The 144,179-nt window shown below is 47.6% G+C and overlaps 1 protein-coding gene across 1 annotated transcript; it reads right to left on the reverse strand.

Annotated features, from left to right (window-relative positions):
• Nucleotides 1–26,155: 26,155 nt before the first annotated feature.
• Nucleotides 26,156–104,346, reverse strand: LOC139265209 (proton-coupled zinc antiporter SLC30A8-like). Its single transcript, XM_070882164.1, has 8 exons — nucleotides 104,225–104,346; nucleotides 90,779–91,260; nucleotides 75,602–75,748; nucleotides 73,093–73,246; nucleotides 57,052–57,238; nucleotides 37,491–37,596; nucleotides 28,384–28,518; nucleotides 26,156–26,301 (listed from the first exon to the last, which is right to left on the reverse strand). The coding sequence occupies exons 1-8, from the start codon at nucleotides 104,344–104,346 to the stop codon at nucleotides 26,156–26,158; spliced, it is 1,479 nt and encodes a 492-aa protein (XP_070738265.1).
• Nucleotides 104,347–144,179: the final 39,833 nt, after the last annotated feature.

Consider the following 144,179-nt stretch of genomic DNA (forward strand, 5'->3'; position numbering starts at 1 on the left):
CAGTGTATTGTTCCCTGTACCTTGGGGAAGTTAGCAATTCGGTAGAATCCTAGAGCCGTGTCAGTTTGAACCTCCGTGGTCATAGGGAAGCTGATAAAGTCCATCCTACATGCGTACAGGGTTTCAGTGACCTGTCTAATGCAGCAATGTGTGGCATGCTGAGATTTAGCGCAAATGTCGACCGTGGAGGCCTGAAAGGAACCGAACACGTAGAACGACAGTACCGCGGTAACCTTGACCTCGATGGACAGTGAGGTCCTGAAGGTGCTGGCAGGCTGCAGATCTGCCCTGCTGAGCTGGCATATCTCACTGATAACCACTTTGTGGAAGCGCAGTCTCCGAAGGCAGGTGTTCTCAGATACGTCGAGGTAAGACTGCTTCTCCATGTAAGTGTGGGGGATGTATGGTCTAGTCCTCCTCATCAGTTTGGCACGTCGTAGATTGGACATATAGTGCTGTGGATTAGACGTTGTGCCATTTGCACTCTGCAGCATCTGCGTTGTAATCGATGCAGGCTGAGAAATGGCTGGCCCCATTCCAATAACTATAAGTACAATGCCGATTGTTCGCAAGCAATAAATTTCCACATTAAGACACCTAAAGTAAAATCCAATCATCCACAGTATGATAAGATGTCTCTTCAGATGGTCACTTCAACTGAAAAGAAATCCAGAGTACATCCAAACTCCCCCGAAGTTGAAGCAGCCTTTTCAATGAAGCGACCTGCGATTTACAAAACGGCGTCCACACCGCTGTGATTAGTTCAGAACAGTTCAACTTCTTCACAGCGTTTTTTTCGGCATGCGAGATTGTGGGCGATATGTGTGCGAGTTGCTGAAAGTGATGCTGGGCGATATACTGGGCGCTGGGCGTTAGTTTCGGCAAATGTGACCTTTACAACAAAAAAAAGTGGGCGGTTGGTATTATTGAATCTCGGCATTAAGGATGTGCCGAAAGTAATGCTGGCCGATATTATGGGCGTTGGGTTCGCCCAAAAAAGTGGGCAGGCGGTATTATTTTTTATCGGCATTACGTACATGCCGAAAGTAACGCTCGGTGATAAGTGACCGAATAATGGGCATCAGTTTCCATTTTGTGCCTAAATGAGCGATATATGGGTGTTACACCATTTCAGCGTTAAAATGGACATTAAGTGGACGGTATGCATGCAAAACTAATGGAAAATCTAGCCCATAGAGTATATTTGGGATGGTTGCTGAGAACAATACGTTGTGGAACCAACCAGGGAGCAGACAACTTTAGATCTGGTAATGTGTAATAAGGATGGATTAATTAAAGATCTCATAGTAAAGGATCTTCTTGGAAAGAGTGATCATAGTACGGTAGAATTTCCAAATTTAGTTTGAAGGTGAGAAAGCTTGGTGTCAACCTAGTGTCCTGAAATTAAATAAAGGCAATTACAAAGGTATGAAGGCAGAGTTGGCTAAAGTGGACTGGGAAAATAGATTAAAGTGTAAGATGGTAGATGAGCAGTGACAAACATTTAAGGAGATATTTCATAACTTTCAACAAAAATATCTTCCAGTGAGAAAGAAAGACTCCAAGAGAAGGTTGAACCATCTGTGGCTAACTAAGGAAGTAAAGGCTGTTATCAAATTGAAAACAAAGGCATGCAATGTTGCGAAGAATAATGGAAGACCAGAGGATTGGGAAATTTTTAGAAACCAGCAAAGCATGACTAAAAAAATAATAAAGAGAGAGAAGATAGTTCATGAGAGTAAACTAGCAAGAAATATAAAAACAGACAGCAAGAGCTTCTACAGGTATATAAAAAGGAAGAGAGTAGCTAAAGTAAATGTTGGTCCCTTAGAGGATGAGACTGGGGAATTAATAATGGGAAACAGTGAATTGGCAGAGACTTTGAACAAGTATTTTGTATTGGTCTTAACGGTTGAAGATGCTAAAAGCATCCCAATAATTGATAATCAAGGGGTTATAGGGAGGGGGGGAACTTAAAACAATCATTATCACTAGAGAAAAAGTACTAGGCAAACTAATGGGACTAAAGGTGGCCTGCATCCTAGGGTCTTAAAAGAAGTGGCTGCAGAGATAGTGGATGCATTGATTTTGTAATCTACCAAAATTCCCTGGATTCGGGAGAGGTCCTAGCAAATTGGAAAACCACAAATGTAACACCCCTATTTAAGAAAGGAGGGAGACAGAAAACAGGAAACTATAGACCAGTTAGCCTAACATCTGTCATTGGGAAAATGTCCATTATTAAGGAAGTAGTAGCAGGACATTTAGAAAATTATAATACAGTCAAGTAGAGTCAACATGGTTTTATGAAAGAGAAATCATTTTTGACAAATTTGCTGGAGTTCTTTGAGGATGTAACGAGCAGGGTGGATAAAGGGGAATCAGTAGATGTCGTGTATTTGTATTTCCAGAATGCATTCAATAAGGTGCCACATAAAAGGTTACTGCACAAGATAAGAGCTCACGGGGTTGGGGGTAATATATTAGCATGGATAAAGAATTGGCAAACGAACAGAAAACAAGAGTTGGGATAAATGGGTCATTTTCAGGTTGGCAGACAGTAACTAATGGGATGCTGCAGAGATCAGTGTGGGGGGCCTCAACTAGTTGCAATCTATATTAATGACTTGAATGAAGGAACCGAAAATGTAGCCAAATTTGTAGATGATACAAAGATAGGTGGGAAAGAAAGTTGTGAGGAGGACGCAAAGAATCTGCAAAGGGATATAGATAGGCTGAGTGAGTGGACAAAAATATGGCAGATAGAGTATAATGTGGGAAAATGCGAGGTTATCCAGTTTGGTAGGAAAAATAGAAAAGCAAATTATTATTTAAATATGGATTATAAAATGCTGAGGTACAGAGGGATCTGGGGGTCCTTTTACATGAAACACAAAAAGTTAGCATGCAGGTACGGCAAGTAATTAGGAAGGCAAATGGAATGTTGGCCTTTATTGGAAGGGGGATGGAATATAAATATAGGTAAGTCCTGCTACAACTGTTGGTGAGACCACACCTGGAGTACAGCATACAGTTTTCGACTCTGTATTTAAGGAAGGATATATTTGCATTGGAGGCAGCTCAGAGAAGGTTCATGAGGTTGATTCCTGAGATGAAGGCATTAAACATAAGAACATAAGAAATAGGAACAAGAGTAGGCAATATGGCCCCTACTCCGCCATTTAATAAGATCATGGCTGATCTGATCATGGACTCAACTCCACTTCCCCGCCCACTCCCCATAATCCCTTATCGCTTAAGAAACTGTCTATTTTTGTCTTAAATTTATTCAATGTCCCAGCTTCCACAGCTCTCTGAGGCAGCAAATTCCACAGATTAACAACCTTCTGAGAGAAGAAATTTCTCCTCATCTCTGTTTTAAATGGACGGCCCCTTATTCTAATCATGCCCTCTAGTTCGAGTCTCCCCCATCAATGGAAACATCCTCTCCTCATCCACCTTGTCAAGCCCCCTCATAATCTTATACATTTCGATACTCACATTCTTCAGAATTCCAATGAGTAAAGGCCCAACTTATTTAACCTTTCCTCATACGTCAACCCCCGCATTACCAGAATCAACCTAGTGAACCTTCTCTGAACTGCCTTCAAATCAAGTATATCCTTTCGTAAATATGGAAACCATAACTGCGCGCAGTATTCCAGGTGTGGCCTCACCAATACCTTATATAGCTGTAGCAAGATTTCCCTGCTTTTATACTCCATCCCCTTTGCAATAAAGGCCAAGAAACCATTGGCCTTCCTGATCACTTGCTGTACCTGCATACTATCCTTTTGTATTTCATGCACAAGTACCCCCAGGTCCCGCTGTACTGCAGCACTTTGCAATCTTTCTCCATTTAAATAATAACTAGCTCTTTGATTTTTTTCTGCCAAAGTGCATAACCTCACACTTTCCAACATTATACTCCATCTGCCAAATATTTGCCCACTCACTTAGCCTGTCTATGTCCTTTTGCAGATTTTTTGTGTCCTCCTCACACATTGCTTTTCCTCCTTGTATCGTCAACAAACTTGGCTACGTTACACTCAGTCCCTTCTTCCAAGTTGTTAATATAGATTGTAAATATTGGGATCCCAGCACTGATTCCTGTGACACCCCACCAGTTACTGTTTGTCAATCGGAACATGACCCATTTATCCCAACTCTCTGTTTTCTGTTAGTTAGCCAATCCTCTATCCATGCTAATATTTTACCCCCAACCCCATAAACTTTTATCTTGTGCAGTAACCTTTTATGTGGCATCTTGTCAAATGCCTTCTGGAAGTCCAAATACACCACATCCACTGGTTCCCCTTTATCCACCCTGTTCGTTACATCCTCAAAGAACTCCAGCAAATTTGTCAAACATGACTTTCCCTTCATAAATCCATGCTGACTCTGCCTGACCGAATTTTGCTTTTCCAAATATCCTGCTAATGCTTCTTTAATAATGGACTCCAACTGTTATGTCTTCAATAAAGAGTCAGACCAGATACAGCAAGCTCAAAGTAAGGTGTGATTGTAGTCCTTTATTACAGATCTCAGAGTGCCTCTCCAGCCTGTGAGGCCTCCTTATATACAGGTGCTCCCACGGGAATGTGGGATCCTTTGGGACTCCAGGGGATAAGCCCTCTGGTGGTTAGACATGGTATTTACAGGTTTACATACATAACAACACTCCCCCCCTACCCCCCCAAGTCAATAGTGTAAGTATTTACAATGTGAGTCGATCTCGGGCCTTCCTTTCCCTGGTTGATCGTGTCAGTGCAAATGCTGGTTTTGATGAGTTGTTTGTTGGGCCCTCTCTGGGCTGCTGCCCAGCTGGCCTTGCTGGGCTACTGGGAGTGGTGAGTCCTGCTGGACTGCTGCGGGTGATGGGTTCTGCTTCGTGGTCAACCGCTGGGTCGGTTGCCACTTGTGTGTGTGTTGGACGGTCGAAAAAGGTGGAGTCTATTGTGGGTTGTTCTGGATAGTCCGTAAATCTGAGTTTGGTTTGGTCCAAGTGTTTTCTGCAGGTGAGTCCATTTGAGAGTTTGACCACAAACACCCTACTCCCCTCTTTGGCCAAAACAGTGCCACTTGGGACTTTGTCCATCGTTCAACACAAATACAGGATCATTTATCTCAATTTTGCGTGACACATTTGCGCGATCATGATATGTATTCTGTTGAAGCCGCCTGCTCTCTACCTGTTCGTGTAGTTCAGGGTGTACGAACGAGAGCCTTGTCTCAAGTGCCCTTTTCATGAGCAGTTCAGCGGGGGGAACCCCAGTGAGCGAGTGGGGTCTTGTGCGGTAACTAAGCAGGACTCGGGATAAGCGAGTCTGCAGTGAGCCTTCAGTTACCCTTTTCAAGCTCTGCTTGATTGTTTGAACTGCTCGTTCTGCCTGATCGTTGGACACTGGTTTAAACGGGGCAGAGGTGACATGTTTGATCCCATTGCGGGTCATGAACTCCTTGAACTGGGCACTGGTAAAGCACGGCCCATTGTCACTTACAAGGACATCAGGCAGGCCGTGCGTGGCAAACATGGCCTGTAGGCTTTCAATGGTGGCAGCGGACGTGCTTGCCGACATTATCACACATTCAATCCATTTGGAGTACACATCTACAACCACTTGGAACATTTTACCCAAGAATGGGCCTGCATAGTCGACATGGACCCTGGACCATGGTTTGGAGGGCCAGGACCATAAACTTAGTGGCGCCTCCCTGGGTGCATTGCTTAACTGTGAACATGTATTACATTTGTGCATGCAGGACTCTAAGTCTGCATCGATACTGGGCCACCAAATGTGGGATCTGGCTATCGCTTTCATCATTACAATGCCTGGGTGGGTACTGTGGAGGTCACTGATGAAAGTGTCCCTGCCCTTTTTTGGCACCACTACCCGATTACCCCATAGGAGGCAGTCTGCCTGTATAGACATTTCATGTTTGCACCACTGGTACGGCTTTATTTCCTCCTGCATCTTAACGGGACACTGGACCAACTCCTGTGGAGCACACAGTTTTTTTACTAAGGACAGTAAGGGGTCCTGGCTCGTCCAGGTTCCAATCTGTCAGGCGGTAACACGTGATTGCTCACTCCAGAATGTTTCCATTACCATGAATAAATCTGCGGGCTGTGTCATCTCCATCCCTGTGGTGGCAATGGCAGCCTATTGAGAGCATCGGCATAGTTTTCTGTGCCTGGCCTGTGGCGGATGGCGTAGTTGTATGCGGACAACATGAGCGCCCATCTCTGGATGCGGGCCGATGCATTCATATTTATCCCCTTACTTTCAGAAAAGAGGGATATAAGCGGCTTATGGTGGGTTTCTAATTCAAATTTGAGCCCGAACAGATATTGATGCATTTTCTTTACCCCGTAAACACACGCTAACGCTTCTTTTTCGATCATATTGTAGGCCCTCTCGGCCTTAGACAGGCTTCTGGATGCATAAGCAAGTGGTTGCAATTTCCCAAATTCATTAGCTTGTTGCAATACACACCCGGCCCCATACGATGACGCATCACATGCTAGTACCAAACGTTTACATGGCTCGTACAACACAAGCAATTTGTTTGAATTGCAATAAAGGTGCAGCATTTATCATGGGTGACTTTAAAATGCATATAGATTGGGCTAACCAGCTTGAGTATTTTGTCCAATTCTGGGCATCACACTTTAGGAAGGATGTCAAGACCTTGGAGAAGGTGCAGAGGTTATTTACTAGCATGGTACCAGTGATGAAGAACTTCAGACACGTTAAGAGACTAGGGGACGGATTTTCGTCAGGTTTGCGACCGGGTTTTCGCTGCGATTTGACCTTCCATGGCAACAACCCAGTCGCAAAGCCCGGGTGGGATCCTCGGGTATCTATTTGCGGCAGCGCTTCCAAGTAACGCCGGGGAGAGGTGCGCCGACGTACAACAACGCGGATTGCGTTTGCGTCGGACTTTCGGCTCTCTCCCGACCCGTACTCTGCACCTAGCATAGCGACAGGTCAAACCTGTCGGTACAGCCCTGACAGCAGCGGTAAGTATGTAAACCTGCAAAAAAGGGAAGTTAAAGTTTTATTTTTTTTCAGCAATTCAATAGATAAGGATCCTGCAAATGTTTTTAGAATGTTTTTTGGTATTTATTTTTGTTTGTTTTTCCCCCTTGCCAAGGCCTCTCTCGCAGCATTCCCGGCCTCTGAAACTCGCAGTTTGTGTCGCGAATGCTTGTGCAACGCCTCCCTTACCAATGCGCCCCTGACGCAGACGTAAAGACCAAAAGTTTGGGCTAAAAACGGTAGGGCAGCGAAAATGTAAGTTCCACGTATCGTTACCGTTTCGCCAAAAAACCCCAAAAGCCGAAAATCCATCCCGAAAGAAGCTGGAATTGTTCTCCTTAGAGCAAAAAAGATTACTGGGATTTAACAGAGATTTTCAAAATTAAGAAGGGGTTTGATAGAGTAAATAAGGAGAAACTGTTCCCATTGGCAGGAGAGTTGATAACCAGACACAGATTTACAATAATTGGCAAAAGGACCAGAGGGGAGATTAGGAGAATTAAAAAAAAATTACATGATGATCTGGAATGCATTGCCTGAAAGAGTGGTGCAAGTAGAATCAATAGTAGCTTTCAAAAGGTTTATTGGATATATACTTGAAAAGGAAACATTTGCAGGGCTATGGGGAAATTACAGGGGAGTGGGACTAATGGAATAGCAGACACAATGGACCGAATGGACTCCTTCTATGCTGTATGTCTCTGAAGTCCCAAAACTTAAATCATTTAAAAACAGCATCCTTCAAATTACACTGTCAGATAATAGGTATAAATGTTTAACATGCTCATTTAAAGTTCCTCACTTCGCTAGTTTAGCAGAGACATTCATCAATTTAAAAGCAATGGATTAAAAATTTCTCTAAACTAGCATTTCAAGGTGACCATTTCTTATTTAGGAACAGAACATCTTCCAGTGTGCTGTTTATGCACAGGTTATAACTGAAGCATACTTGCTGTGACGTGCACCAGCTAATAAAAAGGAACTGTATTCATGAAAAAGTGCTTCATAGAAACATAGAAACATAGAAAATAGGTGCAGGAGCAGGCCATTCAGCCCTTCCAGCCTGCACCGCCATTCAATGAGTTCATGGCTGAACATGAAACTTCAGTACCCCATTCCTGATTTCTCGCCATACCCCTTGATCCCCCGAGTAGTAAGGACTTCATCTAACTCCCTTTTGAATATATTTAGTGAATTGGCCTCAACTACTTTCTGTGGTAGAGAATTCCACAGGTTCACCACTCTCTGGGTGAAGAAGTTTCTCCTCATCTCGGTCCTAAATGGCTTACCCATTATCCTCAGACTGTGACCCCTGGTTCTGGACTTCCCCAACATTGGGAACATTCTTCCTGCATCCAACCTGTCTAAACCCGTCAGAATTTTAAACGTTTCTATGAGGTCCCCTCTCATTCTTCTGAACTCCAGTAAATACACGCCCAGTTGATCCAGTCTTTCTTGATAGGTCAGTCCCACCATCCCGGGAATCAGTCTGGTGAATCTTCGCTGCACTCCCTCAATAGCAAGAATGTCCTTCCTCAAGTTAGGAGACCAAAACTGTACACAATACTCCAGATGTGGCCTCACCAAGGCCCTGTACAACTGTAGCAACACCTCCCTGCCCCTGTACTCAAATCCCCTCGCTATGAAGGCCAACATGCCATTTGCTTTCTTAACCGCCTGCTGTACCTGCATGCCAACCTTCAATGACTGATGTACCATGACACCCAAGTCTCGTTGCACCTTCCCTTTTCCTAATCTGTCACCATTCAGACAATAGTCTGTCTCTCTGTTTTTACCACCAAAGTGGATAACCTCACATTTATCCACATTATACTTCATCTGCCATGCATTTGCCCACTCACTTAACCTATCCAAGTCACTCTGCAGCCTCATAGCATCCTCCTCGCAGCTCACACTGCCACCCAACTTAGTGTCATCCGCAAATTTGGAGATACTACATTTAATCCCCTCGTCTAAATCATTAATGTACAGTGTAAACAGCTGAGGCCCCAGCACAGAACCTTGCGGTACCCAACTAGTCACTGCCTGCCATTCTGAAAAGTATCCATTTACTCCTACTCTTTGCTTCCTGTCTGACAACCAGTTCTCAATCCACGTCAGCACACTACCCCCAATCCTATGTGCTTTAACTTTGCACATTAATCTCTTGTGTGGGACCTTGTCGAAAGCCTTCTGAAAGTCCAAATATACCACATCAACTGGTTCTCCTTTGTCCACTTTACTGGAAACATCCTCAAAAAATTCTAGAAGATTTGTCAAGCATGATTTCCCTTTCACAAATCCATGCTGACTTGGACCTATCATGTCACCATTTTTCAAATGCGCTGCTATGACATCCTTAATAATTGATTCCATCATTTTACCCACTACTGAGGTCAGGCTGACCGTTTTCTCTCTCCCTCCTTTTTTAAAAAGTGGGGTTACATTGGCTACCCTCCACTCGATAGGAACTGATCCAGAGTCAATGGAATGTTGGAAAATGACTGTCAATGCATCCGCTATTTCCAAGGCCACCTCCTTAAGTACTCTGGGATGCAGTCCATCAGGCCCTGGGGATTTATCGGCCTTCAATCCCATCAATTTCCCCAACACAATTTCCCGACTAATAAAGATTTCCCTCAGTTCCTCCTCCTTACTAGACCCTCTGACCCCTTTTATATCCGGAAGGTTGTTTGTGTCCTCCTTAGTGAATACCGAACCAAAGTACTTGTTCAATTGGTCTGCCATTTCTTTGTTCCCCATTATGACTTCCCCTGATTCTGACTGCAGGGGATCTACGTTTGTCTTTACTAACTTTTTTCTCTTTACATACCTATAGAAACTTTTGCAATCCACCTTAATGTTCCCTGCAAGCTTCTTCTCGTACTCCATTTTCCCTGCTCTAATCAAACCCTTTGTCCTCCTCTGCTGAGTTCTAAATTTCTCCCAGTCCCCGGGTTCGCTGCTATTTCTGGCCAATTTGTATGCCACTTCCTTGGCTTTAATACTATCCCTGATTTCCCTCGATAGCCACAGTTGAACCATCTTCCCATTTTTATTTTTACGCCAGACAGGAATGTACAATTGTTGTAATTCATCCATGCGGTCTCTAAATGTCTGCCATTGCCCATCCACAGTCAACCCCTTAAGTATCATTCGCCAATCTATCCTAGCCAATTCACGCCTCATACCTTCAAAGTTACCCTTCTTTAAGTTCTGAACCATGGTCTCTGAATTAACTGTTTCATTCTCCATCCTAATGCAGAATTCCACCATATTATGGTCACTCTTCCCCAAGGGGCCCCGCAAAATGAGATTGCTAATTAATCCTCTCTCATTACACAACACCCAGTCTAAGATGGCCTCCCCCCTAGTTGGTTCCTCGACATATTGGTCTAGAAAACCATTCCTTATGCACTCCAGGAAATCCTCCTCCACCGTATTGCTTCCAGTTTGGCTAGCCCAATCTATGTGCATATTAAAGTCACCCATTATAACTGCTACACCTTTATTGCATGCACCCCTAATTTCCTGTTTGATGCCCTCCCCAACATCACTACTACTGTTTGGAGGTCTGTACACAACTCCCACTAACGTTTTTTGCCCTTTGGTGTTCTGCAGCTCTACCCATATAGATTCCACATCATCCAAGCTAATGTCTTTCCTAACTATTGCATTAATCTCCTCTTTAACCAGCAATGCTACCCCACCTCCTTTTCCTTTTATTCTATCCTTCCTGAATGTTGAATACTCCTGGATGTTGAGTTCCCAGCCCTGATCATCCTGGAACCACGTCTCCGTAATCCCAATCACATCATATTTGTTAACGTCTATTTGCACAGTTAATTCATCCACCTTATTGCGGATACTCCTTGCATTAAGATACAAAGCCTTATGGCTGGTTTTTTTAACACCCTTTGTCCTTTTAGAATTTTGCTGTACAGTGGCCCTTTTTGTTCTTTGCCTTGGGTTTCTCCGCCCTCCACTTTTCCTCATCTCCTTTCTGTCTTTTGCTTTTGCCTCCTTTTTGTCTCCCTCTGTCTCCCTGCATTGGTTCCCATCCCCCTGCCATATTAGTTTAACTCCTCCCCAACAGCACTAGCAAACACTCCACCTAGGACATTGGTTCCGGTCCTGCCCAGGTGCAGACCGTCCGGTTTGTACTGGTCCCACCTCCCCCAGAACCGGTTCCAATGCCCCAGGAATTTGAATCCCTCCCTGCTGCACCACTGCTCAAGCCACGTATTCATCTGAGCTATCCTGCGATTCCTACTCTGACTATCACGTGGCACTGGTAGCAATCCCGAGATTACTACTTTTGAGGTCCTACTTTTTAATTTAGCTCCTAGCTCCTTAAATTCATTTCGTAGGACCTCATCCCTTTTTTTACCTATGTCGTTGGTAGCAATGTGCACCACGACAACTGGCTGTTCTCCCTCCCATTTCAGAATGTCCTGCACCCGCTCCGAGACATCCTTGACCCTTGCACCAGGGAGGCAACATACCATCCTGGAGTCTCGGTTGCGGCTGCAGAAACGCCTATCTATTCCCCTCACCATTGAATCCCCTATCACTATCGCATTCCCACCCTTTTTCCTGCCCTCCTGTGCAGCAGAGCCAGCCACGGTGCCATGAACCTGGCTGCTGCTGCCCTCCCCTGATGAGTCATCCCCCCCAACAGTACTCAAAGCGGTGTATCTGTTTTGCAGGGGGATGACCACAGGGGACCCCTGCACTACCTTCCTTGCACTACTCTTCCTGCTGGTCTTCCATTCCCTATCTGGCTGTGGACCCTTCTCCTGCGGTAAGACCAACTCACTACACGTGATACTCACGTCATTCTCAGCATCGTTGATGCTCCAGAGTGAATCCACCCTCAGCTCCAATTCCGCAATGCGGACCGTCAGGAGCTCGAGGCGCATACACTTCCCGCACACGTAGTCGCCAGGGACACCGGAAGTGTCCCTGAGTTCCCACATGGTACAGGAGGAGCATAACACCCGACCGAGCTCTCCTGCCATGCCTTAACCCTTAGATACACTTAAATTGGCAACAACAATGTTAAAAGTTACTGACTAATATAAAAAGAAAAAGAAAAACTACTCACCAATCACCAGCCAATCACTTACACCCTAGGCTGTGACGTCACCTTTCTGTTTCTTTCTACTTCTTTTTTGCCTTCTCCTTGTAGCTGCACAAGCACGCCTCACCAATGAACTCCCGCTGCCTCTCGCGGCCTTTTATAGGCCTCCGACCCTGGACTCACGCCTCACCAATGAACTCCCGACGCCTCTCGCGGCCTTTTATAGGCCTCCGACCCCGGACTCACGTCTCACCAACGAACTCCCGACGCCTCTCGCGGCCTTTTATAGGCCTCCGACCCCGGACTCATGCCTCACCAACGAACTCCCGCTGCCTCTCGTGGCCTTTTATAGGCCTCCGACCCCGGACTCACACCTCACCAACGAACTCCCGACGCCTCTCGCGGCCTTTTATAGGCCTCCGACCCCGGACTCACGCCTCACCAACGAACTCCCATTTTTGTTTGTAAACCAAACATAATGGAACAATGGGAATTGTGCTAAACAGCATCAATTCCATGAAGTCATTGTCATGTATTCAACTATCATTGTAACCCATGTATAAGCTGACCTAAGTTGTACACCTTGAGAACATTAACCACAAGGGGGCGAACTTGTGGGAGACACTCCTAACCTGGACTTTCTGGCATAAAAAGGGAGGCTCCACCCACCTTCAGTCTCTTGAGGTCTTGGTAATAAAGGAAACTGGTCACAGAGTGACCTTCTCTCAAGTATGGGCATTTATACTGTATAGTAAGGACATATCATTGGCAACGAGAAACTGGGATTTAAACCATGCGAGCATGGTCACTAGCAGCACAGAAGAGAGGTACTGTGTTGGTGATGATTGAGACAATTTTATTGAGAGATTGCAGCAAAGTTTTGTCACTAAGGAATGGTTGGGACAGGATTCGGCCGACAAACGCAGGGCTCATCTCCTGACGGTTTGTGGATCTAGAATGTACTCCCTGATGAACGACCTTCTAGCTCCAGAGAAGCCGGTTGTCAAGACGTTTGAAGAGCTCAGTAAGTTGATCGGGGAACACCTTAAACCGGCGAGCAGCATGCACATGGCGAGACACCGGTTTTACTCGCACTCGCGGCGAGAAGGGCAAAGCGTTCCAGACTTCGTAGCAGATCTCCGGCGACTGGTGAGCCTATGTAACTTCCGAGATGTACGCAGAGCAGAGATGCTGCGAGACTTTTTTATTGAGGGCATCGGGTATGCTGTGGTTTTCAGGAAACTGATTGAGACCAATGACTTGACCTTGAAAGTGGCGGCTCTGATAGCCCAGACAATTATCTCAGGGGAGGAAGAGCCCAGAATGATTTATGGCAAAAATCTTGGCTCAAATGCAGCAAACGACCAGGGAGTCAACATTGTTAATGTGGTACACAGTTCTCTAGGCAGACAAGGGCAATCGGACAAGCCCCAGCATGCAGTCGAACCCAAAGGGGGAATTCAACAGAGACAATGGCTAGCTGAACGGCGATTCATGCCATCGCAATGGACAATGCGGCCGGTAATGGGGCCATCAACACCTGTTAATGGTGCACTTTAGGACAGTTACAGAGACAGTCAGAGACGACCGACTGGTAATGGACCTTTTGTTTCCAACAATGGGGCCTCTAGCTCATGCTGGAGGTGTGGAGGCAAAAACCCAGCCAGAGCTTGCAGATATCAACAATATACCTGCAGAAACTACAACGTCAGCGGTCACTTGGCGCGTATGTGCAGGAAGCCTGCAGCCAGGTTGATATACGAGGAGGACAGGCCCGATGTAAGCCCTACGAGGCCAAATGAATACTGGGGGAAATCGCTGGAAGCTGAAGTTCAGCGAGTTCATGTAGAGCACATATACAGTTCATATACGAGGACGCCACCGATAATGATGAAAGTGCTCCTCAATGGCATCCCATTATTAATGGAGCTAGACATGGGGGCCAGCCAGTCCCTGATGAGTATCAAACAGTTCGAAAGGTTGTGGGTGTCCAAGGCCAGGAGGCCATAATTATTACCAATTGACGCACTGCTGCGGACATATACAAAGGAGATCATTCCGGTGCTCGGCAGCACCACGGTAGTCGTGACCCACAAAGATTCGGAGAACAGGTTGCCACTCTGGATTGTCCCAGGGGACGGTCCCGCACTACTGGGGAGGAGTTGGCTTGCTGTCATGAACTGGAAATTGGACGATGTCAATGCAATTTCTTCTGTGGCGTGAGTATCATGCTCACAGGTCCTGGACAAATTTGACTCATTATTTCAACCCGGCATCGGCACTTTCATGGGGGCCAAGATTGTGATTCACTTAAACCCGGACGCCAGGCCAGTACACCATAAGGCCAGAGCGGTGCCGTACGTGATGTGGGAAAAGATAGAATGCGAATTGGACCACCTGCTGAGGGAAGGCATCATCTCGCCAGTCGAATTCAGCGACTGGGCGAGCCCAATCAAGGCGGATGGGTTGGTCAGGAAATGTGGTGATTACAAGGCCACAATCAATCAGGTGTCACTCCAAGACCAGTACCCGCTACCGAGAGCGGAGGACCTCTTTGAGACGCTATTCGGTGGCAAACCTTTTTCAAAATTGGACCTGACCTCAGCTTACATGACCCAGGAGCTGGCGAGTGAGTCGAAGAAGCTGACCACCATCACGACACACAAGGGGTTGTTTGAGTATAACAGATGTCCGTTCGGGATACGTTCGGCCGCCGCAATCTTTCAGCGAAATATGGAAAGCCTCCTCAAGTCGATTCCAAGGACGGTGGTTTTTCAAGATGACATCCTCATCACGGGTCACGATACTGAAGAACACCTCCACAACCTGGAGGAGGTGCTACGCAGACTGGACCGGGTAGGGCTGCGACTGAAAAAGGTGAAGTGCGTCTTCTTAGCTCCAGAGGTAGAATTCCTGAGGAGGAAGGTAGCAGCAGACGGGATCAGACCTACTGCGTCCAAAACGGAAGCGATCCAGAGAGCACCCAGACCCCGTAACACGACAGAGCTGCATTCATTCCTGGGGCTCCTGAACTATTTTGGCAACTTTCTTCCCAAATTGAGCATGCTGTTAGAGCCGCTACATGTGCTCCTATGCAAAGGTCGCAATTGGGTCTGGAGGAACAGCCAGGAAAGGGCTTTTGATAGAGCATGCAATTTGTTATGCTCCAACAAACTGTTAACGTTATCTGACCCGTGTAAGAAACTAGTTTTAACGTGCGATGCGTCGTCCTATGGGGTCGGGTGTGTGTTGCAGCATGTGAATGCCAATGGTCAGTTACAGCCGGTAGCTTATGCCTCCAGAAGTCTGTCCCAGGCAGAAAGGGGCTATGGGATGGTAGAATAGGAAGCGCTAGCATGTGTATATACTGTAAAAAAAAATGCACCAGGACCTGTTTGGCAGGAAATTTAAGCTGGAGACAGATCACAAACCCCTAACATCCCTTTTGGCCAACAACAAGGTCATAAATGCGAATGTATTGGCCCGCCCTACAGAGGTGGTCACTTACGTTAGCCGCCTATGACTACACAATTCGGCACAGACTGGGCACTGAAAACTGCGCCGGTGCACTCAGCAGGCTCCCACTAGCCACCACTGAGGGGGCAATTGAGCATGATGCTGAGATGGTCATGGCTGTTGAAGCTTTCGAAAGCGAAGGCTCACCTGTGACAGCCCGTCAGATTAAAGTCGCGACAAATAAAGACCCGCTACTGTTTTTAGTTAAGAAATGTGTCCTGAATGGGGACTGAGCTGCCACGTATGGGGCATGCCCTGAGGAGTTTAAACTGTTTCATAGGCGCAAGGATGAACTCTCGATTCAGGCTGATTTTCTATTGTGGGGAAACCGAGTAGTCATGCCCCAGAGGGGCAGAGAGGTAATAAGGTGGATGAATTAACTGTGCAAATAGATGTTAACAGATATGATGTGATTGGGATTACAGAGACGTGGCTCCAGGATGATCAGGGCTGGGAACTCAACATCCAGGGGTATTCAACATTCAGGAAGGATAGAATAAAAGGAAAAGGAGGTGGGGTAGCATTGCTGGTTAAAGAGGAGATTAATGCAATAGTTAGGAAGAACATTAGCTTGGATGATGTGGAATCTATATGGATAGAGCTGCAGAACACCAAAGGTCTTCAAATCGGTGGGCCTGATGCCATCTGCAGCGATTCTTCTCCCCAGGAACTCCACTTCAGGCACCAGGAAAATGCACTTTGAGCATTTTAGCCTGAGCTGCACACGATTAAGCCGACTAAGAACCTCCTTCAGGTTCTGCAAATGCTCGGCGGTGTCCCGACCTGTAACCAAGATGTCATCCTGGAAGACTACGGTTCGTGGGACCAACTTCGGTAAGCTTTCCATGTTCCTCTGGAATATCGCCGAGGCAGATCGAATCCCAAACGGACATCTGTTGTAAATGAAGAGACCTTTGTGCGTGTTGATGCAGGTGAGGCCTTTCGATGATTCCTCCAGCTCCTGCTTCATGCAGGCTGAGGTCAAGTCAAGCTTCGTGAACGTTTTCCCTCCTGCCAGCGTCGCAAATAGGTCATCTGCTTTTGGTAGCGGGTATTGATCCTGCAGTGAGAAATGGTTGATAGTTACTTTATAATCACCACAGATTCTGACGGTGCCATCTCCCTTGAGGACTGGAACAATCAGACTGGCCCACTCATTGAATTCGATCAGCGAAATTATGCCTTCTCATTGCAGCCTGTCCAGTTCAATCTCCACCCTCTCTCTCATCATGTAAGGTACCGCTCTCGCCTTGTGATGGATGGGTCGCGCCCCCGGAATCAAATGGATCTGCACTTTTGCTCCTTGGAACTTTCCGATACCTGGTTCGAACAGCGAGGTGAACTTGTTTAGGAACTGGGCACATGAGGTGTCGTCGAAATACGAAAGCGCTTAGACGTTGTCCCAGTTCCAGCGTATCTTTCCCAGCCAGCTCCTGCCGAACAGCATGGTGCCATCACCTGGTACCACCCAGAGTGGTAACTTGTGCACCGCTCCATCATAGGAGACCTTTACGGTAACATTGCCGATTACGGGAATCAGTTCCTTTGTGTACGATCTCAGTTTAGTATAAATGGGAGTCAGGACTGGCCTTGAGGCCTTGCTGCACTTCAATTTATTGAAAGTCTTTTTGCTCATTATCGACTGGCTTGCGCCCGTGTCCAGCTCCATGGACACCGAGAGTCCATTTAATTCAACCTTCAGCATTATCGGGGGACAATTTGTGGTAAATGTGTGTACCCCATGTACCTCTGCCTCCTCGATCTGAGGCTCTGGTTCGTCGTGATCTACCGTGGATCTGTTCTCCTCTGGAACATGGTGGTTTGCAGGATTAGCAGGGTTTGAAGCTCGCATGCACATACGTTGGAGGTGTCCCATTATTCCACAGCCCTTGCAAACGTATCCTTTGAAGCAGCATGAATGGAAACGATGATCACTCCCGCAGCACCAACAAGGTGTTAATGGCCTTGTATTCACCACCCATGATGGTGGACTCTAAGTCATCTGCGGACGTACAGCTGCAGGCATGTAAGTCCTGCCCTGTACATTTTGATTTGAAAACAGCGTTACTTTGTTCACAGCACTTGCAGCACTACTCGTGTGCTGAGAAATTTGTCTGGTATTGTCACTGGTGGCAATAAATGCCCGGGCTATCACTATGGCTTTACTCAAGGTTGCTCACCACTTCCTGGCCTTCAGATCTCTTTTACGTGTAGAACCGATATCTCGCCATCAGAACGCTTTCCTTCAGGTTTAGATGCTCCCCGACCAGTGTGCACAACTCATCGTAAGAATTGTCTGTGGGTTTTGCTGGAGCGAGCAGATTTTTCATGAGGCCATACGTTGGTGCCCCATAAACGGCGAGGAGGATCGCCCTACATTTGGCAGCGTTCGCTTCTCCTTCCAGCTCGTTGGCCACGAAGTATTGGTCGAGTCGCTCCACGAAGGTTTCCCTGAAAATTTCTCCAGGATGCCCATGGTTCTCTGCATTGTTGAAATGGGGTCCGTCATTTGTATCGCGTCACCAGTTGTTATGTCTTGAATAAAGAGTCAGGCGAGATACAGCAAGCTCAAAGTAAGGTGAGGCCGTAGTCCTTTATTACAGATCTCAGAGCGCCTCTCCAGCCTGTGAGGCTTCCTTATATACAGGTGCTCCCAAGGGATTGTGGGATCCCTTGGGACTCCACGGGATAAGCCCTCTGGTGGTTAGACATAGTATTTACAGGTTTACATACATAACACCAACATTTTTCTAATCACAGATGTTAGGCTAACTGGTCTATCATTTCCTGCTTTTGTCTGCCTCCTTTTTTAAATAGGGGCATTACATTTGCAGTTTTCCAATCTGCTGGGACCTCCCCAGAATCCAGGGAATTTTGGTAAATTACAACCAATGCATCCACAATCCCTGCCGCTACTTCTCTTAAGATCTTAGGATGCGAGTCATCAGGTCCAGGGGACTTATCTGCCTTTAGTCCCATTATCTTACTGCGTTCCACCTCCTTAGTGATTGTGATTGTGTTAAGTTCCTCCTCCCCCTCCCATAGCCGCTTGACTATCCACTGTCGGAATATTGTTAGTCTCCTCTACCGTAAAGACTGATATAAAATATTTGTTCTGAGTTTCTGCCATCTCCATGTTCCCCATTACTAATTCCCTGGTCTCGTCCTCTCAGGGACCAACATTTACTTTAGCCACCCTTTTCCTTTTTATATACCTATAGAAACTCTTGCTATCTGTTTTTATATTTTGTGCTAGTTTACTTTCATAGTCTATTTTTTCTTTCTTAATCATGGGACTAAAGTGTTGTCTTATGAAAAAAGGTTGAGCAGATTGGGCCTATACTCATTGGTGTTTAGAAGAATGAGAGTTGATCTTACTGAAACGTACAAGATTCTGAGGGGGCTTGACAGGGTAGATGCAGAGAGGATGTTTCCCCTCATGGGGGAATCTAGAATTAGGGCGCATAGTTTCAGAATAAGGGGTCGCCCATCTAAAACGGAAATGTGGAGGAATTTCTTCTCTCGGAGGGTCATGAATCTTTTAGGAATTCTCTACCCCAGAGAGCGGTGGAGGCTGGGTCATTGAATATATTTAAGATGGAGGTACAGATTTTTGAATGATAAGGGAGTCAAGGGTTATGGGGAACGGGCAAGGAAGTGGAGTTGAGGCCAAGATCAGATCAGCCATGATCTTATTAAATGGCGGAGCAGGCTCGAGGGGCCAAATGGCCTACTCCTGCTCCTATTTCTTATGTTCTTGTTCTCCTCCAGTCCTATAACTGTTGCCCTCGCTGCTCCACCCCCGCACTCTTCATACCTTTGTCCCTGGCTTCTTGACTATTCCTCTTTCATCAAATCTTTGGTCATCCCAGCCCCCTCCCCTAATCTTTCCTTTGTTGGTTCAGTGCCTGTGTTTCGTCTCACCTCAGTGCAATGTCTTGGCTGTTTTATTACATTAAAGGGACTTCATAAATGCAAATTGTTGGTAATAATTAACCTGGTCGGAGAATGGCCCTCCTTATAGCACTGCTTTGCTGATTTCCTGGAGAAGCTGACAGGTGTCATCAATTAAAGCTATACAAAGTAGGCTAGATCCTCCAGGATCAACCCAGAAACAAGTCTTTTTGCCTGAACAAAGTGGCAGCACTGTGGCACTGTGAACTGCCTTCATATAAAGGCATTTTGGCAACTACTAGTAAAATGAGCATTGATTTGCACGGTATGGTGTTGTTATTCAAAGGGACCTGAACATTTGGGGGAAGTGTACACTTCCCTGTTGATGTAAGCAACCAGATTGATAAAGGGAGCATGTATGAACATGTGGGTGCAATCTATGGCCTCTTGTACTCTGGAGAATTCTGCTGTTCAGTAAAACTGTGTGCTGATGATGGGATCTCATGCTGATGCTGGGATCTAAATTTGGTGCCGATATCGCATGCTGATGATGGGCTCTAAATCTGCTGACAGGATCTCAGGTTGATGCTGGGATCCCATGCTGATGATGGACTCTAAATCTGATGATTGGCTCTCATGCTGCGCTCTAAATCTGATGGTGGGATCTCATGCTGATGAAGTGGTTTAGCATCAACAAACCTTCAGCTGCATTGAAGCCTGAAAATGGTATGGGCCATGACACTATATTCAGATGGGCAGCACAGCTACTCCATCAAAAATCCACCCAACCTCAATACCTTTACTGTCCATCTGTTTAGGATATGGTTTATTAAAGCATGAGCCAAGAGATATATAAAACTTAAGATCAGACTAATTTCATCTTTTCTTCTTTACCAAATATGTCTAGCACAGTATTTAGTGTTACAGAAAGATTCTTCTTAAATTAAACATGTTTCAATTCAGGACTTTTATTCAGTACCTCCCCTAAACTTAAGAAATGACACAGTCCTTCTACAATTTTTGCTGCTTACATATTAATCATTTTTTAATGTTTGTTTAGAGTTCTGGCACAAACATAAAAAATAAGGATATATCTGATGTAATCTATTGGCACACATTACAAATTACAAAAATTAAGCAATGTTAAATGTTAAAGTCAAAAGTTTCATTTATCACACATGTAGCATACTGTAAACACTCTCTTGAATTGTTTTCAGAAAATTATCTCAGAGTTAAAAATTAATTCTTCACTCTATTCTGACATTTTATATGAGAAAAAAAACAAATTTTGGTTATTTGCATTGTTCCTAAAAATTATTTTTCTTTTCTCAGTCCTGTCAATGCTTCTCCATCACTGGACCGAAGACCGGGGGAAAGTGGCAAGTCTTCAAAACAGTAAGTCTTAGCACACTGTCAAAGATATTGTGGGAGTGGTAGACAAAGAGGCCTGCTGGGAAATAAATAGTACTATTTTCTTGGGTTGCTTCAGCTCATAGAATGATGTTTCAGGAAACCCAACTCATGAACTCAAAACTGGACTTCTGATGGAAAATATTGTTAAACATTTTATACGGCCTAATAATTTTCTTCCGAATTTTGATTGTTTTTTTGTGTGTTACAAGCCTTATTTTGACTACTATATTTCTCAGCTAATGAAAGTTTAAGATGGCAACTGAAAGGAATTTTTAAAAAATATCTGAAACAATTTCATTGGTTCATCACCTGCTTGTTGCTATTGGTTTTCTGAGTGCTGATTTTGATTGGAAGTTTGTCAAAATTACCGATCCTCACTTACTACGTGTTGCAGTTTTGTGCATATTCATTCAGAATATTATACTAAATTAAATTATGGGACTAGAACTATTCACACGGGAAGTATGACGGGCAAAAAGTGCTGTAGACACAATTGGGTCGAAATTCTATGCCCATTCTAGTGTACGTCCACTGTAACTTCAGTGGGAGTGCGGCTGAACATTTGGAAACTGGACCAGGACCCAGATACAAGATCATCATCATGAGGCAGGGCCAGACACTATGATTCCCTACATCAGGAGATGCTATGACCTTGACCCTCAAAGGAACCGAGTGTGTCTTTGGTCATGGTATGTCTTATGAAAGCAGCTATAATGGCTGAAGAGTAACCTGCCAGGTAGCAGGGTGCTAGATTAAACCCTCCATCTCCCCCAGAACATCTTTCAGCTGCCCTGGCTGTAGTATCCAGTCTTTTGGTTGAGGGTGATGCCCCAGATGTAGCCTGAAGCCAAACAGAACATAGGACCTCTACTTGACCCTGTGAACTGTGGATTTTTATTTTACGAGCAATCTACTTTTGCATTGCTAACAGTGAGCCAGAGGAAATATTGCTTTATGCCATGTAATGCACAATATATTCGCAGAGCCACTGATTAATGGTGAATGGATAACAGAAATTGAATTTGCATTGCAAAGTATCGTGGGATTATCAGTTGTATTCTCAGGTTCAAATAATGCAAAGATGTCCATGCTATTGTAGATATTGTAAATGAGTGACTTTGATTATTATTATAGTTGTTATTTATTAAGGGTATAGAAAAAAATTACTCAGAATATTAAATTCTGAAAATAGAACTGTTAATGTTTTTCATATCTTTTTATCTTTCCATGTGAATTTTAGCCTAATCTTCCCCACCTTCTGTGCATATGCATTCATGTTCTTTAAAAAAACTGCCAATATTTCAAACATTAAAAGGTATCAGGAAATTCTTCTTTGCATAGTGAAGAATAAACTTCCAGATAGAGTAGTGACAGTAAGAACACTGGGACTATTTAATGAACATTTGGGGAGGGAACATTAAGATTTCTCTAAATCAAGATAGGCTGACTAGCCTTCCTTGTCCATAATTATCTTGTGTTCTTGTAAATGCTGCTCCTTACTTTCCGCAGGATCACCTGGTCCTGTCAAAGGAATGCCTGTTTTATGCAGGCATTCAATGCATTAATGTATTTGTGGTGGGAATGATCTGACAGGGTCCATCATTCCTTCATTACGTGCTCCTGGCATGTCGCTTTAGCCACATGGCCCCACATCTGACATAAACTCAAGTTATCAAACCCAGACCTGCTATAATATGATCCTACTCCAAAACCCATCCCTGCCTGTCTTAAAAATCCACTGAGAAAGATGCAGATTTTTAAAGGTCACTATCTCTTACTGTTTGTGTGTTTCTTTCTCAGTCTTCTTATCAGTCACTGGCAGTTTTTTTTTAAAAGAGCATGATTTCACATGCACAGAAGGTGAAGATTAGGCTGAATTTCACTCAGGAAAAATAAAACAGTAATCATTTATATGAAAAAACTCAAACACTAGCAGATCAAAAAATCAGAGATATGTGGAAAAATGGGAAGCACTGTAAAAGATCACATATGCATGGCGGTTTTACAGTAAAGTCCAATTGGATTTCAAAGCACAGAAACAAAGTACAGGCAAGAAGAAAAAATGGATTCCTTGGCCCTCAAGAGGTAAGTAGGTCTCTGGAAATAAACTGTACTGTAGGAATGTGAATACAAAACCAAAATTATTTGGGTAAGTTTAATGGCCTGCAATCTCTGTGGATGGCCATTTATACTGTTTCCATCGGTCTCCTGCTGGAGTTATGGCAGCTGACCGTTGAATCCCATAGAATTTTAGAATCAATGATTTGGAAGAAATTAATTATGCAGTGGGGAGCATTTTGAAAACATAAACATGCAATGATGTAAATGGAGGAAATTGTAGCTGTGGTGTATGTAGGCACCTTTAGTAATGACTCCACAAGGCAGGGTATGGTGCTTAAACTGTGCAGGCTTCCAGTCCTTTATTAGCAGCTCCTGAGTGCTGACAACAAGCTGTGTGTTCCCTTTTATACTGGGTTACCTGCCGTGTGCAGGCAAACCCTGGGTCTCCAGCAACAGCACCCTCTAGTGTACTGGTAAGGTGTGTACAGTACAAGGGTACATTCAGTGTTGCATACAGTGTTACAGACATCACACAGTGAACAGGCATGCATACACAACAATACTTCCCCCTGAACATTTTTCATATCCTAGTTGTCATGCCCAGGGGAGGTGATCAGTGGTGGGTTATGGGAGGTTGTGGTGAGGATTGTGTGGTTGCCAGGTGTGACCCCTGTGCTTGAGGCTGGCCTCGTACGTTTCCCCTCCCTCACACACAAACCAAGTGGGTGTCACTGTTGTGGGATCCCTCGGAGAGGTAGCCACGCAGCAGTGGGTGGTGTGTATACACTGTGATGTGGGTAGTTGTGGGGTGGTGGGCGGGGCCACAAGACTGGGTGGGCTCCTTGTCCACCAATGGGGATGAGGGTCAGGTCATCCCAGGGTTTGCCAGGGAAGCTGGAAGGTATTGGCCTCATGCTTCTGGTGTTGGCCCTGGTGGCAAGGGGGTGTAGGGCTGGTTTGGTGCCAATTGCCATTGGTGGTGGCTGGGCTGCCCATTGACCACTGTCCCTGTAGTGAGTCTGCTCCCACTGCCTGTGTGTGTGTCCTGCAAGGGGCATCACATTCGTTCCAAAGGTCCAGGCTACATGGTCATGTAGCCTGCTGGACCTGGGGGGCTCCCACAGGGGGATTCCATTGGCATTAGCATGGTCCCTGTAGGACCCAATGTCCTTTGGCAGTGTCATTGGCTCTGATCACACATAGTCGAGCCTGCATTATACATTCTAGCACTTGCATCACTTTTGGGTGTCCTGGTTTCAACAGACATGGTTACCTAGGCATTTCACAATATCTGTCATTATTGTTAAGCATAATAAACTTGTTCTTAACCTTACTGACACCTGCATTCATCTCATTAGTCACATGAGTTAAACCAGTATCACAATTCATGGTTATATTGCATACATTTTCATACTTGCACCCTTTAATTGCATCTTTAGCTTTAAAGTCCCGTGTACTCAAATAGTTGAAACTTCCCTTTAAATTTTTTTGGTTACCGGTCTCCTTTAAGGGAGCTTTCAAATCCAATTGACCGCTCGATGTCACATGATGCTCCTCCAAGTTGACTCACATTTTGAATGCAGGTCACCAAGCAGCAGCCATTTTGTGGTCTTGTTGCAGGCAGGCTGTGGTGGTCTTTTCTTCCACAGCACCACTTCGCCTGATGTGGACCCGGTTCATCCAATTCCTGCCCAGCAGCGTGGGACCGTTGCCGGCTACAATCCACAGGGGGAGTTTGTGCAACAGTAGCCTATCAAGTTTTGGTTGGCTTGTGTGGCATCTTAGCTGATACAACCTCCGAAATCCGGAGTTCCAGAAACCGGAATGTTTCGAAAACTGGACATAGTGCAGATCGGAGGAGGAGTTGTCTGAAATTCGGATATATGTTCCGAAAACCAGACTTTAAAAAAAAATGTGACTTCATGCTCAAATTACTGTAAAAATGGGAGAAAATCAGTGGGGAAAATACTGGACCCTAAAATTAATTTCATTTAAAAAAATTATTAATTGGAACATTAGAAAAAAACTCAAGAAAACAATCAAAGGACCGGAAAAGAAATGCGTAGTCAAGCTAAATGATAATCCACAATTATATTCAGTTCACAGTCACCACTTTTATGGGACAGTAACACATTTGCTGAAGCACTCCAAGAGTTAATGAACTACAATGGGCACTTTAAATCTCAGCATGAACATGGGTATGAACAAAAAGATACTAAATAAATTCCAAATGAGTGCAGTAAAAGCTGCCTCCTCCACTGACCTGCGTGGTCTCGGCTGATGTCGTGTCTCTGGAAGCGGCGTCAGGTTCTGCCGGTCCGTGCTGTGGCTACGTAGAGGCTTGTTGGGGGGAGGATTGATGGAGGGATTCATGGGGCTAGCTGTATGGGACCTCTCTCACACATAACTTTTGTGATGGAATTCAACTACTAGATTTTTTTTAATATAAACGAAAGTCGGCACCAATACCAACGTCCTCCATAACACCTTTGAGGATTCCTTGCTGGCCAGTCCTCTTATTCTGGACCTAGTGATCTTGACTGTGCTCTGCCAATGGATAATGTTCCGAACCAAATCAGATCCAGAATTCCAAACATTCCACAGTGTCCTCTCGGTCCTCAGCTACCTCTGTAAGGCCCCGTTGGTGCCAGATGGAAGTCCTGTCATGAACTCATTTTTCAGGCAAAGGACCGCATTGAAAATATTATGAGAGCAAGCCTGGCCCTTCCTCCTCAGAACCACATGCACCTGGTACAAGGGTTTCCGGATTCAGATGTCGGATTGTCTCCGAAATCCGGAAAAACCCAAAACTCGGCCCAGGGGTTTCCCGAAAACCGGAATGGCCTCGGTCCCAAGGTTTCTGGAGGTTATATCTGTAAAAGTTTCAGCACATACAGTATGCATAAGTTGTTTATGGAAAACCATGACACTTAATTTTTCTGCAAACAGACAGATTTAATGTGCAACATGTTATTTGCAAGACTAATAATTATATAGATAGATGATCAAACCATACATTTTCTTTGAATTTGCTGAGGTTTGTAAAACGACAGTGGGTGCATTGGAGGACAACATAACTGGCTTTACTGGTTTTGCCAAACACAGTACAGGCTAACAAAAAAGGGTAGTGTCTCTTAATGCAGCTTTAATCTTTGGGTTCCTGGCAAAACACACACTCTGATTCTTGATCCGAATGCTGTTCCACTTGAATTGTGATAGAGTGCACACTGAAGGTGCCAAAAATCATCTGTGTAATTTCCTTAAGCACTTGGTGAGGATCAACTGTATCACCTGTGGATAACATGAACATTTTTATTTTTAAACAGGTACTATCAAATCATTAAGCATATGCAAATATGTGGTTCAAAGCATGCTGGCTGACAGATAAACAGGATGCAGCACAGTGGCTTGATCCGACCCTTTTTAAATTGACAGCTCCAATATCCCATTTCCAATAATTCTCTGTGAATTTCAGACTTATTTCATGTACTGTTGAGGAAAAATAAATACCTCGTAAGCTGTACATGCGATTCTCATGCACAAGGCCGCAGGAAAGACCAGGAGCTGTGAGGAGACCCAGAAGTCTCGCGCAGAGTGGAAAAAAGAAAACCCAAGATACTTGATCCAAAGTGAAGATTCAGGACTTACTTAAGCAGAATAGGATTAGGAAAAGAGATGTAGGACTAAGGGAAAGCAGAAGGGATACACTAGTAGAGAGGCCAGGAGAATCCAGCAGCATGGCTGAGTACAGCAGTGCACCAGGTAGTACCCTCCCCAACATGTGTACAGGCCGCACTGGTCCTGAGGGCCTCGCCGACGAGCTGTGCATCCAAAATCTGTGTTTCTCCAAGGACACCATTGGGCATCTCTGCCAACTTCATCACGATGATTTGTAGACAGTTGTGCTCCACTGCCACAACTGACCTGTCCATATGACATCAGCCCTCAAGTGTTGTGGCTATGGATTATGTACGTGACAGATGCCCTCTTTCATAACACAGTTGAATTCAGCCACTTCAGCATCACCCCCAGGCAACAAAGGCACAGAGCCAGGGACTTCTATAGGATAGCTGGATTGTGCAGGGTACTGGCTGCCAGAATAGCATGCACATGGTCCTGAAGTCAGAAACCAAGCAGCCACTAACGTATGTGAATAGTAAAGGGTTCTTTCTGCCAGGATGTTCAGCTTGTTAGTAATGCAAAGCAGGGGGTGACTTCACTCGCTGCTGCAGGGGGCAGCACCTTAGCTATCCCTTCTTCTATGCACCCTACCAGATGACACCAAAACAGATCTCTTTGGCCATCAGGTCTTGCCAGGAATCCTCACCTGTATGAAAATATCTGAACTTGCTTAATTTACTGACTTACTGTAATGTTCATAAATAACATCATGGGACTAGTGCCCAGTTTATTTCAAAGCAAACCATTTTATTGGAAGCTGAGGCAATGGAAGGTTGTATTTGTGAGGATAAGGCTGTCAGTTAAGGCTTGTGTGACAACTGTGATGGGAGAAGTGAAGTCAAAAATATGGGATGTGAGGATGTTAAAGTGGAGGAAAGAGTGCTGGGGCTATGCAAGTCATTTGGTGTTTGTTATGGGAGTAATATGTGCTTTTATCCAGAGTACAGTGTGATAGGTTAGTATTGTGAGTGTTGTTTTAAGAGGGTGAAGAATGTGGTGGTGCTCAGGGTGGCCAGGGCAGAATGGGGGACTGTGCTGACATGCTACCCTTGCCTGCCCTTGAAGTGTTTTCTCTTCTTTCTGCACTGTTGATCAGTCCTAGGTTTGAGGGAGTTGGGAGTCAGTGCCAGTGCCAACTCATGAAGGCACGAGTGTGTGGCTCCTGTCTTGTACATTTTGGAAGAGAGCTAGAAGGTCTTCATCAGAGAAGAGTGTTATGCTTTTTCTGCCCTGGCGTGATGCCCAGTGGGCACAGCTATCACCTAAGTGGGGATGATGGTGCCAATCGGGACTGATGCTGTGGGTGAGAAAGGACAGCTTGTCAGCTGTTTACCTTGCTGTTGGACAGTGTTGAGATGCTGCCGGGCATCTGTAGAGTGTCTTTAAAGAGATACACCCTTGTACAACAGAAGTTTCCTGGGAGAAAGGGGGGCGTTGTCAACAACTTTGTTTCTACACTCAGGTTACATCAGAGCTGCAGCAAAAATATTTAGTCTAACTTACCCCAGGAAACTTGTGTAACTCCCTATGTTGGTGAACGGTGCAACACTGTTGTGCAAAAAAGCCATATTGAGGAAATTCAAAGCCCATTATTTGCTACTAACTTGGATGTGTGAGTATAATTAATATAACAGCAGGTTCTGCTGACTAAATGAAGCCAAGAAATTGCATTTAAGATGTTTTTTTACTGACCTGTGGCAACATGAGCTGAAAGAATGACCTGGTTCATGGTAAGAGCCCAGAGATGAAGGCTGTGCATTGTTTTCACGCCATTAACTGCCAGTATCTTTTCCTTCACATCATTGTAATTCAGACCAACTGGTGCACCTTGAGAACAGAAACAGAAATTAAATAAAACAAAATATTTGTTATATGTCATTTATTGATGATATATTTTACATTGTATTTACATATACATATACATACATATATGCACATTTTCTAGGTATTTTCATGCGGTTTTGAATGAGGTGGAGCATCCACCTCTCAGACAACACAAATACTTATCATGCATATTATCACGGCTATTTGCTGCCTCTTGTTGCTAGTATAATGTTCCATCACAAGAAAGAATCCTTGATGTGTTCACATAGCTATAGATAGTTTGGGTTGTGTGATTTGATTATGATTCGATTATGAGAAAAAATACTGACCCTCCATTATTATCCACTCTCTCAGCTGTGTGTCCATCCTATCACAGACATTTCCTTTTGTTCTTTCCTCACCTCTGTACTTGCTTAAATCCTGTTACATCTCTAACATTTATCATGGGGAACAAAGAAATGGCAGACCAGTTGAACAAATACTTTGGTTCTGTCTTCACGAAGGAAGACACAAATAACCTTCCGGAAATACTAGGGGACAGAGGGTCTAGCGAGAAAGAGCAACTGAAGGAAATCCGTTTTAGTCAGGAAATTGTGTTAGGGAAATTGATGGGATTGAAGGCCGATAAAACCCCAGGGCCTGATAGTCTGTATCCCAGAGTACGTAAGGAAGTGGCCCTAGAAATGATGGATACATTGGTGATCATTTTCGAGCAGTCTATCGAGTCTGGATAAGTTCCTATGGACTGGAGGGTAGCTAATGTAACCCCATTTTTTAAGAAAGGAGGGGGAGAGAAAACGGGGAATTATAGACCGATTAGCCTGACATCATTGGTGGGGAAAATGTTGGAATCAATTATTAAAGATGAAATAGCAGCGCATTTGGAAAGCAGTGACAGGATTGGTCCAAGTTAGCATGGATTTATGATTGGGAAATCATGCTTGACAAATCTTCTATCATTTTTTGAGGATGTAACTAGTAGAGTGGACAGGGGAGAACCAGTGGATGTGGTGTATTTGGACTATCAAAAGGCTTTTGGCAAGGTCCCACACAAGAGATTGGTGTGCAAAATTAAAGCACATGATATTGGGGGTAATGTACTGACGTGGATAGAGAACTGGTTGGCAGACAGAAAGCAGAGAGTCGGGATAAACGGGTCCTTTTCAGAATGGCAGCCAGTGACTAGTGGGGTGCCGCAGGGCTCAGTGCTAGAACCCCAGCTATTTACAATATACATCAATGATTTAGATGAAGGAATGGAGTGTAATATCTCCAAGTTTGCAGGTGACACTAAGCTGGGTGGCGGTGTGAGCTGCGAGGAGGATGCCAAGAGGCTGCTGGGTGACTTGGATAGGTTAGGTGAGTGGGCAAATGCATGGCAGATGCAGTATAATGTGGATAAATGTGAGGTTATCTACTTTGGTGGCAAAAACACGAAGGCAGAATATTATCTGAATGGCGGCAGATTAGGAAAAGGGGAGGTGCAACGAGACCTGGGTGTCATGGTACATCAGTCATTGAAAGTTGGCATGCAGGCGCAGCAGGCAGTGAAAAAGGCAAATGGTATGTTGGCCTTCATAGCTAGGGGATTTGAGTATAGGAGCAGGGAGATCTTACTGCAGTTGTACAGGGCCTTGGTGAGGCCTCACCTGGAATATTGTGTTCAGTTTGGTCTCCTAATCTGAGGAAGGACGTTCTTGCTATTGAGGGAGTGCAGCGAAGGTTCACCAGACTGATTCCCAGGATGGCAGGACTGACATATGAGGAGAGACTGGATTGACTGGGCCTGTATTCACTGGAGTTTAGAAGAATGAGAGGGGATCTCATAGAAACATATAAAGTACTGACCGGAGTGGACAGGTTAGATGCAGGAAGAATGTTCCCGATGTTGGGAAAGTCCAGAACCGGGGACACAGTCTAAGGATAAGGGGTAAGCCATTTAGGACTGAGATGAGGAGAAACTTCTTCACTCAGAGAGTTGTTAACCTGTGGAATTCTCTACCGCAGAGAGTTGTTGATGCCAGTTCGTTAGATATATTCAAGAGGGAGTAGGATGTGGCTCTTACAGCTAAAGGGATCAAGGGGTTTGGAGAGAAAGCAGGAATGGGGTACTGAGGGAATGATCAGCCATAATTTTATTGAATAGTGGTACAGGCTTGAAGGGCCGAATGGCCTACTCTTGCACCTATTTTCTATGTTTTTATGTTTCTATTTTCCAGTTCTGACGAAAGGTCACTGGCCTGAAACATTAACTGTTTCTCTCTCCACAGGTGCCTGCTTGACCCACTGAGCTTTTCCAGCATTTTCTATTTTTATTTCTGTGCTAACTACAGATGGGCGCCAAGTCCAAAAGCAAATTCTCTGAGCTAGCTAGATAAAACGTAATTGAACAAGTACTTTGGTTCGGTATTCACTAAGGAGGACACAAACAACCTTCCGGATATAAAAGGGGTCAGAGGGTCTAGTAAGGAGGAGGAACTGAGGGAAATCCTTATTAGTCGGGAAATTGTGTTGGGGAAATTGATGGGATTGAAGGCCGATAAATCCCCAGGGCCTGATGGACTGCATCCCAGAGTACTTAAGGAGGTGGCCTTGGAAAAAGCGGATGCATTGACAGTCATTTTCCAACATTCCATTGACTCTGGATCAGTTCCTATCGAGTGGAGGGTAGCCAATGTAACCCCACTTTTTAAAAAAGGAGGGAGAGAGAAAACAGGGAATTATAGACCGGTCAGCCTGACCTCAGTAGTGGGTAAAATGATGGAATCAATTATTAAGGATGTCATAGCAGCGCATTTGGAAAGAGGTGACATGATAGGTCCAAGTCAGCATGGATTTGTGAAAGGGAAATCATGCTTGACAAATCTTCTGGAATTTTTTGAGGATGTTTCCAGTAGAGTGGACAAGGGAGAACCAGTTGATGTGGTATATTTGGACTTTCAGAAGGCTTTCGACAAGGTCCCACACAAGAGATTAATGTGCAAAGTTAAAGCACATGGGATTGGGGGTAGTGTGCTGACATGGATTGAGAACTGGTTGTCAGACAGGAAGGAAAGAGTAGGAGTAAATGGATACTTTTCAGAATGGCAGGCAGTGACCAGTGGGGTACTGCAAGGTTCTGTGCTGGGGCCTCAGCTGTTTACACTGTACATTAATGATTTAGACGAGGGGATTAAATGTAGTATCTCCAAATTTGCGGATGATACTAAATTGAGTGGCAGTGTGAGCTGCGAGGAGGATGCTATGAGGCTGCAGAGTGACTTGGATAGGTTAGGTGAGTGGGCAAATGCATGGCAGATGAAGTATAATGTGGATAAATGTGAGGTTATCCACTTTGGTGGTAAAAACAGAGAGACAGACTATTATCTGAATGGTGACAGATTAGGAAAAGGAGAGGTGCAACGAGACCTGGGTGTCATGGTACATCAGGCATGCAGGTGCAGCAGGCGGTTAAGAAAGCAAATGGCATGTTGGCCTTCATAGCGAGGGGATTTGAGTACAAGGGCAGGGAGGTGTTGCTACAGTTGTACATGACCTTGGTGAGGCCACACCTGGAGTATTGTGTACAGTTTTGGTCTCCTAACTTGAGGAAGGACATTCTTGCTATTGAGGGAGTGCAGCGAAGGTTTACCAGACTGATTCCCGGGATGGCGGGACTGACCTATCAAGAAAGACTGGATCAACTGGGCTTGTATTCACTGGAGTTCAGAAGAATGAGAGGGGACCTCATAGAAACGTTTAAAATTCTGACGGGTTTAGACAGGTTAGATGCAGGAAGAATGTTCCCAATGTTGGGGAAGTCCAGAACCAGGGGTCACAGTCTAAGGATAAGGGGTAAGCCATTTAGGACCGAGATGAGGAGAAACTTCTTCACCCAGAGAGTGGTGAACCTGTGGAATTCTCTACCACAGAAAGTTGTTGAGGCCAATTCACTAAATATATTCAAAAGGGAGTTAGATGAAGTCCTTACTACTAGGGGGATCAAGGGGTATGGCGAGAAAGGAGGAAGGGGGTACTGAAGTTGCATGTTCAGCCATGAACTCATTGAATGGCGGTGCAGGCTAGAAGGGCCGAATGGCCTCCTCCTGCACCTATTTTTCTATGTTTCTATGTTTCTATGTAACCATTTCAGACGAACGCCAACTTCACAAAGAAATTGCCTCATATACCACCTCGTTCAACTGAGAAAGATTGGGCGAATGCAGCTGGGAGGACGGGTTGAGATATTGCTGACATGGCCGTATCTGGGATCAGAGTTGCATCCAAGCCCAGCCATCAGGGCAGGAGAGTGGGGTGCTAAGCTTTAAATTTCACAAAAATTTCTGGAGTCATTCATGAGACAGTTAAATGTGATGGAAGAGGCTGTAGTTTTCTTTGGCAGAATGAGCTAGATGGGCTGAATGGCCACTCTCATCTGTACTTGTCTTTGTGACACTTGTGTAGTATTCTGGGTACAGATCCATATTACCATATGCTGGTGCTTAAATGCACTGTATTTGCAAGTAACTAATTTGTCTATTTATATGCTTCCTTTTAAAAAAAATTTCTTAATTCAGAATTAGTAAAATGAATCTTAAACCAAGCAGTGTGCGAGTTGAAGTGAAGTGGTAAAGGATTGGCTGCCTATTATAAGCCCCGTCCAATAGTCAGTAAAGGATTGTCTGCCTATTATAAGCCCGTCCAATAGTCAGTAAAGGATTGTCTGCCTATTATAAGCCCGTCCAATAGTCAGTAAAGGATCAGCTGCCTATTATAAGCCCGTCCAATAGTCAGTAAAGGATAAGCTGCCTATTATAAGCCCCGTCCAATAGTCAGTAAAGGATCAGCTGCCTATTATAAGCCCGTCCAATAGTCAGTAAAGGATCAGCTGCCTATTATAAGCCCGTCCAATAGTCAGTAAAGGATAAGCTGCCTATTATAAGCCCGTCCAATAGTCAGTAAAGGATAAGCTGCCTATTATAAGCCCCGTCCAATTGTCAGTAAATGATAAGCTGCCTATTATAAGCCCTGTCCAATAGTCAGTAAAGGATTGTCTGCCTATTATAAGCCCTGTCCAATAGTCAGTAAAGGATCAGCTACCTATTATAAGCCCCGTCCAATAGTCAGTAAAGGATTGTCTGCCTATTATAAGCCCATCCAATAGTCAGTAAAGGATTGTCTGCCTATTATAAGCCCGTCCAATAGTCAGTAAAGGATCAGCTGCCGGTTATGCATCCCATCCAGTTTTCTTTTGTATTGAAGTCAGGAGAAAGGAAAATCAGGCAGGGTGTGTAACGGGCTCCCAATCCCATGCCATCAGTTTTCTGTCCCTGCTGAAGTTCAAAGTTATCCCCATGTTACACATGGCATTTGATTATTTCTATTTGTACTTGTCCTTCTCTGAATTCCAATTACTGATTGGGTATTTGTCCTGCCCCTTTATAAAGGTGTTAATTGACAACATTAAATGCTTTATCTGGAAGTCTATGCCATATATGCACAGTTTCTACAGGGAAAATCCTTCCAATATCAAAAATGTTCCAACTATTTATAAAGCATAAACACAAAAAACACAAATTAGCAGCAGGAAAAGTCCATTAAGCCTTTTGATTGATCCCAGCTGTCTTTCTTTACACCACATTCTCCAATAAAGTAATCCCCTCCGTGCCTTTCAGTTCCGCGCGGAGGGGTTTCCTGTACGGGCTGCTCCTGCACACCCTCAACTTTGCCATCCTCGCCGGCCGTCCGGACACGCCATGGCGTACCATCTTGCCGTCCGGAGGAGGCGGGGGTCCCCGATGGAGGGCACTCTACGCAGGGGTCCTCCCACTATTCATCGGGGACTTGGCCTGGAGGGTGGTGCACGGAGCAGTGCCGTGCAATAAATTTTTAAGCCGGTTCACGGACTCCCAGGCCGCCTGCAATTTCTGCGGTCTGGAGGAGTCCGTGTTCCATGTTTTTATTGAATGCACGAGGTTGCAGCCCCTGTTCCACTATTTGAAGGGGCTGCTCCTGAAATTCTGGCTGCACTTCAGTCCCACTCTCCTGATCTTTGGGCACCCTGTGCGGAGGGGAGCGGGTAGGTCCGAAGGCCTCCTCGTAGGACTGCTCCTGGGCACGGCCAAGGGTGCCATCAGCCGGTCCAGGCAGCGGGCGGTCGAGGGGGTCGTTCAACCTGACTGCCTGCCTCTCTTCCGCTCTTACATCCGGTCCAGGGTGTCCTTGGAGATGGAGCACGCGGTGTCCACCGGTACGCTCGCGGCCTTCCGCGAGAGGTGGGCACCGGAGGGACTGGAGTGCATCATCACGCCCGGCAACCAAATTTTAATTTGATTTTACGTTTTAAAGTTTAATTTGTTTTAATTGCCGGTGCTTTTAGTGTCCCCCTTCCCTTTTATAGGGGGCACTGGGGAAAATTGTGATTTTAGTGCCCAAAAAAAACCCAAAAAAAAAACAAGAAAAACACAAAAAAAAAAACCAAAAAAAAAAAGGGGGGGAAAAAAAGGGCCTTGAAAATGTCTGGAGTGTCACCCAGGTCGGGTGGCACCGTTTATTGTTTTTATGTTTTCACAGGTGAACTCAAAAGAGTTTCTCCAATAAAGTACGAGGTTGACGGGACTGGCTCTGCAAGGGCCGGGCATGGAGGTCGTCCTCTCGGCTTACGCCGATGACGTGCTCCTCGCGATAGAGGATCCCGCTGACCTGCGGAGGATGCGTGAGTGCCAGGAGATTTACTCGGCCGCGTCCTCCGCCAGGATCAACTGGGAGAAATGTTCCGGACTCCTGGTGGGTCAGTGGCGGGTGGACTCCCTGCCGGAGGAGCTCAGGCCTTTTGCCTGGAGCACGACCCATCTCCTCTATCTGGGAGTCTACCTTAGCCCCGACGAGGGAGCCTGGCCGGCGAACTGGCAGGAGCTGGAGGCCAAGGTCGCCGCTCGCCTAGGGCGCTGGACAGGACTGCTCCGAGTGCTGTCCTACAGGGGTCGAGCGCTAGTCATAAACCAGCTGGTGGCCGCAATGCTGTGGTACCGGCTGGTCACTTTGACCCCTCCCCCTGCGTTTGTTGCCAAGATACAGAAGAAGCTGGTGGACTTCTTCTGGAACAACAGGAAGCACTGGGTCTCTGCTGCGGTCTTGAGTCTCCCGCTTGAGGAGGGCGGTCAGTCGTTGGTGTGCGTCAGCGCCCAGCTCGCGACTTTCCGTCTTCAGACCCTGCAGAGATACCTTTACGTCGAGCCCCCTCCTAGGTGGTGCGCTCTGGCGAGGTATTTCTTCCGCCAGCAGCTCGACCTCAATTATGACACGCAGCTCCTGTTTGTGAACTTGGGGGGTGCCAGGACCGCCCTCCGGGAGCTGCCTGTCTTTTACAGGGAACTCATCAGGGTCTGGAACAAAGTCTCCACCAAGCGCAGCTCTCCGCCGGCTGGAGTGGCGGCCGTCCTGCAGGAGCCGCTGCTCGGGAATCCGTACCTCCACGGCCGAGGCTTTATGTGGCGGTCGGAAGAGAGGGCTGTGGCTGGTGAGGTGACCAGGGTCAGGGACCTGCTCGATGGCGGAGGAGCGGGCTGGATGGCGCCAGACACGCTGGCGCGGCGCCTAAACTCTGCCAACGTCCGCCACGCGGCCGATGCCATCGAGTCGCTAAAAACAGCTCTGGGCCCTGACTCCGTTAGGTGCATCGAGGAGGCTCAAGCACGTGGGGAGATCCCGTCCGAACTGACCCCCGTCCGGACGGAATTCCTCATCGGCGCCAAACCCCGGAACCTCCCTCGGGGGCCGGCGCCTCACAACTTGAGCCGCCTCGGGGAAATCCCCTCCGTGCCTTTCAGTTCCGCGCGGAGGGGTTTCCTGTACGGGCTGCTCCTGCACACCCTCAACTTTGCCATCCTCGCCGGCCGTCCGGACACGCCATGGCGTACCATCTTGCCATCCGGAGGAGGCGGGGGTCCCCGATGGAGGGCACTCTACGCAGGGGTCCTCCCACTATTCATCGGGGACTTGGCCTGGAGGGTGGTGCACGGAGCAGTGCCGTGCAACAAATTTTTAAGCCGGTTCACGGACTCCCAGGCCGCCTGCAATTTCTGCGGTCTGGAGGAGTCCGTGTTCCATGTTTTTATTGAGTGCACGAGGTTGCAGCCCCTGTTCCATTATTTGAAGGGGCTGCTCCTGAAATTCTGGCTGCACTTCAGTCCCACCCTCCTGATCTTTGGGCACCCTGTGCGGAGGGGAGCGGGTAGGTCCGAAGGCCTCCTCGTAGGACTGCTCCTGGGCACGGCCAAGGGTGCCATCAGCCGGTCCAGGCAGCGGGCGGTCGAGGGGGTCGTTCAACCTGACTGCCTGCCTCTCTTCCGCTCTTACATCCGGTCCAGGGTGTCCTTGGAGATGGAGCACGCGGTGTCCACCGGTACGCTCGCGGCCTTCCGCGAGAGGTGGGCACCGGAGGGACTGGAGTGCATCATCACGCCCGGCAACCAAATTTTAATTTGATTTTACGTTTTAAAGTTTAATTTGTTTTAATTGCCGGTGCTTTTAGTGTCCCCTTCCCTTTTATAGGGGGCACCGGAGAAATTGTGATTTTAGTGCCCAAAAAAAAAAACCAAAAAAAAAAAAAAAACACAAAAAAAAAACCAAAAAAAGGAAAAAAGGGCCTTGTAAATGTCTGGTGTGTCACCCAGGTCGGGTGGCACAGTTTAATGTTTATGTTTTGCAGGTAGACTCTAAAAGAGTTTCTCCAATAAAGTTTCTCCAATCCCTTCCTTCTGCAATATACATCTACTTGCCTCTTGAGCCCATTGATATCATTTGCTTGAATTACCTCCTCTGGTAACTTACTCCACAAGTCCATTATTCTTCATGTAAAAATAGTTACTCCTTATGAAAAGTGCTATGAGGGCATCATGAATTCCTCAAACTGGCTCTGATCAGAACTTGTTCTTGTGTCACTAGAACTAAAATGTCAATAGAACTAAAATGAGAATCGTAAAGATAAGAATTACCTTCCATCAGCACCAACAAAATATCCCGCAGAATGATGATAGTTGTTCCCAACACAAACACAGAGAAAATAAATATGCAGATAGGATCAGCTACTTTGTATTCAGGCTGGAAGAGACAAGAATAAAAATGCCAATTCAAAATGTTTATCCGATGTCACTGTGAAGCACATTATTAGTCATTGCTTACATAATTTTAAATTTTATGCTTGTATTTCCTTTCTCTCTCCATGACCCATGCAGAGTTGAGACCCCTGCCAGTGTTGCTCACTAAAGTGCTCAAGGGCCCAGAGTGTTTTTTTTTCTTGCTTTCTGTCATTTCTTGTGGAGAAGCGCTCAATCTATGTTTACAACCTATCTCCAACTGCATGGCTCATATTGCAATCCTGCTTGGTAATAAATCACAAGTATGAATATGCTTTGTATCACCATGACGCAATGCGCTGGGTGCTAGATCACCTCATTACTAATGACCATGTGATTATTAGCTTCCTGTAATGGACACTTCAACAGATTGTATTTAGATAAAGTGATTAATTTGTCCCCCAAACAAAATTTGAGATTATCCAAGCCTAAATCTGCACACATAGGGTAGACAAGGCAGAGTTTCCCTAAAACCAACGAGGAAAACATTACCAGGGAATTTGGAGATGCTGGTTCATCAGGGAATTTGGATAAACAAATATCTATTGGAGAGTTCAAACATATAGCTGCATAACCATTATGCTACCAGAAACTCAGGCAGGCACACAGGATTATAGAGGGTGAATTTCTGAATACATGCTGGTGGTGGAGAACCTTGTCTGCCAGTGTATATTAGAAAACTGTGAGCAACCAACATTACCGCACAGTCAGGAAAATTATCCCTATAGGACACTCTTTGAATATTGCACAGAACTGGAACTGAGGAATTAAATTATTATTGAGACTTTTAACAGACATTTGGCATTTTTATCAATGAAAGCCAATTGTTTTCTATAGGTTATACTTCCATGATCCCACTTCCATGGTCCCAGAAGCACAGAAATCACCATGCTCCATGGTACGTTTGATCAACTCAATCTTTATGCATCATGACAAATTTCCTAACCAGATTATTTACTTTGAACATTTTTGAAAAAATTACCACATAGCATTAACTGTTTTTGCTATTCCACATATCTGTTACATGCGAGAAAAAAACTTGAGGTATTAACTAGTTTAAGATTCACTTGTGTCATGTATCCTACATGGCCACTGTTGGTACTATCGACAACTGCAAGGTAACGTTTATTTGTTATCCGCTGGGGCTGCTCCAGGCCCGCTGTGTGTTGTCCCGCTGGGGCTGCTCCGGGCCCGCTGTGTGTTGTCCCACTGGGGCTGCTCCGGGCCCGCTGTGTGTTGTCCCACTGGGGCTGCTCCGGGCCCGCTGTGTGTTGTCCCACTGGGGCTGCTCCGGGCCCGCTGTGTGTTGTCCCGCTGGGGCTGCTCCAGGCCCGCTGTGTGTTGTCCCACTGGGGCTGCTCCGGGCCCGCTGTGTGTTGTCCCACTGGGGCTGCTCCGGGCCCGCTATGTGTTGTCCCGCTGGGGCTGCTCCGGGCCCGCTGTGTGTTGTCCCGCTGGGGCTGCTCCGGGCCCGCTGTGTGTTGTCCCACTGGGGCTGCTCCGGGCCCGCTGTGTGTTGTCCCGCTGGGGCTGCTCCAGGCCCGCTGTGTGTTGTCCCGCTGGGGCTGCTCCAGGCCCGCTGTGTGTTGTCCCACTGGGGCTGCTCCGGGCCCGCTGTGTGTTGTCCCACTGGGGCTGCTCCGGGCCCGCTGTGTGTTGTCCCGCTGGGGCTGCTCCGGGCCCGCTGTGTGTTGTCCCGCTGGGGCTGCTCTAGGCCCGCTGTGTGTTGCCCCGCTGGGGCTGCTCCAGGCCCGCTGTGTGTTGTCCCGCTGGGGCTGCTCCGGGCCCGCTGTGTGTTGTCCCACTGGGGCTGCTCCGGGCCCGCTGTGTGTTGTCCCACTGGGGCTGCTCCGGGCCCGCTGTATGTTGTCCCACTGGGGCTGCTCCGGGCCCGCTGTGTGTTGTCCCACTGGGGTTGCTCCGGGCCCGCTGTGTGTTGTCCCGCTGGGGCTGCTCCGAGCCCGCTGTGTGTTGTCCCACTGGGGCTGCTCCGAGCCCGCTGTGTGTTGTCCCGCTAGGGCTGCTCCGGGCCCGCTGTGTGTTGTCCCGCTGGGGCTGCTCCGGGCCCGCTATGTGTTGTCCCGCTGGGGCTGCTCCGGGCCCGCTATGTGTTGTCCCGCTGGGGCTGCTCCGGGCCCGCTGTGTGTTGTCCCGCTGGGGCTGCTCCGGGCCCGCTGTGTGTTGTCCCGCTGGGGCTGCTCTGGGCCCGCTGTATGTTGTCCCGCTGGGGCTGCTCCGGGCCCGCTATATGTTGTCCCGCTGGGGCTGCTCCGGGCCCGCTATGTGTTGTCCCGCTGGGGCTGCTCCGGGCCCGCTGTGTGTAGCAAATAAACGTTATCTTGCAGTTGTTGAAGGGACCCCGCGCCGGCCACTTCTGTCCCGGGCCGAAGGACCCCGCGCCAGCCGAAAGGACTCCACACCAGTCCCGGGCCATCCCGAGCCGAAAGGACTCTACAGCTGCCCACGCCTGTCCTTGTGGTCGGACACCAGGTGTTCATTGTGCTGACAGATTCGGGGAGATGTGGAACCGGCCGAAGGAACTCCAGGCGGCGTTCAACCGGCCGATGGAACCGCGGCGGCAGCGTTCAACCCAACGTCTTTAACTCCTAACCAACTTTTAATACATTTTTAAACTTTTAAACTTTTTAAACAATTTGGGAGAACATTTAAAACTTACATTTTAGACGTTTAATCGAAATACATTTAAACATCTATTATTGACCTACATCTTTCACTTTTTAACAACCTTTAGAAACTTTTTAAACTGGGGATACTTTATAACCTATTATTGATTTTCATCTTAGACTTTTTAACAACTCTTTGAAACTTTTTAAATAAATTGGGAATGTTTATCGAACTTTAACTTTTAAAATAACTTTGGAAGTGACCTTCCTAATGCCTGCCCCCCAACCAAGCCTCGGGCCATCCACCATCAATGGCGCTACTCGGCGCCGAGCTTGCGGCCAACACTTCGCCGTAGGCAATTAGGCTTATCCAGCTGTGCCTGGTCTCCAGTTGTCTTGGACCCCCTTGCCACTGGACCAAGACCTTGTTCAGCTAAGCCCGTGTGGTTGCCGGTGTGCAGCGGCCACCCCACGCTAAAGGAACTCACGCACAGGCATCTTCCACTTCGTCAGTATGAAGTTCGGGACCTGGAACGTCATGACCCTCATGGACAATCCCAACAGCAACAGGCCGGGACGCCGCATCGCCATAGTTGCCCGGGAGCTCAGACGCTTTGACCTTGACATCACCGCCCTAAGCGAGACCAGGCGGGCAGGGGAAGGCCAGTTGAAGGAACATGGTGGAGGTTACACCACCTTTTGGAAAGGGAAACCAGAAGCAGAACGCCGCCTTCATGGAGTTGGCTTTGCTGTCAAGAGTGAGCTGGTCGACCACCTCAAAGACTTCCCCTGTAAGGTTAACGAACGCCTCATGACTCTTTGTATTACCCTATCCCGGAACCAATGCGCCACAGTCATCAGTGCGTATGCCCCTACATTCGATGCAACGGATGAGGCTAAAGGTTTTTTTAAATTCCAACCTCAAGATATCCTTGTCCCGCGTTCCCATTGGCGACAAATTGATCCTCCTGGGTGATTTTAATACCCGGGTCGGCAAAGACACAGCCCTCTGGGGAGGCATGATTGGCAGAGAGGGAGTAGGGAAAGCCAACTCCACCGGTACCCTACTCCTGACAAAATGTCTGGAACATGAACTCCTCATCACCAACACCCTTTTCTGCCAGAGGGACAAATACAAGGCATCGTGGCAACACCCTCGCTCCAAACACTGGCACCTGCTTGACTTTGTCATCGTCCGAGCCAGGGATCGCAAGGATGTGCATATCACCCGCGCTATGACAGGAACTGACGACTGCTGGACGGACCACCGCCTAATCTGATCCATCATCAACATTAACATTGCCCCAAAGCAGAGGGGACAACAAAAGCAGTTCTGCAAAAAAGTTAATGCCTGGGCATTTAGAGACCCAGCTAAGAGAGCCCTATACAGCCAGCGCCTCACAGCCAATCTGGCGTGCCTTGATGACCCTGAGATGCTGAATGCCCACAGCGCTTGGTCTGCCCTCCAGGCCTCTATAACCAGTGCCTGTGAAGAGACACTTGGTCACTCAACCAGAAAACATCAGGACTGGTTTGATGAAAATGATCAGGAGATCGAAGAACTAATAGATCGCAAGCGCAAAGCATTTCTGAGCCACAAGCAGCAGCCCAACTCGGGAGCTGCAAAATAACATTACAGACAGCTCAAGGCTCAGGTCCAACAAAAAACTCAGGACCTAAAGAACAGGTGGTGGATGGAGAAAGCACAGGAGATACAACAACTGGCCGACAGCCACAATATGCAAGGATTCTTCGCTGCAGTCAAGGCCACCTACGGTCCAAACTTCCAAGGCCCCACCCCACTCCTGGCCAAAAACGGGAAAACACTCATCAAGGACACCGAGGCTGTCAGGGCCTGATGGAAGAAGCACTTTGAAGATCTCCTCAATCGAGACTCTGCCTTTGACTCGAGTGTTCTTGACTCCATCCCTCAGCATGCGACCCGCCACCACCTCAGTGAAACTACAACGTCGCATGAGGTAGGCAAAGCCATAAAACAGCTCAAGAATAACAAGGCTAAGGTGCTGAGGCGCTAAAGTATGGCGGAGAGGCGCTGTTGACGTGGATACATTACCTCATCTCTCTCATCTGGAGGGAGGATAGCATGCCGGGAGATCTCAGAGATGCAATGATTGTGACCATTTTTTAAAAAGAGGACAAGTCCGACTGCGGCTACAGGGGAATCTCCCTGCTATCATCCACTGGGAAAGTTGTCGCTAGAGTTCTCCTCAATCGTCTTCTCCCTGTGGCCGAGGAGCTCCTCCCGGAATTACAATGCAGATTTCATCCCCGAAGGGGTACAACAGACATGATCTTTGCAGCGCGACAGTTGCAGGAAAAATGCAGGGAGCAGCTCCAGCCCTTATACATGGCCTTTTTCGATCTTACAAAGGCCTTTGACACTGTCAACCGTGAGGGTCTATGGAGCGTCCTCCTCCGTTTCGGATGCCCCCAAAAGTTTGTCAACGTCCTTCGCCTGCTTCACGATGACGTGCAGGCCGTGATCCTTACTAATGGATCCATTACAGACTCAATCCACGTCCGGATCGGGGTCAAACAGGGCTGTGCCATCGCTCCAACCCTCTTCTCAATCTTCCTCGCCGCCATGCTCCACCTCACAATCAACAAGCTCCCTGCTGGAGTGGAACTAAACTACAGAACCAGTGGGAAGCTGTTTAACCTACGCCGCCTCCAGGCCAGGTCCAAGATCATCCCAACCTCTTTCGTTGAGCTGCAGTACGCGGACGACGCCTGCTTCTGCACACATTCAGAGGCTGAACTCCAGGATATAGTCAATGTATTCACTGAGGCATATGAAAGCATGGGCCTTACGCTTAACATCCGTAAGACAAAGGTCTCCACCAGCCTGTCACCGCCACACAGCACTGCCCTCCAATCATCAAGATCCACGGCGCGGCCCTGGACAACGTGGACCATATCCCATATCTCGGGAGCCTCTTATCAACAAAGGCAGACATTGATGCGGAGATTCAACATCGTCTCCAGTGCGCCAGTGCAGCCTTCTGCCGCCTGAGGAAAAGAGTGTTTGAAGACGAGGCCCTCAAATCTACCACCAAACTCATGGTCTATCGGGCTGTAGTAATACCCGCCTTCCTGTATGGATCTGAGGCATGGACGATGTATAGAAGGCACCTCAAATCGCTGGAGATATATCACCAACGATGTCTCCGCAAGATCCTGCAAATCCCCTGGGAGGACAGGCGCACCAACATCAGTGTCCTCGACCAGGCTAACATCCCCAGTATTGAAGCACTGACCACACTCGATCAGCTTCACTGGGCCGGCCACATAGTTCGCATGCCAGATACGAGACTCCCTAAGCAAATGCTTTATGCGGAGCTCCTTCATGGTAAATGATCCAAAGGAGTACAGCGGAAACGTTATAAGGACACCCTCAAAGCCTCCCTGGTAAAGTGCGACATCACCACTGACACCTGGGAGACCCTGGCCAAAGACCACCCGAGGTGGAGAAAGTCCATCCAGGAGGGCGTCGAGCTCTTCGAGTCCCAACGCAAAGAGCATGAAGAGGCCAAGTGCAGGCAGCGGAAGGAGTGCGTGGAAAACCAGCCCCACCGACCCCTTCCCTCGACGAATTTCTGTCCTACCTGTAACAAGGTCTGTGTTTCTCGTAGCGGACTGTTCAGCCATCAAAGAACTCACTTTGGGATTGGAAGCAAGTCTTCCTCGATTCCGAGGGACTGCCTATGATAGATGGATGATGATGAAGGTGTGCCACCAGAGGGCACAGCAGTGGGAGACTTGTAAGTTACCTGTACAGGTGTGTCTGGCCTAGTATAAAAGGCAGGCCACCAGGTGTGATCCTCACTCCGGAGTTAACAAATAATGGACAAAGGTCACTACAGTTCAAGTACAACACATTGCCTCATGGAGTCATTATCAGAGCATCTGCGGACACAACAATTGGCGACGAGATTACGGACTTTCACGCGAAAATGGCTACCCTTGGTGCGTTGCAGCAGTTCGCCGATGGTGATGATTGGGACGCCTTTTTGGAGAGGCTCGAACATTTCTTCACAGCAAACGACCTAGCAGGAGATGACCCAGCCACACTGGCTGATAAGCGCAGAGCTATCTTGCTAACCAGTTGTGGGCCCACCGTCTATGGCCTCATCAGGGACTTGCTGGCACCAGCGAAGACAACGACCAAGATGTACAAGCAGCTCGTAACCCTGATCCATAAGCAACTCAAGCCCAAGGAGAGCATCCTCACAGCCAGACACCGGTTCTATACCCATCGACGGCCCGAAGGTCATGAAATCATGAAGTACGCCGCAGACCTCAGGAGGCTGGCGGCACCGTGCGAGTTCGGCAACCACCTCAGCGAAGCGCTGTGGGACATTTTTGTCCTTGGAATTGGCCATGAGGGCCTTCTTCATAAGCTACTGTCGGCGGATACCACAGTCACACTGCAGAAGGCCATCTCTGTGAGCCAGTCATTCATGACCTCGACCTGCGGCTCTAGGCAGATGACTCACCCTCAGGACTCAAATCCGGCAGGTACTGTGCACAGAGTGGCACCGTTTAGAGGCTGCACTGTAGAGCGTGAACCCTGGGAAGACAGAACAGGCCCATGAGTCCCTGAACTCAGAGTCTGCCGAGGGGGGCTAATCGAGTAGCACAATGCTAGCATTGCGGAGGGAATCACAGGGCTCAGCAGTGCTGTTTTAAAGACTATGGGCCCAAGTTTCGGGCCACGCCTAGAAAGGCACAGCCCTGAACTCGATGCCCATTTTTCGTGCCACAAAGTGCACCTAAAAAAAACTTACCTATTCTCCAGCTCCCTGCAGGTCCTCTGGAGCTGGCCGTGGCGCAGCACGAGCTGTGGGGGGCGGAGCCAGGTCCCTGCGCTGAAAACAGTGCCGGGACATCTGCACATGCGCGCTACAGTGGGCACGCATGTGCAGTAGCTCCAGGCGCCCAAAACTGTGTGGGAGGGGCCCGAAGTATGCAGCCCCTAGCCCAGGCCGAATGGCCTCACTGGGGCTGCGTGAATAAGGCTCACCTCCCACGCCCAGCTCCTGCTTCCTCCCGACCGGACCCGACCCGACTTGACTCCCACTCCCCCTCCCCCGCCCCCGGACCGGACCCGACCCCCCACCGACCCGACCTCCCCCCACCCCGCCCAACCTCCGCTTCTCCCACCCCCACCCCCCCTGGATCTGACCTCCGCTTCCCCCCCCCGACCTCCCCACCCGACCCCACCCCCCTGATCTCCGCTCCTGACCTCCACTCCCGACCTCCGCTCCCGACCTCCGCTCCCGACCCCTCCCGACCTCCGCTCCCGACCCCCCCGACCTCCGCTCCCGACCCCCCCCCCACCTCCGCTCCCGACCCCCCCCGACCCCCACTCCCGACCCCCCCCGACCCTGGACCCGGGACCCGACGCCACCTATCTGTAAATCCGGTGCTGGGGGCAGGCCCAGCCCGAAGTCTTGGGCCCGGCCCGTTCAGCCTCCCTCTCCTTTCTTTCTTTCTCTCTCTCCCCTCCCTCTCTCTCTTTCTCACCCCCCCCACTCCTCCATCCCCCCTTCTCCACCCCCTCCCCTCCCTCCCTCCCTCCTCTCTCCCCCTCCCTTCTCTCCCCCCCGCTCTTCTCTCCCCCCCTCCCCCTTTCTTCTCTTCCCCCTCCCTCCCTCCCTCCCTTCTCTCCCCCCTTCTCTACCCCCTCCCTCCCTCACTCCCTTCTCTCCTGCCCCCTGCTCCCTCCTCTCTCCCTCTGCACCTCCTCGTCTCCCCTACTCCCTCCTCCCCCTCCTCCTCCCCCCTCCTCTCCACCCCCCTCCTCCCCCTCCCCTCACTGTCAAAAACACAGACACTGACAGACAGAGAGTGAGAGACACACACACAGACAGACAGAGAGATAGAGACTCTGACAGAGGCACACGGGGTGGGGGTGGGGGCTCCCAGCACACTGTTGGAGGACTCCTGCAGTCGGTAAGTATAAAATGTTTTATTTATTGATTTTTTTTTAAATTTTTTTTTTATTAATTTTTTTTGATTAATTTATTGGTTGATTTATTGATGTATTTATCATTTATTATTGATGATGGCTCTTTATTTGTAAAACTGAAGTGTTTAATGTTTGTAAACATCCCTTTAAACCCCCCCACCCCCGCCATTCCCTGCGCCTGATTTGTAACCTGCGCCTGATTTTCTAAGTGTAGACAAGGTTTTTCTGAGCGTACAAAAATTTACACTTATTCCATTCTAAGTTAGTTTGGAGTATGTTTTCACTGCCTAAACTTTCAAAACTGGCGAAAGGGGCCGGACATGCCCCCTTTTGAAAAAAAAAATCTGGTCCAAACTGAAACTATTCTAACTGACTAGAACTGGAGCAAACTAAATGCCGAGAATAGCAATTTCTAAGATACTCCATTCTAAACCAGTTGCTCCAAAGAAACAGGAGCAACTCAGGCCAAAACTTGGCCCCTATGTATGCAAAGGCTGCAGCACAAAGGGCCACCTCCAGCGAATGTGTAAGAGAAATATGACTCACTGTGTCGATGAAGAGTCTGCAGATGGCCAGGAATCCAGCGCAGATTATGAATCGATAGGCAGAGAGGCAGCCAAGCCCCACGGTGAGGTACATAGCATGTTTACCTGCACCACCGAGTGTTCCCCGCTGAAGATGGAAGTTGAGATAGAAAGCGTTCCAGTCTTCATGGAAGTGGACACTGGGGTGAGCCAGTCAGTGATGAACCAAGAAGTCTTTGAGAGGCTGTGCGACAATCAAGCTGAACGACCCAAGTTGGTCCCATTTCAGGCAAAGCTGCGCACCTACACCGATGAAATCATCCCAGTCGTTGGCAGCGCGAATGTAAAGGTACTCCATGATGGCGCGGTGCACAAGTTACCTCTATGGATTGTTGCAGGTGATGGATCAACGCTGCTCGGCAGAAGGTGGATGGAGAAGATCCATTGGAAGTGGGAAGACTTCACCCCTCCAGCGATCCACGTCCTCTGTGCTCAGAGGCAAATAAATCCCTCACCTGAGGGTAGACCCGGCACCAGAGAGCAGATCAGCACGGCACCCGAGGCACAGACCACTCAGCACGACTACGTGGAGATGATCCAGCTGAGACGACCCGAACACACCTTCCAGGCTCCAGTGGCAGGACTCCGGAGGAAGAAAATTGGATCTAGAGGCTACTTAGCAGCTTTGGAGGCAGAACCCGGGGAGAAGAGGATCACCGCAGTCGACATCATGGATAGAGGAAAGATGGCGCCCAAACCACAAGGTGAGGCACTGAAGAAAAAGATGGCCGCAGCCAGACCACGAGGTGCAGCGCTGATGGAGCAACACTTGGCACCAAACGGAGAAGAGGTTTGGGGTAAAGATAGCAAGGCTCTCTTAAAGGAGGCCCGCAACCCATTACAATTAAAGGGACAGTTCCACACACTCAAGCAATGTAACAGTAACTGTAAGTCAGAGACAAAATGTGTAACTGATCATGTAAAATGTGTATGTGATGATCAGAGTTGTGTACATGCAATGAGCGTGGAAAAGTTACGTGATTATGTAAAATGTGTGATTGGTGATCTGAATTGTGCACATGCAACCAGCGAGGAAAAGTCATGCGATCGCGATCGGACCCACAGAGTATCCATCATAAGTAATGAAAGGTTGTGCGATGCAGGATTTCAACTGCATGCAGCCAATGCAGTGGGCAGACATCTATCAGGAGCACACAGGTCCAGCGAGCTACCCAATGCTGTAGCCTACGTCCCGGGGACCAGAGTCATGCGCCATGGAGTGTGGCCACAAGCAGCCAATGTACTCGAGCTGCAGAGCAAGCAACCTCAGCAGGGCAACGACACCGGTATCAATGCCATGCCCCTGATCGGTTCCACCTCTTAGGCACCCGATGGCACCAACCGCCATGAGCCTGAAGAAGCAGACTGTGCTAAGGCGCAGTCCCCAGACCCCATCGCCACCAAGGCCATACCTGTAAACGAAAGGTCACCTGCCACAGTTCCCCCAAAGGGGACCGGGACCAGCCAGGATCCCAAACCAAACAATGCCCAGGCCAGCGAGTCAGCAGTTCCCTGTGCACTGCCAGGCGACAGCTCCTCAGGGAGTAGCAGTGACCCAGGGTACATAGAAAGGCCAGGGAGGTCCATGCTAGGGACCATGCCAACAGCCCCAAGAGCAGGCAACTCAAACCAACCGGGTTCCCACTGCCAGCACTGGGCACTGAGTCGCCACCAGACTGCAGGGACATAATCCAGCAGCTCTGGAATTAGTTTGTCCTCACGCATTGGTCACTGCATCGATAAGGCATCTCACCAGTCTAATGTACTTGTCTCACAACGGAACCACAAATGTAATGCAAACCTGTTTTCCTGAACTTAAATGTACATGAATGCTATGAGCCTCTGGCATAATCTATATGTGGGCGGTGGGCGGGGGCATGAGTGGGGGGAGAGAATGGAATGGTCAGGGACACACACAAACAGCAACCACCAGCACTCTACTACAATAACCACTCACCCAAGATTGAAACGGCCTGCCAAGGGTCAACCATATAGAGCTCATATAGAGCTAAGCCCAGAGCACAGTCAATGCAGAGGCGATTTGCACTAAAGGCTCAGGGGAGAGTAATGTTATGTATTCTACATGGCTACTGTTGGTACTATCACAAGGTGTGCCACCAGAGGGCACAGCAGTGGAGACTTGTCGGTTACCTGTACAGGTGTGCCTGGCCTAGTATAAAAGGTAGACCACCAGGTGTGATCCTCATTCTGGAGTTAACAAATAAAGGACTCTCACTGCAGTTCAAGTACAACACATTGCTCGTGGAGTCATTACTAGAGCATCTAAGGACACTACAGCTTGTTACGAGGGGCTCTAGTTCAAAAAACTCTGGAGTTGCCACATGCTCCATGATGAGCTGTAGTTCTGTTAAACAGTCATTCACAACTGCACAGATGTGGATAACAGGACACCTGCATATTTACCAAATCTTGCAGAATACTGCAATAACTAGAGCTCAGATAGCATCTTTCATGAGATCCAGATCCAAGGACTCTTGAGGCTGAGGAAGGTGGTGAGCTGGTCTTCTGACCATCTGCTCCTGTTCACATGCTCCATACATCACTATCTAAATGCTCTGATTGGAAGTACTGGTGGAGTGCATGACACAAAGTGCTGGGTATCACTGGTACCTATGCCTTGTTCTCTGGGAATGCCTATAAAAACTGCTGGGGAACATATCTTAGAAAGGTGGATGAGATGCATCTGCACAAGCAGAACTCACACAGCAAATAGTGAGAGTCATTTTAGTGCTGCCTGTTGATTTAAATGAGTGGAGGGCAAAAGCTCCCGTGCAGCGTGCTCTTTCTGGCAGTAGCATCAGCAGAAGGCCGAAGGTTGCATCTAAAGGATCGGTACAGCATTCTCGGGCAGTCACCTTATTAAAAGTAGTAATCTCGGGATTGCTACCAGTGCCACGTGCTAGTCAGAGTAGGAATCGCAGGATAGTTCAGATGAATACGTGGCTTGAGCAGTGGTGCAGCAGGGAAAGATTCAAATTCCTGGGGCATTGGAACCGGTTCTGGGGGAGGTGGGACCAGTACAAACCGGACGGTCTGCACCGAGGCAGGACCGGAACCAATGTCCTAGGGGGAGTGTTTACTCGTGCTGTTGGGGAGGAGTTAAACTAATATGGCAGGGGGATGGGAACCAATGCAGGGAGACAGAGGGAAACAAAATGGAGACAGAAGCAAAAGACAGAAAGGAGATGAGTAAAAGTGGAGGGCAGAGAAACCCAAGTCAAAAAACAAAAATGGCCACTGTACAGCAAAATTCTAAAGGGTCAAAGCGTAATAAAAAGGCAAGCCTGAAAGCTCGGTGCCTCAATGCGACGTGTATTCGGAACCCAGGAGAGGGCTCTGAGCTAGTTAAAGTGGGTGAGAGCGCAGATGAACAGGACCCCAAGAAAGAATGCAAAAGGCAGGAGGCAACAGAGCAGAGTAGCACTGGGGTAAGTGCAAACCACAAGTTGATAGGAAGGGACAATATGTATGAATATAAAGGGGCTGCAGGAGGGGTCAAAACTAAAAATCATGGTTTAAAACTAGTATTGAAACACTCTACCTAAATGCACGCAGCATTCGAAATAAAGTAAATGAGTTAACGGCACAAATCATTATAAATGGATATGATTTGGTGGCCATTACAGAAACGTGGTTGCAGGGTGGCCAAGATTAGGAATTAAACAAACAGGGGTATTTGACAATTCGGAAGGATAGACAAGAAGGGAAAGGAGGTGGGGTAGCTCTGTTAATAAAGGATGATATCAGGGCAGTTGTGAGAGATGATATTAGCTCTAATGAACAAAATGTTGAATCATTGTGGGTGGAGATTAGAGATAGTAAGGGGAAAAAGTCACTGGTGGGCGTAGTTTATAGGCCCCCAAATAATAACTTCACGGTGGGGCGGACAATAATCAAGGGAATAAAGGAGGCATGTGAAAAAGGAATGGCAGTAATCATGGGGGATTTTAACCTACATATCGATTGGTCAAATCAAATCGCACGGGGTAGCCTGGAGGAGGAATTCATAGAATGCATACGGGATTGTTTCTTAGAACAGTATGTTACAGAACCTACAAGGGAGCAAGCTATCTTAGATCTGATCCTGTGTAATGAGACAGGAATAATAAACGATCTCCTAGTAAAAGATCCTCTCGGAATGAGTGATCACAGTATGGTTGAATTTGTAATACAGATTGAGGGTGAGGAAGTAGTGTCTCAAATGAGCGTACTATACTTAAACAAAGGGGACTACAGTGGGCTGAGGGCAGAGTTAGCTAAAGTAGACTGGGAACACAGTCTAAACGGTGGCACAATTGAGGAACAGTGGAGGACTTTTAAGGAGCTCTTTCATAGTGCTCAACGAAAATATATTCCAATGAAAAAGAAGGGCGGTAAGAAAAGAGATAACCAGCCGTGGATAACCAAGGAAATAAAGGAGAGTATCAAATTAAAAAACAATGCGGATAAGGTGGCCAAGGTTAGTGGGAAACTAGAAGATTGGGAAAATTTTAAACGACAGCAAAGAATGACTAAGAAAGCAATAAAGGAAAGATAGATTCCGAAAGTAAACTTGCGCAAAACATAAAAACAGATAGTAAAAGCTTTTACCAATATATAAAACGGAAAAGAGTGACTAATGTAAATGTTGGTCCCTTAGAAGATGAGAAGGGGGATTTAATGATGGGAAATGTGGAAATGGCTGAGACCTTAAACAATTATTTCCCTTCGGTCTTCACAGTAGAAGACACAAAAACCATGCCAAAAATTGCTTGTCACGGGAATGTGGGAAGGGAGGACCTTGAGACAATCACTATCACTAGGGAGATAGTGCTGGACAGGCTAATGGGACTGAAGGTAGACAAGTCCCCTGGTCCTGATGAAATGCATCCAAAGGTATTAAAAGAGATGACGGAAGTTATAGCAGATGCATTCGTTATAATCTACCAAAATTCTCTGGACTCTGGGGAGGTACCAGCGGATTGGAAAGCAGCTAATGTAACGCCTCTGTTTAAAAAAGGGGGCAGACAAAAGGCAGGTAACTATAGGCCGGTTAGTTTAACATCTGTAGTGGGGAAAATGCTTGAAGCTATCATTAAGGAAGAAATAGCGGGACATCTAGATAGGAATAGTGCAATCAAGCAGACGCCAACATGGATTCATGAAGGGGAAATCATGTTTAACTAATTTACTGGAATTCTTTGAGGATATAACGAGCATGGTGGATAGAGGTATACCGATGGATGTGGTGTATTTAGATTTCCAAAAGGCATTCGATAAGGTGCCACACAAAAGGTTACTGCAGAAGATAAAGGTACGCGGAGTCAGAGGAAATGTATTAGCATGGATCGAGAATTGGCTGGCTAACAGAAAGCAGAGAGTCGGGATAAATGGGTCCTTTTCGGGTTGGAAATCGGTGGTTAGTGGTGTGCCACAAGGATCGGTGCTAGGACCACAACTGTTTACAATATACATAGATGACCTGGAAGAGAGGACAGAGTGTAGTCTAACAATTGCAGATGACACAAAGATTAGTGGGAAAGCAGGTTGTGTAGAGGACACAGAGAGGCTGCAAAGAGATTTAGATAGGTTAAGCGAATGGGCTAAGGTTTGGCAGATGGAATGCAATGTCGGAAAATGTGAGGTCATCCACCTTGGAAAAAAAACTGTAAAAGGGAATATTATTTGAATGGGGAGAAATTACAACATGCTGCGGTGCAGAGGGACCTGGGGGTCCTTGTGCATGAATCCCAAAAAGTTAGTTTGCAGGTGCAGCAGGTAATCAGGAAGGCAAATGAAATGCTGGCCTTCATTGCGAGAGGGATGGAGTACAAAAGCAGGGAGGTCCTGCTGCAACTGTACAGGGCATTGGTGAGGCTGCACCTGGAGTACTACGTGCAGTTTTGGTCACCTTACTTAAGGAAGGATATACTAGCTTTGGAGGGGGTACAGAGACGATTCACTAGGCTGATACCGGAGATGAGGGGGTTACCTTATGATGATAGATTGAGTAGACTGGGTTTTTACTCGTTGGAGTTCAGAAGGATGAGGGGTGATCTCATAAAAACATTTAAAATAAGGGTAAACAAGATAGAGGCAGAGAGGTTGTTTCCACTGGTCGGGAAGACTAGAACTAGGGGGCACAGCCTCAAAATACGGGGGAGCCAATTTAAAACCGAGATGAGAAGAAATTTCTTCTCCTAGAGGGTTGTGAATCTGTGGAATTCTCTGCCCAAGGAAGCAGTTGAGGCTAGCTCATTGAATGTATTCAAATCACAGATAGATTTTTAACCAATAAGGGAATTAAGGGTTATGGGGAGCGGGCGGGTAAGTGGAGCTGAGTCCACGGCCTGATCAGCCATGATCTTTTTGAATGGCGGAGCAGGATCGAGGGGCTCGATGGCCTATTCCTGTTCCTAATGCTTATGTTCTTATGTTTCTTATGAAAGACTATGGCATAGATGTCCGTAAACCGTTGCATGAGAAATCCTGAGATTTTGCACAAAAAATAAGCTGAGCACAGAAAATTTAATGGACTGAGTGCAATATAGAAACATAGAAAATAGGTGCAGGAGTAGCCCTTTCGGCCTTTCGAGCCTGCACCACCATTCAATAAGATCATGGCTGATCATTCACCTCCGTACCCCTTTCCTGCTTTCTCTCCATACCCCTTGATCCCTTTAGCCGTAAGGGCCATATGTAACTCCCTTTTGAATATATCTAAGAAACTGGCCTCAACAACTTTCTGTGGTAGAGAATTCCACAGGTTAACAATTCTCTGAGTGAAGAAGTTTCTCCTCATCTCGGTCCTAAATGGCTTACCCCTTATCCTTAGACTGTGACCCCTGATTCTGGACTTCCCCAACATCGGGAACATTCTTCCTGCATCTAACCTGTCCAGTCCCGTCAGAATTTTATATGTTTCTATGAGATCCCCTCTCATTCTTCTAAACTCCAGTGAATAATGGCCCAGTCGATCCAGTGTCTCCTCATATATCAGTCCTGCCATCCCGGGAATCAGTCTGGTGAACCTTCGCTGCACTCCCTCGATAGCAAGAACATCCTTCCTCAGATTAGGAACACAATATTCCAGGTAAGGCCTCACCAAGGATTTGTACAACTGCAGTAAGATCTCCCTGCTCCGATACTCAAATCCACTAGCTATGAAGGCCAACATGCCATTTGCCTTCTTCACTGCCTGCTGTCCCTGCATGCTAACTTTCGATGACTGATGTACCATGGCACTCAGGTCTCGTTGCAAATCCCCTTTTCCTAATCTGTTACCATTCAGATGATGTTCTGCCTTTGTGTTTTTGCCACCAAAGTGGATAACCTCACATTTATCCACATTATACTGCATCTGCCATGCATTTGCCCACTCACCTAATCTGTCCAAGTCACCCTGCAGGCTCTTAGCATCCTCCTCACAGCTCACACCACCACCAGCTTAGTGTCATCTGCAAACTTGGAGATATTACACTCAATTCCTTCATCCAAATCATTAATGTATATTGTAAATAGCTGAGGTCCCAGCACTGAGCCCTGCGGCACCCCACTAGTTACTGCCTGCCATTCTGAAAAGGACCAGTTTATCCCGACTCTCTGCTTCCTGTCTGCCAACCAGTTCTCTATCCACGTCAATACATTACACCCAATACCATGTGCTTTAATTTTGCACACCAATCTCTTGTGTGGGACCTTGGTCAAAAGCCTTTTGAAAGTCCAAATACACCACATCCACTGGTTCTCCCTTGTCTACTCTACTAGTTACATCCTCAAAAAATTCTAGAAGATTTATCAAGCATGATTTCCCTTTCATAAATGCACGCTGATTTGGACCGATCCTGTCACTGCTTTCCAAATGCGTTGCTATTTCATCTTTAATAATTGATTCCAACATTTTCCCCACTACCGATGTCAGGCTAACCGGTCTATAATTCCCCATTTTCTCTCTCGCTCCTTTTTTGAAAAGTGGTGTTAAATTAGCTACCCTCCAGTCCATATGAACTGATCCAGGGTCGATAGACTGTGGGAAAATGATCAGCAATGCATCGACTATTTTTAGGGCCACTTCCTTAAGTACTCTGGGATGCAGACTATCAGACCCTGGGGATTTATCAGCCTTCAATCCCATCAATTTCCCGAATACAATTTCCTGACTAATAAGGATTTCCTTCGGTTCTTCCTTCTCACTAGACCCTCTGTCCCTAGTATTTCCAGAAGGTTATTTGTGTCTTCCTTCGTGAAGACAGAACCAAAGTATTTGTTCAATTGGTCTGCCATTTCTTTGGTCCCCATTGTAAACTCACCTGATTCTGACTGCAAGGGACCTACATGTGTCTTCACTAATCTTTTTCTCTTCACATATCTATAGAAGCTTTTGCAGTCAGTTTTTATGTTCCCAGCAATACTCTATTTTCCCTCTCCTAATTAAACCCTTTGTCCTCCTCTGCTGAATTCTAAATTTCTCCCAGTCCTCATGTTTGCTGCTTTTTCTGACCACTTTATATGCCTCTTCCTTGGATTTAACACTATCCCTAATTTCCCTTGTTAGCCACGGTTGAGCCACCTTCCTCTTTTTATTTTTACTCCAGACAGGGATGTACAATTGTTGAAGTTCATCCATGTGATCTTTAAATGTCTATCATTGCCTATCCACCGTCAACCCTTTAAGTGTCATTCGCTAGTCTATATAAAGTAGCGCCATTATATGGAAGAGAGATGTTGCTAAAGGGGCAAGGATGCAAGAGATACCAGTGAGTACCACTTGCTAAATTTGTAAAAATAGGGCAACGATCACAAGATATGTACTGTGGAAATTCGATACTGTTCTTCCAAGCTTATTTTAGGATTATGGTTGTATAGGAACTGTATAGGCACATATGTACATATTTTCAATAAAAACAAAAAAAACCCTCTATAAATCTTAATATTTCTTTGTTTAGTGGGTTCATCAGCATTTACTTGATGTAAACTGGATCTTGATGAAAATATCAAAAAAAATTAAATTTAGCAACGACAAAAAAAAAGCCAGCTTGATCTGGATCATGTTGAAGAATTTTTGCAATAAACTGAAAGATAATTTAAGTCAGTTATTTGGGTGTACCTTATTTAAAAGTAACACGGTAATGTGAATTGAAATACAATTAAAAAGTGAGAAACATGAGCCTCTTGGTCGTGAGTTTAATGGTCATGCAGAAGAGAGTTCAGTTACATTTTTAACAACAGACCTTTGAAGAACTCTGGGTGAGATTAAATTTTCCTTAATCCTTGGCCTTTTAAAAACAGACTTTGAAACTTTGCATATTATTTTTATCAGTTCCTAAACTAGAAAATCCAACTGATAATTTAAGGAAATGCAGCTTTGATTTTTTTCTGAGATTCTTACAACTGTAGTACAGTATAGTTTATGTTCAAAGTATTTACTGTCTGTGATGTTTGACTGACCAGGGGGGAGATTTAATGCCTCTCATTGGAAGCAGTTTTCATTCCAATTACATAGTCTGAGCTCTCCATAGTTACCAGTTATTTCAGCAGGTATTTAGTGTATGGTTTATAGCTCATCGTCACCTTCTCCCAGCACTATGTATTGTCAACAAGTGTGCTTTGGGGAGGGCGGTAAGAGGAGCGGCGACATCCAAAATCAGAGCGTGTGTCAATTCGGCATTGTACACCGATTGACCTCATGCTCTTGGTAATTAAAATACTTGCGGTGAGTGCAGGTAATGGCAGCGCTGACGACCTGCACAATATGGCAGTTGTCATGTTCCAGTCCTGAAGCGAGGCGACCGTCATTTGTTCTTTAAAACCAGTCGGCGCTAAAGTTTCAAATTTCTCGGCCATAGTGTGGAGATGCTGGGATTTAGAAAAGTGCACAGAATGGCAGCCAAGTGTCCACTCTATAATGGATATTGTGTGTGAGTCAATGAAAATAGATCTGGTTGTTAAGTTGTATCGTAAACTTGCATTGCAAACTCACCTTTTCAAATAATCATGCAACAATAGTTCCAGTTTTAAGCGGCAGAAATAAAATGTTCCCACCTCCAGTATGGCTTAGAAATAGCTGTTTTCTGAGAGTTTAGCATGCAGCCTCAGTCAAGGTGTACTAGGACAGCATACATGATTTGTCCATCTACTTGGTATAGTAAAATAACAAAATGAAATGGAACTCAAGAAGCTTTGTTGACCCAGAACTATCGACAAATGATATGATAACTGACCTTGAAGAAAATTATAAGGGCGCTGATTAGCACACTAAGGCTCTGTAAGAAATCTCCCACAACATGGATGAAAGCGGCTCGAATGCTGGCATTTGGCTGATGGCTGTGGACAAATTCTGCTGAATGTTCGATGTATGTTGCACTATGGTTGTGACCATGACCACCCTGATGAAGTGCCAATCCCATTCTGGAAAAGATAAAATTAGATGAGTTTTGCTTTTAGGTTTCAATAGGAAGCTGTAATGAATAGATATTAAGTGGAATATTGATATACACTGAATATTATGATTTGAGTTTGCATTTCTGTCTCATCATAGGAATTGTAATAAATGGTCAGTTTTCTGCTTCTGCACAGTTATTTGATTAAAATTCATTTTTTTATATTAAGAGCTAAAAGATTTTATTCTCTCCATGTTTCTAAGAAAGGTGCTAGCCTTAGCTCAGTGGTAGCACTCTTGCCTCTGAATTAGAAGGTTGTGAGTTCAACCCATTCCCTGCTGCTGAGACTCATTGCTGTTTGTCTGCAAATTTCCTGTATTACAATGGTAACTATACTGCAGGAGTACTTCATTGGCTTTGGGACAGCCTGAGGTTATGAAAGGTGCTATATAAATGCAAGTTCTTATTTTTTTTAAATATATGTTTTATTAAAGAAAAAAGAAAAAGAATTGCATTTATATCGTGTCTTTCACGACGTTAGGACATCACAAAGCACTTTACAGCCAATGAAGTACTTTTTTTGAAGCGCAGTCACTGCTGTAATGTAGGAAAGCTCCCACAAACAGCAATGTGATAATGTCCAGATAATCTGTTTTAGATGTTGATTGATGGATAAATAATGGCTAGGTCACCGGGGATAACTCCTTTGCTCTTCAAAATAGTGCCATAGGATCTTTTATGTCAACCTGAGAGTCGCATCTGAAACACAGCACTTCCGACAGTGCAACATTCCCTCAGTACTGCACTGAAGTGTCAGCCTAGATTTTTGTGCTCAAGTCTCTGGAGTGGGACTTGAACCCACAACTTTCTGACTCAGAGGTGGGAGCGCTGCCCACTAAGCCACAGCTGACACCCTTGCCAATTAGTGACCAAAAAGGAAATCATCTTGTGAAGGCAGATAGCATGGCTCAGCTACTAAATGAGTACTTAGCATCTGTCTTTACAAAAAAAAAGGATTCTGTTAATGTCACAATAAAGGAGAAGAGGTTAGAGAAATTAGATAGGATAAAAATAAAGAGGTGATACTTAAAAGGTTGGCAGTGCTCAAAGTGGAAAAGTCATCCGGTCCAGATGGGATGCATCCTTGTTAGCTGGAGGAAGCAAAGGTGGAAATAGCAGAGACTTTGGCCATAATCTTTCAAGCCTCCTTGGATATGAGAGTGGTGTCAGAGGACTGGAAACTTACAAATATTACACCCCTGTTCAAAAAAGGGAAGAGGGATAAATCCAGTAACTAATGTCAGTGGTGGGGAAACTTTCAGAGACCATAATCCGGGACAAAATTAATTGTCATTTGGAAGAACATCAGTTAATAAATGACAGCCAACACGGATTTATTAAAGATAAATCATGTCTGACCAACTTGATTGAGTTCTTCAATGAAATAACAGAAAGGGTTGATGAATGTAATACAGTTGATGTTGTGTATATGGACTTTCAAAAGGCATTTGATAAAGTGCTACATAATAGACTTCTTATCAAAATTGAAGCCCATGGGATTAAAAGGGCAGTGGCAGTGTGGATAGAAAATGAGCTAAGAGACAGAAGGCAGAGAGCATTGGCGAACGGTGGTAGGTCAAGTTGATGAAGCTATTAAAAAAGCATCCGGTATCCTGGGCTTTATAAACAGACGCATAGAGGACAAAAGGAAGTTACGCTAAACCTTTATAAATCACTGGTTAGGCTTCAGCTTGAGTATTGTGTCCAATTCTGGGCATCACACTTTAGGAAGGATGTCAAGACCTTGGAGAAGGTGCAGAGGTTATTTACTAGCATGGTACCAGTGACGAAGAACTTCAGACACGTTAAGAGACTAGGGGACGGATTTTCGTCAGGTTTGCGACCGGGTTTTCGCTGCGATTTGACCTTCCATGGCAACAACCCAGTCGCAAAGCCCGGGTGGGATCCTCGGGTATCTATTTGCGGCGGCGCTTCCAAGTAACGCCGGGGAGAGGGGCGCCGATGTGCAACAACGCGGATTACGTTTGCGTCGGACTTTCGGCTCTCTCCCGATCCGTACTCTGCACCTAGCATAGCGACAGGTCAAACCTGTCGGTACAGCCCTGACAGCAGCGGTAAGTATATAAACCTGCAAAAAAGGGAAGTTAAAGTTTTAATTTTTTCAGCAATTCAATAGATAAGGGTCCTGCAAATGTTTTTAGAATGTTTTTTGGAATTTATTTTTGTTTGTTTTTCCCCCTTGCCAAGGCCTCTCTCGCAGCACTCCCGGCCTTGGACTAAAGTATCTGAAACTCGCAGTTTGCGTCGCGAATGCTTGTGCAACGCCTCCCTTACCAATGCGCCCCTGACGCAGACGTAAAGGCCAAAAGTTTGGGCTAAAAACGGTAGGGCAGCGAAAATGTAAGTTCCACGTATCGTTACCATTTCGCAAAAAAACCCCAAAAGCCGAAAATCCATCCCGAAAGAAGCTGGAATTGTTCTCCTTAGAGCAAAAAAGATTACTGGGATTTAACAGAGATTTTCAAAATTAAGAAGGGGTTTGATAGAGTAAATAAGGAGAAACTGTTCCCATTGGCAGGAGAGTTGATAACCAGACACAGATTTACAATAATTGGCAAAAGGACCAGAAGGGAGATTAGGAGATTTTAAAAAAAATTACATGATGATCTGGAATGCATTGCCTGAAAGAGTGGTGCAAGTAGAATCAATAGTAACTTTCAAAAGGTTTATTGGATATATACTTGAAAAGGAAACATTTGCAGGGCTATGGGGAAATTACAGGGGAGTGGGACTAATGGAATAGCAGATACAATGGACTGAATGGCCTCCTTCTATGCTGTATGTCTCTGAAGTCCCAAAACTTAAATCATTTAAAAACAGCATCCTTCAAATTACACTGTCAGATAATAGGAATAAATGTTTAACATGCTCATTTAAAGTTCCTCACTTCGCTAGTTTAGCAGAGACATTCATCAATTTAAAAGTAATGCATTAAAAATTTCTCTAAACTAGCATTTCAAAGTGACCATTTCTTATTTAGGGACAGAACATCTTCCAGTGTGCTGTTTATGCACAGGTTATAACTGAAGCATACTTGCTGTGACATGCACCATCTAATAAAAAGGAACTGTAATCATGAAAAAGTGCTTCAACGATTTTTGATTGTAAACTAAACACAATGGAACAATGGGAATTGTGCTAAACGGCATCAATTCCATGAAGTCATTGTCATGTATTCAACGATCATTGTAACCCATGTATAAGCTGACCTAAGTTGTACACCTTGAGAACATTGACCACGAGGGGGCGAACTTGTGGGAGACACTCCTAACCTGGACTTTCCAGTATAAAAAGGAAAGCTCCATCCACCTTCAGTCTCTTGAGGTCTTGGTAATAAAGGAAACTGGTCACAGAGTGACCTTCTCTCAAGTATGGGTCTCGTGTGCATTTATATTGTATAGTAAGGACATATCATTGGCAACGAGAAACTGGAATTTAAACCACGCGAGCATGGCCACTAGCAGCACAGAAGAGAGGTACTGTGTTGGTGATGATTGAGACGACTTTATTGAGAGACTACAGCAAAGTTTTGTCACTAAGAAATGGTTGGGACAGGATTCGGCCGACAAAAGCAGGGCTCAGCTCCTGATGGTTTGTGGATCTAGAACGTACTCCCTGATGGAGGACCTTCTAGCGCCAGAGAAGCTGGCGGACAAGACGTTTGAAGAGCTCAGTAAATTTATCAGGGAACACCTTAAACCGGCGAGCAGCATGCACATGGCGAGACACCAGTTTTACACGCATTGGCGGTGAGAAGGGCAAAGCATTCCAGACTTCGTAGCAGATCTCCGGCGACTGGTGAGCCTATATAAGTTCCCAGATGCATGCAGAGCAGAGATGCTGCAGGATTTTTTCATTGAGCGCATTGGGCACGTTGTCATTTTCAGGAAACTGATTGAGACCAAAGACTTGACCTTGGAAGCGACGGCTCTGATAGCCCAGACAATTATCTCAGGGGAGGAAGAGACCAGAATGATTTAAGGCAAAAAATCTAGGCTCAAATGCGGCAAACGACCAGGGAGTCAACATTGTTAACGCGGCACACAGTTCTTTAGGCAGACAAGGGCAATTGGACATGCCCCAGCATGCAGTCAAACCCAAAGGGGGAATTCAACAGAGACAATGGCTAGCTGAACGGCGATTCATGCCATCGCAATGGACAATGCGGCCGGTAATGGGGCCATCAACACCTGTTAATGGTGCACTTTAGGATAGTTACAGAGACAGTCAGAGATGACCGACTGGTAATGGACCTTTTGTTTCCAACAATGGGGCCTCTAGCTCATGCTGGAGGTGTGGAGGCAAACACCCAGCCAGAGCTTGCAGATATCAACAATATACCTGCACGAACTGCAACGTCAGCGGTCACTTGGCGCATATTTGCAGGAAGCCTGCAGCCAGGTTGATATACGAGGAGGACAGGCCCGATGTAAGCCCTATGAGGCCAAATGAATACTGGGGGAAATCGCTGGAAGCTGAAGTTCAGCGAGTTCATGTGGAGCACATATACAGTTCATATACCAGGACGCCACCAATAATGATGAAAGTGCTCCTCAATGGCATCCCAGTATTAATGAAGCTAGACATGGGGGCCAGCCAGTCCCTGATGAGTATCAAACAGTTCGACAAGTTGTGGGCGTCCAAGGCCAGGAGGCCAAAATTATTGCCGATTGATGCACTGCTGCGGACATATACAAAGGAGATCATTCCGGTGCTAGGCAGCACTGCGGTAGTCATGACCCACAAAGCTCGAAGAACAGGTTGCCACTCTGGATTGTCCCAGGGGACAGTCCCGTACTACTGGGGAGGAGTTGGCTTGCTGTCATGAACTGGAAATGGGGCGATGTCAATGCAATTTCTTCTGTGGAGCGAGTATCATGCTCACAGGTCCTGGACAAATTTGACTCATTATTTCAACCCGGCATCGGCACTTTCATGGGGGCCAAGGTAGTGATTCACTTAAACCCGGACGCCAGGCCAGTACACCACAAGGCCAGAGCGGTGCCGTACGTGATGCGGGAAAAGATAGAATGCAAATTGGACCGCCTGCTGAGGGAAGGCATCATCTCGCCAGTCAAATTCAGCGACTGGGCGAGCCCGATCGTGCCGGTGCTCAAGGCGGATGGGTCGGTCAGGATATGTGGTGATTACAAGGCCGCAATCAATCAGATGTCACTCCATGACCAGTACCCGCTACCGAGAGTGGAGGACCTCTTTGCGACGCTATTCGGTGGCAAACATTTTTCAAAATTGGACCTGACCTCAGCTTACATGACCCAGGAGCTGGTGAGTGAGTCGAAGAAGCTGACCACCATCACGACACACAAGAGGTTGTTTGAGTATAACAGATGTCCGTTCGGGATTCGTTCGGCCGCCGCAATCTTTCAGCGAAATATGGAAACCCTCCTCAAGTCGATTCCAAGGACGGTGGTTTTTCAAGATGACATCCTCATCACGGGTCACGATACTAAAGAACACCTCCACAACCTGGAGGAGGTGCTACGCAGACTGGACCGGGTAAGGCTGCGACTGAAAAAGGCGAAGTGCGTCTTCTTAGCTCCAGAGGTAGAATTCCTGGGGAGGAGGGTAGCAGCAGACGGGATCAGACCTACTGCGTCCAAAACGGAAGTGATCCAGAGAGCACCCAGACCCCGTAATACGACGGAGCTGCATTCGTTCCTGGGGCTCCTGAACTATTTTGGTATCTTTCTTCCCAAATTGAGCATGCTGTTAGAGCCACTACATGTGCTCCGACGCAAAGGTCGCGATTGGGTCTGGGGGAACAGCCAGGAAAGGGCTTTTGATAGAGCACGCAATTTGTTATGCTCCAACAAACTGTTAACGTTATCTGACCCATGTAAGAAACTAGTTTTAACGTGCAATGCATCGTCCTATGGGGTCGGGTGTGTGTTGCAGCATGTGAATGCCAATGGTCAGTTACAGCCGGTAGCTTATGCCTCCAGAAGTCTGTCCCAGGCAGAAAGGGGCTATGGGATGGTAGAAAAGGAAGCGCTAGCATGTGCATATGCAGTAAAAAAAAAATGCACCAGTACCTGTTTGGCAGGAAATTTGAATTGGAGACAGATCACAAACCCCTAACGTCCCTTTTGGCTGACAACATGGCCATAAATGCAAAAATATCGGCCTGCATACACAGGTAGTCACTTACTTTAGCTGCCTATGACTACACAATTCGGCACAGACCGGGCACTGAAAACTGCACCGATGCACTCAGCAGGCTCCCACTAGCCACCACTGAGGGGGCAACTGAGCATGATGCTGAGATGGTCATGGCTGTTGAAGCTTTCGAAAGCGAAGGCTCACCTGTGACAGCCTGTCAGATTAAAGTCTGGACAAATAAAGACCCGCTACTGTCTTTAGTTAAGAAATGTGTCCAGAATGGGGACTGGGCAGCCACGTATGGGGCATGCCCTGAGGAGTTTAAACCGTTTCATAGGCGCAAGGAGGAACTCTCGATTCAGGCTGATTGTCTATTGTGGGGAAACCGAGTAGTCATGCCCCAGAAGGGCAGAGAGGTGTTTATCAGAGAACTTCACAATGAGCACCCGGGCATTGTCATGATGAAAGCAATTGCCAGGTCACACGTTTGGTGGCCAGGATGCAGACCTGGAACTTTGTGTTCGCAGGTGCAACACGTGTGCTCAGCTGGGCAACACACCCAGGGAAGCCCCCGTTAGCCCCTGGTCCTGGCCCGCCAAGCCATGGTCACGCATCCATGTGGACTACGCAGGTCCTTTCATGGGAAAAATGATTTTGGTTGTAGTAGACGCCTACTCCAAATGGATTGAGTGTGCCATTTTAAATTCAAGCACATCTTCTGCCACGGTAGAAAGTCTAAGGCCAATGTTCGGCGCCCATGGTCTACCAGATGTCTTGGTCAGCGACAATGGCCCGTGCTTCACAAGCACTGAATTCCAGGATGTCATGGCAGGCAATGGAATCAGCCATGTCAGAACGGCACCGTTCAAGCCGGCCTCAAACGGCCAGGGGGAACGAGCAGTGCAGATAATCAAATGGGATGCTCAGAATCCAAGGGGGTTCCCTACAAAGCCGCTTATCACGCCTCCTGTTGGCCAATAGATCCAGACCACACTCACTCACAGGGGTTCCACCCACAGAGCTGCTAATGAAAAGGACGCTCAAAACCAGGTTATCCCTTATACACCCTATGAAAGAAATTGTTGAGAGCAGGTGTCAGTCACAATGTGACTGCCATGACAGGAATACGAGGGCGCGATGTATTGATGTCAATGACCCTGTTTTTGTCCTTAATTACGCTGCAGGGCCCAAATGGCTTGCAGGCACTGTAATTGCCAAAGAGGGGAATAGGGTTTTGGTAGTTAAACTTACCAATGGACAAATCTGCCGCAAACACATGGATCAAACTACAAGGAGGTTGAGCAACCCCATAGAAGAAGCAGAGGAAGAACACGATGATGAGTTCACTCCACCACAGGTGACTGAACACCAGAACCAAGTGGAGGAGAGCCCGGTCACTGTGGGCAGTCCGGACAGGCCTGAGGCACCGCCATCAGCAGACACTCAGGCCAGTGCCCAACAACCGGAGCCCCAATTCAGGCGCTCTACAAAGGAGCGTAAACTACTAGAGACTTAACCTGTGATCCCAATAAGACTTTGGGGACGGAGGTGATGTCATGTATTCAACTATCATTGTAACCCATGTATAAGCTGACCTGAGTTGTGCACCTTGAGAACATTGACCACAGGGGGCGAACTTGTGGGAGACACTCCTAACCTGGACTTTCCGGTATAAGAGATTGATGTGCAAAGTTAGAGCACATGGGATTGGGGGTAGTGTACTGACATGGATTGAGAACTGGTTGTCAGACAGGAAGCAAAGAGTAGGAGTAAATGGGTACTTTTCAGAATGGCAGGCAGTGACTAGTGGGGTACCGCAAGGTTCTGTGCTGGGGCCCCAGCTGTTTACACTGTACATTAATGATTTAGATGAGGGGATTAAATGTAGTATCTCCAAATTTGCGGATGACACTAAGTTGGGTGGCAGTGTGAGCTGCGAGGAGGATGCTGTGAGGCTGCAGAGCGACTTGGATAGGTTAGGTGAGTGGGCAAATGCATGGCAGATGAAGTATAATGTGGATAAATGTGAGGTTATCCACTTTGGTGGTAAAAACAGAGAGACAGACTATTATCTGAATGGTGACAGATTAGGAAAAGGGGAGGTGCAAAGAGACCTGGGTGTCATGGTACATCAGTCATTGAAGGTTGGCATGCAGGTGCAGCAGGCGGTTAAGAAAGCAAATGGCATGTTGGCCTTCATAGCAAGGGGATTTGAGTACAGGGGCAGGGAGGTGTTGCTACAGTTGTACAGGGCATTGGTGAGGCCACACCTGGAGTATTGTGTACAGTTTTGGTCTCCTAACCTGAGGAAGGACATTCTTGCTATTGAGGGAGTGCAGCGAAGGTTCACCAGACTGATTCCCGGGATGGCGGGACTGACCTATCAAGAAAGACTGGATCAACTGGGCTTGTATTCACTGGAGTTCAGAAGAATGAGAGGGGACCTCATAGAAACATTTAAAATTCTGACGGGGTTAGACAGGTTAGATGCAGGAAGAATGTTCCCAATGTTGGGGAAGTCCAGAACCAGAGGTCACAGTCTAAGGATAAGGGGTAAGCCATTTAGGACCGAGATGCGGAGGAACTTCTTCACCCAGAGAGTGGTGAACCTGTGGAATTCTCTACCACTGAAAGTTGTTGAGGCCAATTCACTAAATATATTCAAAAAGGAGTTAGATGAGGTCCTTACTACTAGGGGGATCAAGGGGTATGGCGAGAAAGCAGGAATGGGGTACTGAAGTTAAATGTTCAGCCATGAACTCATTGAATGGCGGTGCAGGCTAGAAGGGCCGAATGGCCTACTCCTGCACCTATTTTCTATGTTTCTATGTAAAAGGGGAAGCTCCACCCACCTGCAGTCTCTTGAGGTCTTGGTAATAAAGGTAACTGGTCACAGAGTGACCTTCTCTCAAGTATGGGCCTCGTGTACATTTATACTGTATAGTAAGGACATATCAGTCACAATGACAAAAACCTTCTTCAAACAGATAAAAAATTGCAAAACACTTTTTTAAGAATATGATGTCCATTTACAGCAGTGTTCAAACAGAAAAGACACCACTGCTAGTGTGAAGTAAGTGGATCCCTCCATGAAACATGCTATACCATGCAGACAAAACTACAGTTGAAGCCTGGGTGGAAATCGGGCATAACGCCTGATGGGTGAGCAGAAAATGGAGTGGATCTTATTAGGCAAGACCTGCAAAATTCAGAATAACTTCATGAGACTGTGTTGTAAGCTCAAACCATTGTGAGCTTGGTCTCTTTAATATAACTCCAAAGTGAGGCAGTAACATTGTGGACTGCCTTTTATACCTGCTTGTTCCAGGGTACACAGGTGATCCATAGGTCTCCCACAGGTGTGCCCCCTAGTGGCAAGTCTTACACATAGGTAAGGTTCACATACATAACATCACTTCCCCCCCAAAGTCTTAAGTACAAGTTATTTACAGGCTGAGGCGATCTGGCGCTCTGCGTTCCTGGGTTGAAGTCCTGGCATGGGTGAGTTGGTTGGATCATTGCTGCACAGCAGCGCGGCTGGTCTGATCGGACTGTCGGGCATGGTGGGTTCATTCTCATGGTTGACAGCGAGGTCAGTTGCTGGTTAGGTGTGTGTTGGTGGATCATAGATGGTGAGGTCTTCTTCAAACTGTTCCTGGTTTTCCGTGAATCGCAGTTTGGTCTGATCCAAGTGTTTTTTGCATGTTTGTCCATTCAACAATTTCACAACAAACACTATTCCCCTCCTTGGCTAAGACAGTGCCAGCAATCCACTTGGGACCGTGACCGTAATTTAAAACAAACACCGGATCATTAACCTCAATGTCACGCGATACCGCCACGCGATCGTGGTACACGTTATGCCGGTGCTGCCGAGTTTCTACATGATCATTGAGATCCGGATGGACTAAGGAGAGGCTGGTTTTGAGTGCTCTCTTCATTAGCAATTCTGCAGGGTGGGGGCACGTCCGGTAGCTGAGCAGGACCCTGGATAACCGAGTCTGCAGGGAGCCGTCCGTTACGCATTTCAAGCTCTGCTTGATGGCTTGGACTGCCTGTTCCGCTTAGCCGTTGGATGCGGGCTTAAATGAGGCAGACCTGACATGCTTAATGCGATTGCGGGTCATGAACGCGTTGAATTCCGAGCTGGTGAAGCATGATCCATCGTCACTAACAAGGACATCAGGCAAACCATGGTGGAGAACATGGCCCTGAGGCTTTCAATGGTGGCAGTGGACATACATGATGACATTATTATACATTCAATCCATTTAGAGTAAGCGTCCACTGCTACTAGAAACATCTTCCCTAGAAAGGGGCCAGCAAAATCTATGTGGACCCTGGACCGTGGTTTGGAGGGCCATGACCACAGGCTCAGAGGGGCCTTCCTGGGTTCGTTGCTCAACTGTGAGCAAGTGTTGCATTGGTGTACGCATGACTCCAATTCAGAGTCAACACCAGATGTGCAACCTGGCGATAGCCTTCATCATGACTATGCCTGGGTGGGTACTGTGTAGGTTGCGTATAAACATTTCTCTGTCTTTTTTGGGCAAAATCACGCGATTCCCCCCTAGGAGACAATCCAATTGGATGGAAAATTCGTCCTTGCGTCGATGAAACCGCTTAATTTCATCTTGCATTTCCCCGGGAACCGCCGACCAGCTCCCATTGAGGATGCAGCTTTTTACTCGTGATAGCACCGGGTCCTGGCTAGTCCAGGTCCTGATCTGGCGAGCCGTGACAGGTGACCCCTCGCTCTCAAAAGCATCCGTTACCAGAAGCAAGTCTGCGGGTTGCACCATTTCCACCCCGATGGTGGGCAATGGCAGCCGACTGAGGACGTCAGCGCAGTTCTCAGTGCCTGGTCTGTGGTGGATTACATAGTCATACGCAGACAATGTTAGTGCCAATCTTTGGAAGCGGGACGAAGCATTGGTATTGATACCTTTGCTTTCTGAGAGCAGTGAAGTAAGCGGTTTGTGGTTGATTTTGAGCTCGAACCGGAGATCAAATAGATATTGGTGCATTTTCTTAACCCTGTATACACATGCCAACGCTTCTTTCGCAACCATACTGTAGTCTCTTTCAGCCTTGGACAAACTTCTGGACGCATATGCAACCGGTTGCAGTTTGACTGACACATTTGTTTGCTGTAACACATAACCGACCCCGTACGACGACACATCACAAGCTAGTACTAAACGTTTACATGGGTCATAAAATACAAGTAGCTTGTTAGAGCATAGCAGGTTTCTGGCCTTGTTAAAGGCTGTCTCTTGAGATTTACCCCAAACCCAGTCGTCGCCCTTGTGTAGCAATAAATGCAAGGGCTCCAGCAAAGTGCTCAACCCCAGTAGAAAGTTACCAAAATAGTTGAGGAGTCCCAGGAACGAACGCAGCTCCGGCACATTCTGTGGTCTAGCTGCATTCTTGATTGCTTCCGTCTTGGAGTCCATGGGCCTGATGCCGTCTGCCGCAATCTTTTTCCCCAGAAATTCGACCTCTGGCGCCAGGAAAACACAATTGGAGCATTTCAGCCTGAGTCCCACTCTGTCCAGTCGCTTTAGAACCTCTTCCAGGTTGTGCAAGTGTTCGGTGGTGTTGCGACCAGTGATCAAGATGTCGTCTTGGAACACCATGGTACATGGAACCGATTTCAGCCGACTCTCCATGTTCCTCTGGAAGATGGCTGTAGCCGAGTGAATCCCAAAGGGGCATCTGTGGTACACGAACAGTCCTTTGTGCGTGTTGATGCATGTCAACTTCTTTGATGGATCAGCCAGCTCCTGTATCATGTAAGCAGAGGTTAGGTCTAGCTTGGTGAACGACTTTCCCCCTGCTAGCGTTGCGAATAAGTCCTCCACTTTGGGTAGTGGGTATTGGTCCTGTAACGAGACTCAGATGATCATCACCTTATCACCTTGTAGTCCCCGCAGATTCTGACCATCCCATCGCTCTTTAGCACCGGCACGATTGGACTGGCCCACTCGTTGAACTCGACTGGCGATATGATTCCCTCTCGTTGAAGTCTGTCCAGCTCGATTTCGACTTTCTCTCGCATCATATATGGGACTGCTCGGGCCTTGTGATGAATGGGCTGTGATGGACCTGCACTTTGGCGCCTGTGAAGTTGCCGATGCCTGGCTTAAATATCACCGGGAGTTTGTTTAGCACTTGGGCGCACGAGGCATCATCCATCGAAGACAGTGCTTTGATGTCGTCCCAGTTCCACCGGATCTTGCCTAGCCAGCTCCTGCCGAACAGTGTTAGGCCATCGCCTGGTACAATCCATAGTGGTAAATCATGCACCATTCCATCGTACAATACTTGCACTGCCGCACTACCGATAACAGGTATGAGTTCTTTGGTGTAAGTGCGCAGTGTAGTGTGAATCGGGCTCAGTTTTGGCCTCTGTGTCTTGTTACCCCACAGTTTCTCAAAAGCCTTCTGGCTCGTAATCGATTGACTCGCCCCTGTGTCTAATTCCATGGAGACTGGAATGCCGTTAAGTTTAACTTTTAACATTATCGGAGGGCTTTTGGTGGTGAAGGTGTGTACCCCATACACTTTCTCCTCATCCCCCAGTTGAGTTGCCTCTCCTGCTCGTTCAGTGTGATCCGCGCTGGATCGGTCGTCCTCTGCTGACTCTGCCATGTGGTGAGTCAGAGGTCATTTGCACATTCGCTGGAGGTGCCCCATTGTTCCACAGCCCTTGCACATAGTGCTTGAATCGACATTGATGGGCTCTATGACTGCTCCTGCAGCGCCAACATGGTGTTAATGGATTCGCATTAGCACTCCACAGTGGCCTCTGAGTCACCCTAGGCCTGACCTCTGCAGTCGTTTGGAGCCTACCATGTACAGTTCTGCCTGCTGAAGGCATTATTTTATGCACAGTACTTGCTGGTGAGCTTCGATTCTGTGAAGGTATCTGTTTCGTGTTGTCACTCGTGGATATGAAGGCCTGGGCTATCGTGATGGCCTTATTCAGATCTAAGGATTCGGCAGACAGCAGTTTGCGGAGGATGACCTCATGGCCAATTCTGAGCACGAAAAAGTCCCGCAACATTTCCCCCAAAGGTCCTACAAAATCGCACTGCCCCGCAAGGCGTCTTAGGTCGGCGACAAAACTCGCCACATTCTGGCCCTCGGAGCGCTGGTGCGTGTAAAAGTGATACCTGGCCACTAAGATGTTCTCCTTTGGCTGGAGGTGTTCCCAGGCCAGCGCACACAGCTCTGTATAAGTCTTGTCCGTTGGTTTGTCCGGTGCCAGCAAATTTTTGAGGAGGCCATATACCGACGACCCACATACGGTGAGGAGAATCGCCCTGCACTTGGTCTCCGTCTCAGCCGTGTCCAACTCGTTTGCCATGAAGTACTGGTCGAGGCGCTCAACGATGGCTTCCCAATCATCACCCTCAACAAATCTCTCAAGAATACCAATGGTAGCCATTTCCGCGTGAAAGTTCATGATCTGTAACTCGTCGCCAGTTGTTAAGTTCAGAATAACTCCACGAGACTGTGTTATAAGCTCAAATCATTGTGACCTTGGTCTCTTTAATATAACTCAAAAGTGAGGCAGTGGCATGGTGGACTGCCTTTTATACCTGCTTACTCCAGGGTACACAGGTGACCCATAGGTCTCCCACAGGTGAGTCTTACACATAGGTTAGGTTCACATACATAACAGGGAGAGAACGAATTTGACCCTGCAGTCCCCCGCCCCGCCATGTCACGAGAACACAGCTAAAGAAGTTTCCAGGTTACCCCAGAAATTCGGCCCAACATGTCTTTGGCAGGCCTCAGCAAAACTCTTGCCAACTGAGAGCTAGTCCTGCTGAGACCCCAGGAACAGCCCCAAAACTCCAACAGCCAAAGAGGGAGAGGGGATCAACTAACAACTTTAGTGGCCCAGCAACTTTCATAAGAGCAATATTGTCATTTTTGGCCTTCTAGATTTCAGTCCTTCCCCAACCTGGTGCTACGCTGATTCATCAGGCTCCTGCCAGAGTGGGTGGTGCTGAGGCATCTCACAGGCACGGACCACCCACCCTATCCATGCAAATTACCCTGTACTTGCAATTTGCAGCGGGTCTTCGAGCTTGCTCCGCCACACTTCCTCCAACAGAGTGACCTAATTAGAATTTTGTGCCCTACATGTTGAACTTTGCCTTTATCTCGAGCAGGTATACATCAATTTTACCAGAACATCTGGTTGGGATTTCCTGACACTACCAGTCAAAGATCTTTTCCAGATTTGAATAATGCACGTGACTGAACCTTCCTAGATACGCTGGGACCTTTCTCATCATGGACAAGTGTCCTTCCTTGTAAAAAAAAAATATATTTTACTGGACATTTCTCTTTGCAATGGTGAAGTAGACCTCCTCATTACTGTTTCTGCAGTTTGATATTAAATTTCTCTCACCGGATGAGAAGCAAAAGATCAAGCTGCTAGGCAATAAACAGTGGAAAGTGAGCCAGGGAAAGGAGGGCCATTATAGGCCGTCCGCCCTTCCCGCTCATGGCTCATTCCCCACAGTGTTTTATAAAAACCCAAAGTGCCCTGGGAGTTGGGAGATCAGTATTTTTGTGGCCACAGTTATCTCAGATGCCATTCCATCTTGGCTGTTATGTGATATTAGTGTTAGCTAAGACTTAATGTTAATATTATTTCATCCTAGATGATTACTTTGCTCCCACTTACTGTTTATGGTAGTAGTCTGGTCAAGAACTAATGAAATCCACCCAATGGAAACAAGCAAGAGAAAGTGGCAGGCAGGCATAGAATTTGAGCTGGTGATTATCTGCTGGGTAGGCAAAGGTTCATGCTCATGATTGCTTTGGAAAACATGAGGCAATTTTCTGACTTCGCGCTTCCAGAGGGGAGCCTTGCCCGGGACTTCATATTTGGAATGTGGGCCGAATAGCACATGATCTTCTGTCCATCTAAATTAATGGTTGGAAATTCATGCGCCCAAATTTCTGACAATCACTCCCAGTGAACAACACTCCATGCTGTAAGCACAGAGTTAGAAAATTATCCCTACTGTATCTTCATAACATTATCCTCTTTCCATTACTTGAGCAGATTTTTGCAGTTTTCTCCTCTTATTCCCTTCTCTCCTGAAGATGATGCCACGTGTTGGGTACAGTGTCATAACAGCATTCAAGTGACTATTCTTCAGGTGTCTCTGGTCAGTGAATTCTGGTGGACTTTATACAATCATGGAAGTCACCACAGCCAGACTGATCTTGTCCTCACTTAAGATTACAAAATTCTCTGGTTACTATATGATATTCTAAATGTGTTTACCATTTCACTAGAAATTCTGAACAGAGGAATCTTCACAAACACATTGATGATGTCGCTATAAATAGTGGCCAAAGAAATAATTCACACATGTGCACACTTCCAACAGGGGACACTGAACAAACTTCAAGAGCTGGAATCGTAGCTAATGTTCTCTTTTCTAATTCAAGGACACTAAAGCTAACTGTGCTGTCCCCACTGCTGCTTTAATTGAGATTGGCTACCACATTGGGGGTGAGGGGATGGAAAGGTAAAATGACATCTTTAATGAACATACTTTTAAAATAAAAATGAACGTAAAGACTGTTTTATTAAAAGCGGTGGTATATGTAAGGGAGCGCCAAAAGAGTTATAGAACGTTAACTTACATTACATTTGCTACCACTGCACAGGTAGATGTTATAAGCATGACCATTCCGTCAATTTCGTAATCAGCATGAATGAACCTTACACAGGCGAGGTAGACCAGCACTCCTGTTACAAGCCAAATTGTGATCACCGAGAAGAGTGCACCAAGGATTTCTTGTAAAAAATAAAATTGGGCAAGAATTTATTTAGCAATTAGTGAGGTTTCTTAATATATAAACAACAGAAAATGTATTTGTGTAAAAAGCAGAGCCAAAGTGCTTGTTCACAGGGGAGAGGAGTCCATCTACACTGTTCTTTCATTCAACAAATGATGAACAGCACAAACCTAAAAAAAAAGGAATAACTAAAATTTAAAGAATGAAAATTGAGTGAGTGCAGATCTTTATATCAAATGACAAACAAAAGACAATGGCCAGAGATCAGTAATGCAGTTATTTGCATAAACCAGGACGCATATAAATCATCTTGTTTCATGAAGCAAAAGTAAAAGAAAATCAGGCAGGCTGTATAACGGGCAGCTAACCCAATACCATCCGGTACACCCATAGGGGCCAAAATTGGTGGACCGCCCAATCATCGGCGGCCTCGTGGTGGTCAGTCAATCTTCACCACCTGGTACTGCTGGGGTACAGTGCTGGCAACATTGGTCCAGGCGGTCCTGAGCGGTGCGTCAGTGGACTGCGATGGATGGTCTGCTCCAGCAGTGCAGGGTAAGTTGTCTGGGACTCGGGACTCTTTGGGTCCCGAGTTCTGCGCCCGCGCGCTCTTCCATCGACCTCCGTCCCCCCTGCCCCCACCCCCTCCCCCGCCATCGAGATGAGCAGTCTGGAGGCCAGAGACTTCCAACGTCGGATCGCAGGTAAGTGTCTCCAGTGAAGTTTAGATTTTTAATTGTGTAGTGCAGTGTTTTTGATTTATTTATAAGACTTATATTGTTATTTATTTATTTATTTTCATGTTTTTCGGGGGGTGTGGTGCGGAATAGGGGGGAGGGAGATGACTAGATCTCTGGGGGGGGATTAGATCTCGCGGGGGAGAGATTGGATATCTCGGATGGGGGACGAGTTGGATCTCTCTGCGGGGAGTTAGATCTCTCTGGGCGGAGGATTAGATCTCTGGGCGGAGGATTAGATCTCTGGACGGAGGATTAGATCTCTGGGCGGAGGATTAGATCTCGGGCGGAGGATTAGATCTCGGGCGGTGGGGGTGGGGGGTGGGGGGAGAGAAATAGATCGCTGGGGGGGGCGGAAGGAGAGGGCGGGAAAAGAAAAATAGATCGCTGGGGGTAGGAAAATATCGCTGGAGGGAGGAAGATTGTAGTTTACATACCACTGACATACCATCGGCATAAAACCACCTTTTTTTACAACGGTGTGCAGCTCTGGTGGTATGTCGGTGGGATGCTATCAATGTTGGCACTTTTGGGTGGTCTGTAGGATGCTCCATGTGGGCATATGGTATGCACACCGCCCAGAGGTATGTCACTGATGAATTTCCCGCCGGGCGGTATGTAGGTATTTTTTGATTAATTTTGAGATTTTGGGCAGTATGTCATAAGAACATAAGAAATAGGAGCAGGAGTAGGCCATATGGCCCCTGGAGCCTGCTCCATCATTCAATAAGATCATGGCTGATCTGATTATGGACTCAGCTCCACTTCCCTGCCCGCTCCCCATAATCCCTTATCCCCGTATCGTTTATGAAACTGTCTATTTCTGTCTTAAATTTATTCAATGTCCCAGCTTCCACAGCTCTCTGAGACAGCGAATTCCATAGATTTACAATCCTCAGAGAAGAAATTTCTCCTCATCTCAGTTTTAAATGGGCGGCTCCTAATTCTAAAACCATGTCCTCTAGTTCTAGTCTCCCCCATCAGTGGAAACATCCTCTCTGCATCCACCTTGTCAAGCCCCCCTCATAATCATACGTTTCGATAAGCTCACCTCTCATTCTACTGAATTCCAATGAGTAGAGGCCCAACCTACTCAACCTTTTCTCATAAGTCAACCCCCTCATCTCCGGAATCAACCTAGGGAACGTTCTCTGAACTGCCTCCAAAGCAAGTATATCCTTTCGTAAATATGCACGCAGTATTTCAGGTGTGGCCTCACCAATACCCTATATAATTGTAGCAAGACTTCCCTGCTTTTATACCCCATCCCCTTTGCAATAAAGGCTAAGATTTCATTGGCCTTCCTGATCACTTGATGTACCTGTATACTATCCTTTTGTGTTTCATGCACAAGTATCCCCAGGTCCCTGGGCGGTATGTCCTCAGGCAGTATGTCCCCGGGCGGTATGGCCACCAATTTCAGCCCCATAGAGTTTTACAGCCCAGAAGGAGGCCATATGGACCATATTTTTACACTGGGTTTTCAAGACACGAAATGCTCCAAGCCAAAACATCACTGAATTTTTAGTTTACACTTTTTCAGAAAAGATTTTTCCATATTCCTAATGCTTCTTTAAGCAAACAGAAAATTTCAAATATTTTTCTGAAACTCCTACCTGCTCTGTACCATCCAAAATTTAATTTCTTTGTGGCCAGTCTTGAAGATAACCATAATGAGCACAAGCTAATCAGAAAACCTGTGACATCTGCTAGAAGATGTGCTGCATCGGTCATAACAGCCAAGCTCCCTGCTAGATAGCCACCTGAGAGAAAGAATAGAAAGGTAAGGCATGGCAAACGATGGAATGATTCTATAAGAGCCTGATAAAGATCATCATAATCTACTAATTACCCAACTGAATTCAATTAATTTGTAATTGCAATTGTTCTTTGCTAATACATTGTCATACATTACATTCATAGTACAGGTAGAAAAAGCCATAAGGCAGTTTAAGAACAACAAGGCTTCGGGAGCGGATGGAATCCATGCTGATGCACTGAAGTATGGCAGAGAGGCACTACTGGTGCGGATACATGACCTCATCTCTCTCATCTGAAAGGAGGAGAGCATGCCGGGAGATCTCAGAGATGCAGTGATCGTGACCATCTTTAAAAAAGGGGACAAGTCCGACTGCAGCAACTACAGAGGAATCTCCCTGTTATCAACCATCACTAGAGTCCTCCTCAACCGTCTTCTCCCTGTGGCTGAGGAGCTCCTCCCGGAGTCACAGTGTGGATTTTGTCCCCTACAGGGTACAATGGACATGATCTTTGCAGCGCAGGAAAATTACAGGGAACAGCACCAGCCCTTATACATGGCCTTCTTTGACCTTACAAAGGCCTTTGACATTGTCAACCACGAGGGTCTTTGGAGAGTCCTCCTCCGTTTCGGCTGCCCCCAAAAATTAGTCACCATCCTCCGCCTGCTCCACAACGACATGCAGGCCATGATCCTTACCAACGGATCCATTACAGACCCAATCCACATCCGGACCGGAGTCAAACAGGGCTGCGTTATTGCCCCATCTCAATCTTCTCAATCTTCCTCGCTGCCATGCTCACAGTCAACAACCTCCCCGCTGGAGTGGAACTAAACTGCAGAACCAGTGGGAACCTGTTCAACCTTCGCCGTCTCCAAGCCAGGTCCAAGACAACCCCAACCTCAGTCAATACACGGACGATGCCTGCGTCTGCGCACATTCAGAGGCTGAACTCCAGAACATAGTGGACGTATTTACTGAGGTGTACGAAAGCATGGGCCTTACGCTAAACATCAGCAAGACGTAGGTCCTCCACCAGCCTGTCCTTACTGCACAGCACTGTCCCCCAGTCATCAAGATTCATGGCGCAGCCCTGGACAACGTGGATCACTTCCCATATCTCGGGAGCCTCCTAACAAGAGCAGGCATTGATGACAAGATCCAACACCGCCTCCAGTGCGTCAGTGCAGCCTTTGACCGCCTGAGGAAAAGAGTTTAAAAGCCAGGCCCTCAAAACTGCCACCAAGCTCATGGTCTACAGGGCTGTAGTAATAACCGCCCTCCTGTATGGCTCAGAAACATGGACCATGTACAGTAGACACCTCAAGTCGCTGGAGAAATACCACCATCGATGTCTCCGCAAGATCCTACAAATCCCCTGGGAGGACAGACGCACCAACATCAGCGTCCTCGACCAGGCCAACATCCACAGCATTGAAGCACTGACCACACTTGATCAGCTCCACTGGACAGGCCACATCATTTGCATGCCAGATACGAGACTCCCAAAGCAAGCGCTCTACTTGGAACTCCTTCACGGCAAACGAGCCAAAGGTGGGCAGCGGAAACATTACAAGGACACCCTCAAAAGCCTCCCTGATAAAGTACAACATCCCCACTGACACCTGGGAGACCCTGACCAAAGACCTCCCTAAATGGAGGAAGTGCATCCGGGAGGGCGCTGAGCATCTCGAGTCTCGTCGCTGAGAGCATGCAGAAATAATGCGCAGGCAGCGGAAAGAGCGTGCGGCAAACCAGTCCCACCCACCCTTCCCTTAATGTAGTAAAACATCCCAAGGCACTTCACAGCAGCGTTATCAAACAAAATATGACACCGAGCCACATAAGGATATTAGAATAATAACCAAAGGTTTGATCAAAGTGCTAGGTTTTAAGGAGCGTCTTCAATGAGGATAGAGAGTTAGAGAGGCGATGAGGTGAACGCTTGGCTGCCAATGGTGGAGAGTTTAAAATTGGGGATACGCAAGTGTTCAGAGTTGGAAGAGCACTGAGATCATGGAGGGTTGTAGGGCTAGATTAGGTTACAGAGATGTGGAGGGGTAAGGCCATGCTGTCCCTCGGCAACATCATCTGAAAACACGAGGTCAGGTTCCACATGTATGCTGACGACACCCAGCTCTACCTCTCTTGATCCCTCCACTGTCTAGATTCGTCATACTGCTTGTCTGACATCCAGTATTCCAACGAAATAATGGGAAGACTGAAGCCATTGTCTTCGGTCCTCGGCACAAATAGCATTCCCTAGCTACCATCTCTATCCCTCTCCCTGGCCACTGCCTGAGGCTGAACCAGAGCATTCACAACCTTGGCATGCTATTTAACCAATATGAGCTTCCGACCACATATCTGATCCATCACCAAAACTGCCTACCTCCACCTCTGTAGCATCACCTGTCTCCAACCCTGCCTCAGCTCATCTGCTGCTGAAACCCTCATCCATGCCTTTGTTACCTCTAAACTTGACGAGTCTAACGCTCTCCTTGCCAGCCTCCCATCTTCTACCCTCCATAAACTTGAGCTAATCCAAAACTCTGCTGCCTATATCCTAACTGGCACTAAGTCCCATTCACCCATCACCCCTGTGCTTGCTGTCCCACAACGGCTCCCAGTTGAGCAACGCCTCATCCTTGTTTCCAAATCCCTCCAAGTACGTTCACCCATCACCCCTGTGCTCATTGGCTTACATTGGCTCCTGGTCCGGCATTCATCAATTTTTAAATTCTCATCCTTATCTTCAAATCCCTCCATGACCTTGCACCTCCCTATCTCTGTAACCTCCCCCAGCCCTACAACCCTCCACGATCTCTACGCTCCTACAATTCTGGCTTTTTGCGTATCTCCGATTTTAAATGCCTCACCATTGATAGCCATGCTTTCAGCTGCCTAGGCTTTTAGCTCAGGAATTCCCTCCCTAAACCTCTCTGCCTCGCCTTCTTTAAGATGGTCCTTAAAACCTGCCTCTTTGACCAAGTTTTTGGTCAGCTGTCCTAATGGGGGGAAAATTGCGGTCGGAGGCTTCCTTCATGCAAATGCCTCCGACCCAAACAAAATCTACGAAAGTACCTGGTGATCTCAGAGGAACATAGGATTCCGGTCGGAGGCCTAGATTTGATATGCAGCACATGGGAAGATGTCTTTCAGACGTACATGCTGGAGTCACATGGGCCTGGACCACCAATCACTATGCAGTATTCTCATTGATGAAAATGGGAACTCCATTTGTACAAGTTCCCATTACTTTCAATGAGAATAATCCCCTAAAACACCGAAACACAGCATCGTAAATAAATAAAACACCTCACATATTTAAAATTGATTGAAATTAAATGTAATTAAATGTTTTAGAAAAAAAAATAGAATTTGAGTAATTTTTTTTAATGTGTTTTAATAGGGTTAAAAATAAACTTACCTTAATGGACATGGTTTTTATATAAAAATGAGTGTTTAATTTTAGTTTTTATATGTATTAAAATTCTTACGCTGGTAAAAGTAAGCTACGCGCCTGCTTTTACCAGGCGAAAAAGTTTGAAGGACATTCGCTAGGCGTGAATTGGGCAAATAGCCCAATCTCTCCCGCACGGATGTCCTGCTCCTGGGGATGTGGAGGATCTGTCTACAAAAATCTTGACAGATCGGAAAAGTTGATTTTCGGCACATGCGCATCGCACCCCGAAAACCGGCTTTTGCGAGGCCTCGCCGGGTCCATGCGCACTTCATACGGACTCGGCAAGGCCAGAAATTTCGGCCCAATATGTCCTTATATGTCGGTGTCAAATTTTGTTCGATAACGCTCCGGTGAAACGCCTTTGGCCGTTTTACTATGTTAAAAGCACCATATAAATGCAAGTTGTCATTGTTGTTGTTGTTGAACTCCTGCCTTGAAGAATGTACTGATTGTGACAGGTGAGAGAGCTGAAATATTATCAATAGTTATCATTATTGATTCAGTGCTTCACTTTTAGCTGCATATATGCTAATTCTGTTCTCTCACACTGCTGAATTCAGTAACTCCTCCAAACTATTCTTTCCTGATTATGTCAACACTACTCAATGTTTAAAGATATTATGTCCTGGTTTTATCCCTTCAGACCACCCCTCTGCTGGAATACAATGGTGTAGATTGAGGCAGCACTTTGGTAGCTTACCTAGGCTACGGAGGGAGATTGGGAGAATCCCTTCAGAATTTCTGGCCCATTGAGACTAATTATAGTGCTTCTAAATTCACCAGCCAAAACATCATCCAACACAACACTGACTAAAGTTCGGAGGAGAAAATTTCCACAAAAGGTCTTCCACTCACCCGCCATAATTTTGATGGAAGGGTTGCGGAAGCAATGAAAAATTTGTAAATGTGAAAATTCACCTCCTGAATCTGAGATATTTCCAGCCTTTATGGCTCAGTACCAGACTGGATAGCACCTTTTCTCATTGAGCACTTGGGATTGTTTGAACATTTTTTAAAGAAATGTGAAACATATTCCTGCTTCTGTTTAGTTGGCTGATTCTTAAGCAGGATATTGATGGTCAATGTTCCTTCTAAACTGTCAGTTTAACACAGCATCAAACTGTAGAAGACCATGGTGTTTGTTTGCCCATTCATTTTAAATATTACAATTTCAAAGTATGTTCAAGTTTTGTTTCCCATCAAGATTTTTCAGTCACTAGTAATTGAGGCCAATTTTGTGTTTCCTTTTTATTGACTTCACTTACAGTGTTATATGTGTTGGGTAATTTGCCTAATTCTAAAAGAGAGGGGGAAATTGCCTCAGTAAAGGGTGAGAGAATGTTTCTGTGAAGGAGAGAGTGAATATTCAGGCATTTTGGAAAATGATGGACTGGTAGATCAACTGAATATGAAAAACCCAAATGTCACTGATTTTTCCAATTTTTATACTAACACATGGGTCCTGCTAAAAATGAATGCACCAGTGGAGTAGAAGGCTCCGCAGTTGTAAGGTATGTATATACACAAGTCTAAATTTGCTTCCTATACCCCTTTAGCAACATTTTGGAAAACATAGAAACATAGACAATAAGTGCAGGAGTAGGCCATTCGGCCCTTCGAGCCTGCACCACCATTCAATAAGATCATGGCTGATCATTCCCTCAGTACCCCTTTCCTGCTTTCTCTCCATACCCCTTGATCCCTTTAGGGCCATATCTAACTTCCTCTTGAAAATATCCAATGAACTGGCATCAACAACTCTCTGCGGTAGGGAATTCCATAGGTTAACAACTCTCTGAGTGAAGAAGTTTCTCCTCATCTCAGTCCTAAATGGCCTACCCCTTATCCTAAGACTGTGTCCCCTGGTTCTGGATTTCCCCATCATCGGGAACATTTTTCCCGCATCTAACCTGTCCAATCCCGTCAGAATCTTATACGTTTCTATGAGATCCCCTCCCATCCTTCGAAACTCCAGTGAATAGAGGCCCAGTTGACCCCGTCTCTCCTCATATGTCAGTCCCGCCATCCCGGGACTCAGTCTGGTGAACCTTCGCTGCACTCCCTCAATAGCAAGAACGTCCTTCCTCAGATTAGAAGACCAAAACTGAACACAATATTCCAGGTGAGGCCTCACCAAGGCCCTGTACAACTGCAGTAAGACCTCTCTGCTCCTATACTCAAATCCCCTAGCTATGAAGGCCAACATGCCATTTGCCTTCTTCACCGCCTGCTGTACCTGCATGCCAACTTTCAATGACTGATGAACCATGACACCCAGGTCTCGTTGCACCTCCCTCTTTCCTAATCTGCCACCATTCAGAAAATATTCTGCCTTTGTGTTTTTGCCACCAAATTGGATAACCTCACATTTATCCACATTATACTGTATCTGCCATGCATTTGCCCACTCATCTAACCTGTCCAAGTCACCCTGCAGCCATTTAGCGTCCTCCTCACAGCTCACACCGCCGCCCAGTTTAGTGTCATCTGCAAACTTGGAGATATTACACTTAATTCCTTCATCTAAATCATTAATGTATATTGTAAAGAGCTGGGGTCCCAGCACTGAGCCCTGCGGTACTCCATTAGTCATTGCCTGCCATTCTGAAAAGGACCCGTTTATCCCGACTCTCTGCTTCCTGTCTGCTAAACAATTCTCTATCCACGTCAATACATTACCCCCAATACCATGTGCTTTAATTTTGCACACCAATCTCTTGTGTGGGACCTTGTCAAAAGCCTTTTGAAAGTCCAAATACACCACATCCACTGGTTCTCCCTTGTCCACTCTACTAGTTGGATCCTCAAAACATTCCAGAAGATTTGTCAAGCATGATTTCCCTTTCATAAATGCATGCTGACTTGGACCGATCCTGTCACTGCTTTCCAAATGCGCTGCTATTTCATCTTTAATAATTGATTCCAACATTTTCCCCACTACTGATGTCAGGCTAACCGGTCTATAATTACCCGTTTTCTCTCTTCCTCCTTTTTTAAACAGTGATGTTACATTAGCTACCCTCCAGTCCATAGGAACTGATCCAGACTCAATAGACTGTTGGAAAATGATCACCAATGCATCCACTATTTCTATGGCCACTTCCTTAAGTACTCTGGGATACAGACTATCAGGCCCCGGGGATTTAGCGGCCTTCAATCCCATCAATTTCCCTAATACAATCCTTCAGTTCCTCCTTCTCACTAGACCCTCGGTCCCCTACTATTTCCGGAAGGTTATTTGTGTCTTCCTTTGTGAAAACAGAACCAAAGTATTTGTTCAATTGGTCCGCCATTTCCTTGTTCCCTATTATAAAGGATTCAACAGTCTGAAGTAAGGAGAAATAAAACTTTGCTTTTTGCATTAAAATGTTTTTTTCTGTAAAGCAATGTAACAGAATACTTTTCCATTGACATGTAAAATAAAAAAACGCCCTGAATTAAATGAAGCAAAGTACAAAGAATACAACATTTGGCCATTCTATGATGGTCCTGCTGAAGTGGGTCCACCAGAACGGCCCCAACTTCAGTTGTCAATGCCAGCACCCACCCTTAAGTGAGAGTTTCTGGAATGGCCTTATGGAGGTGGAACCTCCACTTGCTCCTACAATGCCACTGACATAAGGGGAGGGGAAAGAGCCAGATTCCAGGAAACTCCCTAAATTGGGAGTTCTCATACCATGGCCCTCAGTCAGGATCAAGTGTATGATCGGCACAGGCACATGTAGTCTCACCAGGTGCATTTGCTTGATTCTTGCAGAATTAGGACCCAACAGGGGTGTAAAGCTGAGCATGGAGCCTGATGAGGAGACTAAAAAGTGTTGGGTCTTAAGGGATGGACACCTGATACCCACCCCTACTGCTGGCATTCCTGGGTCTTCAGCCGGGGGAGGGAGGACAGGGCGGGGTGGCGCGGGGCGGGGGCGTCGTGCGGGAGCGATGAAGGCCTGCCCCTGCAGCCCCACCGAACTTATGAAATTCAACATAGTCAGTGGCGGCGTTGTGTCCCCGCTGATTTCCCAGACCAAATAATCTGGAACCAGATTGGTTTAAACGTAACATTATAGAAACATGAAAACCTCACACGGTTAGATTATTTCATAGTAGGACTGAATTTCCATGACCATTGCGCTCGAGTCCCGCTATAATTCTTGCAGGAGTCCGGCAGAATGTCTTGTAAAACAACCATGACCTGGATATGCCAAGTCCTGCTCCCATTTGAGATTTCCCATGGTTGCCTTGTAATAGGAGTCTCTACTTACACTATGTATTCCCACTTCTCTGGCCCATATGGAAGCTGGCATAGGACTGGAGACTGGTACCTTCAGAATGGAGCAAGCAAGAAAGTGACCTGGACTTCTGAAAACTGGGCAATTTCTTCTCCCAAACATTTTTTACCCCCGTATACTAAAAGGAGGGCAGTAAATGGGGTCTTCGAGTTTAGGCACCCCGTTCCCTGCTGCTGGAGTTCGGACTCAAAGTGTGGGCAAACGCAAACGTCGACTGCATACTGTAATTCCGTGCGAGGTTGGGACAACCTTGGCACTCGACTGGAGGCAATGGAGTTTGAACAATTTCTCGTTCGTCCTGTAGATTAACTTCACTCCAGCGGGGAGCTTGTTGGAGGATAGGTGAAGCATTGCTGCGGGGAAGACTGAGAAGAGCGTTGGTGCGATGACACAGCCTTGCTTGACCCTGGTCTGCATTTGTATTGGGTCTGTGGTAGATCCGTTGGTAAGGATCACGGCTTGCATGTCATTGTGAAGCAAGCGGCTGATGGTGACAAATTTTTGAGAACAGCCGAATTTGAGGAGGACACTCAATAATCCCTCTCAGTTGACAGAGTCGAAGGCCTTTGTGAGGTAAAGGAAAGCCATACAGAGAGGTTGGTGCTGCTCCTTACATTTTTTGGGGATTTGTCGTGCGATGTGCCTCTAAGTGGGCGAAATCCGTACTGCGACTCTGGGAGGAGCTCTTCAGCCACTGGAAGGAGACGATTGAGGAGGATTCTTGCGATAATTTTCCCTGTGGCAGACAGCAGGGTGACTTCTCTGTAATTACCACAATCGGTCTGGTCACCTATCTTCAAACATATGTATTCATATGTTCGTATGTAAGGTGGATGTTCGAGATGCACCTGTACCCTCCCAATGGTCAGCACAGGGATGCACTGGCAAGTGCAATCCCGCAATAACTGCCAGGATTGTGGCTCATTAATTTTTGACCCTCACTACATTAGGAGGACATACATTAAATGTTCACATTTATATTAATGATTCCTTATTACTAAACTTCAGAGATAGCAGTATGTAAACTGTTAAACTACTGTTCCAGCTAAATCTGTTAAAATTCTCACACTACGGTTATTTGAAGGTTATCATAGTGATAAGCCAGCTGTTATTTTTGAATATTAAATAATGTAAAATGAAAGTGCCCACAGTGAAGCCTCTAACATGTTCGAAGAAGAGTGAATCCTCCTTTACACAACTGAAGGCCGAATGTCCCTGCATAATTGTTGTGATCAACCTGCGGGGAACCTCAGCTATTATTCCTGCTGGACTTTTCAGCACCTGGGAGAGTTTCCCCCCATTAAATTCATTTGGCTGATGCCTCCTCTGCAAGGGAGGAATTTTGTAAAGAATTTTAGGGATCGCAGCACAAGAAGACCAAGGAAAAACACCGGTCAGAAAACCTTCCGAGGGGATCAGATTACGGCCCAGGCCTGGAACCCCAGATGGGCCCCACTTGCACTCCTGCAGTGGGTGGTATACCTCCTTTCACTGGAGGCTCTGCCCAAACAAGGCCCCGTGGGAACTGCTGGATATGCCCAATTCTTGGGGCTTCCACTGTTGGATTCACAGTGGGAGTGCACCTGAAGGCCTGTCAAAATTCAGACCCCTGGTACCTCCAGCACACCATGCAGACAACCTGTGGCCTTTAAGGAACAGGTCATGTGTGCCACAAACTTACTGACATTCTTTGAGCAGGTAACTAAGTTGGTTGGTAAGAAAAGTCTTCTTGAATTTTTCAGAAGATTACATAGGATATACGACAAAGAAACAGGTCATTCGGCCCAACCAGTCCATGCTGGCGTTTATGCTCCACTCGAGCCTCTCCTGCCTTTCCTCATCTAAATCTATCAGCATGTTCAATAGGCTTCTACATACGAGACTTATGGGGAAGGTTAATGCTTAGGGAATTCATGACCAGTTAGCTAATTGGGTTGCATAGTAGCTGAATGATATAAAACAGGCATGATTGCAATGAATAAAAATGTATCAGGGCTGCAGTTGGGACAGGCGCAGCCAGCGTATGTCGGTAGGCGTAGACCCACTTTGGGTCAAGGCATAGCGGGTAGCGGGGGAGCAGCGGGGGAGGTGTTAATTATTGATGCCTACAATTTTTTTCAAAGAGACTGAGGGCTAGAATTTTCATTTTTACCGCCACCGCCCATATCTAAGCGGTATTCCGGCAGTAATCGCTGTTCAACTTTTTAGAACCACCGGAATACCGCCGAGATCCAAAGCCGCTAGTTTCGGCTTTTTTTCCCCGGTGGTGGCAGTAGCAGTAGAGAGTGGGCAGTAGCGGTCTTTTTCCTCGTGTAAGGATGGCATCCCTGATAACGGCCCTTTTGCGCATGTGCGATTTAATTTTTTTTCTTAACTTACCCTTTTCCCGCGATTCAGGGGTGAGGGCTCACTTGCACAGAAGAGGGAGAGAGAGAGAGGGAGGGAGGAGACAGCCTATGCATTTGAATTTCGAAGGAATATCCCATTAATCGCTGTAATTGTTTATTTTTTGAGTTTCAAGCCTTGAATTTGACCCTTGATTGTACTGATTGTACTTAAAAATGGAGCGTGAAGTTGATTGAATGGAAAAGGTAGCTGAGGTAGGAGGGAGGAAGAGGGCCAAACACTTCTCTAATGAATTGCAAGCTGCCTTGGTCCACGAGTTGGAGACGTGCTGGACCCAATTGACCCGGGGTGGGCATGGGAAATCACCCCCCGCAGTCTAACAGCGCATATGGGCGGAGATTGTGGAGGTGGTGTCATCGGCCGCCCATGATTTTCAGAAGCCAATCCAGTGTCACAAGTGCTGGAACGACCTCGTTGCGTCTGCAAGAGTAAGTAATAACTTTAAGCATGCATTGACTCATTACTTAAAATGTAAATCTGCCACATTGTAATGCTCTTAAGCTTGGTAAGCATGGTAAGCTTGGTGTCACACATTATTTCCTATCAACGATTATTACATTGTTTTTCTGTACTTAGATGTGTTCATCATGCATCACTTGCATCCTAACGGTATTAACATACAACATCAATGGGACATTGATGAAAAGCATTGGAAATAGCTAATTGTGGATGTCTGTGTGTTCCGTACTAGTACCTGGGCAATTAGCTTATACCATGCTTTTGTCATCTTTGCAGAAGATGATATCTTCCAATCGCAATATACTCAGCAACCTGCTCAGGGTGATATTGCACCAATACCTATTTGGGCTCCGGTTCGAGCTCGAAACCGATCACAAGTCGCTCATTTTGTTGTTATCAGAAAGCAAAGGTATTAACACCAATGCTTCATCCCGCATCCAAAGATGGGCACTAACATTATCTGCGTATGATTATGTAATCCGCCACAGACCAGGCGCTGAGAACTGTGCGGATGTCCTCAGTCGGCTACCATTGCCCACCACCGGGTTGGAAATGCGCAGCCTGCAGACTTGTTCCTTGTAATGGATGCTTTTGAGAGCGAGGGGTCACCTGTCACGGCTCGCCAGATCAGGGCCTGGACTAGCCAGGACCCAATGCTATCAATAGTAAAAAGCTGTGTCCTCAGTGGAAGCTGGTCGGCAGTCTCAGGGGAAATGCAAGACAAAATTAAGCCGTTCCACCGACGCAAGGACGAAATGTCCATCCATTTGGACTGCCTCCTGTGGGGGAATCGTATAATTTTGCCAAAAAAAGGCAGGGAAACGTTTATACGCAACCTTCACAGTATCCACCTAGGCATAGTCATGATGAAGGCTATCTCCAGGTCGCACGTTTGGTGACCCGGCATTTACTCGGAATTGGAGTCATGCAAACACAAATGCAACACTTGCTCACAGTTGAGCAAGCACCGAGGGAGGCCCCACTGAGTCTGTGGTCATGGCCCTCCAAACCGTGATCAAGGGTCCACGTAGATTTTGCTGGCACCTTTCTGGGAAAAATGTTCCTTGTAGTAGTGGACGCTTACTCTAAATGGATTGAATGTACAATAATGTCGTCATGTACGTCCACTGTCACCATTGAAAATCTCCAGGCCATGTTCGCCACCCATGGTTTGCCCGACGTCCTTGTTAATGACAATGGGCCATACTTCACCAGCTCGGAATTCAACGAGTTCATGACCCGCAATGGCATCAAGCATGTCAGGTCTGCGCCGTTTAAGCCTGCATCCAATGGTCAAGCGGAACGGGCAGTCCAAACCATCAAGCAGAGCTTGAAACATGTGACGAATGGTTCCCTGCAGACCCGGCTATCTCAAATTCTGCTCAGCTACCGCACGCGACCCCACTCGCTTACTGGGGTTCCCCTACAGTATTGCTAATGAAGAGAGCTCTCAAAACCAGGCTCTCCTTAGTCCACCCGGATCTCAATGATCATGTAGAAACCCGGCGTCACCGGCATAATATGTACCACGATCGCGCGGCTGTATCACGCAATATTGAAGTTAATGACCCTGTGTTTGTTCTTAATTATAGTCATGGTCCCAAATGGGTTGCCGGCACTGTGTTAGCCAAGGAGAGGAATAGAGTGTTTGTCGTCAAATTTTTGAATGGACAAATGTGCAGAAAGCACTTGGACCAGACCAAACTGCGGTTCACTGACAACCAAGATCAGTTTGAAGAGGACATTACCATCATTAATCTACCCACACACACCTAACCAACAAGCGACCTCGCGGTCAACCACGAGGATGAACTCACCATGTCCGACAGTCCGATCAGACCAGCTACACCGCAGTGCAGCAATGATCCAACCGACTCACCTGTGCCAGGACTTCAAATCAGGCGATCAACCCGGGAACGCAGAGCCCCGGATCGCCTCAACTTGTAAATAATTTATACATAAGACAAGACTTTTGGGGGGAATGATGTTATGTATGTAAGCATTACCAATGTGTAAGACTTGCCATCAGGGGGCGCACCTGTGGGAGACCCAACGGTTGCTTGAACACCCTGGGCAAGCAGGTATAAAAGGCAGTCTACTATGCTGCCTCCTCACTCTAGAGTTACAATAAAGAGACCAAGGTCACAGTAGTTTGAGCTTAAGATATACAGTCTTGTGGAGTTATTCTAAACGTAACAGTGTAACTACCATGGGGCTTCTCCTGTGGTGTGTGGTGGTGGCATGGATTCATCACCAGGCTGCTCGTCCTCCTTGACGTCCTCATCCTCCTCCTCCCCTCTCTCCTGAGGTGGTCGGGCAGTCCCATCTGGCAATTTCTGTCCCCTCTTGATGGCTAAATTGTGCAACATGCAATACACCACAATATACTCAGCAACCTGCTCAGGGTGATATTGCAGGCTGCCTCCAGAGTCGTCCAGGCACAGAAGCACTGCTTCAGCACTCCAATTGTCTTTTCGACGATATTGTGTGTGGCTATATGGCTGTGATTGTAGCGATGCTCGGCATCTGTCTGGAGCTTACAGAGGGGGGTTAAGAGCCAGGTGGCGAGGCCGTATCCTTTGTCACCCAGCATCCAGCTCTGACCTTGTGCCTGACTGTAAAGATGTCGGAGACAGTGCTCTCACACAGGATGTACGCATCACGAATGCTTCCTGGAAAATTGGCATTTACTGCCATGATTATTTGCTTATGGTTGACAAAAAGCTGCACGTTCAGGGAGTGGAATCCCATTCGGTTCCGGTACACCTCTGGCTCCTCTAAAGGTGCTCACAGGGCGATGTGCATACCTTAACCTTGGGGAAGTTTGCTATTCTCGAAAAACCCATAGCCCTCTCACTCTGTGTCTTCCTGGTCATTGGGAAGCTTATAAAGTCCATCCTGCATATGTAAAGCTCTTCAGTCACCTGGCCAATACATCAATGTATGCCGTGCTAAGAAATGCAGCAAATGAGTCCAGCTGATGCCTGAAAGGAGCACGATGCATAGAAGGAAGGTGCCGCAGTGACCTTAACCTCAATGGGCAGTGTGGTCCTGATGGTGCTGATAGGCTGCAGGTCTCCCTTAAGCAGCTGGCATATCTCACTGATGACCTCTTTTCAGAAGCGTAGCCTTCTAATGGACATTGTATCGGACAGGTGCAGGTATGACTGCTGCTCCCTGTAAATGCGTTGTGGGTAAGGCCTCCTCCTCTTCCTCCTCAGCAGTCTGCCACCTCTTTGGGCACAAAATGCTTTTCAATGAACCTTCTTCCATTTCTATTCTGCAGCATGAGAGTAATCAGCAATATTGGCAGAGAAATTACAGGCCCCATTCCTTTAAATGTCCTAAACTGTCATCAAAATTCTTCATTTGTCCTTAGACAACCACAAATGTACTCTAAATTGACCACAATGTGCTCAGATAATATGCAAGATTTTCAAACACCCTTAAAATCCACTCACAAATGACTTTAATGCTCCCATCAACTTGAAGCAGCCTTTTCTTCAAGTTCATTCAATTGAAAACATGGCGCCCATACCGCTGGGTTAAGGTCAGGAGAGTGAAGCTTTTTCTGGGCGGTATTTTAGTCCAGCGGTAATTTGGACAGTATTTGGGCAAATTGCTGAATTTACCGCCGGCGGTAATTTGGACAGTATTTGGGCAAATTGCTGAATTTACCGCCGGCGGTAATTTGGACAGTATTTGGGCAAATTGCTGAATTTACCACCGGTGGTAATTTGGGCGGTAATTTCCACTATGAGCATCATTTTGGGCAGTGCATGAGAAATTACGTCATAATTTTTTTCTTAAATGGGCGGGCGGTTTCGTTTACCGCCGGCGGTAAATAGGCGGTAATTTCCACTTTGACCCTCATTTGGGCGGTAAAGTGCTTCTCAGTGGTAAATGGGTGGAATGCTAATGAATTTCTAGCCCTGAAGCTGATGGAAGGGAGAGGCACGAGTGTGTGAGATATTGGACATACCACACAGAGGAGACATCGGATGGGAGTTGAGATGGAGGTACCATAGTGCTGAGATGTGGGAAACATGGATAAGTGCAATGGGAGACATGGGCCTGAGACCAGTGTGACTGGATGTGGATCAGCCAGCACAGTAGGACATGTTGGCTTGGAGTTGCAGTGGGATATCCATTGGCAAGGCAGCATGGTGATGAGGCCCGAACCCAAATTTGATTCAGGTCTCATATTGTCATGAGTGGGCAGGCTGGCAAAACAGTCACATGGCAGACTTGGCACCCTCTTTCAGTGGCAGAACTTGAATTTCTCCCCCATTACTCATTCCAGGGTTAATATGTGCCCGATATAAGAAAGAACTTGGATTTATGGAGCACTTTTTATGATTCAGGTGGTCCCAAAGCGCTCTACAGCCAGTGTAGTAACTGTTGTAATGTACTCACCAACCAGTTCTCCGAACATAAATATGACACAGATGACCAAAGCTACCCACAGTCTCCTCTTGGCTTGATATTGCTCCATTTGCTTCTGTTCATAAGCCTTTTTATTGGAGTGGCAATGGAAGGCCCCGCTGGATTCGCTGACATCGCTGACAGTCTCAGGTGGCAGGTGGATGTCCAGTTCCAGACTTGGCTGCTGGCAGGATGAGCTGTGGGATGGCACAGGTTGGTAGTGGGTCAGCACAGAGGGGGCATCGGTCACTTTCCTCCTCACACTTGAGCCCTCGGGGCCAGACACCAGGGGCGCAGGCCCGCAGCCGCAGCCGGGCCCGATGGTGCCGGCGCCGGGCGGGTGGGTGCCGGGCGGCCCGGCCTCATGAGCAGGCAGCCGACCAGCTGCGACGGCCGCATGGGCGCTCAGAGACAACTCGCCGGCCGGGGGCAGGAGGCAGCAGTGGGAGGCGGCACCGGCGGAGGCTCCGATCCTGAGGAGAGGAGAGGGGCATCTGGGGGAGAGCCCACTGAGGGAGAGGGGACCACTGGGGGAGAGCCCACTGAGGGAGAGGGGACCACTGGCGGAGAGGGGCCTCTGGGGGAGGGCCCACTGAGGGAGAGGGGACCACTGGGGAGGGAGGGGCCTTTCGGGGAGGGCCCATTGAGGGAGAGGGGACCACTGGGGAGGGAGGGGACTCTGAGGGAAGGCCCACTGGGGGAGAGGGGACCACTGAGGGAGGGGTCACTGAGGGAGAGGGGACCACTGGGGGAGGGAGGGGGCCACTGGGGAGAGGGACCACTGGGGAGGGAGGGGCCTCTGGGGGAGGGCGCACTGGGGAGGAAGGGGCATCTGGGAGAGGGCCCACTGAGGGAGAAGGGACCACTGGGGAAGGAGGAGCCCCTGGGGGAGGGGTCACTGAGGGGAGAGAGTCACTGAGGGAGAAGGGACCACTGGGGAGGGAGGGACCACTGGGGGAGGGGTCACTGAGTGGAGGGGTCACTGAGGGAGGGGCCTCTGGGGGCAGTGGTCACTGAGGAGAAGGAGTCATTGGGTGGAGGGACCACTGGGGGAAGGGCCTCTAGGGAGGTGGGGTCACTGAGGGGGAGGGGCCCACACCGGAAGGGGCCTCTAGGGAGGGGGTCACTGAGGGGGAGGGACCACTGGGGGGACACTGAAGGGGGCCACTGGGGAGGGGACCACTGGGGGGAGGGGCCTCTGGGGAGGGAGATCACTGAGGGGGAAGGACTACTGGGGAGGGTGGTCACTGAGGGGGAGGAGTCACTGTGGAGGAGGGGCCACTGAGGGGGAGGGGCCAGTGAAGTGGCGGGCCAAAGGGGGAACTGAGGGGCGTATCCAATAGTGGTGGGGCCACTGGGGGTGTAGGACAATTGAGTGGGTGGGGCCACTGTGGGCAGGCGGGCCTTCTGAGAGCCGTGTCCAATGGGGAGGGCTGTCAAGTGGGAGGGGCTAAAGGAGGGGGTGTGATCTATGGGACAAGGCAATTGAGGGCTGACAGTAGCCCCCAAAAAAATTTCGGGCCTGGTGGAGCACACCTGCTCATCCTAACCCCACAAATATGTAAAAACAACATTCCCAATCGTTTTTTGAAGCGCCTGCTGCGGTCACTTTAAAGAGGGCTGGAGAGGCCGCTCCATGCCAGAGACCAATAGTCGGGGCCGTGCGTTTCACAGCGTCCACCTCATGCCCCCCCGAAAGGTCCTGGGGGGGGGGGGGCGGGTGCACGTGAATGCAGGGGGGGTTGGGTCCAGGCTGGCAACGACCTGCAGTATTTTTATGGAGCTAGGAAGAGGACCAGAAACCTACACAGCTGACAGCAGTACTTTTAAGAACTGCAGGTGAGGCTGTATAACACGAGGATACATGGCAGCATACACTCTACCCATGTGTCTCTGAAAATTACAATCGGGGTCCTAAGTATGTCATAGAATCCCAATTTACACTTACTGCATGAAGTAGGTGGTTGCTCCGGCTGCCAAGGGATGGTCCATTTAAAAATGATATTAATGGGGTGGTATATCTACTCGCTGAGCCTTTGGGGTAGACTGTTCTCTTTTGCACTTGAATTAAATAATCATCCAGGAGACGTACGTAGATAAAAGTTTGGTGGGTCGTATCACACACCTATAATAGAACCTGTCTGATTTTCCATCCATTTAAAATAATGGACAGAAAATGGAATGAGATCCATTACAGGCATTTGATCCAGTATGATAGATTTTTCTCTGGGTTTTGCCATGGCAATTATTTAATGCCAAAGTGCAAAAGAGGAAAATGTTCCCTTATTTATTTTGAAATAGCAGTGAGACAATATTTGATACTGTTTGGCATTCTATTAAATATCTTCATTAATGATGTATTGGATTGCATCATAATAACCATCTCAAATCCAGGTATTTCTCAAATAATTGTGCTGATGTTATGTTATTGCAGATTCACGTGATATTTTGTACACTCCATTCACCATATTAACCAGTGGCCTATCCAGTGAGATACAATGATGGGTATCACTAAGTGCAGAATTATGGCTCTGAAACATTTCAAGAGTTATTGACCAAGTGATACAAGGAGCATTTCTCACAATTATTGATTCTTAGTAGTATCTGGAGGTTTTAGTGGATGCCAAATAATCCTTGGTCACGGTTAAGATTATAAGAAATAAGAGCAGGAGTAGGCCATAAGGCCCTTCTAGCCTGCTCCGCCATTCAATAACATCATGGCTGAACTTCTACATCAACTCCACTTTCCTGCCCTATCCCCATATTCTTTGATTCCGTTAGTGCCAAAAGCCTATCAATCTCAGTGTTGAATATTGAATATACTCATCGACTGAGCATCCACAGCCCTCTGTAGTAGTGAATTCCAAAGATTCATAACCCTCTGAGTGAAAACATTTCTCGTCATCACAGTCCTAAATGGCTGATCCCTTATCCTAAGACAATGACCCCTGGTTCTAGGCTCTCCAGCGAGGGGAAACAACTTCTAAACATCTACTCTGTCAAGCCTTCGAAGAATTTTATGTTTCAATAAGAGAACCTCTCATTCTTCTAAACTCCAGAAAATATAGGCCCATTCTACTCAACCTCTCCTCATAGGACAATCCTCTTGTAATGTATGCACCTATGAGTAGGCTCACAGGTTTGTAGAGCTGTTGCAATGGCACACCATCTTGCCATCCGGAGGAGGCGGGAATCTCTAATGGAGGGCTCTCTACGCGGGAGTCCTCCCTTTATGTATTGGGGACTTGGCCTGGAGGGTGTTGCATGGGGCAGTCCCATGTAATAAGTTTTTAAGTCGGTTCACAGACTCCTAGGCCACTTGCATTTTGTGCGATCTGGAGGAGTCCATGTTGCATGTTTTTATAGAGTGTGTGAGGTTGCAACCCTACTGCCATTATTTGAAATGGCTGCTCCTCGATTTCTGGCTGCACTTCAGTCCCACGCTCCTGATCTTTGGCATCTAGTACGGAGAGAAGCGGGCAGGTCGGAGGGCCTCCTCATGGGACTGCTCCTGGGCCTGGCCAAGGTGGCCATTAACCGGTCCAGGCAGTGGGCGGTCGAGGGGATTGTCATGTATGTAACCTTTATGTAACTGTAACCTTCATGTAACAACACTGTACACTGTATACACCTAAGAAATGCACACCTTGAGCACAGGGGGTGAACTTGTGGGAGATACTCCTCACCTGGTCATCCAGGTATATAAAGGGAGGTCCCCCGCAGGGTCTTCACTTCTTGGTCCTGTGAATAAAGGTTCAGGTCACAGTGACCTTGTCTGCAGAATGTGCCTCATGTGAAGTTATAGTAGTGTGCAAGGACACTACATTTGGCGACGAGAAACGGGAATCAACGATTCACGAGAATGGCCACCGGTAGCACAGAGGAGTGGTACTTTGTTGGTGAGGACTGGGACAATTTCGTTGAGAGGCTCCAGCAGAGCTTTGTCATGAAGGACTGACTGGGAGATGCAGTGGCTGACAAGCTGTGGACCTAAGACATACACGCTGATGAAAGACCTGCTCGCACCCGAGAAATCGGCGGACAAAACCTTTGAAGGGCTCAAGCAAACTGATTGGTGAGCACCTCAAACCGGCGAGCAGTATACACATGGCCGGACACCGATTCTATACACACCAACGTCGGGAAGGACAGAGCATACCGGACTTCGTTGCAGACCTTCGGCGCTTGGCCAGCCTCTGTAAGTTCACAGACGCCTGCAGGGGGGAGATGTTAAGGGATTTCTTCATTGAGGGCATTGGTCATGCCAGGATTTTCAGAAAGCTAATTGAAACCAACGACTTGACCTTGGAAGCGGCGGCATTGATGGCTCAGACCTTCACGGTGGGGGAGGAGGAAACCAAGATAATATACACGCGCAACTCTGCTTCCAACGTGGCGATGGATCAGGGAGTTAACATTGTAAACGCGACTCAGAACCCCGCAAGCAGGCAAGGGCAATTCGACACCACCCAGGCAGCAACAGAGACAATGGCAGGTTGAACAGACATTTACACCATCACAGTGGACAATACGTCCCGGGATGGGGCCATTGACACCCATTAACAGAGTGCTCAAGAGTAATCAAAGAGACAATCAGAGAGGAATGCCTGGTAACAGCTCTTTTGTTCACAACAATCTCAGCTCATGCTGGAGGTGTGGGAGCAGACATGCTGCAAAAACCTGCAGGTTTCAACAATTTATCTGTAGAAATTGTAACTTCAGTGGACATTTAGCCAGAATGTGCAGGAAGCCCGCAAGGAGGCTAATTTACGAGGCAGATGAACCACAAGAGGGGTCTGCAAGGCAGGTTAATGCTTGGGACAAAGCAATGGACGCTGAAGTTCAGTGGGTTCATGTGGCAAACATCCACAGCTCATACACAAAAACGCCACCTATGATGATGAGAGTACTGTTAAACGCATGGAGCTGGGCACAGGGGCCAGCCAGTCACTTATGAGTGTCCAACAATTCGAGAAACTATGGCCACTCAGAGCTAGCAGACCCAAACTAGAACGCATTGACATGCAATTACGGACGTACACCAAAGAGATCATCCCAGTGCTAGGCAGTGCAATATTGATGGTCACACATAATGGATCAGAGAACCGGCTGCCACTCTGGATTGTCCCGGGAAATGGTCCCGTGCTTTTGGGGAGGAGCTGGCTAGCCGAGATGAACTAGAAATGGGGGGATGTGCACGCCATTTCATCTGTGGAGCAAAGTTCATGCTCACAGGTCCTACAGAAATTTGAGTCACTATTTCAACCTGGTGTCGAGATTTTCAAAGGTACCAAAGTAGTGATACGCATCACCCCGGATGCCAGACCAGTGCACCACAAAGCCAGAGCTGTGCCGTATGTGATGCGGGAGAAAATTGTGAGTGAGTTAGACAGGTTGCTAAGAGAGGGCATAATTTCGCCCATTGAATTCAGCGACTGGGCAAGCCCCATCAACCCTGTCCTAAAAACGGATGGTTCGGTCAGGATCTGTGGCGACTACAAGGCCACTATCAACTGAGTGTCACTACTAGACCAATACCCGCTTCCGAGAGCGGAGGATCTTTTTGCCACGCTGGCAGGCGGCAAGCTGTTCACCAAGTTGGACCTCACTTCAGCCTACATGACCCAGGAACTGGCCAAAGAATCCAAGCTACTGACCACCATCACCACGCACAAGGTGCTGTTTGTCTACAACAGGTGTCTGTTTGGCATTCGATCAGTGGCCGCTATCTTTCAAAGGAACATGGAAAGCCTGCTCAAATCCATCCCTGGAACAATCGTATTTCAGGACGACATCCTTATCATGGGTCGAGACACCGAGGAACACCTCCACAACCTGGAGGAGGTGCTACGCCGACTGGACCGGGTAGGCCTGCGACTAAAGAAATCCAAGTGTGTGTTTTTGGCCCCAGAGGTCGAGTTTTTGGGCAGGAGGGTTGCCGCAGACGGGATCCGGCCTACCGAATCTAAAACGGAGGCGATTCGTCGTGCGCCCAGGCCCGGCAACACATCGGAGTTTCTGCCGAACTTAAGCACATTGTTGGAGCCGCTACACGTGCTCCTGCGTAAGGGTTGCGATTGGATTTGGGGGGACTGTCAGGAACGGGCTTTCAATCGGGCGCGGAACCTGCTTTGTTCTAATAAGCTGTTGACCCTGTACAACCCTTGTAAGAAATTGGTTTTGACATATGATGCATCATCCTATGGGGTTGGGTGCGTGTTGCAGCAGAGTAATGATGAGGGCCAACTCCAACCTGTGGCTTATGCCTCCAGGTCACTTTCCCAAGCAGAAAGGGGATATGGGATGGTTGAAAAGGAAGCACTCGCATGTGTCTATGGGGTGAAAAAGATGCACCAGTACCTTTTTGGCAGAAGGTTCTGGTTAGAAACGGACCACAAGCCGTTAACATCCCTGTTGTCAGACAGCAAAGCTGTCAATGCCAATGCGTCAGCTCGCATACAGCGATGAGCTCTCACGCTGGCTGCGTATGACTACATCATACTGCACCGGCCAGGCACCGAAAATTGCGCTGACATGCTCAGCAGGCTTCCATTGGCCACCACTGAGGGGGCAGCGGAGCAAAGCGCTGAGATGGTCATGGCTATTGATGCCTTTGACAGTGCAGGCTCCCCCATCACAGCCCGCCAGATCAAAATCTGGACCAACAGAGATCTCCTCCTATCCTTGATTAAGAAATGTGTCCTGACTGGGGATTGGGTGCCCGCACACGGAGCATGCCCCGAGGAGGTCAGACAGTTTCACAGACGGATGGATGAGCTCTCCATCCAAGCTGACTGCCTACTATGGGCAGCCGGGTAGTCATGCCCCCGAAGGAAAGGGAAGCATTCATCAGGGAACTCCACAGCGAGCACTCAGGCATCGTGCTAATGAAGGCCATTGCCCGGTCACATGTATGGTGGCCGGGAATTGACTCAGACCTGGAACACTGTGTTCGCAGGTGCACAACGTGTGCCCAGCTGGGCAATGCCCCCAGGGAGGCCCCACTCAGCCCGTGGCCCTGGCCCACCAGGCCATGGTCACATATTCACGTAGACTACGCGGGCCCGTTCATGGAAAAGATTTTCCTCATTGTTGTTGATGCGTACTCAAAATGGATCAAGTGCATCATATTGAATTCGTGCACGACATCCACCACAGTGGAGAGTCTGCGTGCGGTCTTTGCGACCCACGGCTTGCCGGACATCCTGGTTAGCGACAACGGCCTGTGTTTCACTAGCTATGAATTCCGGGAGTTCATGTTGGGTAATGGCATCAAACATGTCAGGACAGCACCATTTAAGTCGGCTTCCAATGGCCAGGCGGAACGTGCGGTCCAAATCATAAAACAAGGCATGCTCCGGATTCAAGGACTCTCCCTTCAATGCCGCTTATTGCACCTCCTGCTGGCCTACAGGTCCTGACCGCACTCACTCACGGGAGTCCCGCCCGCGGAACTACTCATGAAACATACAATTAAAATTCCGCTGTCCCTCATTCATCCAGTCCTGTCAAACATTGTTGAGGGCAAGCACCAGTCCCAAAATGATTGCCATGACCGTAACTCAAAGGGGAGATGTATAGAAATCGATGACCCTGTATTTGTTCTTTATCACGCTTTGGGGCCCAAGTGGCTTGAGGGTACTGTAATTGGCAAAGAGGGGCATAGGGTCATAGTGGTCAGACTTAACAATGGACAGATATGCCGCAAGCATCTGGACCAAGTAAAAAAAAGGTTCAGCATGGACATTGAGGAACCTGAGGAAGATTATGAGATGCTGCCCACACCCCCGGCAGTGAACGAGCAACAAGAACTTTCAGCAGCATGCACAGTCCCCGCGGCCAGCCCGGACAAGCTGGAATCACCACAGGTGACAGAGACGCATGCCAAGGCTCAACAACCAGAGCCCCAACTGCGGCACTGCACGAGAGAGCGTCGACCGCCCGAAAGACTTAATCTTTGACCCCATAAGACGTTGGGGGGAGGTGATGTCATGTATGTAACCTTCATGTAACTGTAACCTTCATGTAACAACACTGTACACTGTATACGCCTAAGAAATGCACACCTTGACCACAGGGGGTGAACTTGTGGGAGACACTCCTCACCTGGTCATCCAGGTATATAAAGGGAGGTCCCACGCAGGGTCAAGACTTCTTGGTCCTGTGAGTCAAGGTTCAGGTCATAGAGTGACCTTGTCTGCAGAATGTGCCTCATGTGAATTTATAGTAGTGTGTAAGGACACTGCAGGGATCGTTCAGCCCGACTGCTTGCCTCTCTTCCACGGCTAATTTCATGCCGGGTGTGCCTGGAAATGTAGCATGTGGTGTCGACCGGTACGCTTGAGGACTTCTGCGACAGATGGGCACCGGAAGGACTGGAGTGCATCATCATCCCCAGCAACCAAATTTTGATTTGATTTGTTAGGTTTTCTTAAACATTTTTGGTTAGTTTTCAGTTTCTAGTTGTTGTGCCCTTTAACAAGGGGGCACTTGGTTTAATTGTATAATTTAAGGCTGCGTCTTTTTGTACTAACTGAAATGCAGCCGTATCTCTGATTGGCTCATCATTTTCACATGACTTATTGCTGATTGGTCCCCTTGGAGGATAAGTCACACCTTGAGGTTCCTCTGGAATGTGTAACTGGAACCGCGCAGCCCAAGTTCTGAGTGACTTTCCAAATTGTAATTTGATCCATTTTGACTTCAGAAGCCACAGAGGTCTCTGAAGCCACCAAGTTCCAGCCAAAGTCCATTACCCCAGCGTAAGTACATCCCTCCTCCAGCTGAAGACCCTTACCCCAGCACATGTGCTGCCTCCCACAGCTGAAGTCCATTACACCAATGTAAGTGCATCCCTCCCCCATCCAAAATCCATTACCCCAGCATAAGTGCATCCTTCCCCCAGCCGAAGTCCCTTACCCAAGCGCAATACCTTACTCCCCCACCCCCATATATGGGCCATTGTGTACGGATTGTTAACAGGTTTATTCCGTATGAAATGGATAGTGACAGTGTCATGACTTCTGGATTTCATCCACCCCAGTGATGTCCCTTGTAACACACGCACCGAGCTTGCACGTACCAGGGAGTTAGAAGAACGTGATCCGTTTTCTCCGAGTTCCCTCTCTCCCCTCCGATCCGCCTCCCCCCCCCCCACCTGTGTCTCCCCCCCCCCCCGACCTGTGTCCTTCCCCTCCCCCCTACCTGTGTCACTCCCCTCCCCCCTACCTGTGTCACTCTCTCCACCTCCCCCCCAGGCTCTCTCGCGCTCTCCCCCCAGTCTCTCTCTCCCCCCCCCCCCACCACAAGCTCACTCTCTCACTCTCCCCCCAAGCTGTCTCTTTCTGTCTCCTCCCCCCACCACGCTCTCTCTCCCCTCCCCAGCTCTCTCTCCCCCCAGGCTCTCTCGCTCTCTCCCCCACCGCCCCCGCAAGCTCTCTCTCTCTCGCTCTCCTTCCACCCGCCCCCGAAGCTCACTCTCTCTCCTCACCCCACCCCCCGCAGCTCTCTCTCACCCAAAGGCTCTCTCTCTCTCTCTCTCTCTCCCCCCAAGCTCTCTCACTCTCCCCTCTCTCTTTCTCTCCCCCCCACCCCCGTTATGTAAGCAATAAAGGTTCAAACTGAGTACCTTAACTAAGCAAGGTACAACCTTGCTTCTGCTTTATTCAAGCCCAAAGTGTCTGACTCACAAAATGGCTGGCCTTTTATACCAGAGCAGCACCATGTGACCCCCTTGTCCAATACTGGGACCCCCCTGTCCAATACTGGGACCCCCCCCCGTCCAATACCTGGACCCCCCTGTCCAATACCCAGCTCCCCTGTCCAATACTGGGACACCCCCCCCCTCCAATACCCAGACCCCCCTGTCTAATACTGGGACCCCCCCCCCCCTCTCCAATACCTGGACCCCCCCTGTCCAATACTGGGACCCCCCCTGTCCAATACCTGGACACCCTGTCCAATACCCAGCCCCCCTGTCCAATACCTGGACCCCCCTGTCCAATACCCAGCCCCCCTGTCCAATACCTGGACCCCCCTGTCCAATACCCGAACCCCCCTGTCCAATACTGGGAACCCCCTGTCCAATACCCAGATTCCCCTGTCCAATTCCTGGACCCCCTTGTCCAATACTGGGACCCCCTTGTCCAATACTGGGACCTCCCTGTCCAATACTGGGACCCCCCCCTGTCCAATACCTGGACCCCCCTGTCCAATACCCAGCCCCCCTGTCCAATACTGGGACCCCCACCCCCGTCCAATACCCAGACCCCCTTGTCCAATACTGGGACCCCCCCCCTGTCTAATACCTGGACCCCCTGTCCAATACCCAGCCCCCCTGTCCAATACCTGGACCCCCCTGTCCAATACACGGACCCCCCTGTCCAATACCCGGACACCCCTGTCCAATACCAAGACCCCTTTGACCAATACCCAGGCCTCCCTGTCCAATACCCAGACCCCTGTCCAATACCCGGACCCCCCATCCAATAGCCGGACCCCCCTGTCAAATACCCGGACACCCCTGTCCAATACCCAGACCCCCCTGTCCAATTCCTGGACCCCCTTGTCCAATACTGGGACCCCCCTGTCCAATGCTGGGACCTCCCCCCTGTCCAATACCTGGACCCCCCTGTCCAATACCCAGCCCCCTTGTCCAATACTGGGACCCCCCCCCTCTCCAATACCTGGACCCCCCTGTCCAATACTGGGACCCCCCCCTGTCCAATACCTGGACACCCTGTCCAATACCCAGCCCCCCTGTCCAATACCTGGACCCCCCTGTCCAATACCCAGCCCCCCTGTCCAATACCCGGACCCCCCTGTCCAATACCCGAACCCCCCTGTCCAATACTGGGAACCCCGTGTCCAATACCCAGATTCCCCTGTCCAATTCCTGGACCCCCTTGTCCAATACTGGGACCCCCTTGTCCAATACTGGGACCCCCCTGTCCAATACTGGGACCACGCCCCCCTGTCCAATACCTGGACCCCCTGTCCAATACCCAGCCCCCCTGTCCAATACTGGGACCCCCCCCTCTCCAATACCTGGACCCCTCCTGTCCAATACTGGGACCCCCCCCCCTGTCCAATACCTGGACCCCCTGTCCAATACCCAGCCCCCCTGTCCAATACCTGGACCCCCCTGTCCAATACCCAGCCCCCCTGTCCAATACCCGGACCCCCCTGTCCAATACCCGGACACCCCTGTCCAATACCAAGACCCCCCCTGACCAATACCCAGGCCTCCCTGTCCAATACCCAGACCCCTGTCCAATACCCAGACCCCCCGTCCAATAGCCGGACCCCCCTGTCAAATACCCGGACACCCCTGTCCAATACCCAGACCCCCTTCTCCAATACCCAGACCCCCCTGTCCAATACCCGGACACCCCTGTCCAATACCCAGACCCCCCCTGTCCAATACCCAGGCCTCCCTGTCCAATACCCGGACCCCCCTGTCCAATACCCGGACCCCTATGTCCAATACCCAGACCCCCCCTGTCCAGTACTCAGACCCCCCCTGCCCTATACCTGGACCCTCCCTGTCCAATACCCGGACACCTCTGTCCAATACCCGGGACCCCCTGTCCAATACCCAGACCCCCCTGCCCTATACCCGGACCCCCCCCCTGTCCAATACCCGGACCCCCCTGTCCAATACCCGGACACCCCCTGTCCCATACCCGGACCCCCCTGTCCAATACCCGGACCCCCCCTGTCCAATACCCGGACCGCCTGTCTAGTACCCGGACCCCCCTGTTCAATACCCGGACCGCTTGTCTGGTACCCGGACCCCCTGTCCAATACCCGGACCCCCCTGTCCAATACCCGGACCCTGCCCGGTGTGCGATGCCTCCATTATTGTCAATTTATTCTGTCATATCATCGGAGTGCATTTGTGTTGACGAGAAACGTGTTCGGGCGCATATGTTGTCCGGGCCCTGAAAACAAGCGGTGTGGGTGGGCTGAGCCCAACTCCAGCACCTCCCGGGCACCAGTGCTGGGTGTGGGGTAACGGCAGCGTTGGTGGATGGGCATAGCCAGATCTGCACTCACTAAAAAATCTCTCCCTGGGAGGAAAGACTCCGATTTGAATGACCCATTAAACCTTTGTATATCCTCTTGCTCCGAAGTTATTCATTAATTGAAGCTTTGCACACAGTTTGTTCTGGGGTTGCCGGGTTCAGCTTTGTGCACACGATCTCATCAGGTTTAACTGTCACTTGCTTCATCATCTCATAAGCAGTCCCTCGAAATCGAGGAAGTCTTGCTTCCACTCTAAAAGTGAATGCTTAGGTGACTGAACAGTCCAATACGGGAATTACAGTCTCTGTCACAGGTGGGACAGACAGTCGTTGAAGGAAAGGGTGGGTGGGACTAGTTTGCTGCACACTCCTTCCTCTGCCTGCACTTGATTTCTGCATGCTCTCGGTGATGAGACTCGAAGTGCTCAGCACCCTCCCGGATGCACTTCCTCCACTTAGGGCGGTCTTTGGCCAGGGACTCCCAGGTGTCGGTGGGGATGTTGCATTTTATCAAGGAGGCTTTGAGGGTGTCCTTGAAACGTTTCCTCTGCCCACCTGGGGCTCGCTTGCCGTTTGGAGTTCCGAGTAGAGCGCTTGCTTTGGGAGTCTTGTGTCAGGCATGCGAACAATGCGGCCCGCCAAAGGAGCTGGTTGAGTGTGGTCAGTGCTTCGATGCTGGAGATGTTGGTCTGATCGAGAACACTAACATGGTGCGTCTATCCTCCCAGGGGATTTGCAGGATCTTGTGGAGACATTGTTGGTGGTATTTCTCCAGCGATTTGAGGTGTTTACTGTGTATGGTCCACGTCACTGAACCATACAGGAGGGCGGGTATCACTACAGCCCTGTAGACCATAAGTTTGGTGCCAGATTTGAGGGCCAGGTCTTCGAACACTCTCTTCCTCAGGCGGCCAAAGGCTGCGCTGGCGCACTGGAGGCAGTGTTGAACCTCGTCGTCGATGTCTGCCCTTGCTGATAATAGGCTCCCGACTTATGGAAAGTGGTCCACGTTGTCCAGGACCGCGCTGTGGATCCTGATGACTTGTCTCTTGCTTACAGATAGGTCAACTGATTTGTCTACTTTTTGGCTTTGTCTTATTATTTTACCAAACGTTAAAGCTGAGATAATGAAAAGCATTTGGTTATGTACATCTCCCAGTGAGGGTAACGTGTTATTTGATGCAGGTTACACTGTCTTAAGAAATATTACTGTTGCACTGGCCAAGAAAGGGCAATTAAAGTACAAGACAGACCCCCGCAGAGTTCGTATTCACTAACGGTGAGTGAAGTGTATATAGAAAGGTCCCGGTGAATACAGTCAGAGCCAGCCGCGCAAACAGCCGCTCACCGTAACTTGTTCCGCGAACGAGTTACTAACTGCATGGAACTGGATTAAAATTGTAAATCTTACCTTTCGCGCGTCAAGGCATACACCTTGCTTGTCTTATCCGGCACCAAGTGAGTTTTTTCTGTCTTCTTATTCATGGATGTAAATGGTGAGCTGTTGGGGGTTATGTGAGAGAAGCGATCCATCTCCAATACACCAGTCTGGGGTCCCAACTCACTCCTTCACCAGAGACACCAACTCTCCTCACCTGAAAGTTTTCCTTTGAACTTTTACTTTCATATGAACATTGCCTTCGGTTTCCGTCTGAAATAATCGACCCTCTTCCGATCAACTGTTATCTTTTCTGATTGAAGGATCGAGTTTATTTTTAAGATGGGTCTCCTCGACCCGTTCTGCAGAACCTTTGGAATTTACTGCTTTCTCCGGGTTAGATTCAGGGCCGATTGAGCCGTGCTGAAAGAAAGGTCAGGGGAAAAATGCAAAGCTTTGGGTAAAGTTAGCGGTGCGTGCGCAAAAAACTAATTCGGAACGTTTCAAGGCTATTTTATAATAAATAGAAAGATCGAATTACATTTGGATTAGAGCTGATATCCTTTCCCTCCTGCCTTCCCCTCTCCCCCCTGCAGATTTTCAGTAACTCTTTTTCCCTTAGCTTAATTTTCCAATTAACTTTTCCTTCAGTTTGCTTCCATTTTAAAATGGTTTGTATTTTCCGATTTTCTGCTTGCGACCTTTCCCCTCTTACTCTAACCATACTGCAAGTATTCGCACATGACTTTCCTATCCATGCTAATATATTTTCCCCAACCCCGTGAGCACTTATCTTGTGCAGTAACCTTTTATGTGGCACCTTATTGAATGCCTTCTGGAAATCCAAATACACATCTACTGGTTCACCTTCATCCACCCTGCTCATTACCTCCTCAAAGAACTCCAGCAAATTTGTCAAACATGATTTCTCTTTCATAAAACCATGCTGACTCTGCTTGACTTCATTTGCATTATGATTTTCTAAATGTCCTGCTACTACTTCCTTAATAGTGGACTCCAGTATTTTCCCAATGACAGATGTTAGGCTAACCGGTCTAGTTTCCTGCTTTCTATCTCCCTCCTTTCTTAAATAGGGGCGTTACATTTGTGGTTTTCCAATCTGCTGAGACCTCTCCAGAATCCATGCAATTTTGGTAGATTACAACCAGTGCATCCATTATCTCTGCAGCCACTTCTTTTAAGACCCCAGGATGCAGACCATCAGGTCCAGAAGACTTGTCCATCACTAATCCCATTAGTTTACCTTGTACTTCTCTAGCGATGGTGATTGTTTTAAGTTCCCCGCTCCCAATAGCCCCGTGATTATCAATTATTGGGATGCTTTTAGTGTCTTCAACCGTGAAGACCAATACAAAATATTTGTGCAAAGTCTCTGCCATTTCTCTGTTTCCTATTATTAATTCCCCAGTCTCATCTTCTAAGGGACCAAAGTTTACTTTAGTTACTCTCTTCCTTTTTATATACCTGTAGAAACTCTTACTGTCTGTAGGGCCCGACTTTCGTCGCTGTCCTGCACGCAGCTGTTGAGGTCCCACCAGAAATAGTAATTTTCTGGGCGATTCCTCTGGAACCACCCATCTGCCGTCGACTTTCCGCCCGGCGAGAACCTGGTGTGGAAGGGTTCCGCCCATGTCACATCGTCCCGCCCGCCCATGCCGGATGTATGTAAACGGCAATTTTGATGCTTTTTCCTGACCTCCCGTTGACCTGTTGCCCGCCAGAAGGATTGCTCTGGAAAAGCTGCTCTGAGTTGGATGGCAGTCGGCCACCAATCACAGATTGGGTGGGTGGGAGGGAGATAGAGGTGCAGTGCAATGGGGCAGCATTCACAGATCAGGTGGGTGGGAGTGCTGGTGATAATCACATCACGGCAGCCAGTCGGTTTCTGCACCATATCAGTGGGACTGCTGGAAAGAAGTTAGGTCAATGTTGCATTACTTTATTGCTGATGGTGATGTTTAAACTGGATGTAATAAAACCGACTGAAATGTCTCTAAGTTAATGGATGCTTTTTTGTTGCACCTTGCTGAAAGTCCTTCATTGAGAAGGCAAATGGCGAAGGGAAAATTATTATGAGTGACTGAAAAGTGTTCAGCATCTCACATTTTGTACATCCAAACTGATTCATTAATTGTCTCGCACAATATACTGCAATGTAACTGATGACCATGTCATCTCAGGGGTGGCACTCCTTCATGTTTGGCCTCGCAAAAAGAGGGTTGAAGTGCAAGCCTTAAGGTCTGCCCTGCAACTTGGTAAACTAGGATAACTGAATGGCAGCCTTCCTGCATTCATTGTCGCCTTGCTCTGGCCTGATGACAGGATCCATTATACACTGCAGTCAGATGTGGATGGGAAAATATTCCTGATGAAGCAGATGACCTGAAGGACAGATGTGTGTTTCACACAACGTATCACACATGACATTAAAATGACACACACACAAACAGAGGGTCAACAATGTGAGTGTAATTACAAGTGCACAACGACAAACGTTACATAACATTATGACATATACATACATTACACAAGTAAGCAACACCCAGCCCTCTATCCAGCACCACCACCTCTCTTCCCCCGCAGCACCCCCTTGCAGCTATGCCCGATTTCCTCTTCCTCCCCATGCCTACACGGCGGAGTGGCCCTCCCCTGCACCTCACTGCCTCTGGTTGAGGAGGTTGTGCAGGAGGGCAGTGGGATGTGTGCAGATGTGTGCATATCGGTGAGAATGTAGGGCGCAGGACCGAAAGCACTGGGATCTCCTGTCCTCCACATCTGTCTGTCTTGAATGTATGGGGTCGGGGGCTTGCACCATGCGTGCAGAAACCATCTCCTGCCTTATGGCCTCAACGCTTTCTGTTGTGCGCTCCAACACTGTGAGGAGGCGCTCCATCCTTTGACCATGCTGCTGGGTGAATGTGGCGATGCTGCCAGCTATCCCAGCCATGGGTCTGCAGCATCTTGTGACCTACCTCCATGCCGGGGGTTGATAGCTGCACCATTTGGTTCATTAGAGCGAGCCATGCTGTATCCGCAGGAGGTTGCTCGTTGCTGCTGGGTGGTGGCACCTTGTTTCCCTTTGAGCCACGGCCTCTGCACTTGCTTGAGCTTGCTTGAGTTGAGTCTGTTGGAAACCCCAGGAAATCTGAGCCCGACACCGAGGTTTGCGAACCCTTGGCTGACTTGGCAGGAGGCTGATGTCAGCTGCTTCCAGATCCTCCAGGTGAAGGGGCACAAATATGGGCCCTTCTCCCTCCTCTCTCTCCTCTTCTTCCTGGCCCTGGGTGGCGAAGGTGGGAGCGGTGGACATGGTTGATGTGGGTTGGGGGTGCAGGAAGGATCTGGTGTCCTCGGGTGTGGAGAATGTCGGGGTAGGAGATGCTGGGGAATGACGGCTTCTGGAAAGACTAAAGGTCGATGGTCTCTCCACATTCATGGTGTCCGACTCAGCACCGGCAATTAAAGGATAACATTTTGGTCTGTAGCAGTGGGTGAGGGGGCGCGGTGGGGGGGTGAGGGAGTGGAGGAGGGTGGTGAAAGTGAGATGTGAGCCGTTCCTTCTCACATTATGCCAGCAAGGCGTTCCATCTCAACATGTCCACACCAATAATGGGTGACAAAGTGTGGGTTGAAACACGAGTGATTTAACATTGCAAGTACTTTCATGCCATGAGCATCGCTGACACCAGAGATGAGTGTAGCCTTACCCTGCAGTAGCACTGGATCTGCAGAAACTTTTTTGGTTGGAATGCAGCAATGACCCAGCAATGCCAACACACGATCCTCCAGCCTGGTGAATTGTATCACATCTTTTGGTTGCACTCAGGCTTGCTTGTTTGGCTGCTTGTTTTCTCTGCACAAAGAAACATTGCAGACTTTGCCCCCTTTGCTCATGCCCTTCCACACACACTCCCACACACATACATACATCTGGCGCACAAACTTTTTGGCCTTGGACATGAGGGGGCGAATAAATTTGTGCTCACTTTAGCTGCCACCACCAAATCGTTAAGGAAGTGGCCCTCGAAATAGTGGATGCATTGGTGATCATTTTCCAACAGTCTATCGACTCTGGATCAGTTCCTATGGACTAGAGGGTTGCTAATGTAACACCACTTTGTAAAAAAGGTGGGACAGAGAAAACAGGGAATTATAGGCCGATTAGCCTGACATCAGTAGTGGGAAAAATGTTGGAATCAATTATTAAAGATGAAATAGCAGCGCATTTGGAAAGCAGTGCCAGGACCGGCCCAAGTCAGCATGAATTTATGAAAGGGAAATCATGCTTGACAAATCTTCTAGAATTTTTTGAGGATGCAACTAGTAGAGTGGACAAGGGAGAACCAGTGGACGTGGTGTATTTGGACTTTCAAAAGGCTTTTGACAAGGTCCCACACAAGAGATTAGTGTGCAAAATTAAAGCACATGGTATTGGGGGTAATGTATTGATGTGGATAAAGAACTGGTTGGCAGACAGGAAGCAGAGAGTCGGGATAAACGGGTCCTTTTCAGAATGTCAGGCAGTGACTAGTGGGGTGCCGCAGTTTCAGGGTTCAGTGCTGGGACCCCAGCTATTTACAATATACATCAATGATTTAGATGAAGGAATTGAGTGTAATATCTCCAAGTTTGCAGAAGACACTAAGCTGGGTGGCAGTGTGAGCTGTGAGGAGGATGCTAAGAGGCTGCAGGGTGACTTGGACAGGTTAGGTGAAAGGGAAAATGCATGGCAAATACAATATAATGTGGATAAATGTGAGGTTATCCACTTTGGTGGCAAAAACAGGAAGGCAGAATATTATCTGAATGGCGACAGATTACGAAAACATAAGAACATAAGAACATAAGAATTAGGAACAGGAGTAGGCCATCTAGCCCCTCGAGCCTGCTCCGCCATTCAACAAGATCATGGCTGATCTGGCCGTGGACTCAGCTCCACTTACCCGCCTGCTCCCCATAACCCTTAATTCCCTTATTGGTTAAAATCTATCTATCTGTGATTTGAATACATTCAATGAGCTAGCATCAACTGCTTCCTTGGGCAGAGAATTCCACAGATTCACAACCCTCTGGGAGAAGAAATTCCTTCTCAACTCTTTTTTAAATTGGCTCCCCCATATTTTGAGGCTGTGCCCCCTAGTTCTAGTCTCCCCGACTAGTGGAAACAACCTATCTGCCTCTATCTTGTCTATCCCTTTCATTATTTTAAATGTTTGTATAAGATCACCCCTCATCCTTCTGAACTCCAACGAGTAAAGACCCAGTCTACTCAATCTATCATCATAAGGTAACCCTCTCATCTCCGGAATCAGCCTAGTGAATTGTCTCTGTACCCCCTCCAAAGCTAGTATATCCTTCCTTAAGTAAGGTGACCAAAACTGCACGCCAGGTGCGGCCTCACCAATACCCTGTACAGTTGCAGCAGGACCTCCCTGCTTTTGTATTCCATCCCTCTCGCAATGAAGGCCAACATTCCATTCGCCTTCCTGATTACCTGCTGCACCTGCAAACTAACTTTTTGGGATTCATGCACAAGGACCCCCAGGTCCCTCTGTACCACAGCATGTTGTAATTTCTCCCCATTCAAATAATATTCCCTTTTACTGTTTTTTTTCCCAAGGTGGATGACCTCACATTTTCCAACATTGTATTCCATCTGTCAAACCTTAGCCCACTCGCTTAACCTATCGAAATCTCTGTGCCTCTCTGTGTCCTCTACACAACCCGCTTTCCCACTAATCTTTGTGTCATCTGCAAATTTTGTTACACTACACTCTGTCCCCTCTTCCAGGTCATCTATATATATTGTAAACAGTTGTGGTCCCAGCACCGATACCTGTGGCACACCACTAACCACTGATTTCCAACCTGAAAAGGACCCATTTATCCCGACTCTCTGCTTTCTGTTAGCCAGCCAATTCTCGATCCATGCTAATACATTTCCTCTGACTCTGCGTACCTTTATCTTCTGTGTGGCACCTTATCAAATGCCTTTTGGAAATTTAAATAAACCACATCCATCGGTACACCTCTATCCACCATGCTCGTTATATCCTCAAAGAATTCCAGTAAATTAGTTAAACATGATTTCACCTTCATGAATCCATGTTGCGTCTGCTTGATTGCACTATTCCTATCTAGATGTCCCTCTATTTCTTCCTTAATGATAGCTTCAAGCATTTTTCCCACTACAGGTGTTAAACTAACCGGCCTATAGTTACCTGCCTTTTATCTGCCCCCTTTTTTAAACAGAGGCGTTACATTAGCTGCTTTCCAATCCACTGGTACCTCCCCAGAGTCCAGAGAATTTTGGTAAATTATAACGAATGCATCTGCTATAACTCCCGCCATCTCTTTTAATACCCTGGGATGCATTTCATTAGGACCAGGGGATTTATCTACCTTGAGTCCCATTAGCCTGTCCAGCACTACCCCCCTAGTTATAGTGATTATCTCAAGGTCCTTCCTTCCCGCATTCCCGTGACCAGCAATTTTTGGCATGGTTTTTGTGTCTTCCACAGTGAAGACCGAAGCAAAATAATTGTTTCAGGTCTCAGCCATTTCCACATTTCCCATTATTAAATCTCCCTTCTTATCTTCTAAGGGACCAACATTTACTTTAGTCACTGTTTTCCGTTTTATATATTGGTAAAAGCTTTTACTATCTGTTTTTATGTTTTGCGCAAGTTTACTTTTGTAATCTATCTTTCCTTTCTTTATTGCTTTCTTAGTCATTCTTTGCTGTCGTTTAAAATTTTCCCAATCTTCTAGTTTCCCACTAACCTTGGCCACCTTATACGCATTGGTTTTTAATTTGATATTCTCTTTTATTTCCTTGGTTATCCACGGCTGGTTATCCCTTCTCTTACCCCCTTCTTTTTCACTGGAATATATTTTTGTTGAGCACTATGAAAGAGCTCCTTAAAAGTCCTCCACTGTTCCTCAATTGTGCCACTGTTTAGTCTGTGTTCCCAGTCTACTTTAGCTAACTCTGCCCTCATCCTACTGTAGTCCCCTTTGTTTAAGCATAGTACGCTCGTTTGAGACACTACTTCCTCACCCTCAATCTGTATTACAAATTCAACCATACTGTGATCACTCATTCCGAGAGGATCTTTTACTAGGAGATCATTTATTATTCCTGTCTCGTTACACAGGACCAGATCTAAGATAGCTTGCTCCCTTGTAGGTTCTGTAACATACTGTTCTAAGAAACAATCCCATATGCATTCTATGAATTCCTCCTCCAGGCTACCCCATGCGATTTGATTTGACCAATCGATATTTAAGTTAAAGTCCCCCATGATTACTGTCGTTCCTTTTTCACATGCCTCCATTATTCCCTTGATTATTGTCCGGCCCACCGTGAAGTTATTATTTGGGGGCCTATAAATTACACCCACCAGTGACTTTTTCCCCTTACTATCTCTAATCTCCACCCACAATGATTCAACATTTTGTTCATTAGAGCCAATATCGTCTCTCACAACTGCCCTAATATCATCCTTTATTAACAGAGCTACCCCACCTCCTTTCCCTTCTTGTCTATCTTTCCGAATCATCAGATACCCCTGTATGTTTAATTCCCAGTCTTGGCCACCCTGCACCCACGTTTCTGTAATGGCCACCAAATCATACCCATTTGTAATGATCTGTGCCATCAACTCATTTACTTTATTTCGAATGCTGCATGCGTTTAGGTAGAGTGTTTTAATACTAGTTTTTAAACCATGATTTTTAGTTTTGATCCCTCCTGCAGCCCCTTTATATTCATACATATTGTCCCTTCCTATCATCTTGTGGTTTACACTTACCCCAGTGCTACTCTGCTCTGTTGCCTCCTGCCTTTTGCATTCTTTCTTGGGGTCCTGTTCATCTGCGCTCTCACCCACTCTAACTAGCTCAGAGCCCTCTCCTGGGTTCCGAATACTCCTTGCATTGAGGCACCGAGCTTTCAGGCTTGCCTTTTTATTACATTTTGAACCTTTAGAATTTTGCTGTACAGTGGCCCTTTTTGTTTTTTGACTTGGGTTTCTCTGCCCTCCACTTTTACTCATCTCCTTTCTGTCTTTTGCTTCTGTCTCCATTTTGTTTCCCTCTGTCTCCCTGCATTGGTTCCCATCCCCCTGCCATATTAGTTTAACTCCTCCCCAACAGCACTAGCAAACACTCCCCCGAGGACATTGGTTCCGGTCCTGCCTAGGTGCAGACCGTCCGGTTTGTACTGGTCCCACCTCCCCCAGAACCGGTTCTAATGCCCCAGGAATTTGAATCCCTCCCTGCTGCACCACTGCTCAAGCTACGTATTCATCTGCGCTATCCTGCGATTCCTACTCTGACTCGCACGTGGCACTGGTAGCAATCCCGAGATTACTACTTTTGAGGTCCTACTTTTTAATTTAGCTCCTAGCTCCTTAAATTCGTCTCGTAGGACCTCATCCCTTTTTTTACCTATAACTTTGGTATCAATGTGCACCACGACAAATGGCTGTTCACCCTCCCTTTTCAGAATGTCCTGCACCCGCTCCGAGACATTCTTGACCCTTGCACCAGGGAGACAACATATCATCCTGGAGTCTCGGTTGCAGCTGCAGAAACGCCTATCTGTTCCCCTTACAATTGAATCCACTATTACTATCGGTCTCCCACTCTTTTTCCTGCCCTCCTGTGCAGCAGAACCAGCCACGGTGCCATGAACTTGCCTGCTGATGCCCTCCCCTGATGAGTCATCCCCTCAACCGTACTCCAAGCGGTGTATCTGTTTTGCAGGGGGATGACCGCAGGGGACCCCTGCGCTACCTTCCTTGCACTGCTCTTCCTGCTGGTCTTCCATTCCCTATCTGGCTGTGGACCCTTCACCTGCGGTAAGATCAACTCACTACACGTGCTACTCACGTCATTCTCAGCATCGTGGATGCTCCAGAGTGAATCCACCCTCAGCTCCAATTCCACAACGCGGTCCGTCAGGAGCTGGAGGTAGATACACTTTCCACACACGTAGTCGTCAGGGACACCGGAAGTGTCCCTGAGTTCCCACATGGTACAGGAGGAGCATATCACGTGACTGAGCTCTCCTGCCATGACTTAACCCTTAGATACACTTAATTTGGCGACACCACTGTTAACAGGTTACTTACTGATATAAAAAATAAAAAGAAAAGCTATAAAAAAGAAAAAGAAAAGCTACTCACCAATCACCAGCCAATCACTTACCCCTTTGGCTGTGACGTCACCTTTTGATTTCTTTTTACTTATTTTTTGCTTTTTCTCCTGGCTGGAGTACAAGCGGGCCTTTATAGGCCTCCCGACACCACGCACTCCCGCCTCTCGGACTGCCGCCACCTCTCGCTGCCGCTGGGCCTTTATGGGCCTCCCAACACCACGCACTCCCGCCTCTCGGACTGCCGCCGCCTCTCGCTGCCGCTGGGTCTTTATGAGCCTCCCGACACTACGCACTCCCGCTGCTCGGACTCGGGAGGTACAACGAGACCTGGGTGTCATGGTACATCAGTCATTGAAAGTTGGCATGCAGGTACAGCAGGCGGTGAAGAAGGCAAGTGGCATGTTGGCCTTCATAGCTCGGGGATTTGAGTATAGGAGCAGGGAGGTCTTAGGGTTATGGCGAGAAAGCAGGAAGGGGGTACTGAAGTTTCATGTTCAGCCATGAACTCATTGAATGGCGGTGCAGGCTAGAAGGGCTGAATGGCCTACTCCTGCACCTATTTTCTATGTTTCTATGTTTCTATGTTTCTATGTTACTGCAGTTGTACAGGGCCTTGGTGAGGCCTCACCTGGAATATTGTGTTTAGTTTTGGGCTCCTAATCTGAGGAAGTTGTTGCTATTGAGGGAGTGCAGCGAAGGTTCGCCCGACTGATTCCTGGGATGGCAGGACTGACATATCAGGAGAGACTGGATCGACTGGGCCTGTATTCACTGGAGTTTTGAAGAATGAGAGGAGATCTCATAGAAACATAAAACATTCTGACGGGATTGGTCAGGTTAGAGGCAGGAAGAATGTTCCTGATACTGGGGGTCCAGAACCGGGGACACAGTCTAAGGATAAGGGGTAAGCATTTTGGACTGAGATGAGGAGAAACTTCTTCACTCAGAGAGTTGTTAACCTGTGGAATTCTCTACCGCAGAAAGTTGTTGAGGCCAGTTCATTAGATATATTCAAGAGGGAGTTAGATATGGCCCTTCCAGCTAAAGGGATCAAGGGGTATGGAGAGAAAGCAGGAAAGGGGTACTGAGGTGAATGATCAGCCATGATCTTATTGAATGGTGGTGCAGGCTCAAAGGGCCGAATGGCCTACTCCTGCACCTATTTTCTATGTTTCTATGTTTCTATGTTCCAACATTTGTGGCATTGGTCTCCATCCCGTTCCATGTTGCCCATTGCACTCACTATCAGACCTATGTCCATCCAAAGATGTCGCTATTGGGCTGGTGGAGGCTTGCCATGCCCATCCCGGGTGAGTTCACTGTACCTGCCCTCCACCTCTGTGACTCACTCCTCCAACTCCTGCTCATTGAACCACGGAGCTCTGGACCTGGTTTTGCCAGTCTACATTGACGATTTCTGCCCACTCATCCTCCATGATGAGAGGAATGGCTGCTCAAGAGTCTGGATATAAATTTGTCACAAACCTGTGCAACTCAGACTGCCCCCTCTACAATGCCACCCCTGCTCTCTAAATTCCAACTCTCTCCTCTCTCCTCTCTCCTATCTCCTCTCTCCTTTCTCTTCTCTGTCTCCTGTCTCCTCTGTCTCCTGTCTCCTCTCTCCTCTCTCTCTTCTCCCCTCGCAGGTGCAATTAAGTGATCTCCTTTTATGGCCATGAGCATTTCCTCAATTAGTCTGCAAGGGCCACAAAAGGACTACAGGTCCCATCAACAAAACTGCAAAAAAAAACGGCGAAATCCCACGCATGCGCAGTGGAGGCCCTCTGAAAATACCCGAGTGTAGAGAGGCCTCCACCTGACGCACTCTAATGACATTTGCCGCCGAGTCCCGCTCTCGCCCGCTCCCGCCTATCGACTGACACCGACTGCCGCTCCCGCTGCTGCCCACACAACAGCGACGAAATCGGCTCCCGAAGGGACCTGGCGGCAGCAGGTGCCAAAAACGGACCTGCCGCCCGGTGGCCACCGAGAAATGGGCAGCAACCAAAGTTGGCCCCTATATTTTTTGCGCGTTTACACTTTTTATCTTCTCTGTTATATTTTTTAGTTGTCCTTTGCTGGTTTCTAAACATTTCCCAGTCCCTGACCTTCCACTACTCTTCGCAACATTGTATGCCTTTGTTTTCAATTTGACACCATCCTTTACTTCCTTAGTTAGCCACGAATGGTTCACATTCTCTTTGCGTCTTTCTTTCTCACTGGAGTATACCTTTGCTGAGAGTTAGGAAATATCTCCTTAAGTGTTTGCCACTGCTTATCTACCGTCTTATCCTTTTATCTATTTTCTCATTCCACTTTAGCCAACTCTGCCTTCATACTTTTGTAATGTAAGGTACATAAAAAGGAAAAGAGTGGCTAAAGTAAATGTTGGTCCCCTAGAGGATGAGACTAGGGAATTAATATTGGGGAGCAGGGAAATGGCAGATACTTTGATCAAATATTTTGTATCGGTCTTCACAGTAGAAGACACTAAACACATCCCAATAGGGGATAATTAAGGGGCTATAGGTAAGGAGGAACTTAATACAATCACTATCACTAAAGAAGTAGTACTCGGTAAAATAATGGGACTAAAAGCGGACAAGTCCCCTGGACCTGATGGCTTGCATCCTCGGATCCTAAAATTAGTGGCTGCAGAGATAGTGGATGCATTGGTTGTAATCTACCAAGATCCCCTGGATTCTGGGGAGGTCCCTGCAAATGTAATGCCCCCATTTAAAAAAGGAGGCAGACAGAAAGCACGAAACTATAGACCGGTCAGCCTAACATCTGTCATTGGGAAAATGCTGGAGCCCATTATTAAGGAAACAGTAGCAGGACATATGGAAAAGCATAATTCAATCAAGCAGAGTCAGCATGGTTTTATGAAAGGGATACCATGTTTGACAAATTTGCTGTAGTTCTTTGAAGATGTAATGAGCAGGGTGGATAAGGAGAAACTAGTGGATGTGGTGTATTTGGATTTCCAGAAGGCATTTGATAAGGTGCCACATAAAAGGTTACTGCAAAAGGTAAAAGTTCATGGGGTTGGGGGTAATAATATTAGCATGGATTGAGGATTGGCTAACTAACAGGAAACAGAGAGTCGGGATAAATAGGTCATTTTCTAGTTGGTAATCAGTAACTAGTGGGGTGCCGCAAGGATTGGTGCTGGGGCCTCAACTATTTGCAATCTATATTAATGACTTAGATGAAGGGACTGAATGTAATGTAGCCAAGTGTGCTGATGATACAAAGATGGGTGGGAAAGCAAATTGTGAGGAGGACACAAAAAATCTGCAAAGGGATATAGCCAGACGAAGTGAGTGGGCAAAAATTTGGCAGATGGAGTATAATGTGGGGAAATGTGAGGTTATCCACTTTGGCAGAAAAAATAAAAAAGCAGATTATAATTTAAATGGAGAAAAATTGCAAAGTGCTTCAGTACAGAGGGACCTGGGGGTCCTTGTGCATGAAACACAAAAAATGAGTATGCAGGTACAGCAAATAATCAGGAAGACAAATGGAATGTTGGCCTTTATTGCAAGGGGGATAGATGATAAAAGCAGAGGTCCTGCTACAACTGTATAGGGTATTGGTGAGGCCACACCTGGAGTACTGCATGCAGTTTTGGTCTCCGTATTTAAGAAAGGATATATTTGCATTGGAAGCTGTTCAGAGAAGGTTCACTAGGTTGATTCTGGAGATGAGGGGATTGACTTATGAAGATAGGTTGAATAGATTGAATAGGTTGGGTCTATACTCATTGGGGTTCAGAAGAATGAGAGGTGATCTTATCAAAACATTTCAGATAATGAGAGGGCTTGACAAGTTGGATGCAGAGAGTATATTTCCACTCATAGGGGAAACTAAAACTAAGGGGGATAGTCTCATTATAAGGAGCCGCCATTTAAACTGAGACGAGGAGGAATTTCTTCTCTCAAAGAGTTGTAAATCTGTGGAATTTTCTGCCCCAGAGAGCTGTGGAGGCTGGGTCATTGAATATTTTTAAGGCTAAGATGGACAGATTTTTGAATGATAAAGGAATAAAGGGTTATGGGGAGCAAGCGGGGAAGTGGAACTGAGTCCATGATCAGATCAGTCATGATCTTATTAAATGACAGAGGAGGCTCGAGGGGTCAAAGAGCCTACTCCTGCTCCAATGTCTTGTTTTCTTGTGTAATTGCCTGTATTTAAGTTCAGAAAACAATTAACCCAGTGTAAAAGTGTCCAAACTTTGTTAATGTGAAGTTATGTTTTATTTCTGATCATGAGTTACATGGCTTCTGGCAATGAACTTATAACATCCGTTGAGCCAACTATTAGGGGGTGGCAATACATTGGTCAGTGGTCAGTGCAGGGCTGATCCATACAAACCAAGAAAGTCACAGGTTAAGTGAACAGGAAAAATGTGAGAGTTGTAAACATGGTCTAAAGTGAGGCAGAATTAGAGTTGGAATGTTGAAACCAGAAGTGAGAGAGACAGTAATAGTGGTTCAAGAGGATGAACCGGGACATGGACTGGTACTCTCGACCAATATTCCCTGTAAATTGTGCGGGTGCGCAGCGATCTGTAAGGTCCCGCTCACTCAAATTCAATGGCCACGCAGTGAGCTGGAGAGCTGGAGGAGGGACCCAATACCCAATGGCCCAGGAATCCTCACGGGGGGAGTCGTTTGTGACCTCACAGAGCCGATCCGAATTGGAACGGTATTTGCTAAGCTGTGGAGCCCTGGAACCCGGCAAGCGCTGTCTCGGGATTCTGTTGGTACTTTTTCTGTGTGTCTAGAACGTAGATTGAAGCAATGTTCCTTCTCACCAAATCTCCAGACGCTGATATAATGGCTATCTTGATGGTTTAATTGCTAATCAATTTAACCTGATGTTTCCTGTCTGAATTTACAAAGGAATGGGAGATGACCTGGACAATCCCAAATAGCTAATGCTGCTAATAGTTGCTATGTGTTGGCTATGGTGCCGCCATCGTTCTGGTCAATCTGTTATTAACACCTTAAATAGGATGTCGCCGACTCATCTGTTTCTTCCTACTGCCCCATTGTCCCGACTAATCTCCAATATTAACATATCCTAACCTGGAAAATGACCCCTGGTTATGATTAATATTGACGGGACACCTGACAAAGCAAATAATAACACAAGACACATGTAATATAGTTTTTGTAAGAGCTGTGACCAGTTGGAGATTAATAAAGCCAGTAATGAGGCTTATAAACCAATAAAGAGCAGCTGCTTTCACGATTTTTAAGAATTTGTCTGATTGTCTCATGATTTGAGACAGTGGGGTGACACTATGACATTACTGTATATCTGCTTTTAAGTGGTTGCTATTGCTGTCGTAAAAGTTGTTGTAAAAGTTGTTGTTCCAAAATTTGCCCACAGACAAAAAGGTCGCGCTCAAAGGAGTTTATGGCCTGCTCAGTACAAAAACAAATAGAGGGAACATTGTTCTCGACTGGATCCTCAGCATCCCCCTCCCTCTTTATGTCATTACAACCCTCCGATATACTAACAGGGAAAAGGGAAAGAAATTGTGCAGAAGGATGAGGAGTTAATATCAGTCCTTTCACAGCAGACAGAGGCTGTAAAGAAGTTACAAAAAAATCCCCTGGTTAGATAAGCCAAGAGACAAAAGAATTAGGATAAAGAGGAAGAAATTAAAAGTCCCCAAGCCTACTGCCCGGACTTTGACCACACCAGGCTTGTGTGAAGGCACAGACAGTGAGCTTGAGATTTTGAATTAATACAGAATGGGGTTAATATCAGAAATTGAAAATTGGTTCGAGAGAAAAAGGATAAAATGTGAAAGGCTAAAAGATTTCAATGCATTTGCCACTTTAAAAGCCTGTGTGATTTTTGATTTTGCTGCCACTGGCTGTGGCTGGTGCAGTGTGAGCCCCTTTTGTGTAAGCCTTGAGGGCTCAATTATGCCCAAGCCCGTTTTCTGGCGAATTGCCTGTTTTTCTAGACCAGAAATGTGCCGGAAATAATTTGCCAAAGTTTCTCCGATCTATAATTCGAATTTGGTGCCATGCAGCGTGTCCAGTTGCCTCAGGGGTGGAGCCTGCTGTCTGCACTGAAAAACGATAGCGCATCTTCTGCACATGCATGTGAAAAAAAGTTATGTTTCTGATGTCACTGCAATGATGCTGCTTTGATGGGTCCTGTCTGGAGAAAAAGCAATCACCACTGCACAAGCTGGGCCCACACTCGAGGGAGAGGGTAACTACTGCAAATTCATCATGGTCTTTTAAATCAGCCTGCTGCCTGGCCTGCGATGAGTGAGCCTACTCATGCCACCCACCCTTCCCCCTCCTCTGTTGCTAACCATTTGACTGTTCTGTTATATTTTGCAGAACTTGAGGCCAACACTGACGATGCAGAAGAAGATTCAGATGAGGATGAGCCTCAAGAGGAGAACATCTTCCAATCCAACCCTCCAGACCAAGAACATGGCGGGGAGGTTGAGGGGGAGAGGATGGAGCTGGATGAAACCCCCACTGTTTTACTGACTTTGGAGGAGATGCCGCTCGTTGCAGTGACAGCCCCTTATGTGACTAGTGGTTTGAGTGCTGGTGGGACATTCAATGGTTTCCCATCTTCCGAGGTTGCGGGTCCCAGTGGTGTAGTGCATCGAGAAACACTCAAGGCCCCACCTTCCGAGGCTGCGAGTTTCAGTGGTGTGGTGCAGCGAGGCACACCCAGGGCCCCACCTTCCGAGGCTGCGGGTCCCAGTGGTGTAGTGCAGCGAGGCACAACCAGAGCCTCACCTTCCGAGGTTGCGGGTCCCACTGGTGGGCTGCTGCAGCGAGGCACAACCAGGGCCTCACCATCCCAGGCTGCGGGACCCAGTGTTGGGGTGCAGCGAGGCACACCCATGGGGAGGAGGGGAAGGAAAGCTCGACTGCACTGTCCTGAGGTGCAGGATCTAACAGATGTGGTTCAGATGATGTCATTGAGTGTGGAGATCATTGACCTTACACGATCAAACCTGGACGCCATCAGTGGGATGAGTGATGAGGTAGCAGGACTGTTGGGAGAAGTAACAGCAATGACACAAGAAATGGGAACAATATCTGCAACCATTAGTGAGGGAATAGTGACCATGAGGGAGGAACTGTCAGGGGTAGCTAATGGGCTGTTAGTGACCATGAGGGAAGTAATGTCAAAGATAGTGCAAACACTGTCACTGACCATGATGGAGAGAATGTTGCAGGTCGTTCAGACAGTTTTGCTCAGCATGAGGGAGGGAATGTTGCAGGTCATTGAGACACTGTCAGGGCGCATGAGGGACGGCATGTTGGAGTTAGCTCCTGCAATAAGGGAACATGCCCAGACCCTGCGCCCATTGACAGAATCAACTGTCACTCCCACTCCAATCCCCACACCAGCCTCTGAAGTGCCCAAAGCTGGACCCTACAACTTACCGCCTGGGCCCTCCAATTTGCCGCCTGGGCCCTCCAACTTACCGCCTGGGCCCTCCAATTTGCCGCCTGGGCCCTCCAACTTGCCTCCTGATGCTGACGCCCCCCCCCACCACCCCCACCCCACCCCCCTCAACAAGTGCGCAGTACCCGAGATCTTCGAAAGAAGAAGCTTGGTACCAAGCCCAGAAACACTGCACCAGCGCCTGTGGGCAGGGGTGGTGGAAAGTCCAAGACTAAGCGCAACGGGCGGTCTGAGAATAAGGTGGAGGAGAGATGGGTGAGTGCAGCCTTTCTTTGCTGTGATTGTTATTATTATTGTTGTTACTGTTGTAACTTTCTCAAATCAAAAGTTTTTTGTAGGTTAGGTAAATTTACAAGTTTAAAAGTTTGTAAGTAATCTTAAAGTTTTTAAGTGATCTTAAAAAGTTTATTAAAGTTATGTTAAGTACAAAAGAACTGTTTGTTAAACTTTTGAATAAAATATATTTTACATTAAAATTGAATCATTTCCATTATTTATTCCATTAACACCACACAACATTACGGAACAGCTCCAAACAGTAAACACGGTCCATGTGGAATAGCTGTCGCTGAGCCCTCAGGCATCAGTAAAGCGTTCACGGATGAGTTGCTGGCGCCAGGCTCGAGCAATTGTTAAAGGGGCACGATGGCCCGCCCTCCTCCGCCGTCGTGCTCCGGTCTCAGGCATTTGCTTGGCTTCCTCATCCTTGTCATCCTCCTCCTGCTCGTCATCAACATCTTCCGCATCATTATCATCAGCCACTCTCACCACAGGTGGGTCTTCCACTTCCAGCTGCTGCAGCCTCATGATGGCTAAGTTATGCAGCATGCAGCACACAACAGTAAACTGACCGACAATCTCAGGGGAGTACAACAAGTAGCCTCCAGAATTGCCCAGGCATCGGAAATGCTGTTTCAAGATGCCAATGGTTCTCTCAGTGATGCTGCGCATCGCAATGTACAACATGTTGTATTCACTGTCAACTTCCGTCCAGGTTATGTGTAGGGGCATCATGAACCAGATGGCAAGGCCGTACCCTTTGTCTCCCAGTAGCCAGCTTTGCCCTTCTGGCTGCTGCTGCTGAAACATAAGAACAGAAGAACAGAAGAATTAGGAACAGGAGTAGGCCATCTAGCCCCTCGAGCCTGCTCCGCCACTCAAACAGATCATGGCTGATCTGGCCGTGGACTCAGCTCCACTTACCCGCCTGCTCCCCATAACCCTTAATTCCCTTATTGGTTAAAAATCTATCTATCTGTGATTTGAATACATTCAATGAGCTAGCCTCAACTGCTTCCTTGGGCAGAGAATTCCACAGATTCACAACCCTCTGGGAGAAGAAATTCCTTCTCAACTCGGTTTTAAATTGGCTCCCCCGTATTTTGAGGCTGTGCCCCCTAGTTCTAGTCTCCCCGACCAGTGGAAACAACCTCTTTGCCTCGATCTTGTCTATCTCTTTCATTATTTTAAATGTTTCTATAAGATCACCCCTCATCCTTCTGAACTCCAACAAGTAAAGACCCAGTCTACTCAATCGATCATCATAAGGTAACCCCCTCATCTCCGGAATCAGCCTAGTGAATCGTCTCTGTACCCCCTCCAAGGCTAGTATATCCTTCCTTAAGTAAGGTGACCAAAACTGCACGCAGTACTCCAAGTGCGGCCTCACCAATACCCTGTACAGTTGCAGCAGGACCTCCTTGCTTTTGTACTCCATCCCTCTCGCAATGAAGGCCAACATTCCATTCGCCTTCCTGATTACCTGCTGCACCTGCAAACTAACTTTTTGGGATTCATGCACAAGGACCCCCAGGTCCCTCTGCACCACAGCATGTTGTAATTTCTCCCCATTCAAATAATAACATGGCAGATATAATGCTGTCATGTAGGATGAACGCATTATGGGTGCTGCCAGGGTATCTTGCATCAACTGACATGATATGATGCATGTTGTCACACACGAGCTGTGCATTAATGGAGTGGAAGCCTTTTCAGTTCCTGCACATTTCGGAATCCTTCAAAGGTGCTCGCAAGGCGATGTGGGTACAATCAATGCAGCCCTCTACCTTTGGGAAGCCAGCAATCCTGGAGAAGCCCACAGCCCTGTCAGAGATTGATTGGGAGGTCATGGGGAACTTTATGAAGTCATTCCTCTGCGCATACACTGCAGCTGTCACCTGGCGAATGCAGACATGTGTTGCATATTGAGAGATGGCACACACAGATCCCCAGTTGTAGCTTGAAATGAGCCGGAGGCATAGAATGAAAGTGCAGCTGTAACCTTCACTTCAACTGACAAAGCAGTCCTCCTGATGCTTCTATGTTGCAGGTTTGCTTTGACCAACTCACAGATCTCAGTTACAACTTCTTTGAGGAAACGCAGCCTTCTGACACAGTCTGCATCACTCAGGTGGAGGTACAAATTCCTCTCTCAATGCCAATGGTCCTCTCAGTGATGCTGCGCATCGCAATGTACGACATGTTGTATTCACGGTCAGCTTCCGTCCAGGTTATGCGTTGGGGTGTCATGAGCCAGATGGCGAGGCTGTACCCTTTGTCTTCCAGTAGCCAGTTCTGTCCTTCTGGCTGCTGCTGCTGAAACATGGCAGTTAAGGCCTCCTGCCCAGCTCTCTATGGGCTCTGATGTTGCTGATGTGACGACTTCGAATCAATTGTCTCCTAAGTAGCACCATGATGCAGAAGGCTCGCACAAGGTATGACATTGTCAGTTTTTCCCCCTTAATTAAATGTTACCTTTGAAAGAAGCTCAAAAAGGCAGGAAAACAGGAGGGACAGGTTCGCAGTTCTCTCTCCCCAAGCTCTGTATGGATGAACCACACCCAAGGTCTTGTGACTTCTCCTCTCTCCCCCCCCTTAACTAACTGCAGTCTTGTGACTTCCCCCCTGCTCTCTCCCTCTCCCCCCTCCGCCCCCCCCACCTCCCCGGCCACCTCCCCCACCCACTCATTACAGTCTTCAGAAGCCTTCCGATCGGCAGCTCACTCCCCGGGCTCAGTCTGCATAATCATCATCATCATCATAGGCAGTCCCTCGAAATCGAGGAAGACTTGCTTCTACTCCAGAAGTGAGTTCTCAGGTGACTGAACAGTCCAATACGGGAATTACAGTCTCTGTTGCAGGTCGGACAGACAGTCGTTGGAGGAAAGGGTGGGTGGGGAGTCTGGTTTGTCGCACGCACCTTCCACTGCCTGCGCTTCATTTCTGCATGCTCTCAGCGACAAGGCTCGAGTTGCTTAACGCCCTCCCGGATGTTCTTCCTCCACTTAGGGTGGTCTTTGGCCAAGGACTCCCAGGTGTCAGTGGGGATGTTGCATTTTTATCAAGGAGGCTTTGAGAGTATTATGTCTGCAATTACCATCGAATAACTCCACGAGGCCTTGTACTGTGAGTAAGAGCTGTGTGACTTCAGTCCATTTAATACGACTGTAAAGTGAGAGGCATCATGGATAGCTGCCTTTCATATGCCCCTGCACAAGCAGGGCAGGAAACCCCTGGGCCTCCAACAGCAACGCCATCAGGTGGTACATTGTACATAGTTACAAAGTGAATACAAAGAGTTTGCACAGATGACATCATTCCCCCCCCCCCCAAAACCTTTGATGCAAATTGATTACAGGTTAAGGCGAACCGGAGCCCTGCGCTCCCTGGTTGACCCTCTGAGTGTCGCTTCTGGCCTGGGTGAGTTGGTTGGGCCACTGCTGTCTTGCAGCACGACTGGTTGGGCTGGACTGCTGGGAAGGTGGGTTCATCTTCGTGGTTGGCAGCGAGGTCTGTTGTCGATTGGGCGTGTGTCAGTGAGTCGCTGAAGATGAGGTCCTCTTCCGGTGGTTCGTGGTTATCTGTGAACCGTAATTTGCTTTGGTCCAAATGCTTTCTGCACATTTAACCATTAAGCAGTTTGACAGCAAACACTCTATTCCCCTCCTTCGCTAATAAAGTGCCGGCGACCCATTTGGGACCGTGAACATAATTCAGCACAAACACAGGGTCATTTACAGTGATACAGCCGCGCGATCATGGCGTTTTGCTGATAACGTCTGGTTTCCACCTGATCAATGAGGTCAGGGTGTACTAAGGAGAGCCTGGTTTTGAGTGCTCATTTCATTCGTAATTCTGCAGGGGGTACCCCGGTAAGTGAGTGGGGTCGTGTCTTGTAGCTGAGCAGCACCCGGGACAGGCGGGTTTGTAAGGAGCCTTCCATGACACATTTCAAGCTCTAATTTATAGTTTGGACTGCCCGCTCCACTTTGCCGTTGGATGCGAGCTTGAACGGGGCAGATCTGACATGCTTGATGCCATTACGGCTCATGAATTCATTGAATTCCGAGCTGGTGAAGCACGGACCATTGACGGTGAAAGATTGTTGGGGAAGAGTGACGATAATATGATAGAATTCTTCATTAAGATGGAGAGTGGCACAGTTAATTCAGAGTCTCGGGTCCTGAACTTAAAGAAAGGTAACTTCAATGGTATGAGACATGAATTGGCTAAGGTAGTCTGGCGAATGATACTTAAAGGGTTGACGGTGGATAGGCAAAGGCAGACATTTAAAGATCAAATGGATGAACTTCAACAATTGTACATCCCTGTCTGGCGTAAAAATAAAACAGGGAAGGTGGCTCAACCGTGGTTAACAAGGGAAATTAGGGATAGTGTTAAATCCAAGGAAGAGGCATATAAATTGGCCAGTAAAAGCAGCAAACCTGAGGACTGAGAGAAATTTAGAATTCAGCAGAGGAGGACAAAGGGTTTAATTAGGAGGGGGTAAATAGAGTATGAGAGGAAGCTTGCTGGGAACATAAAAATTGACTGCAAAAGCTTCTATAGATATGTGAAGAGAAAAAGATTAATGAAGACAAACGTAGGTCCCTTGCAGTCAGATTCAGGTGAATTTATAATGAAGAACAAAGAAATGGCAGACGAGTTGAGCAAATACTTTGGTTCTATCTTCACAAAAGAAGACACAAATAACCTTCCGGAAATACTAGGGGACCGAGGATCTAGTGAGAAGGAGGAACTGAAGGAAATCCATATTAATCAGGAAATATGTTAGGGAAATTGATGGGATTGAAGACCAATAAATCCCCAGGGCCTGATAGTCTGCATCCCAGAGTACTTAAGGAAGTGACCCTAGAAATAGTGGATGCATTGGTGGTCATTTTCCAACATTCTATAGACTTTGGATCAGTTCCCATGGATTGGAGAGTAGCTAATGTAACCCCACTTTTTAAAAAAAAGGAGAGAGAAAACAGGGAATTATGGACCGGTTAGCCTGACATTGGTAGTGGGGATGTAATAGCAGTGCATTTGGAAAGCAGTGACAGGATTGGTCCAAGTCAGCATGGATTTATGAAAGGGAAATCATGCTTGACAAAGCTTCGAGAATTTTTTGAGGATGCATCTAGGAGAGTGGCCAAGGGACAACTAGTGGATGTGGTGTATTTGGACTTTCAAAAGGCTTTTGACAAGGTCTCACACAAAAGATTAGTGTGCAAAATTAAAGCACATGGTATTGGGGGTAATGTATTGACGTGGATAGAGAACCGGTTGGCAGACAGGAAGCAAAGAGTAGGAATAAACGGGTCCTTTTCAGAATGGCAGGCAGTGACTAGTGGTGTACCACAAGGTTCAATGCTGGGCCCCAGCTATTTACAATATACATTAACGATTTGGACGAAGAAATTGAATGTAATATCTCCAAGCTGGGTGACACTAAGCTGGGTGGGAGTGTAAGCTGTGAGGAGGATGCTAAGAGGCTGCAGGGTGACTTGGACAGGTTAGGTGAGTGGGCAAATGCATGGCAGATGCAGTATAATGTGGATAAATGTGAGGTTATCCACTTTGGAGGCAAAAACAGGAAGGCAGAATATTATCTGAATGGTGACAGATTAGGAAAAGGGAAGGTCATGGTACATCAGTCATTGAAAGTTGGCATGCAGGTACAGCAGGCGATGAAGAAGGCAAATGGCATGTTGGCCTTCATAGCGAGAGGATTTGAGTATAGGAGCAGGGAGGTCTTACTGCAGTTGTACAGGGCCTTGGTGAGGCCACACCTTGAATATTGGTCTCCTAATCTGAGGAAGGACATTCTTGCTATTGAGGGAGTGCAGCGAAGGTTCACAGACTGATTCCCGGGATGGCAGGACTGACTGACGTAAGACTGGATCAACTAGGCTTATATTCATTGGAATTTAGAAGAATGAGAAGGGACCTCATAGAAACAGATAAAATTCTGACGGGATTGGACAGGTTAGATGAAGGAAGAATGTTCCCGATGTTGGGGAAGTCTAGAACCAGAGGTCACAATCTAAGGATAAGGGGTAAGCCATTTAGGACCGAGATGAGGAGAAACTTCTTCACTCAGAGAATTGTGAACCTGTGGAATTCTCTACCACAGAAAATTGTTGAGGCCAGTTCGTTAGATATATTCAATAGGGAGTTAGATGTGACCCTTATGGCTAAAAGGATCAAGGGGTATGGAGAGAAAGCAGGAATAGGGTACTGAAGTTGCATGATCAGCCATGATCATATTCAATTGTGGTGCAGGCTCCAAGGGCCGAATGGCCTACTCCTGCACCTATTTTCTATATTTCTATGTAAGCCATGAGTGGCAAACATAGCCCTGAGGCTTTCAATGGTGGCTGCGGACGTGCTCGATGCCATTATTGCACATTCAATCCATTTGGATTAGGCATTCACAAAAACCAGGACCATCTTTTCCAGAAAGGGGCCCGCATAATCCGCATGGATCCTGGACCATGGTTTTGAGTGCCAGGACCAGAGACTAAGTGGAGCCTCCCTGGGAGCATTGCTCAGTTGTGAGCATGTGTTACACTGGTGCACGCACAACTCCAGGTCCGAGTCAATGCCAGGCCACCAGACGAGGGACCTGGCGATAGTCTTCATCATGACCATGCCTGGGTGGGCCCTGTGTAGGTCACGTATGAAGGTTTCCCTGCCTTTCTTTGCCAAGATAACGCGGTTGCCCCATAAGAGGCAATCTGAATGGATCGACATTTCGACTTTACGACAGTGAAACGGCTTGATCTCATCTTGCATGTCTCTAGGGACTGCTGACCAGCTCCCATTGAGGACGCAACTTTTTACAAGGGATAACAGAGGATCCAGGCTGGTCCAGGTCTTAATTTGGCAGGCTGTTACAGGTGACCCTTCGCTATCAAAGGTATCCATGGCCAGGAGCAGGTCTGCGGGCTGCGCCGTTTCCACCCCGGTGGTGGGCAATGGTAGTCGGCTGAGAGCATCGGCACAGTTTTCAGTGCCTGGCCTGTGGCGGATCACATAGACGTAGGAAGACAGTGTTAGTGCCCATCTTTGGATTCGAGACAATGCCTTTGCTTTCCGAAAACAGTGAGATTAGGGACTTGTGGTCTGTCTCTAACTCGAACCTGAGTCTAAACAAATATTGGTGCAACTTTTTTACACCGTAAACACAGACTACACCTCCTTTTTGACCATGCTGTAGCCTCTTTCGGCCTTTGATTGGCTTCTGGACACGTATGCAACTGGTTGGAGCTTGCCCACTGCATGGGCTTGCTGCAAAACACACCCGACACCATATGATGATGCATCACATGCTAAAACTAGATGTTTACATGGGTCATATAAAACCAGCAACTTATTCAAACACAGCAGGTTTCTGGCCTTCTCAAAGGCGGCCTCTTGATTTTTACCCCAAGCCCAGACGTCTCCCTTGTGTAACAGCTTGTGCGATGGTTCCAGCAAGGTGCTCAACCCTGGAAGAAAGTTACCGAAATAGTTGAGGAGTCCCAGGAACGAGCGCAGCTCCGTTACATTTCGTGGTGTGGGTGCATTCTTCATGGCCTCTGTCTTCGAGTCTGTGGATCTGATGCCGTCTGCCGCAATCTTCCTCCCCAGGAATTCTACCTCTGGCGCCAGGAAGACACATTTGGATCATTTCAACTGGAGTCCAATTCTGTTTAGTCGACTTAAAACTTCTTCCAGGTTGTGCAGGTGTTCAGAGGTGTCGCAGCCAGTGATGAGGATGTTGTTCTGAAATACGACGGTGCGTGGAACCGATTTCAACAGGCTCTCCATGTTTCTTTGGAATATGGCTGCAGCCGAGCAAATCCCGAACGGACAACTGTGGCACACAAACAGTCCTTTGTGCGTGTTAATGCATGTTAATTTTTTTGACGACTCACTCAGCTCCTGGGTCATGTAAGCGGAGGTTAGATCCAGCTTGATGATTGCCTTTCCCCCTGCTAATGTCGTGAAAAGGTCATCGGCTTTGAGTAGTGGGTACTGGTCCTGTAACGAGACTCGGTTGATCGTTACTTTGTCGTCGCTGCAGATTCTGACCCTGCCATCGCCCTTTAGTACCGGAACAATCGGGCTGGCCCACACGTTGAACTCGACTGACGATATGATTCCCTCGCGTTGAAGTCAGTCCAATTCGATCTCCACTTTCTCTCTCATCATGTAGGGGATCGCTCGAGCCTTGTGATGTACGGCCCGTGCCTCGGGGACCAAGTGGATCTGTACTTTGGCGCCTGGGAAGTTGCCGATGCCTGATTCAAATAAAGATGGGAACTTGCTCAGCACTTGAGCACAGGAAGCATTGTCCACTGTCGATAATACTTTGCCTTCTTCCCAATTCCACCGAATCTTCCCCATCCAGCTTCTGCCAAGCAGCGTTGGCCCATCGCCTGGTACAATCCACAGTGGCAGCTCGTGTGCCTCTCCATCATAGGATACTTTTACGTTTGCACTGCCAATAACTGGTATCAGTTCATTGGTGTAAGCGTGCAGCTTTATCTGAATCGGGCTCAGCTTGGGTCTTTGTGCTTTGTTAATGCCCCACAGCCTTTCAAATGCTTTCTGGCTCATAATTGACTGACTCTCCCCCATGTCCAGCTCCATGGATACAGGAACGCCATTTAATTTGACTTTTATCATCATGGGAGGACTTTTTGTGGAGAGGGTGTGCACCCTGCACACTGCTCCCTCGGGCTGAGTTGCCTCTCTAGCTTGTCCTTTGTGATCCACGCTGGATCGGAACTCTTCTGCCAACTCCACTGCCATGTGGTGAGTCGCAGTACGTTTGCACATTCGCTGGAGGAGGCTCCTTGTTCTGCAGCTTTTGCACGCATAGTCTTTAAATCGACATTGATGGGCCCCATGTTTACCCCTGCAATGCCAGCATTATGTTAATGATTTTGCTTTTACACCCCTTGGCGGCCTAGCAGCAGCAGGCATGCAGGCTCTGCTCTGTACAGTTCTTATTAGTTCAACAGTTCTGCCTGCAATCGGCGTTATTTTACATACAGTACTTGCCAGTGAGCTCCGATTCTGGTAGGAAGTCATCTGTATGGTATCGCGAATTAGTTCAGTCAGCTCATCATATGTCTTATCCTTGGCCTTCATGGGTGCCAGCAAGTCCCTGACGAGGCAGTAGACCTCGGGCCCACAACTGGTCAGCAGTATAGCCTTGCACTTCTCCGCCAATGTGTCCGTCTCCCCTGCCAGGTCATTTGCCACGAAATATTGCTCGAGCCTTTCTGTGAAGGCATCCCAATCATCACCCTCTGCAAAGTCTTTTAGTGTGCCAAAAGTAGCCATGATCACGTGAAAGTCCATATTCTCGTCGCCAGTTATTATGTCTGCAATTACCAATTACCATTGAATAACTCCACGAGGCCTTGTACTGTGAGTAAGAGCTGTGTGAGTTCAGTCCATTTAATATGACTGCAAAGTGAGAGGCAGCATGGCTGGCTGCTTTTCATATGCCCCTGCACACCCAGGGCAGGAAACCCCTGGGCCTCCAACAGCAGCGCCCTGAGGTGGTACATCACACATAGGTACATAGTGAATACAAAGAGTTTGCATACATGACAGAGGGTGTCCTTGAGACATTTCCTGTGCCTACCTGTGGCTCACTTACTGTGTAGGAGTTCCGAGTAGAGCATTTGCTTTGGGAGTCTCGTTTCAGGCATGCGAATAATGTGGCCCGCCCAATGGAACTGGTCGAGTGTGGTCAGTGCTTCGCTGCTTAGGATGTTGGCCTGATCGAGGACACTAACGTTGGTGCATCTATACTCTCAGGGGATTTGCAGGATCTTGCGGAGGCATCGCTGGTGGTATTTCTCCATCGATTTGAGTGTCTACTGTATATGGTCCACGTCTCTGAGCCATACAATAGAGTGGGTATCACTACAGCCCTGTACCATAAGCTTGGTGCCAGATTTGAGGGCCTGATCTTCGAACACCCTCTTCCTCAGGCGGCCGAAGGCTGTGCTGGCTCACTGGAGGCAGTGTTGAACCTCGTCGTCGAGTTCTGTCCTTGCTGATAATTGGCTCCCAAGGTATGGAAAGTGGTCCATGTTGTCCAGGGCCGTGCCGTGGATCTTGATGACTGGGTGTCGGTGCTGAGTGGCGGGGTCAGGTTAGTGGAGGACCTTTGTCTTACGGATGTCTAGTGTAAGGCCCATACTTTCATACGCCTCAGTGAAAATGTTGATGATGACTCCCCGAACAAACCTTCCTCTGGACATCTGCTGCCATCCTTCGCCTCTCTCAACCTCAACCTTCCATTTCCCTGCCCCCCGCCACACTGTCTAAGCACCCTCTGGCCCTAATTTCGACCCCCTAAAACATTTTTCATACTCCTAAAACCCATGCTGCAAAGGCCCACAGCCCATCCCTCAATCTCGACTTACCTTGCAGGTCGACCTCCCTACTACCAAGGTCCCTCCAACTGGACTCTCACTCCCCATTGGCCAATTCAGCTGCTCCAACCGATCCCCGGCAATCTCGACGGTGGTAAGCCTCCGACCAGCTTCAATCACAGGTTTGGGGCCTACGTTCACTCCTCGCCCTCACGCACGAGCCTTCCCTCTGGTGACATCCTGACCTTCCCTCCAGCGACATCCTGGCCTTCATCCCTCCGGCGACGTTTGGGCCTTCATCTCTCTGGTGACGTTCGGGCCTTCATCTCTCCGGCAACATCCTGGCCTTCATCTCTCTGGCGACGTTTGGGCCTTCATCTCTCTGGCGACGTTTGGGCCTTCATCTCTCCGGCGACGTTTGGGCCTTCATCTCTCTGGCGACGTTTGGGCCTTCATCTCTCCGGCGACGTTTGGGCCTTCATCTCTCCGGCGACGTTTGGGCCTTCATCTCTCCGGCGACATTTGGGCCTTCATCTCTCTGACAACGTTTGGGCCTTCATCCCACCGGTGACGTTCGGGCCTTCATCTCTCCAGCAACATCCTGGCCTTCATCTCTCCGGCGACGTTTGGGCCTTCATCTCTCCGGCGACGTTTGGGCCTTCATCTCTCCGGCGACGTTTGGGCCTTCATCTCTCTGACGACGTTTGGGCCTTCATCCCACCGGTGACGTTCTGGCCTTCACTCCTCCATGCTTTCTAGCCAAGCCTCGAGCTCCCGTGTCTGGGCGCGGGGCCGATTCTGCCGGCCAAAGCTACGACCCTCCAGACCTGTTCGGTGGTGGCGTATGAATGAGTTAAAAAAAAAGCAAACTTCTGAAATCCAAAAAATTTACACTTATTACGTTGACAGCTAAAAAAAGTTGAACTTTATTATTGATTTTTACAGTGTTTTTGACTCCCTTCAAAATCTTCGATTTATAAACAATGGCGTCTTTTAGCGCCGATTTCTCAATGTGCGCTGGTTTTCTTAAGTGCCCAGAAGGTTTTTCGGGAATGGCCAGATACGTCGACCTAAGAGGAAAAAATGTTGGCAAAACTGCGAAAAATTATAAAAACTGGCGCAGACTATGACGTAAAAAAAAAACTGGCCTAAAAAAATTGTAACTAAGTAAGTTACGCCGGCACAGATCGCAGGGGGAAACTTAGAAAAAAATAAATACAGAAAAAAAAGGGAGCGTGCTAAAAAAACGGTGCAAATGACCGGGGAAAATTGAGCCCTTAGTTTAGATAACATTAAAAATGTTGCAAGATTTTAATCTTTGTATAACTGTAGAAGCTAACTTTTTCTTCAGTTATATTGAGTATTTTTACAGTTATGGAGAGGAATGCTGAAGAAAGGCCTTGTAATTTACTGGGTATGTGTACACATGTGCTGTTTTATAGGGGGAGAAATTGGGCTACTTTGCGTTTCCCGTTAGCGCCCCAGGGAACGCAAATCAGTTTGCGACCGGGCATGGTGAGAACAGTGCCTCCCGCTAAATTCGACAGGGGTTTTGCGGTTGCGGTAACAAGTAGCGCCCTGCTCTGCTGCACGGAGCGATGCATTCATCACCTTGCACAGTGCCCACTAGCGCTCCGGAACAAAAGTTGGCCCTTTCTCACTGGTTATGCACCTGGCGCTGACAACGACAGCTTTAGCAGTCGAGTTTCAGTTGGATGTTGGCTGGAGGAGCGTTATTTGAAGGCTCCAGCATCCAGTGAAGTTTTAGTTGACCAATAATGTTTCCTTCTTAGCTTTAAAAAAGCAAACAGGCGTTTCGACCGATTTGATCAATTTGCAGTTGAAGGAGTGTTCTGGCTCTTATAAAGTCCTGACTTTCCTTGAGGGCAGATTTGAAACCCCGACATTTATAACATTTCATGGAAGCTGTGCTGGCACTGGACCTCGCGCTCCAGCATCACCAGCATCCGGCAAATGTGGCCAGAGTTAGGAGGCCCCACAGAGCTCTCAACAGGAAGCACTTACCCTCCCAGGATATTCCGGCAGCCGTTCTGCAACATCAATCACACTGAGAAACAGTGTGTTCGAAGCCTGCGCTTCAGCAAGGAAGTGGTCATAGAGCTCTTCCACCTTCTGCAACCAGACCTTGAGCCTCAGACCAGGGTGAGGACGGCTCTCTCAGTGGCCGTCAAGGTCATCATTGTGCTCAATTTCTATACCAGTGGATCGTTCCAATGTGCAACAGCAGATATGTCCAACATTTCCCAGTTTGCCGTACATTGCTACATCCGCGAGGTCACAGATGCTCTCTACAGAAGGAGGAGTGACTACATTTCCTTCCCCATCACCTGACAGAAGCAGCAGGAGCGTGCATGTGGCTTTGCCAGGATAGCGGGCTTCCTCTTGGTGCGGGGCACCATTGATTGCACTTTCATTGCTTTGCGGGCACCGCATCACAATACTGAAGTATTCCGTAACAGCAAAGGCTACCACTCACTTAATGTGCAGTTGGTGTGCGACCACACACAGTGAATCCTCACCGTTAATGCCCGCTATCCTGGCAGCAGCCACGATGCCTTCATGCTGCACCACCCATATGCCAGCTCTCTTCCAGCCACCACATCAAGCTCGCAGCTGGCTGTTTGGAGACAAGGGCTATCTGCTCCCCAGCTGGCTCATGACTCCTCTCCGTAACCCCAACACTCCTGCCCAGCACTCTTATAATGAGAGCCATGCTGCCACCAGGAACATCATTGAGCAAAACATCAGAGTGTTCAAGCAAAGGTTCCGCTGCCTTGACCGCTCGGGAGGAGTCCTCCAGTACTCAGCTGAGCGGGTGTCCCTTTTTGTCAGCGTCTGCTGCATGCTGCGCAACTTGGTCATCATGAGGGCGCAGCCATTGCCACCAGGCACAGCTCCACTACCTCAGGAGGAGAAAGAAGAGGAGGATGAGGAGGAGGAGAACAAGGAGGAGGATGAGGACAAGGAGGAGGAGGAACAGGAGCAGCAACATCTGTGGTGGAGGAGGCAGGCACACAATCAGCCTTCTGCAAGGGTGGTACATGAGCACCTCATCAGAGTTCAGTTCCAATGAATTCCAGGCCAATTCCCAGTTGGTCTGCACATCCCCATCATTACATCAATTTCCCCTTCCAAATGAGAGACAGTAGCAAATATGCAACATTCCAATTACATTTTTATCATTAAACATGAACTACATATAGAAACAACAATTAAATTGACCATTCACCCTGGTGCAAAATGTTGTAATCCCCTCTTAACACTGGCTTTACCTATTCTACTGCTCCTATGTAGTGTGTCTCCTGTGGCTGCAGCACAGCTGATGGAAAGCTGCTGTGTGTCAGGGCCAGAGACTACAGATGGCCTTGCAGGACACCTTCAACTAGCTCTGGGCCTGGAAGGCTCGGCTGTCGACTGCACACCTCAGGCTCGGCGGCAGCAGTCTGGGCTGGCTAGATGAGAGGCAAACGACAAGTGTAATAGCGGAGTAGCAATGATGGGATCAGGAATGCTGTCATCCTGTGAGAGGACAGCAGGTACCTGCTCCACTGATCCACTGCCACTCCGCCGGGGCAGCACCTCAGCATCTCCACCAACCCGCTGGAGCACAGATTGGTGGCCTGCTGTGACATCGTGAGATCCCCGGTTGGCCCAACTGTTATATATGTGGACTTGTATTTACTCTGTACAGCCACCAGAGGGCTCATCCCCTGGAGTCCCAATAGATCCCATAATCCCTTGGGAGCACAGGTATTTAAGGAGGCTTCACAGGTTGGAGAGGCACTCTGGAGACCTGCAATAAAAGACTAAGGTGCAAAGTTAAAGCACATGGGATTGGGGGTATTGTGCTGACGTGGATTGAGAACTGGTTGTCAGACAGGAAGCAAAGAGTAGGAGTAAATGGGTACTTTTCAGAATGGCAGGCAGTGACTAGTGGGGTACCGCAAGGTTCTGTGCTGGGGCCCCAGCTGTTTACATTGTACATTAATGATTTAGACGAGGGGATTAAATGTAGTATCTCCAAATTTGCGGATGACACTAAGTTGGGTGGCAGTGTGAGCTGCGAGGAGGATGCTATGAGGCTGCAGAGTGACTTGGATAGGTTAGGTGAGTGGGCAAAAGAATGGCAGATGAAGTATAATGTGGATAAATGTGAGGTTATCCACTTTGGTGGTAAAAACAGAGAGACAGACTATTATCTGAATGGTGACAGATTAGGAAAAGGGAAGATGCAACGAGACCTGGGTGTCATGGTACATCAGTCATTGAAGGTTGGCATGCAGGTACAGCAGGCGCTTAAGAAAGCAAATGGCATGTTGGCCTTCATAGCGAGGGGATTTGAGTACAGGGGCAGGGAGGTGTTGCTACAGTTGTACAGGGCCTTGGTGAGGCCACACCTGGAGTATTGTGTACAGTTTTGGTCTCCTAACTTGAGGAAGGACATTCTTGCTATTGAGGGAGTGCAGCGAAGATTCACCAGACTGATTCCCGGGATGGTGGGACTGACCTATCAAGAAAGACTGAATCAACTGGGCTTGTGTTCACTGGAGTTCAGAAGAATGAGAGGGGACCTCATAGAAACGTTTAAAATTCTGACGGGTTTAGACAGGTTAGATGCAGGAAGAATGTTCCCAATGTTGGGGAAGTCCAGAACCAGGGGTCACAGTCTAAGGATAAGGGGTAAGCCATTTAGGACCGAGATGAGGAGAAACTTCTTCACCCAGAGAGTGGTGAACCTGTGGAATTCTCTACCACAGAAAGTGGTTGAGGCCAATTCACTAAATATATTCAAAAGGGAGTTAGATGAAGTCCTTACTACTCAGGGGATCAAGGGGTATGGCGAGAAAGCAGGAAGGGGGTACTGAAGTTTCATGTTCAGCCATGAACTCATTGAATGGCGGTGCAGGCTAGAAGGGCTGAATGGCCTACTCCTGCACCTATTTTCTATGTTTCTATGTCTATGTTTCTATGTTTACTTTGAGCTCACAGTGTCAGTCTGACTCTTTCTCCATACACAACAATTGGTGACGAGATACAGATAGCGAACCCAAAGATGCAGAGAACAGTGGGCATCCTGGAGAAATTTTCGGAAGGAGATGATTGGGAAACTTTTGTGGAGCAATTCGACCAATACTTTGAGGCCAACAAGCTAGATGGGGAAGAGAGCACTGCTAAACGAAGGGCGATCCTCCTCAACGTCTGTGGGGCACCAACATATCGTCTCATGAAGAATCTGCTCACCCCAGCGAAACCCACGGAGAAATCGTACGATGATTTGTGCACACTGGTCTGAGAGCACTTGAACCCGAAGGAAAGCGTTCTGATGGCGAGGTATCGGTTCTACACCTACAAAAGGAATGAAGGCCAGGAAGTGGCGAGTTATATTGCCGAGCTAAGATGCCTTGCAGGACATTGCGAATTTGAAGGACATTTGGAGCACATGCTCAGAGACTTTTTCGTACTTCGCATTGGCCAGGAAACCATACTTTGCAAACTTTTGACTGTAGAGACCCCAACCTTGAGTAAAGCCATAGCAATAGCCCAGGCGTTCATTGACACTAGTGACAATACGAAGCAAATCTCTCAGCACACAAGTGCTGCTACAAGTACTGTGAACAAAGTGATGTTATTTTCGAAATGTAACGTACAGGGCAGGTCACACATACCTGCAGCTGCAGCTGTAGATGACTCAGAGTCCACCATCAAGGGTGATAAATGCAAGGCCATTAACACCTTGTTGGTGCTGCGGGGGTGATCAGTGTTTCCATTCATGCCGATTCAAAGAGTACGTTTGCAAGGTCAGTGAAACAATGGGACACCTCCAACGAGTGTGCAGGTGAGCTGCTAAGCCTGTTAAACCTGCAAACCATCATGTTGCAGAGGAAGACAGATGCACGGAGGATCACGACAAACCAGAGCCTCAGATAGAGGAGACAGAGGTACATGGGGCGCACACATTCACCACGGATTGTCCCCAGATAATGCTGAATGTTGAACTAAATGGAATCCCGGTGTCAATGGAGCTGGACATGGGCACGAGCCAGTCCATCATGGGCAAAAAGACTTTCAAAAGGTTGTGGTGCAACAAGGCCTCAAGACCAGTCTTAACACCAGTTCACACGAAACTAAGAACTTACATGAAAGAACTGACTCCTGTAATCGGCAGTGCTACCTCCTAAGATGGAGCGGTGCGTACCAGGCGATGGTCCCACGCTGCTCAGCAGGAGCTGGCTGGGAAAGATACGCTGGAACTAGGACGACGTCCGAGCGCTATCGCCCGCTGATGAAACTTTGTGTGCTCAGATCTTAAACAAATTTCCTTCGCTGTTCGAACCAGGCATTGGTCATTTCCAAGGAGCAAAAGTGCAGATCCACCTAATTTCGGGGGTGCGACCCATCCATCACAAGGCGAGAGCAATACCATACATGATGAGAGAAAGGGTAGCGATCAAGCTAGGCTGCAACGAGAGGGCATCATTTCACCGATCGAGTTCAGCAAGTGGGCCAGTCCTATTGTCCCAGTCCCCAAGGGAGACAGCACCATCAGAATCTGTGGCGATTACAAAGTAACTATCAATCATTTCTCCCTGCAGGACCAATACCCACTACCAAAGGCAGACGACCTCTTTGCAACGCTGGTGGGAGGAAAGCCATTCACGAAGCTGGATCTGACTTCAGCCTACATGACGCAGGAACTGGAGGAATCATCGAAGACCCTCACCTGCATCAACATGCCCAAAGGTCTTTTTGTTTACACCAGATGACCGTTTGGAATCCGATCAGCAATGGCAATATTCCAGAGAAACATGGAAAGTTTACTGAAGTCAGTCCTGTACACCGTGGTCTTCCAGGACAACATCTTGGTCACAGGTCGGAACATAGTCGAGCACCTGCAGAACCTGGAGGAGGTTCTTAGTCGAATCAACCGCGTGGGGCTCAGGTTAAAATGCTCGAAGTGCGTTTTCCTGGCGTCTGAAGTGGAGTTCCTGGGAAGGAGGATTGCAGCGGATGGCATCAGGCCCACCAACGCGAAGACGAAGGCAATCGAGAACGCACTGAGGCCACAGAATGTGACGGAGCTGCGGTCGTTTCTGGGACTCTTGAACTACTTTAGTAACTTCTTACGGGGTCTCAGCACACTGCTAGAACCACTACATGTCTTACTATGAAAAGGGGGCAAATGGGTTTGGGGCAAAAGCCAAGAAAATGCCTTTGTAAAAGCGAGAAAATTGTTATGCTCAAACAAATTGCTTGTGTTGTATGATCCATGTAAGCGTTTGGTAATAGCATGTGATGCAGTGTCATATGGCATCGGATGTGTATTGCAACAAGCCAATGATTTCGAGAAACTGCAGCGGTTGCTTATGTATCCAGGAGTCTGTCTAAGGCTGAGAGAGCCTACAGCATGATTGAAAAAGAAGCGTTAGCATGTGTCTATGGGATAAAGAAAATGCACCAATACCCGTTTGGGCTAAAATTCGAATTGGAAACTGACCATAAGCCACTTATATCCCTGGTCCCCGAGAGTAAAGGGATAAATACTAACGAATCGGCCCACATCCAGAGATGGGCGCTCACGTTGTCCGCATACAGCTACGCCATCCGCCACAGGCCAGGCACAGAAAACTGCACCAATGCTCTCAGTTGGCTGCCATTGGCCATCAAGGGCGTGGAAATGGTGCAGCCCGCAGTTCTAGTCATGGTTATGGAAGCATTTGAGAGTGAGCAATTAGCCCAGGAGATCAAAACCTGGGCAAGCCAGGACCCCTTATTATCTCTAGTCAAAAGCTGTGTGCTTCACAGGAGCTGGTCCAATGTCCCAGTGGAAATGCAGGAAGAGATAAAGCCTTTCCAGCGGCGCAAAGGTGAAATGTATATACAGGCAGACTGCCTTCTGTGGGGCAATTGGGTAGTGGTCCCCAAGAAGGGCAGAGACACCTTCATCAACGATCTCCACAGTACCCACCCAGGCATCGTAATGATGAAAGCCATAGCCAGATCCCACGTGTGGTGGCCAGTATCGATGCGGACTTAGAGTCCTGCGTTCACAGATGTAATACATGCTCACAGTTAAGCAATGTACCCAGGGAGGTGCCGCTAAGTTTATGTTCTTGGCCCTCCAAACCATGGTCTAGGGTACACGTCGACTATGCAGGCCCGTTCTTGGGTAAAATGTTCCTTGTGGTTGTAGACGCGTACTCCAAGTGGATTGCATGTGAGTCAATGTCGGCTAGCACGTCCGCTGCCACTACCGAAAGCCTGCGGGCCATGTTTGCCACTCACGGCTTACCCAATGTCCTGGTGAGCGATAACGGGCCATGTTTTACCAGTGCTGAGTTCAAAAATTTCATGACTCGTAACAGGATCAAACATGTCACATCTGCCCCGTTTAAACCAGTATCCAATGGTCAGGCAGAGAGTGCAGTGCAAACCATCTAACAAGGCTTGAAGAGGGTAACTGAAGGCTCACTGCAGACTGGCCTATCCCGAGTCCTGCTTAGCTACTGCACGAGATCCCACTCACTCACTGGGATCCCACCTGCTGAACTGCTTATGAAAAGAGCACTTAAGACAAGGCTCTCATTAGTTCACCCTGATCTACATGAACAGGTAGAGAGCAGGCGGCTTCAACAAAGTGCATACCATGATAGCGCTAATGTGTCACGCGAGATTGAAATCAATGATCCTGTATTTGTATTGAATTATGGACAAGGTCCCAAGTGGCTTCCCGGCACTGTCGTGGCCAAAGAGGCGAGCAGGGTGTTTCGGTCAAACTTTCAAATGGACTCATTCACCGAAAACACTTGGACCAAATCAAACTCAGATTCACGGAATATCCTGAGCAACCCACCTTGGACCCTACCTTTTTTGATCCCCCAACACACACACCAGTGGCAACCAGCATCACGGTTGACCACGAAGCAGAACCCATCATCCACAGCAACCCTGCAGGACCCAACACACCAGGCAGCCCAGCAAGGCCAGCTGCACAGCAGCCCAGCGAGGGCCCAACACATGATTCAACAACACCAGCTTTCACACCGAGACAATCAACCAGGGCAAGAAGGGCCCCAGATTGACTCACATTGTAAATAGTTACATTATTGACTTGGGGGTGGGAGTGTTGTTATATATGTGGACTTGTATTTACTCTGTACAGCCACCAGAGAGCTCATCCCCTGGAGTCCCAAAGGATGCCATAATCCTTTGGGAGCACAGGTATTTAAGGAGGCTTCACAGGTTGGAGAGGCACTCTTGAGACTAAGGTCACACTTTACTTTGAGCTCACAGTGTTCAGTCTGACTCTTTCTCCATAAACAACAACAACGACGATGGCAGCAGTCAGAGCTCACGTGGCATTGAGCTGAAACTGCATGAGAGCAGTCTGAGCTTCCATGCCAGCGACCATTCTCTGCATTGCTCCCGCTTGTGCTGCAATGGAGGCTGCCACATTACCCATGACACGTGTCATGAGGTCTGGATCCCCACAGTCTCTCTGGGAGTCCACCATCATCTGCAGACTGGAAATGATGGGCTCCATGATGTGCACAGAGCTCTGTGCAATGTTGGAGGTGGATTGCTTCACATTCTTTACCATTGCCGAGAGGCTCTCAGGCACCATTGCCATTGCACCTATCACCTCAGAGTGCATGGCCATCATCCTTGTTGTGAAATCCTCCCCATCAAAGTCCTCATCTGAGTCCTGTGCAGCAGAACTTGCACGCAACCTCTCCCTCTGAAGAGCTGGCCCCCGAGCTACACTTCCCCCCTGGCTTTGCTGCAGCCCGTTTGTCCCCGGTGCATCACCCAGTGCAGACCCCTCTACTAAGCTTGTCTCTAACGAATGCAAAGTGCCAGTCTCTGAGCTGGTGCCTGCGGGTAAGAGATGCAATGATGCAGAGCTTGGACCCTCCTCCTCTTCTCCTTCATCACTGTCATGGGGGGCTCAGGGACAGACTGGTCGTCTGCCAGCTGGTTATCTGAAAGCATAAATGCACAAGACTCATGTTATGGTGAGGGCAGGGGGGCAGGAATGGTGCAGGGATTGCAGACAGTATCAGGGGCTGGAAAGTGATAAAGCCTTCTGGTGTGAAGGGGATGAGAAAAGGAGAGGGAATAAAGATACTGTTGTTGCCCCCAGTGGGGTCGACGTTGCTGATGGCCACGAAGCCCACCATCTGTTGCCCAATGAGCTGCAGCACTCGCTCCTCGAGGTCTAACAGCTGCTGGAGCTGAGGTTCACCCCCGCCTGACCTCTGCTACTCCCTCCTATTGTGTGCCATCTTGGCCTGCAAAAGAAAAGGAATGTGTGTGAATCAGAGTCCAGCTGTGTGTCTGGGGGACATGCCTGCCACCGTTGAATAGCTGTGAATGTCGGCAAGGCGTGAAATGAGGATGTGAGTTTGAGTAATTGCAGATGTTTGGTGGGGCATTGGTGGTTTTAACACATTGGGGCAGAAATTCCTCTCGAGGACTTCCCGCGGGTAAAGCACTAAATAATAGACATAAAATGCACACTGACCTGAAGCTGCTGCGCCCGCTCAAAATCCCGATCCCCAGGCCTCCTCTCCCTACGCGTCGCAGCGCGTGCTCGTAGGGACGTGCGCAGGAGTCACGTGTGCCTGGACACCCAATCATAGGTAAGTATTTTCTCATTCATTGTAATAGGAGATTCGTAAGTTATGAATCTCCTATTACAATGAATGAGAAAAACCCCAAAACACACGAACACTACATAAAACATTTAATAGCACCTCACACAATACACTAATAGAAATGAAAGTTGTTATACATGTTTTTTAAAGAACAAAAATTGCCAATTAAAAAAAAAGTTAGTGTTTGGGTTTAAAATAACATTACCTGAGTGGGCAGGGTTTTAACATAAATATGTTTTTTTAATTTTTATTTTAATCATGTTTTTTATAGGTTTTTAAACTCTTATGCCTGTAAAAGTAGGCTATGCGCCTGCTTTTTCAGGCACAAGATTTTTGAGGACATTTGCCGGGCAAGATATATGTAAATCCCGCAATCTTGCCCGTACAACTGTCCTCGCTCCCGAGATGTCTACTGTGGAAATGTATTTTTAAAGTGGCACTACACTGTTTTTTGTACCCTTTTTGCCATAAAACAAAATGGAGTCCTGGTCCTGCTAGAAACTTCTGCAACAAACAGTCTGTTTGCATAAACATGCTAACCTTGACTGAAACTGCTGCTAGCTGATTAATAGCCACCAGACAACATTAAGACTGTCCTGCTGAGATAAGTACCACCCATTGTGCTCCCCTGTATTATCAATCGTCTGTCGCTATACCAGACCCTAAGGGCCAGAAGGGCTGGATAAAGGTTGTAAAGATGCAGCACCAATTCACCCCCTAAGAGATAATCAAATTACCAGCCATTATCTCTTGTACAGAATGCATCCATAATATGCAAGAAGCCAAGTACCCAATCAACCACTCTGGAAATCATGGGCCCAAATAACTGGCCAGGAAACAGGACAATCCTAAAGCAATGCAAAGCTGGTGATAGCACTTTATCACACCCGAATCGAGTTATTGCTGATTGGCCCAGCAAAAACACTGACAAAGGAGACATTTGGGAAAAATGTCAAGACGAGGATGTGGTAATCATTAACTCTTTATCTGTTTTTGCTGACTGCAAAGGCAGAACCAATACACAGGTTGGAACCATAACTTGTTTTTTTTACCGTATAAATACCTTGTGAAACTGTACCATATTGGGAGTCGTCGCTTAGCCTTTGACTGAGTGAGACTCTTTCTTGCTGCAAGTAAAACTTATTAAAGGAACATCTACTGGAAATGATTGTGTTAGAGTCGTATATTGAGAGTCGAGATTTTGACAGTTACTTCTTGGAGGTTCCACCGAGATCGCTTACTCTCTACTCTGTGAGTAAACAGATGCCGGCATAGTGCCTCTTCAGTAAAGGGCTTCACTGGCCAGAATAAGGTGAGCCTTTTGCTCGCAAGAGGTCTCTTTATTGTTGAATCGCATATGTAATCTGTTGTCCACAGTGGAGGTACTGCGATCTACGAGACTCGACATTTAAGAGCTAAAGTTATTTTTGTAATCATTTCTTTCTCAGCTTGTAGGCAGAATAGATCTGATCCTCAAAATATCCGATCTGGAAACAGCCCAGGGAGATTTTCATTGGTAAAAGGTAAAAAAAATGCGCTATCGATCGATGATCCTTGTGTGATAGGATCAGGGTCCTTGTGTGATAGAACCATGAATTAAGATGATCCTTGTGTGATAGGATCAGGGCTCTTGTATGATAGGACCATAAAGGGAATTATCCTTGTTTTTAAGGATAATACAAGTCCTTAAAGGAAAGTTCCTTGTGCGATAGGTCTGCCTTAGAAGGGACAGGGTCCTTGTGTGATAGGATCCGGGTCCTTGTGTGATAGGACCATAAATTTTATTAAGATAAGTTAAGGACTCGGCCTGTAGTGGCATACAACGCAGACTGAGAATTGACTATTTGTTTAGATAGAGTTTAAGGCTATGATTTGTATACCCGCGTGAATGTTGATTATCCTAGTTGTCTTTGTTGTACTGTTGTGTTCAATACTTTTGTGAGACACTGCAATTAGAGAAATGGGAAGAGTCACAAGGGAAAATTGTGATTCGG

This window comes from Pristiophorus japonicus, chromosome 1 (assembly GCF_044704955.1).
Source record: "Pristiophorus japonicus isolate sPriJap1 chromosome 1, sPriJap1.hap1, whole genome shotgun sequence".
In the NCBI taxonomy this organism is placed as follows: Eukaryota; Metazoa; Chordata; class Chondrichthyes; family Pristiophoridae; genus Pristiophorus; species Pristiophorus japonicus.

Excerpts from the sequence above, each read along its gene's own strand:
- LOC139265209 (XM_070882164.1), bottom strand. The coding sequence starts at position 104,346 with ATGGATCGCTTCTCTCACATAACCCCCAACAGCTCACCATTTACATCC. Across the intron at positions 37,597-57,051 it reads CCCTTATAATTTTCTTCAAG|CCTGAATACAAAGTAGCTGA; the intron begins GTCAGTTATCAT and ends TGTCTCTTCCAG. Across the intron at positions 28,519-37,490 it reads TTTGTTGGTGCTGATGGAAG|GTGCACCAGTTGGTCTGAAT; the intron begins GTAATTCTTATC and ends TCTGTTCTCAAG.